Source organism: Gossypium raimondii, chromosome 11, assembly GCF_025698545.1.
Source record: "Gossypium raimondii isolate GPD5lz chromosome 11, ASM2569854v1, whole genome shotgun sequence".
Classification (NCBI taxonomy): Eukaryota; Viridiplantae; Streptophyta; class Magnoliopsida; order Malvales; family Malvaceae; genus Gossypium; species Gossypium raimondii.
In genome coordinates this window covers 46,833,849-46,978,027 of record NC_068575.1, presented here as the reverse complement: position 1 = coordinate 46,978,027, position 144,179 = coordinate 46,833,849, and the positions used below count along the sequence as shown (strand labels likewise).

General features: G+C 34.3%; 6 protein-coding genes and 1 pseudogene across 7 annotated transcripts in view; 1 reads left to right on the top strand and 6 right to left on the bottom strand.

Moving 5' to 3' along the window:
- LOC105803547 (E3 ubiquitin-protein ligase SINA-like 10) overlaps nt 1-1,078 on the bottom strand; it is a 3,088-nt gene extending 2,010 nt beyond the window's left edge. The window contains exon 1 of the mRNA XM_012635787.2: nt 683-1,078. Within this exon, the coding sequence (XP_012491241.1) occupies nt 683-1,027 (345 nt within the window). The 5' untranslated portion in view covers nt 1,028-1,078. The remainder of the gene's footprint in view (nt 1-682) is intronic.
- A 16,080-nt stretch (nt 1,079-17,158) lies between these two features.
- LOC105803541 (putative disease resistance protein RGA3) lies at nt 17,159-22,046 on the bottom strand. Of its 2 annotated transcripts, none has more exons than XM_052624536.1 (2): nt 21,827-22,046; nt 17,159-21,747 (listed from the first exon to the last, which is right to left on the bottom strand). In XM_052624536.1, exon 2 carries the CDS (start codon nt 21,003-21,005, stop codon nt 18,915-18,917), a length of 2,091 nt encoding a protein of 696 aa, XP_052480496.1. In that variant the 5' UTR covers nt 21,006-21,747; nt 21,827-22,046; the 3' UTR covers nt 17,159-18,914. The 2 variants fall into 2 exon arrangements, with proteins under 2 accessions (XP_052480496.1, XP_052480497.1); XM_052624537.1 differs by having other exon boundaries at nt 17,159-21,017.
- A 10,322-nt stretch (nt 22,047-32,368) lies between these two features.
- Nucleotides 32,369-33,037, top strand: LOC128034828 (secreted RxLR effector protein 161-like). Its single transcript, XM_052623676.1, has one exon. It carries the CDS (start codon nt 32,369-32,371, stop codon nt 33,035-33,037), a length of 669 nt encoding a protein of 222 aa, XP_052479636.1.
- An 11,251-nt stretch (nt 33,038-44,288) lies between these two features.
- Nucleotides 44,289-71,618, bottom strand: LOC105801000 (putative disease resistance protein RGA3; annotated as a pseudogene).
- A 24,903-nt stretch (nt 71,619-96,521) lies between these two features.
- Nucleotides 96,522-97,959, bottom strand: LOC105803556 (transcription repressor MYB6). The gene is made up of 3 exons (XM_012635797.2): nt 97,741-97,959; nt 97,517-97,646; nt 96,522-97,360 (listed from the first exon to the last, which is right to left on the bottom strand). The coding sequence occupies exons 1-3, from the start codon at nt 97,952-97,954 to the stop codon at nt 96,940-96,942; spliced, it is 765 nt and encodes a 254-aa protein (XP_012491251.2). The 5' UTR covers nt 97,955-97,959; the 3' UTR covers nt 96,522-96,939.
- Nucleotides 97,960-102,918: 4,959 nt separating this feature from the next.
- On the bottom strand, nt 102,919-108,156 carry LOC105801002 (uncharacterized). Its single transcript, XM_012632349.1, has 6 exons — nt 107,999-108,156; nt 107,589-107,741; nt 106,466-106,886; nt 105,228-106,021; nt 104,468-104,741; nt 102,919-103,041 (listed from the first exon to the last, which is right to left on the bottom strand). Exons 1-6 carry the CDS (start codon nt 108,154-108,156, stop codon nt 102,919-102,921), a joined length of 1,923 nt encoding a protein of 640 aa, XP_012487803.1.
- A 12-nt stretch (nt 108,157-108,168) lies between these two features.
- LOC105801003 (uncharacterized) lies at nt 108,169-111,067 on the bottom strand. Its single transcript, XM_012632350.1, has 5 exons — nt 110,182-111,067; nt 109,528-110,024; nt 109,386-109,443; nt 109,132-109,334; nt 108,169-108,687 (listed from the first exon to the last, which is right to left on the bottom strand). Exons 1-5 carry the CDS (start codon nt 111,065-111,067, stop codon nt 108,169-108,171), a joined length of 2,163 nt encoding a protein of 720 aa, XP_012487804.1.
- Nucleotides 111,068-144,179: the final 33,112 nt, after the last annotated feature.

The following is a 144,179-nucleotide window of genomic DNA, read 5'->3' as shown; positions in this document are numbered from 1 at the left end:
ATGGGGAACAAGAAATATGCAAAATGAACATCATTCTCATTATTATATCTATTAACTGAAATACTATCCTCTGTCACTAAAGCTAACAATCACTTAATGCCTCTTCAGCAACCATATAGTTCCTTTCAGCAGTCTATTAAATAAGAACAGACCATAAACTTCGATTCTAGTATCCATTTCTAGAATTTAAGCAGATTTGCTAAATCAAAGAACCTTAACTTCATAAAAGAAGGAACAAATCAACAATACCAACTAATAAATCGAAGTTCAATTCTAAGTAAGTTCTATCCAATCACAGTCCTCAAATCAATCTTCAAAGTTTTGCATCAATATCTAGTGCTAATGGAGATATCTAAGAGAGGACAAGTTTAAAAGAAAAACACAACGAAAAATGATTTAGAACATCTATTTGAAACCAAAACCAAGAAATTAAACAAATTTACAAGCATTTCAGCTTTTCACCTACAAGGAAAAGAACCACAGGTGCAAATTAAAGGGAAAAAACTGAAAAAAAAAATTTGATGCAAAAATCTGAAGCCTTTTAACCCAAAAATTAAAACCCACTCCAGAAATCCAATCTTTTCAGCGTAAAAGAAAGAAATAGAACGAAAATTGAACGTTTTTTCACCAAATAAAAAGAAAACCATATCCATCACCTGATAACCGATTATTAAACACCAACCTGAAAAACAGGGATAGTCAAGGCCTCATAACAGATAGAACAATCAAGAACTTCAGGGTCAGTTAACGTGATAGAAATGGATCCATCTCGAGAAGCCTGAGGGCTCATTGCTCCTTGCTCAGCTCCACTTTCCTCCAATTCTTCTTCTCCTTCAGATTCTTCGGAAGCTTCTTCTTCTCCTTCGGATGCTTCTTCGCCTTCAGATTCTTCGTCTTCTTCCTCTTGCTCGGATTCTTCTTGACCAGAGCCTTCGATATCAAGAACACGCTCCGCCCTTTGACGCTTAGGGACTCGATTGCTTGGCCCTTCTCCGTCTTCGTCGATCCCCACAGAGAACTTTGCCATTCTCTTTTATTTTTTTCTCTTTCGCCCTGTACTTTCTTTTTATTTTACGCTTATTAGTCTTTTCCCCTTTATTTTATTTTATTTTATTAACTTGAATATTTTTTTGAATAAAATTCGAATACACCTAAAAATTGTTAAGATTTCCATTTGAATTATTATTTTGGAGTTTTAAACTTCATTACACCATAATTAAATGTTTTATTAATTAGGTTTATTAAATTTTGTAACCATTTTATTGAAATATTAACTTTCAATAAGAATTAATTATATTATTTACGAATTTTAAAATTTTCAGAAAATTTATATTTTACATTTAGATACCTTTTAATTAATTAATTAATTTTTAAAATAATTGATAAACTTTCTTATGTTTTATTACCCATCTAAATGACAATGAAATTAGAACAGTACTTCCTCAAACTAGAGAGTCTTTTAAGATAATTTATTAGAATATTTTTGTTAATATTCATTCTAAATTTTGTAGAATTATTTTAATTTTTGTAACATAAATTATCAGAATATTCTCTATGCACCATATAAGTGCATTACAAAGTTAAGTATACTATCCGGGTGTAGCTAGGGCTCGCAGGGGCTCACCGCTTAAAATAAAAAAAAATTTTCATTTACCTTTTTCAAAATTTTCAAAATTTTTAAAATTATATTTTAACCTCTTAAAAATAATAAAAATAATAATTTAATTTTTAAAAAATTATAAAAATATAACTTATTAAAATAATAAAATTAGATAAAAATTATAGTTTAATTCCCACATCTAAAAATATTTTTCCTTTCAATTAGAAGAGATTCACGAAAAAGCCAATTGCAAAAAATGGGCTAAGAAAAAGTCAAGGGCTAAAGCCGACCAATATCAAGATTCCGAAGCCTCTAGCTAGTAGCCACATCATGCCATTGCCTTGATAGAGAGGAAGAGGAAAGAGCACCCATAGAAAATCAAGTGCAAAGTCGACGTAATTGACCAACGGCATGCATAGCCTCCTACATGCACGCCTCTGTCGGAGGCTATGCCACTACGAAACCCCCCAAAAGAGGACGTCAAAACCTCCAAAAAGATCAGCTAAACTCCAGCGGAAGCAAGAACCAAAACCAATATAACGACTATGATAGTCATCAAAGAACATATTCCGATGCGATCACTTCAGCCACTGTCAAGAAATCAATCGGCAATAACTCAAGAGGACGCCGACGTCATATCCTCATGAACGCAGGAGGTCTTCGCTAAAAGGAGAAGCCAAAGAAAAATCTAGCAAACCCAAAAGCCTTGTCAAAGACCAAAGGGCTAACAACAAAGCCATGGTATGAACCATGGAGCAACAAGACCCATACTTCCTCTCATTCTGGCCTAAGGTTGAATAATGAGAAAGAGAGATCTTGAGGCTATTATACCGAAAGCATAATAAAAATATGAGAAGAAAATAAAATAAAAAGATAAGTGGAAAAGAGAGTGCCACTGGCATGAGAAGTAGGGGTGAGCATTCGATCGAATTGAATCGAAAATTTTCGAGTTAATCGAGTTTTCGAATCTCATTTTATCATTCTAACTTTGTTTGAAGTTTTCTCGAATCGAGTCCAGTGAGATGGAATTCGAATCAAATCGAATCGAACATATGTGTTCGAGTTAAATTTTAAAAAATAATTTTAGGTCCTTGTAACCATTGTCACCCATCGTAATAAAATTTGTCCACCTTAATCAAATTTTTTATTAACTTTCATCACTTCATAATTTATTTATTAATTTTTTATATACTGGTTAGCTTCTTTGCTTGCTTAGTTGTTTCAATTATCTTCAGATTCTTGTCACTATGTATTTTAGAATTAAAAATATATTAAATGTAAAAATATGATTTTTTAATAAAAGTTATTTTAAAAATAAAATGTGAAATTGATAACAATAAAAAATTTTAACACGAATATTTTATGGCATAATTAATAATTCAATTTTAATATAAATATTCAATATGACTAAACAATTCAATAATATAAATAATATAAAATGTGAAATTTAATTTAACAATATAAATAGTAGATATAAATAAAATTAGTACTATTTATGTTTAGTGATTTTTTTTGGATATTTTGATTTTTTATTTGGGAGTAAAGGGTGAGAAGTAAAAGTTTAGGGGAAAAATAAAAAAGTTTTGGGGAATAAAAGTTTGAGGGAAAGTAAATAGGGGGAGTAAAATTTTGTAGGGAAAATATTAAAAAAAATTGGAGGGGGCAGGGTTTGGGATAGATGAGAGGTGAGATGGAAAGGGAATAAAAGTTTTAGGGGAAAAGTGAGAGGGAGTAAAAAATTTGGGGGAAAATAAAAGGTTTTAAGGGTTTTGGGGAGTAAAATTTTGAGAAAAAATAAATGGGAGAGTAAAATTTTGATGGGAAATGGATTTTGGGTAGATTGGGGGGTTGGGAGGGGAGGGGAGGGGAGTAAAAGTTTTGGGGGGAAAGTGGGAAGGAGTAAAAGTTTTGAGGGAAAAGTAAAAAAGTTTGGGAGTTTGTGGTAAAAATGTAAAATATTATAGTTTGATATTCGAATTATTCGAGTTATTCGAATTCGAAAACTCAACTCGATTCGAACTCGAAATTCGAAAAAAATTCGAGTTGATTCGAATAACTTGAATAACTCGATTCGTTTAACTCGAAATTCAAATTTTTTTTCGATTTTTTCGAGTCGAATCGAGTTTTGCTCACCCCTAATGAGAAGGATGAGTGACGGCTCACAAAGAAATCCAAAAGTTAAAACTTGGCTTTTTTCAGATATAACCCAAATAAATTAATTATTTATAAATATAATTGCCTTTTAAAATTTAATGAAAATGAACCTTTTGAACAGGGATCTCAGTGTCGCTGTTGCCATTGGCGGCACCACCCTTCATAATGGGCTAATTATTAGCTGGTTTTATTAAAACATTTTGAGTATTGTTGTTGCTATTAACGACGCCAGGCTGAAGTGTAATTATATAAAACATTTAGGGACCTGATAAACCAATTATCCTTTTAGATTGGATGAAAAGAGGGGCCGCAACATGCACCAATTAAATCAAATTTATCCCCTTTTAAAATTAAATTTAAATACTCCTTAAAAATATAAGATTAACAAAAATAAATCATTTTCAATTTGTATTATTTTTTAAAAAATAATAAACTTAAAAAACTATATAAAATTCTTATTTAAATTCCCAAATATATCCCTCAAAACTTGAAAAGTATTTGGAAACCGATCTCAATTTCATCTTTCTAGAGCTCTCTATTATCTATAATTATAGAAATTTTATACCAATTTTGAAATATTTATACTTTAGTCTCTATGTTCAAAAACTAATAATTCAACTTTACAAACTAGTTCTTTTCATTTCTAAACTTGAAATTTAATAAATTAACACCAAAAACTTCAAGCATTCGTCAATAATAAATTTTAACGATTTTAACAATTTTAAAAATCAAACACAAATTAATTAAATCGAGATTCTATTACGTCAAAATATAAAATTTACGAAAAACTAACCAAATTAAGCTTACGAAGCGGAACCTTTAAAGTTTCTTCATTTCTTTTGATAGTTTCGGTGGAGAATAAAGAAAATTACATGGATGACAACATTTCCATTTTATGTTTTATACATATATTATTAGTTTAATTAAAAATATAATATTATTCTATCCATTCATTAACAAACCGTCCACTAATATGCTAAAGTGGACTAATTGCCACCTTAATCTTTAGTTTAATTACTATTTTAGTCCTTTCGCAATTAAAATTTTTAGTGATTAACTTTTACTATTTTATAATTTAGTCCTTGTACATTAATTAGTCACTAATTCGCAAAATTACTTATCCAAAATTTAATTCACTTGTATAATAACTCTATAAATATTTAATAAAAATATTTACGAGCTCGGTTTACTAAAACAATGTCCTGATACGTCATTTTTTGACATCACTAACTTTAGGATCGTTATACTTGTACCTTAGTTAACTATCCATTCAATAAATTTACTAGACCAAAATTCAATATAATACCATAAAAGACTCATAAATATTAAATAATAATATTTACGGACCTGGTTATCAAAAAATAAAGTTTCGAAACTACCGTTCCCAGTACCAGTGAAAAATAGGTTGTTACACAACCTACCTTATAGCCAAATCACATTTATATAATTCTATTAACCTAACTCGAATTTTCAAGACGGACATTTGGATTAGTCAATTTGCATCTCAAACTAGCACCGCATTGCATCATCAGATAAATCGAAGGAAATATACTGACACACATAGTGCATCATCAGATAAACCAAAGTAGTTATACCGCGCATAGTGCATCATCGGATAAACCGAAAGATGAATACTGACACACATAATGCATCATCGAATAAACCGAAGGATGAATACTGACACACTATACTGACACACATAGTGCATCATCGGATAAATCGAAGCAGTTATACTGACACACATCATTGGATAAACCAAAGTATAGACTGTTACATTTAATAGAGCAACCAATTTCCAATTTCATCACATAGTTCAATTCAATATCAATTCATCATATAATATAACATAATTCAGCTCAATTTCATACCAATTTCCTATATCAGTTAAGTCATACAACTTTTTATTCTATTCAATTTAGTTTATGTCTCAATATTCAATATCAACCATAGCATTTCAACTCAGTAATCATTAATAACTCACCTCAATACTATTTAATGCAATATGTCATGAATATGCAATAAATAGATTAGTCTCGAGTTATAGATATGCAAACCGAAAGCTCACGTCACTTGTCGTCGACTCTTGTTTTTCCTTCCTCTATTGATGGTCTTACATCGTCTTTAGCTAAGAATAATAGTTTAATAATAATACAGTATCAAATTCCAAGAAAATCATAATTAAATACTAAATCTCACACATTTTTACAAATTATTCAATTTAATCCCTAAAATTGAAACAAACATAACTTCCAATTCAGAGCCTCGAATTAAAATTCAATTTCACCAAAACTCATTAGGGATTTTCAAATATTCAGAGCCTCTATTGTCTATCCCTACCGACAATTCTTGATAATTTTTTATTTTATTCAATTTGGTCCCTAATATACAAAATTAACCATTAAGGCTTACAATTTAGTCATTTTCACATATTAAGCTTAATTTCTAACAATTTGATACCTAAATCATTCAATACTCAACAATGAAAACTTTTAAAAACTTTAATAGTTTTGCAAACTGGTACACAAGCTAACTAAATCAAGCTCCCATGACCTCAAAAATATAAACATTATAAGAAAATGACTTAATTGAACACACCTATGGAAGGGCTGAATATTAAAAGCATCAAGGGTTTTCTTTCTTTCAAACTTTCGACCAAGTGAAGAAGATGAAGAAAATATATCATCTTTTTCTTTATTTTCTCTTATATAGTATAATTAAATATTAATTAATACAAATTGGGAATCACCATTTGGGATATTTGGTTAATTGTAATTTAAGTCCTTAAATATTTGGCTAATTAAAACTTATAAAATAAGACTTTTTACAATTTAGTCATTCTACCTTAATTAAGTAATTAATAGACAGAAGTGAATGATCAAACTTTAATATTCTTTTATACTAACTCTGTAAATATTTTAATTTAATATTTACGGACTTAATTTATGGAGACGGGATCCCGAAACTGTATTTTCTGACACCACTGACTTTCGTGTCGTTATAGAATGTGGATTATGTTGGGCCAATCCTCTCCTCTCGCTTTCTTATATCGTCTTTCTAGATGTGGGTATCTTTCAATCCTCAGCATTTTCAAAGTCGTGAGGCTCTGTACCCCTCGAGACAACACATCAAATTAAGACAATGCTTAATCTCCAATTTTGAAAGTAAGGTTAGGTGTTGTATCTCATTTGGGAGAGAAATTACTCTACCACAATTCCAAATACTCAGAGATCGAAGAGAAGAGAGATGTTGGATACTTTCTGGCAATGAAGTTAACTTTGGACATTCATTGATAAGCAAGTCTTAAAGTGAAGTTAGATATCGCGACCCCTAAAATAAAGAGATTAATTTCTTAAAATTTTGAATTCTTAACAAAGATGAGGAATGTAAGCCTTGCAACCCATTTACTGGTAAAAGGCTGTCACATTGACTTAAACCCAAAGTTTCTAAAGAGTTGAGGTCTTGTAGTCTTGCTTCCAACATTGGAAACACAAATGTATAAGGGTGGATAGATTATTTGGCAGATTACATGAAGACTTTAGAGTAGCTGACACAATTGTCAAGCTGTCAAGGTGTTTCTGATTCTACAATAGTCCATCTAGTAAATCTATCAATTCATAGAGTTCTCAAATCTCGAGATATGTAAGAATAATGGTAGTCATCATCAATTATTTGAGTAAAGTAACATTAATTCCTCCAATTTCTAGCTTTTTCAGAGATTAAAAAATTGGCATCTTAATCAACTAGGACTACCATAGATAGTTAATGAACTTAAGAGAGGAAAATGTTCTCCACCATTCACTGTTGTCCATTCCTCCAAACATGGTGCCCCACGTATTTTGAAAACCTCGAGTGATGGAAAAGAACTTCCCATATCTCCATAGAAGCTGCTGCCAATATGCTTCAAAACATCCATTCTCCTAATAGTAAGCACCTTAAGAAAGCATAATCTCCCTAGACGTGGAAGTTGATCGCATCTTTGACAACATTCTAGTGAGATTTCAACAAGGTTTGGTAGAAGCAGATCCATCATCTAAGACGAGAACCTAAAACATTGGTAATCATCTAGGTGTAACTTCTTTAAGCTAGAATGAGGTTGGAGAACATCAAGAATCTCTTCATCATTCCCATGTTGACAATGAGGTTTTTCATCTCTTTACTCGGCAATATAAGCTTAATGATATTAAATTTTGCTTCTTTATCAAATTGGAATTTTTAGCTTCGATTGAACTCTTCACATTCCCAAGTCCTACGATGCTCAATTCCCCCTCTAGGGCCAACTCTTTCAACTCATCAATGCCACAACCATTGTCCTTTCCCACAACGAACTTGCTAAGATTACGCAGGTAAGACAATTGTCCCAATCCAACAGGCATAGATGCCTGTGCATCACACTCTCTTAGGTCTAAGTACCTAAGGTTTTTCAAGTGCTTCATACATTTTGGTAACATTTTAAGTTTATAACACATTTGTAAAATTAGTGTCTATAAGTTATGAGGGGAGCTTGTTGATTCAGATAGAGCTTTCATACTATAATTACGAATGTGTAAATACCTCAGCTGTTTCAAACTTTCAAATGCAGTATTGCTAAGAGAATAGATACCCTAGACCTTCAGATACTTTTGTTTATTGAAGAAATGTGAAGGACTAGAGAGGTTACCGCGAAAGATGTGTTGACACCATTTTTTTTATAAAACGGGATCGACTTGAATTTTAAAAATGAAAGCGAATATGGGAGTCGCCACCAATCCTTTTTAATAAGGTGTGATCGGGCCACCTTGAAAAGTGGTTGTTTTTAATAAACGATTTGATTTTATTAAAACAACGATTTTGATCCACGAAATTTAAAAAAATGGGTTCGGGAGTCGGTTACGTACGAGGAAGGATTAGCACCCTCGTAATTCCCAAAATTGGTACCTAGTTGATTAATTAATGTCTTAATTTAGAAGATTGAAAACTTTAAAGAGATTTAAAGTACGATCCTTAAAAAAACTCGAATGACATGAATTGAGATTTAAGAGGATATTTAGCTATTTGGTTAAACGAGAAATCGAAACCCAACACATTAGGGCACGTTCCTCGAATTTCCAAACGCAAAATATTATCTTACTTTGAAATTTTAAAAGGACACTTGGCTATTTGGTCAAACGAAAAAATCGAAACCCAGCACATTAGGGCACGTTTTCTCGAATTTTCAAACGCAAAATATTGCCTTACTTTGGAAAATTTTCCTTTTTGAAGCATGGTGTTAATATGCATAATGGAATAATAAATATGATAATATGAATGAAAATAATATGAGCAAAAATGAAAAAAAAAAAGAACAAATCAATCATGTATATACAATAACAAGTAAATAAATAAATAAAAACTAAAACATTAAAAAATGGACATATAAATAATTAAATAAATGAACATAAAGTAAAAATAATAATAACAATAAATAAAATAGATAAAAATTATAAAATATGAAAATATGTATGTACATATAAGGAAATATATATGTATGTATATATATAAAATTATAAAAATATAAAAATATATATACATGTTTTAAAGTTATTAAATATAAAAGTTTATGTAAGTATATGTATACATGTATATGTATATAAAATTATAAAAAATACATAAGTATGTATATATATGTATTCGTGAAAGGAAAAAATGTTTATGGATATATATATATATAGATATGTAGATAAATTATAAAATATATAAAAAATATGAGTATGTATGTATATATTAAATAAGTTATAAAATATATATAAGTGTACATATATAAGCAATTATATAATAATAAGACACATATATTGATTTTAATAATAAAATAAACAAAATAACAAAAAAGGGCTAAATTAGATTTTAAAACAAAATTCGGGGCCAAATCTATAAATAAATAAAAGAGGCGGGACTACGTTGAACGTGCGAATAACATAGAGGGACTGGAAGGGCAATTTTCCCTTCTCCTCTAAAATGGCGTCGTTCGAATATGACTAAATTGAAATCGGAAATAAACTAAAGGGGTAAATTTAGAAATACAAAAAACCTATTTGAGAAAACATTAAAAAGCGGAGGGGTTAAAAGCGCAATTTACCGCTCCGTATAAAAACACGCTGATCCTAGAGCAGGTGGGTCGGGTTCGAGTCGGTTAGCCTTAAACGGCGTCGTTTTGGGCGTTCTGGGGCTAGGCCAAGTCGTTTCATACCCCTATAAATTCTAAAAATTTTTACAAAAAATTCATTTCTTCCTTCTTTCAAAAAAAAAATTCAAAACTCTCTCAACTCCCCCCTTTTCCCAGAAACCGGCTTGGGAACCGGTCGTTGGCCACCGTGCCAGCCGTCGATCATCGGCCCCGGCACTGCCGTATATAGCGGTCGGGATCTAAAAAGTTCCCTATTTCTCCCCAGTGCCTCTCCGATGTAAACCCCCGGCTTCTAGACTCTCCGGCGACGACCAAAAGAGGTAAAATGCTTCTTTTTATTATTTTTCTTGTTTGGAAATAAAAAGAAAAAATAATAATAACAATAACTTAAACGAAATAGCAAAATCACCTTCAAATTTTATTGCTTATTTGTTCTTCTTTCTTAAAAAAAATTGTAACCCTAGTAACAACATTTTTCTGGGATTTTATAGCCGAAAGAAAGAGGAAAAACATGATTTATTTTTTTGTTTCTGCTTGCTTGTTTGCATCTTCTTTGCAGGTGAGTGATGTGATGATGGCGGTGGAGTTGGTGGCTACCAGAGGAGTGGCGGTAGCAGGTCGGCGGTAGGTCAGGGCAAATGGGCGATGGGACGGTGCGGCGCCTGAGCTAGGGGGCGAAAGGCTGTGGCGCTAGGGTTTTAGAAAAGCTGAAACCTTAGTTTGACCCTTGACACTTGGGCTTGGGCCTGTTGGGCTATTTTGGGCCTGTTGGGCTTCGGGTTTTGGTCTAGACTATTGGGTTTCTGGTTGTAATTGGGTATCTGGTATTGGGCCATGGATTGTTTTCGGGTTTGTTTAGGTTAGGTTTAGTTTGGTTTGGGTTTTGGGCCTCGGGCTAAAATTGTACTTGTACAAGATGAACTTACTGAGACTTGAGCAACAACCCGTGTCATGTAAATCCAACGATCCTCAAGAAGGAATAAATCTATTTGTGTTGCTGTTAAGAACAAAATGCAAGCAAGTTAACTGAGACTTAAGCAGTAAGGCTCGAGGCTTGCAGAAGAAACAAACAGGAATTCAATACAAAAAAGAAAGTAAAAGCAAAGAAAAATAGAGAGTATATGGAAGGAAATCTTATTGAATCCATTCAACTTGAATAATGGCATAAAGCCAATACATAAACCAAGCATTTAGCTTGTCAAAATCAGTATATGTTCACCTAATCAATACCTACTACAACTAATACATTGTAACTTGAAAACAAAGCTTGTACACGTAAACAAAGCTGAGTTAACAACTCAATCACTATCAAATTACATCAAGCATCAACCTAACATAGTTCAAAATGAACTTGAATACATTTCATCAAACTATGGTTACAAAATGAACAAAAAAAATCAACTGCACTTGCTTCAGCAGCTTCTGTATGGCTCGGCTTGTATGGGATGCTTCTTGACTGCTCCTGGTGTTACATGCTGACCAAAGTTCAACACTCCTCCTTGGTTAGCATGTTGCAAACTCCCATTTCAGCTTTCAAGTGTAAAAAACTTGATACATTAAGGGCTTTTGTCAAAATGTCAGCTAGCTGCTCTTCAGAACTGCAATGAACCAGTTTCACTTCTTCTACCTGCTCTATTTCCCTAACAGCATGGAGTTTAATGTTGAAATGCTTTGTCCTTCCATGAAAAACTGGATTCTTAGCAATTGCAACAGCAAATTGATTATCACACATAATCTTTGTTGCTTCCCTTTGGTGAAGATTCAGATCAACCAAGATCTTTCTTAGCCAAATGGCTTGGTTGACAGCTCCTGCAGCTGCCACATATTCTGCCTCAGCAGTAGATTGAGCAATAATATTTTGCTTCTTCGAACTCCAATAAAAAATGGCTGATCCAAGTGTGAAAACATACCCTGAGGTGCTTTTCATGTTATCCATCAAACCAACCCAGTCACTATCAGTATAGCTAACCAATTTCAGACTTTCAGCTTTGTTATACATCATTCCATACCTTAAGGTACCTTTGATGTATCTGAGCACCCTTTTTGCTGCTTGAAAATGCTTCTCATTGCAACAAGGCATGAACCTTGAAAGCAAACTTACAACAAACATTATGTCTGGCCTAGTGGCTGTCAAGTATAGCAAACAACCAACTAGGCTTCTGTAGGTTGATTCACAAATCTTTTTAAAATCACCATGGCTCGATAGTTTTTCTCCAACAGCAACTGGAGTGTTAGTTGCTTTGCAGTTTTGCATAGAGAACTTGGTCAGAATCTTAGAGGTAAAGGCCTTTTGACTTAGGAATATCCCATTCTGTGTTTGTGTCACCTCTATGCCAAGAAAATAAGTCATCCTTTCTAGATCAGACATCTCAAACATCTGCTTCATTTTGGTTTTGAAATCGATTAGCATTGCTTGGTCTCCTCCTGTCACCAGCAGGTCATCAACATACAAGGATACAATGAGCTGAATCTGGACTTCATCCTTCTTGACATACAATTTTGGCTCACTAATGCTCCTTTCAAATCCAAAACTGATCAAGTAGTTATCGATCCTACTATACCAGACCCTAGGTGTCTGTTTTAAGCCATACAAGGCTTTCTTTAGTTTGTAAACCATATCTACTTTATCAGCCACTTTGAAACCTTGAGGTTGTTTAACAAAGATCTCCTTTTTAAGAAATCAATTGAGGAAGGCTGACTTCACATCAAGCTGATGAGTTTTCCACTGCATTTGTGCTGCTAAGGCAACTAGCAGTCTGATGGTGTCAAGCCTGGCCACTGGTGCGAAGGTCTCCAAATAGTCTGTGCCATACTTTTGGCTAAACCCCTTCACAACTAGCCTAGCCTTCAACTTGTTCAAGCTTCCATCAGCATTCTGTTTGGCTCGATAGACCCATTTCACTCCAATAGTCTTCCTGTTGGTTGGTCTTTCAACTAGATCCCAGTTTTGGTTTTTCTTAATCATGTTGATTTCATCTACCATGGCTTGTTTCTAGCCTTGCTGAGCTTCAGCCTCTTCAAAGCAAGTTGGTTCGACTATGGCTACATGAGCTCTTTCATAAATCTTAGCCAATGGTCTAGTGCCCCTGACTGGTTCATTATTAATGTCCATTTCAGGACCATTCTGATTAGTTTCAGTCTGATCTGCTATAAGTTCTTCAGAAGCTACCTTTGGCTCATTCTTTTCTCAGTTCTAGCTCGATATCTCATCAAATACCATATCTCTACTTACAATTATCTTGTTTGTTGAAGGATTCAAGATCCTGTACCCCTTTTTGACTATGCTATAGCCCACCAGAATACCAAGTTGAGCCCTCTTGGACAACTTGTCCCTCTTCACAGCTGGAACATGTGCATAACATATGCAACCAAATATTTTCATGTGTGCAAGTGAATGTTTGAACCCAAATCAGGCCTCAAATGGAGTTTTGGGAGCCAAAGCCTTGATTGGGAGTCTATTTTAGATATACACAACAATGTTAACTGCCTCAGCCCACAAGATTTTGGGTAAATTCTCCTCAAACAGTAGGCACCTTGCCATATCCATCAAGCTCCTATTCTTTCTTTCAGTTACACCATTCTGTTCAGGTGTATAAGTGTTAGTAAGCTGATGTTTAATGCCTGCTTCATCACAAAAGGCTTGAAACTGAGCTGAGGTGTACTCAGTTTTATTATCAGACCTCAGGGTCTTGAGTTTGCAGCCTGTTTCAGTTTCTACAACAGTTTTGAACTTTCAAAACACAGAGGCAACCTCTGATTTCTGTTTCAAAAAATAAATCCAGCAAAATCTCAAGTGATCATCAATAAAAAAAATGAAATACCTGCTGCCATTCAATGACTGAGTCTTCATGGGGCCACACACATCAATGTGCACAAGCTGCAGCCTGGCCTGCTTTCTTAGCTGACATACCTAACAAACCTTCTCTTTTTCAACTAATTTGATGAAATTCTCAACTAGATCTTCTTTGGTTAGCTGGTCCATTGATCTGTAGTTGGCATGACCAAGCCTTTGATGCTAAAGCTTAGATTTATCAGATGAGGCTGTATAGGCTGAGTCTGAGCCATTTATCCAGTCAAAAACAAAGCTTTTATCAGCCATAGTGACTAACATGAGCTTAGATCCATTTGGATCACTGATTTGGCACTCCCTACCTTTGAACACTACAAAATAGCCTTTCTCTAGTAGCTAAGCTATGCTAAGCAGGTTTCTATCAATCTCAGGAACCAATAGAACATTTGAGACAAGCTTGTTACCTGTGGGAGTGCATATCAGCACATCTCCCTTGCCTTCTGCCTTAATGAAATGGTCATTTCCTATCTTCACCTTTGTTTTGAAGCTTCTATCAACTGACTTGAAGATTGAAGCATCTGATGTCATGTGATTTGTGCAACCACTATTTATAAGCCATCCCTTTGTGACCTTTTCCTTAGTCGCTAAGCATGAAACTGCAAAAACTTGCTCCTCATGGTCACTGCCCTCTTCTACTACTCGAGCTTCAACCTTTGGCTGTTGGGGTTGATTCTGCCTTGGTCTGCCCTTGCTTTTGCAAACCTTTTCAACATGACCCATCTTTTTGCAGTATTGGCACTACACATCTGGTCTAAACTAGCAATTTGCCTCTAGATGACCAGGTCTTTTGCAATGCCTGCAGGGTTGGTCACTTCTTCTTGCAGCATCTGACTTAGGCTTGTCTTTCTAAGTTTTTTTGCCTTTGTAAGTAGAGGTGGTGGAGGTAGGTTTGGTTTTTGCTTGGAAGGTACCTTCTTGGTGCTCCTCTAGTCTGCTGGCTCTCTTTTGCTCTTGCGCATAAAGAGCATTGATCAGCTCTGTCAATAAGATGCTAGTGAGGTTCTTTGAGTCTTCTAGGGAAGATATTTTTGCCTCATACCTCTTAGGTAAGGTTGAGATCACCTTCTCCACTATTCTTGCTCTACTGAATTGCTCTCCAAGGAGCCTTATGCTGTTCACCACAGCTATAATCCTATCTGAATACTGTTTGACAGTTTCTTCCTCCTTCATTTTCAAGTTCTCAAAATCCCTTCTCAAGTTCAATAGCTGTTGCTACCTTGTTCTTTCAGTTCCTTGGAACTCCTCTTTTAATCTGTCTTAGGCCTGTTTTGGTGTCTTACAGGCAATGATCCTTGTAAAGATCATATCTAACACAGAGTTTCGAATGCAGGACATGGCCTTGTGCCTCTTGGTCCTTTCATCAGCATGCTGCTTGATCTGAGCCACAGTTGGATTAGCTCTAAGTGGCTCTGGTTCAACATCTGAGTTGATCACTTCCCATAGGTCGAATGCCTGCAAGTAGGTTTTCATTTTGACCACCCATATGTGATAGCCCTCTCCATTGAAGACTGGTGGTGCAGCTGGTGAGAAGCCTGATGAAGCCATCATTTTAAATACTGAACTATAACAGGTCCACTGAGATTATAGCTCTAGATACCAATTATTGGTGTTAAAAAATGCAAGCAAGTTAGCTGAGACTTGAGCAGCAAGGCTCGAGGCTTGCAGAAGAAACAAACAGGAATTCAAGATAGAAAAGAAAGTAAAAGCAAAGAAAAATGGAGAGTCTATGGAAGGAAATCTGATTGAATTCATTCAACTTGAATAATGGCATAAAGCCAATACATAAACCAAGCATTCAACTTGTCTAAATCAGTATATGGTTACCTAATTAATACCTACTACAACTAATACATTGAAACTTGAAAACAAAGCTTGTACACATAAACAAAGCTTAGTTAACAGCTCAATCACTATCAAATTACATCAAGCATCAACCTAACATAGTTCAAAATGAACTTGAATACATTTCATCAAACTATGGTTACAAAATGAACAAAAAAAAGCAGCTGCACCTGCTTCAGCAGCTTCTGCATGGCTTGGCCTGCATGGCCTGCTTCTTGACTGCTCCTGGTGTTACATGCTGACCAAACTTCAACAATTTGCCATCCATAGTCCAATCAACTCGTCCTTTTTCATGACAAAATCTTTAGGAAATGTTGAGCAAAATGAAAACCATTGTTTTATATAGGGTGGAAGATGCTTATAACTAAACTTCAATACAATCAACGCTCTTTTCCCCTCGTCTTCCAAATCCCACATGTCGCTATCTTTGACACGTAACCGTTCGCTTTCCTAACTCTTGAAACACAGTATGCTTCCAATGGCATTTATTGCCAATGGTACCCCTCCACATCTCTGCACAATCTGCTTCCCAATTGTTTCATGGTTGACATTACCTTCATTTATTCCCATTACAAAGGCTCTTTTCTTGAACGAGGACCAAGAATCATCACCTGACAAACATAGCAAGCAATGAAAAGGGACTTTAGCCATTATAAAAGCAACTTTCTCAAGTCGAGTGGTGACAATGACTTCACTTCCTCTTCGTCCACTCTGTAGCGCTTGCTTTAGTCTGTCCCATTTGTCATGGTATTCATTCCACACATAATCCAATATGAGCAAAAATCGTTTCCCAACAAACCTCTTCATCCACTCCATAGCGCTTGCTTCAGTCTGTCCCACTTGTCATGGTATTCATTTCGCACATAATCCAATATGAGCAAAAATCGTTTCCCAACAAACTATTCTACTAAGTGCCTCTGCAAGGGATCTAGCTCTTGGATATAGCCTGATTTTCCTTCGATGGACTCCACAATAGTTTTAGTCAACCTTTTTATATCAAAATCATCGAATACGCATAGAAATAAGACAACAACGATAACATAATGTTTTAATTAACTTAATTTATAACTCAAAATAAGTCATCTATATTATTGTTATTTACAAGGGCAAAGAAAAACTCATGAAGTTGTTGGACTCTGATTGAGTTTTTGATACAGCGGAAATTTTTTTGGGTGGCTTTGTTCCACCGCCATTTTAGATGCAGCCATCCTTAGCGTTTTCAGTGCTGTGAGGCTGCTTACTCGTGAGAGCAAAGACATCAAATTAAACCCCCACTCAAGGTTGCAGTTCTAGGCATGGAATGAATATAATACAGAAAAAATCAGAAGTAGCCTAAAGCGCCATGTTCTGACTGTTAAGAATCAAGAAAAACAAAATTTAATGCTAAAAAGCTCCAAAAAAAGAATACAATTGAACAAACCAAAACTGATGCATCAAAATTGGTAATAGTAATACTAAACAAGCCTTACTATATAATTCTTATCAACCATATAAATCATATTGATTTTATAGAGTCCTTAACTGATTGTTAATTTTTTCAATAAGGGCTTTTTCTAATTAAGTCAATCTGGCATTTTCAATAAGGGCACTTTAACCCAAGAAATGTGCTCTACTATATGATTGATATCCTGAAACGAAGTTGAACAAAACAGTATTTGATGAGCATAAGAATTTAGAAGTAAAATTATTTGACATCAATTTATTCTGTCCTGGTCTTATAGGATAGAAATTGCTCTATCAACTAAATGCAATGTTCTTTTCTCAAATAGCAGAACTGAGCTTTCAGAACTTTCTTGAGAGGTAACATGTCCAATCACCCATCCTGTGAATGTATTTAGACAACCAAATCCTAAATTCATCAAATCAAACCATTTGCGAATGTCCAATGAACTCTGGATAGTAGTGAACATTATTAACAGAAATGGATGAATGAATGATACTGCAGATGTCTTATTCACAAAAATGCAATGCTAAAATCCTTTCTCATAATTCTTGAATGTTATTTGATAATTGCAAGACTTAAGAGATAGCCGATAGACAGGTTCCAAAGCGTTCTTCTTTAGACATAACTTCAATGAACGGAATGTGGGTTATGTTGGGTCAATCCTCTCCTCTTTCTTACATTGCCTTTTCAGATGAGGGCATCCTTCAATCTCCAGCGTTTCCAGCGCCATGAGGCTCCATACCCCTTGGGGCAATGACATCAAATTACAGCAATACTTAATCTCCAACCGTGAAAGCAAGTTGAGGTGTTGTATCTCATTCGGAAGAGAAATTAATCTCACACAACTCCAAATACGCAGAGATTGAAGAGAAGACAGATGTTGGATACTCTCTGGCAATGAGGTTAACTCTGGACATCCATTGATAAGCAAGTCTCGGATTGAAGTCAGATATAGCACCCCCTCAGATAAAGAGGCTAATTTCTTACAATTTTGAATCCTCAATGAAGACAAGGACAATAACCCTTGCAATCCATTTGCTGGAAGGGATACAAGGCTGTCACATTGACTTAAATCCAAAGTTTTTAAAGAGCTGATATTTTGTAGTCCTGCAGGCAAGCTTTCAAGTTGTAAGCAACTTTCAAGTTCCAAGTGTTTAAGGGAGGATAGATTATCCAGCATATCAGATAAAGACTTTAGAGTACTTGACACAATCGTCAAGCTGTCAAGGTGCTTCTGATTTTGCAATAGTCCATCCGGTAAATCCGTTAACTCATCAACTTCATTAATCCAGAGAGATGTAAGAATAGTGGCATTCATCATCAAAGATTTAAGTAAAGTAACATTAATTCCTCCAATTTCTAGCTTTTTTAGAGATTGAAGCATTGGCATCTTAACCAACTTGGGACAACATTTGATAGTTAACGAACTTAAGAGAGGAAACTGTTCTCTACCATTCACAGTTGTCCATTCCTCCAAACATGGTGCCATAGCTATTTCGAGAACCTTCAGTGATGGAAAAGAACTTTCCATATCCCCATAGAAGTTGCTGTCAATATACTTCAGAGCACCCATTTCCTTAATAGTAAGGACCTTAAGGAAGCGCAATTTCCCTAGGGGTGGAAGTTGATCGCATATTTCACAATCTTCGAGTGAGATTTCAACAAGGTTTGGTAGAAGCAGATCCATCATCCAATATGGAAACCTATCACCTTGGTAACCAAATATGCATAGCTTCTTCAAGCTAGAATGTGGTTGGAGAACATTAAGAATCTCTTCATCATTTCTATGTTGATGATGACAGGTTTCCAAGCTGTCTAGTCGCCAAGATAAGCTTAATGAACTTAAATTTTTCTTCTTTTTCAAATTGGCATTTTTAGCTTCTGTTTAACTCTTTATGTTGTGAAGTCCTGTGATGCTCAATTCCCCCACTAGGGCCAACTCTTTCAAGTCATCAATGCCACCACAACCAATATCCTTTCCCACAACAAACATGCTGAGCTTGCGCAAGCATGACAATTGTCCCAATCCAACAGGCATAGAAGTTAGTGAAGAGCAACATCTGAGGTCCAAATACTTCAGATTTTTCAAGTGCCTAGTATCTTTAGGTAACATTTCAAGGCTGTGACAATGCTGAAGATTTAGTGTCTGCAAGTTATGAAGGGAGATTGTTGATTCAGGTAGAGTTTTCATATTACCATCATGAAGGCATAGGTATCTCAGCTGTTTCAAACTTTTAAATGCAGTATTGCTAAAAGAATAACCAAAATCCAACACCTTCAAATTTTTTTGTTTACTGATGAATTGGGCAGGATTAGAGAGGTTATAAATACCACAAAAGCTGATCTCATTGCCTAGGATCAAAGAATGCAACGGTTGCAACTTGGACAAGTCCATAATGTTTGTTGATGAACTGCTATTATGAACAAACAAGTGACGTGCAGTTTTTGGTATTTTCAACCTCTCATTGGGCTCAATCACACAGCATTCATGTCCCATAATTGATGTTGCAATGTCATGGATTAAATCATGCATTTTACATGTAACAGTTCCATCAACATCCTCTTTGATCTCTTGGAGAAAGGACCTCCGAGTCAATTCAGAGAATATTTCACAACCCGTATCATGCAAATCCAACAGTCTTCGAGAAGGGATAAATCCATTTGCCATCCATAGTCCTATCAGCTCGTCCTTTACCATGACAGAATCTTTGGGAAATATTGAGCAAAATGAAAAACATTGTTTCATATATGGTGGAAGATGCTCATAACTCAACATCAACACAGCCAAGATTCTTTTTCCCTCATCCTCCAAATCCCATATCTCACTATCTTTGACACGTAACCATTCACTTTCTTGACTTTTGGAATGCAGTATGCTTCCTATGGCCGTAATTGCCAATGGTACCCCTCCACATCTCTGTAGTATCTGCCTCCCAGTTGCGTCCAGGTTCACATTGCCTTCTTTTATTCCCATCCCAAAGGCTCTTTGCTTGAATAGGGACCAAGAATCATCATCTGACAAACATCCCAAGCGATAGAAAGGAATTGTAGCCATCATGAGAGCAACTTTCTCAAGTCGAGTAGTGACAATGACTGTACTTCCTCTTGCTCCACACTGTAGCGCTTGCTTCAGTCTATCCCACTTGTCATGGTATTCATTCCACACATCATCCAAAACAAGCAAAAATCGTTTCCCAACAAACATCTCTACTAAGCGCCGCTGCAGGGGATCTAGCTCTTGGATATCGCATGACTTCCCTTCAATGGATTCCACAATAGCTTTAGTCAACCTTTTTATATCAAAATCATCGGATACGCACACCCAAGCTCTCAAATCAAAGGCTTTTGCCATATTTTTGTCATTGTAAACCAATTGGGCAAGTGTGGTCTTTCCAAGACCTCCCATGCCACATATTGCATAAACAGAGAGGTCATCATGATGACTCGCATTGCTAACCAACATACTAACTATCTTTTCCTTCTCATCTGCTCTGCCTAATATTTCCGATTCTTTCACAAGGGAGCTGGTTTGCCTGTCCTCATTCCATTCAATTGCAGCTTCTACCACACACTCTCTCAAGTGAAACTTGCTTTTCTCCTCAGCAATGGCATCTAATTTCTCTCTTGCATTCTTAAATTTACGTGCCATATTTAGGCGAAACACAAGAGGGTTCTGAAGAGAAAAGAAAGTGGATACCTTACTTCTACGCCTCTGAGCTTCAGTTTTGAAGTCATCAAGCACATCTTCCAGATCATAAGCTGCTTGTTTAAGTTTTCCAAGCCAATTCTTGATAGCTTCACTCTTCCACTGCTTCTCCTCGGCATCATGGAGCACAGCTTGGATTGTAGTAAGAGTACTTTCCAGGCTCTGAAGTTCTTTTTTGAGGCTCCCAGCAAGTCCCATCTCCTCCAGGAACAAGGAGTTCAAGTTGTCTAAGATGATATTCACAACAACTGAAACAAGCGCGTCTGCCATATCCACTCTCTCCTAATATTTCACAATCAGCAAAGCAACAACAATTGGAAACTGAAGAAGAATTTAACAACCGAGTGAACAAAGAAAAGTTATTGTTAGAGTTAGGAACCACACGGTATTACATCTTCAATGTTTTTCTTTTTGGTACAAAGCATATATTCAATGTTTGAAAAAGAAATAAAGCAGAAAGTGTATTAAATGATAGACAAGACTGACTGACTGACTGTGACTACCCACCACGCAATTATGCGGTAAAAGAAAGAGAGTTTCTATGGATGCAGATGCTTTGGCAATTATATGAATTCCTTTGGCATATTCTGAGAAATAGAACCGCTTTCGTGTTTGCATCTACATTTACCTTTCCATTTATATATTTATAAATAGAGGTTAAGTTACCAACATAAAACTGCAGTTGTGAGTAAACACGAAACACTTCTTAATCTCAACCAAGAAGAATTGCAAGTAAAACATGATCGAGCAAATTAAACTCAATCTTGTTTAAATTTTGAAAAACCCCAAGAAGGGGAAAAAGAAAACTATGCACCTATGCACCGGCACATACTTAATCGAATATTTATATATTTTTTATAATATCTGAATTTAAAAAGTCCGATATTTAAAAAAAAAAAATTAAAGGTAAAGAGAATTCAGATTCAGATACCATCCATTGCCATTCCATCGCCTACTTAAGCAATTCTCTTCTACCTCATAGAAAATACAAAGATTGCCAACGTATGAATTTCTGCAATGATGAAAAAAAGAAGGAAACAGGAATGGTCTCAAAACCTTAGCCATCCACTAAACTTAAAATCTACTAATACCTTTGTTCATAAAACTTCAAATTCCTTCAGCAAAACATATCCTGGACTGATATGATAGGAGTAAAGAAACCAGAATCGGAGAACGGCATGGAAGTCACCCACCCACCTGAAATCAAATCAAAATAATATTGAACTCAAATGGCTATCGCAAAGCTTTGTGGTAGGGTTCAAAGACCAAAAATATCTCATATTTCATTAACAAGTGTATACTGACTAGAAAATGGAAGTTCATATATTTTACAAACCAATGGAAGTTTGAATTTTCACAACATTTTACCGGTAAACTGGCAGCTAGGTTAGTCGAAACTTTTTATTTTATTTTCTTTTTGAACTTTTTTTTATTAGGTAAACTACAAAAATAATCACTTTTGTTTATATTAGGGCCTGTTTGATTGAAGGAATTGATTTTCCGGAAAATCATTTCTAACTTTTCCAACGTTTGATTGGCGGAAAATATTTTCCATTTGGAAAATGAACTCCAAAACAAGGGAAAATGGGTTACATTTTAGGGAAAATGTCTTACCTTTCAATTTCCGTAAGACATTTTCCGTGCTCTCCTCTCTATTGCCTCCTTCATTCTTTCCTTCATTTCCGGTAGAAAATTACTTCTATTTATCGATTTTCCAGTAATTTGTTTTTTTAATTATTTAATACTTGTTTCTTAACACAATTACAAATAATTTATTTGATATTAATTTTTTTTCAATTTATAACGATTAATATTGTGGCTTAATAATTGAGTATTATTATAAATAAATCATTGCAATATATGTAAAAATAATTTAAAATATAAAAATTTATTAATATATATCAATATATGTAAAAACAATTTTTTGAAAAATATTTCGAAATCATAAGCAGTAGAAAATATTTTACAGATTCAATCAAACATCAGAAAATATTTTCCAGTAAATCATTTTACAGAAAAGTAAAACATTTTCCCGAAATTATTTTACGGAAAATATTTTACTGGCAATCAAACAGACCCTTAGATTATATTTTAGGCACTTATGCTTGAAATGTTATGTTTTAGTTACTTGCATTATCGTTTTGTTACAAAGTAGTCACTCTACCATTAAGCTCCATTACCTTCTTAACAGCGGTCCTATGTGATAGTCCAAATGGGTTTTAAATGCCAACTCGAATGTTCAGTTGTTTGGATGAAAATAGATTTTTAATTAAATAAATTTCAATTGTTGGGATGAAAATATATTTTTAATTAAATAAATTTAATTTGGACTGCCACGTAGGACGTCTAAGTTGGCATTTAAAACCTATTTAGACTACCACGTAGGGTTATCGTTAGGGAGATAACGAAGTTTAACGGTAGAATGACTACTTCATAACAAAACAATAATATAAGTTATTAAAATGTAACATTTCAAATATAAGTGACTAAAATATAATACGAGGTAAACAAAAGTGACTATTTTATAGTTTACCATTTTTATTTGACTTTTGTTTTAGGAAAAAGTAAGTAGTTTTTAAACATTTTATATGAAAAGTAGTTTTAAACATTTTATATGAATAATGTAAGAAAATTTTAATATATATATATATATATATATATATCTTTAAATGTTATTTTTCCTAATTTCTTTTACGGGTACATCAACATTTATGGATAAAATGAGTGCAATATCAAATTATTATAAGGTGGACGTGTTGAGATTTACGAATTTTCTTATCTCATTCTCTTCCATTTGGCGAAAAGTTGGTTTTAAAAAATCTAACATTCTCTCACCTAAAAAAATTAAATTTTTTATTTTATAATATTATAAATTTAATCTATTTATTTTAATTTGGTCCTTTTAGTTAATATGTTTTTCAAGATTTAAAATTTCAATTCTCACAAAATGGTTGTTAAATTCATTAAGTCCCTTTTTTAAAAAATCGATGTGAAAAACATATTATGATATGTAATATATCGATCGTTATTTCGACATATTAGTCACTAAAAATTCAATTTATGTATTAACAATTCTCATTTGTATTAATATTGAAATTTCAAAATTTGAACAAGATAGGGACTTAGAATGATCCAATTAAAGAATATAGACTATATCTATAATCGTATGCGTAGTACAAGACTAGTAATTTAATTTAACCAAACATATTTAACTGTTATTATTTGGGTTAGGACTAAAATTCTAAATTTTAAAAAATATAGGGACTAAAATTGACCAATTCAAAAAGTATAAAGATTAAAATGATCAAATTAAACTAAAGGGACTAAATCCATACTTCTTATAAAGTACAAAGGACTAATACAAGAATTTAACAAAAACACCCCCTCAAATTTAACAAAAACACCCCCTCAGATTAGATTTGATAAGGCTTATCTTGTAAATCCCTAAAATTAAGGGATATGGTTGAATCTCATCCGTCGATGTAATTGTATCTTGACCGTCGGTTTTGGGGGAGCCCAACTATAAATAGAGAGCCTCCCCCTCATTTGTACTCACTCCTGAATTATTTCATTAATCTTTGTGAATAAGAATTGAGAGCATTTACTCAAACACTTTGCGAGCGCTCTTTCTGTTGTTCTTTGGCTTACCTTCTTTTGGCACAATCGCTTCCGCTATACAAATTGGTGCCTTGGAGGAGTTCTTAAGGAATCCTCATTCGAGTTAAGGCTGACTTAGGCGAGTTTGGACGAACGGATCGCCTAAGGCCGCACGGTTTTCGAGACGAAAGGTCTAGCCCCGTGACAAGTGGTACCCGAGCCAAGTTTTGAACTAAGTGATATCTGAGTTGTTGGTTCAAAGGCACCGTTGGGATGTCGAAAGAAGAGTTCGAACAAAGGTGGGCGAGGAAGTCTTTGAGGGAGACATTATCGGCAGTAGAGGAACGTGTGGGAAAACTCGAGGGATCCATGGACGATGTAAATGAGGCACTCAATGGGGTCGAGGATCACATAGCAAACTGAAAGGAGCAGTCCAGAGACTATGTAAAGATGTCTCTTGGTTCCACCATGGATAAGGTAAACGAGTTGTTTAATTCACACAGGGATAAACTGTCGGAAAGGAATGATGCTCTCGAGGCCATGATGATGGCTTTGAAGGAGGAAACAATGGCCACGACGAGGGCTTTGAGCACAAGAATAGAAGAGCTCGAGGGAGAGCTGGCCTTGTGTCAAGCGGTAGTGGGGAAAGGAGTGGCAAATCAACTTTCGATGTGAGGATGTCCCAAAGCCGAAAGAGTTTGTGGGGACAAGGTCTGCATGTGATGTGGACAATTTCTTGTGGAGGATGGAAAACTACTTCCGTGCCAAAGGCATCATGGAGGATGCGGTTAAGGTAAACACTGCTTCAATGTTTCTTACTGACATTGCGCTTTTATGGTGGTGAGGTAGGACCACAGATAAAAGGCATGGTGAGATTGGGACGTGGCAAGAGTTCCAATGCGAATTGAATGGACAGTTTTACCCAGAGTTTGCCGAGGAAGAAGCTCGGGCAAAGTTGCAAGGGATAATGCAACGGGGCACAGTGGGGGAGTATGTTCGAGAGTTCAAGGAACTCATGCTCCAAGTTTCAGATGTGACCGATGAAGAAGCATTGTTTGCTTTTCAAAAGGGATTGAAGCTGTGGGTCAGACAGGAGGTGGAACAAAGAGGTGTCCAAAAGCTGTCGGAAGCCATGACGGTAGTTGAGGCCGTGGTCAAGCTTGGTCTAGGGAAAGACAAGCTTGGGTCTTCCAAGTCCGAGGAAAGGGGCGTATGTGAGAGGGATCACAAGGAAGATAGAGTTGATGGCAATGACAACGGCGACAATGGTGGTAATAGGAAACCACGAGTTGGGAAGAAGAAACCCAAGAGGAAAAGGGACAAGCTGAAATGCTTTCTTTGCGACGGTCCACACATGTTAAAAAAATGTCCGAAGAAATCCGCGCTTAAGGAGAAGCCGGTGGGTAAGGCCTTGGTACTTGGTTCGAGCGCAAGGGGTGTCGAAGCCAAGGAGGCCGAAAGTGAGAAGAAGCTAGTGGAGTGCTTCTTGTGTCATGGTCCGCATAGGTTGCGGAAGTGTCAGAGGAAGTTTGTCATCGAGGGGAACGATAGAGCAGACAAGGAGCCCAAGAAGCTTGGTTCGAGCAAGGGAAAAGCCGAAGCCAAGAGGGCAAAGAGGAGCCAAAAGAAGCGAGTTAAGTGCTTCTTGTGCCGTGGTCCGCATAAGTTGCGGAACTGTCCAAAGCAAGCCGGAGTCAAAAGAAAGGCAACGTCTGAGCTTGGTGAGTCATCGGAGGGGCTTCCACCCAAGGAAGAGGTGAGTTTGTCATCGGACTTAGAGGAAAGAGTTGCGATGAAAACAGTGAAGTTGGGACCAATGAGGCTCAAGTTGAGTGAAGCGTCAGAGTTGGCCGAGTCATCGACAAGGCTTCCACCTATGGGAGAGGTGGGTGGTGCATCAGACTTCAAGAAAAAAGGAAGCGATGCATGTGGGACAGTTGACCAGAGTAAATGCAGCGAGTAGGACGACTCGAGTTAAGAAGCGACGTAAGCTGAGGCAAAAGTCCCAAATGAAGGGAAAGGCTAAGGCGCCGAGACGAGACCGAGGCGAATCAAGTCAGTGTCATTCGGAAGTCGCAACGAGGACGTTGCGAGAATGGGTGGGGGAGAATGTCACGGGCCGCAGTTCAAAGCCCGTGACCAGCGCACCAAATGCATCCAATGGAGGTCTGTTGCTCAGATGGGGATCATTTGGCCTACGAGAATTGGCCCGATTCAAAGAGATATTGGACAAGCCTGTCAGATTGAAGCCTGGTTGGCCCGATAACGAAGAGATGGAAACTTAGGCTAATATGGTAACTAATCTTAGAAGATAGAGGGAATCATATCTTGTAAAGATTAGATTAGATTTGATAAGACTTATCTTGTAAATCCCTAAAATTAAGGGATATGGTTGAATCTCATCCGTCGATGTAATTGTATCTTGACCGTCGGTTTTGGGGGAGCTCAACTATAAATAGAGAGCCTCCCCCTCATTTGTACTCACTCCTGAATTGTTTCATTATTCTTTGTGAATAAGAATTGAGAGCATTTACTCAAACACTTTGCGAGCGCTCTTTCTGTTGTTCTTTGGCTTAGCTTCTTTTGGCACAATCGCTTCCGCTATACAAATTGGTGCCTTGGAGGAGTTCTTAAGGAATCCTCATTCGAGTTAAGGCTGACTTAGGCGAGTTTGGACGAACGGATCGCCTAAGGCCGCACGATTTGCGAGACGAAAGGTCTAGCCCCGTGACACTAGTGTGACTTGAAAGAATCTATCAATTAATGAAGCATACCACAACTCAAATGAAAATTTACTCCAAGCCTTTTGCAAAATCTGCATACTTCATTTACTACCTCAACTTCTCTTAAAAGAATCTATTAATTAATGAATTATTATTATTGTTATACTTTTAATTGTGTGAGTACACGTGGTAAATCAGAAAAGCACCTAAATACTAAGTTAGTTGTCAGCAAATCGAAAAGTCACCCACAAGCTCTCCTTCTCAAAGACGACCACTCGGACAGGTGCAAACCATCCATCACTAAATCTTCAAGCTTTCATTTGGAACATAAAATTGTTGGTTACCAAACACCACGTGGAATCAATGGTCTCATACCATCAAGTCAAAGTGAATGACACGATCTATCTCATCACAGACATTCTAGTCTCATCAAAGACATCTGCCCCATGTGTTTTGTAATGATCACTAAATGGCAAGCCTAACACATTAACATCATCTTACATGAGACCCTTGCTTATAAATACCTTTAGGAACGATGCAGGAAAGATCGACTCTCCAAGAATATCAAGCATATACTTTGTCAACTTACCTTCGACCTTAGCATTCTCCTCGCCTTCTTTCTTTTTAATTTTTGGCTTTTTCACCCTGATTGGGTGAACCAACCTCCACAACAACCAACACTCTTTCTTCCATACTTTTTCCTTGTATCACTGTATCAACAATCACCTTGTATACACGGCCAACTAGACCTTTTCCTAGCTCATTTTAATCACAAAAAATATTTGTTGGTGCATGTAAAATGCTCAATTGAATTGAAGGAAACTCCTAAGATCTTTTCACATTTTCTAGATAAAACTTTCGCTTGAGTTCTCATGCGGAATGCTTCCCACTACCAGGTCAAGTAATGGGACTTGTTGGCCTCTATCCTTGGTGATAAAACATAATGTGATTGGCATAAGATTATAACAAAATATTGTAAATGCCAACATGATCTAATAGTGCATACATTGAAAGTTTATCCAATTGTCCTCCTTTAGAGATAAAGATTGAATGAAGATTACTTGGCTTGTATATTATAATTTGTAATGTTGCAAGTTTAGTAACATATTAGATAACTACAAGTCATTACAAAAGAGTAGAATTTGATTTTTTATAGAATGATACTATCTATACCTATTACTAAAGCTATGGACAAAGGTTACAGTGATGCCTGCAAGCAAATGGGTGAGAATACAAACAACAACATTAACCTGCATTGCTGCAGATATTCTATGTTCATTTCCCAACTTCTCACTCACATTTATTTCTTTATATCTTCAGAGGACTGGTATAGGTTCTCTTATATATTACTCCCATTTGTTTTAGGCAGAGAACAGACGAGACATCCATTTATTTTGCATGCTTCTCTAAGTCAAAATTTCATCATCAAATCAAGTAAATTTTTAAATGAATAAATTAATTTTAAAATTAAAAAGAAAAATGATACTTTTGGTTTAGTTTATGCTTATGTAGTTTGTCAGTGTAGTTTTATCTTCCATAATACTAAGAGAACATTAATTTAACAAAGCAAACTCTAAATAAAAAAGCAGGGGAAATGTATGGTCTAAGGGAACACCATCACAAAACATGTAAGAAAATTATTAAAATAAAACTAAACTTATATAGCTCAAAAAAAGCCATCCATCTAAATGAAAAAATATAATTGTTATTTGTAAGGGCAAAGAGAAACACATTAAGTTGTTGGATTCTGATAGTTGTTGAGCATTGGCCTACAATGCAACAAGAAACTAGCAGACCAACATCGAAGTAAAACCAAAAGCAGCATCAACATTTTGTTTCTTTTAGTCTAATTGTAACTTGTTCAAGTTGGCATGTAACTTGTAACTTGTTATCAAAGTTAGTAGGATTAGTTTTATGATTTAATTGATGTAATAGTTGATATGTCAGCTTCCTTTTGTGTGTAACTCAAGTTTGTATTAGTCATGTATTAGTGGGAGCAGTTAAGTCATTAGGTAACTGTCAAATTACTTTGTAACATTCATATATTTTCAAATTTTAAATGAAAAAGTGTGATGAATTTTCAGTTATCATTCTTAAAACTCTCATTCTTCTTTTGCTTTGAATTTTTAATTTTTGTTTTGCTTTGTTTAGCTGCCAATGCTCCAAAAAATGGTAATCAGAGCCTATCTTCTTTGAGGGCCTCTGTTGTTAGTTATTTTTGGTTACTTTATTTTGAGATTAAAAGCTTGAGAAGAAAAAAACAAGGAGCTGTCGACCTTGTTGTTTCAAAATAAGTTTCACACCACCTCCACCACCTGTGTTCACTGGTGAAAACTACCACATTTGGGTGGTTAAGATGAAAACATACCTTCAAGCACACGATTTGTGTAATGTGTTCGAGAATGATGCTGAACCACCTCCATTGAGGGCCAATCCCACTATTGTACAGATTAGGCAACACAGTGAAGAGTGTGCCAAGAAGCATAAAACAATGGCTTGTTTGCAGAATAAAGTATCTGATGTGATCTTCACTCGGATAATGGCTTGTGACTCACCTAAGCAAGCATGGGAGATGCTGAAGGAGGAGTTCATGGGTTTAGATAAGACAAGGCAACAACAATTGATCGATCTCAGGAAAGATTTTGAGAACTAGAAGACGAGGGAGTCAGAGACTATTAAACAGTATTTAGACAGAATAATAGCCACTGTCAACAGCATTAGGCTCATTGGAGAAGAATTTAGTGAGAGAAGAGTTGTTGAAAAAGTATCACCACTCTTCCTAAAAAGTTAGAGTCAAAGATTTCATCACTTAAGGACTCGAGAGACTTGTTAGCTATCTCACTGTCTGAGCTGATAAACTCCTTGTATGCACTTGAGCAAAGGAGGGCCAATAGGCAGGAAGAGCATCCTGAAGGAACTTTCTAAGCAAAGGCTAAAGAAGGCTCAGGTTTAAGCCAGAAAGGGAAGAAGCATTGGCTCGATAAAAGGGAAAAACCAAGGAGAGATGCAGGAAAGAAGAGGTTTCCATCATGCATTCACTGCAAAAGAACTACACATTTGGAGAAATATTGTTGGTATAGGCCAGACATTCAGTGCAGAAGCTGCAAACAATTTGGCTATATTGAAAAGGTGTGTAAGAGCAAAGAGAAGGCACAAGCTCAGTAGCAAATGCAAGCTAAGGTTTCTGAGGACTTTCAAGCTTAAGAGGAGCATGTTTTCACTGCTTTATGCTTTGCAGCCTCAAGCAAAGTAAAAAAGGACTGGCTAGTGGATAGTGGCTGCACACATCACATGGCAGCTGATGAAAGGTTGTTCAAAGACCTTGATAGAAGTTTTTCCTCAAACATTAGAGTTGGTAATGGGAACCTGATTGAAGCCAAAGGCAGAGGTAATATGGTGATCAACACTTGTTCAGGTCACAAAGTGATTTCTGATGTGCTTTTTGTACCTAACATAGATCAGAATTTAATTAGTGTTGGACAGCTAGGAGAAAAAAGATATTATCTGGTTTTTAAGAATGGTTCTTGCATTGTTGAAGACTCACATGGTCAAAAGTTAGTCACAGTAGAAATGACAGTTAGGTGTTTTATGCTTGATGTGAATCAACTTGAGAAGAAGGCTTACACCAGTCTTGCTGATAACACTGGTCTTTGGTAGACTAGGCCATGTCAATTTTAGATCACTTGATTTGTTGCACAAGTTGAATTTGGTAGAAGTCATGTTACAAGTTGAACCCAGAGACATTGTTTGTGAAGTTTGCCAACTTAGTAAGAAGGCTAAATTTCCATTTCCAGTTAATAAGGCATGGAAGGCTCGAGACAGACTTGAGTTGGTCCATTTTGATGTCTGTAGGACAATGAAGACTCTTTCCTTAAATGACAGTAGATATTTTGTGCTATTTATTGATGATCTGACCAGGTTTTATTGGGTTTATTTCTTAAAGCAAAAATTTGAAGTGTTTGAAGCATTCAGCAAATTCAAAGCTTTAGTTGAAAACTAGACTGGTTACAAGATCAAGGCTTTGAGAACTGATAATGGCACTGAGTACCTATCTAAAAGGTTACAGAAATTGTGTAAGCAAGCTGGGATTCATCATTAGTTAACAACAGTCTATATACCTCAACAAAATTGAGTATGTGAGAGAAAGAATAGAACTGTGCTTGATATGGCCAGATGTCTGTTATTTTAAAGTAAGCTTCCAAGTAAATTTTGGGCTGAGGCAGTCAATACCTCAGTGTACCTACTCAACAAGCTGCCAACTCATGCTGTCAAGGACAAAACTCCTTTTGAAGCTTGGCATGGACTCAAGCCAACCGTTTCACACCTGAAAGTGTTTGGTTGTGTATGTTATACCCTCATCCCAACTGAGAAGAGAACCAAGCTTGAAAGAAGGGCTGTTCCAAGGATATTTATTGGCTACAACAGCACAAAAAAGGGCTACAAGGTATTTGATCCTTCAACAAGAAGGATTTTAGTGAGTAGAGATGTAAGGTTTGATGAAGAGAAGGTTTGGAGTTGGAATGATGCAGATGCAAGGTTGATTGAAGAACATCAACTTGACAACAGCCTGGAATCAGTTGAAAATGAACCTAGCAATGAAGATTTTGATAATGCTTCTGTGAGAGGCACCAGAACTATTGCTGACATCTACCAAAGATGTGATGTTGCAATAGTGGAACTTTTAAATTTTGAAGAGGCTACCAAGGACAAGTGTTGGAAGAAGGCCACGGAAGCTGAATTAGGCATATTTCATAAGAATGAAATTTGGGAATTGATTGATAGACCAGATCAGAAGAAAGTTATAGGTGTCAAGTGGGTGTTTAGAGCCAAGTACAATGCTGATGGCTCATTGAACAAACACAAGGCAAAGCTTGTGGTGAAAGGCTACAGCCAGCAATATGGCATCTATTTCATGGAGACATTTACTCCAGTAGCAAGGCTAGACACAATTAAACTTCTGTTTGTCTTGGCTGCTCAGAAGCAATAGAGGGTTCACCAGTTAGATGTTAAGTCATCATTTCTTAATGGTTTTCTCAAGGAGGAAATTTTTATTGAGCAACCAGATGGGTTTAAGGTCCTAGGAGAGTCTATAAGTTGAAAAAGGCATTGTATGGCCTAAAGCAGGCACCAATGGCCTAGTTTAACAGGATTGACACATACCTGTCTAGGCTCGGGTTTGAAAAAAGTGTTAGTAAAGCTACACTTTATGTGAAGAGATCAGAAAATGAGACCTTGCTGATTGTTTCTCTTTTTATGGATGACTTATTTGTGACTAAAAGCAAAGATGATTTGATTAGTGAATTCAAAGTGCAAATGCAAGAGGTGTTTGAAATGATAGATTTGGGAGTCATGATATATTTCCTTGGTATGGAAGTGAATCAATCTAATCAAGGCATTTTCATTAGCCAACGTGCCTTTGCTTTGAAAATTCTCAATAGATTTTGCAAGTTGAACTGCAAAACAGTCACTACACTTGTGGCTCAATGGAAGAAGCTGACTAGTAGTGGGAATCAAGAGAGGGTTGATGAGAAGGAATATCGAAGCCTAGTAGGTTGCTTGCTTTACTTAACAACAACGAGACCTGACATTATGTTTGATGTTAGTCTTTTATCAAGATTTATGCACTATTGTGATGTAGTTCATTTTAAAGTAGCTAATAGGATCCTCAGATATGTCAAGGGAACTTTAAGCTATGGAATTAAATTTGAGAAGGGAAAAGAGCTTAAGCTGACAGGATACTCTAATAGTGATTGGGATCGCTCTGTCGATGATATGAAGAGCACCTCTGGTTACTGTTTTACTCTTGGATCAAGAGTTTTCTATTGGAGTTCAAAGAAACAACAAACGGTTGCTCAATCTACAGCTAAAACAGAATACATTACAGCTGCTGTAGCTGTTAATCAAGCCATTTGGCATAGAAAGCTTCTATGTGACTTGAATGAAGAACAGATTGAACCAACTGAATTCAGGGTTGATAACTAGTCAGCAGTTGCCATAGCAAAAAATCTAGTTTTTCATGGAAAAACTAAATATTTTGATATCAAATATCACTTTGTTCGAGAGCTGAGCAATCAAAAGAAGTCAGTCTTGTTCATTGTAGCTCAGAAAACCAATTAGCTGATATTTTGACTAAGTCACTCGGTGCTACAAGGTTTGAAATGTTAAGGAGAAAAATTGGTGTTTGTTGCATACAGTCCAAGGAGGAGTGTTGAGTATTGGCCTACAGTGCAACAAAAAACCAGCAAACTAGCATCGAAGTAAAACCAAAAGCAACATCAGCATTTTGTTTCTTTTAGTCTAATTGTAACTTGTTCGAGTTGGCATGTAACTTGTAACTTGTTATCAAAGTTAGTAGGATTAGTTTTATGACTTAATTGATGTAATAGTTGATATGTCAGCTTTCTTTTGTGTGTAACTCAAGTTTGTATTAGTCATGTATTAGTGGGAGCAGTTAAGTCATTAGGTAATTGTCAAATTACTTTGTAACCTTCATATATTTTCAAATTTTAAATGAAAAAGTGTGATGAATTTTCAGTTATCATTATTAAAACTCTCATTCTTCTTTTGCTTCGGTTTTTCAATTTTTGTTTTGCTTTGTTTAGCTGCCAATGTTCCAACAATAGTGCATCTAATACAGTACTAAAATCTTGATAACATCTTTTTGAATGAACATTATTGGAACTTACTACTACTCACTCAGCTTTGGCTTACCATAAAGATTGTTTAAAGTAATTCATGAATAGGGTATTCTGAAACAGAGATGAACAAAGTAATATATGATGAACATAAGAATTTAGAAGCTAAAATCATTTGTCATCCATTTATTCTTACCTACTCTTATGGGATACAAAGTGCAGTCTCAACTTACTGCAATGTGCTTCTTTTAAAATAGTAGAATTGAGCTTTGAAAACTTTATTGGGAGACAGCATGTCCAACCATCGATCCTGAAAATATAGTAGTAAATTATATCCTAAATTCATCAAATCAAAATCATTTTTGAATGAACAATGAATTCTGGGCAGCAGTGATCACTAATAACAGATATGGATGAATAATACTGCAGATGTCTAGACATCCTTATTAACGGGAATGAAATGGTCAAATCCTTTTAGATAATTCTTGGATGTAATTTGATAATTTAAAGACTACTAAAAAGTTCAAACTTTCTTACTTTTTTTTCTTTTAATTTGGTTTGCTCAAACTCAACCTGTCAAATAAGAATACTCTTATTTAAAATTAAAATTCAAAAGTAGAAAACCACCTAATTACCGATTCAAATGGATGGAATGTGGGATATGTTGGGCCAATCCTCTCCTCTCTCTTTCTAGCACCGCCTTTCCAGATGTGGACACCCTGCAATGCTCATCATTTCTAGAGTCGTGAGGCTTTGTATCCCTCAAGGCAATGACATAAAACTGAAGCAATCCTTAATCTCCAATTTTGAAAGTAAGGTAAGGTGTTGTATCTCATTTGAAAGAGAAATTAATCTCTCATAACTCGAAATACACAAATGTTGAAGAGAAGAGAGATGTTGGACAATCATCAATAACCAAGTCTAGGAGTGATGTCAAATATCACACCCCTTCAGATAAAGAGGCTAATTTCTTACTATGATGAATCGTCAGTAAAGACAAGGAAGATAAGCCTTGCAATCCATTTATCGGAAGAGATAAAAGGCTATCACATCGAGTTAACTGTAAGAATATTGGCATTCAACATCAACGATTTGAGTAAAGCAACATTAATTCTTTCAACATTTAGCTTTTTTAGAGATTGAAGCATTGGCAATTTAACCAACTTAGGACAATTTTCGATAATTAATGAACTTAAGATAGGAAAATGTTCTCTACCATTCACTGCTATTCATTTCTCCAAACATGGTGCCCAACGTATTTCAAGAACCTTGAGTGATGGAAAAGAACTTTCCATATCTCTATAGAAGTTGCTGTCAATATACTTTAAAGCACCCATTCTATAAATAGTAAGGACCTCAAGGAAGCGTAATTTCCCTAAAGGTAGTAGATGGCATCTTTCACAATTTATTAGTGAGATTTCAACAAGGTTTGGTAGAAGCAAATCCATCATCCAATATGGAAACTTAACACCTTGGCAATCAATTATGCATAACTTCTTCAAGCTTGAATGAGGCTGGAGAACATTAAGAATCTCTTCATCATTTCTATTTTGATGATGAGAGGTTTCTTAGCTATTTACTTCCCAAGATAGCCTTAACGATCTTAAATTTTGCTTCTCTAAAAATAGAATATCGATAATGACAATATATAATTTTTACGTGGAAACCTTTTCGGGAAAAAAACCACGGACAAATGAGAAGAAAATTCACTATGTCGAATTCGAATGATTGCAAGAGGAGTAAACTATGTCTATTTATAGGCTTGTAAAACCATATTCTAATAGGAGTCTAGTAAGATTGAAACACCTTATTCTAATAAATATCAAATAAGTGGAGTTTAATAAGATTTACAAAACCTTATTCTAAAATAAAATAAAAGAAGTGTAATTCTATAGGGATTTTACTTTTATTTTATTTTACCACTTTATTTTATTTAAATAAGTGGAGTTTAATAAGATTTAAAAACTTTATTCTAAAATAAAATAAAAGAAGTGTAATTCTATAGGGATTTTACTTTTATTTTATTTTACCACTGTATTTTATTTAAATAAGGATTCGGGTCACTTAATTCTAACAATCTCTACCTTGATACGAATTCTCAATGAACAAGTTCTTCATCGCAAACTTTCAAAGAATAAGTTCTCCACCTCTTCCATAAAACCCCTTAAGGGTTTAACCTCAACAATGAACACCAATCAAGTCTAAGCAATGCTCAAACTTGGTTATAGAAAGTGACTTAGTTATCATATTTGAAAGATTTTCATGAGTACTAATTTTACTCACCACAATATCACCACGAGCAATAATATCACGAACAAAATGATACCGAACATCAATGTGTTTTGCTCTCTCATGAAACATTTGATCTTTTGTAAGGAAGATGGCACTCTAACTATCACAAAATATTGTATTGATTTGAAGGTCTTCATTGAGTTCACTAAAGAGTCCATTCAACCAAATAGCTTCTTTACAAGCCTTAGTAATCACCATGTACTCAACTTTAGTGGTAGATAAAGCGACTGTAGTTTGCAAAATGGTTTTCCAACTGATTGCACAACCTTCGATTGTAAATACATAACCTGTGAGAGATCTTTTTCTATCAAGGTCTCCAGCAAAATCGACACCAACATACCCAATGACTCCATCTGTAGTTTTTCCAAACTGTAAGAAAACATCAGTAGTACCTCGTAAGTATCATAAAACCCACTGAATTGCTTTCCAATGTTCTTTACTGGGATTTGCCATGTATCTGCTAACTATACTGACTGCATATGATAAATCTGGACGTGAACAAACTATGGCATACATGAGAGATCCCACTGCACTTGAGTATGGAACATATGACATGTATTTAATATCATCATCTGATTGTGGAGAGAAAGCCGATAAAAGTGTGAAATGGGCTACTAAAGGAGTACTAACAGGCTTAGCATTCTGCATATTGAATCTGCAAAGAACTTTCTCAATGTACCCCTTCTGACTTAGGTACAATTTACTTGCTTTTCTATCTCTAAGAATCTCCATACCAAATATCTTCTTTGCTGGTCCCAAATCTTTCATCCCAAATTCTTCACTTAGTTGGGCTTTAACCTTTCTTATCTCTCCTTTATCTTTCGCTGCTATCAACATGTCATCAACATAAAGGATTAGATACACAAAAGAACCATCACTGTTTTTGCTAAAGTAGACATAACTGTCAAACTACTTCTTTTAAAATCATGAGAAGTCATAAAGGAATCAAACCTCTTGTACCACTGTATTGGTGACTGTTTCAAACCGTAAAGAGACTTTTTCAGCAAGCAAACATAGTCCTCTTTTTTTGAGATTGTAAAACCCTCTAGTTGTTGCATGTAAATATCCTCTTCAAGTTCTCCATGCAAAAATACAATTTTTACATCTAACTGCTCAAGCTTCAAATCATACATGGCCACATTACCAAGCAATGCTCGAATCGAACTATACTTCACAATTGGGGAGAACATATCTGTGAAGTCCACTCCTAGAATTTGACTATAACCCTTTGCAACAGGCATTGCTTTATATCTAGGTTCTTCAACTCCTAGAGTCCCCTCTTTCTTTTTAAACACCCATTACAACGAACAACCTTTTTACCTTTAGAAAGTTTCACAAGATCCCATGTTTTGTTTTTATGGAGTGATTCCATCTCCTCTTGCATAACAAACATCCATTTTTCTGAGTCTTCACAACTAACCGCCTCAGAATAAATAGATGGCTCTTGGTTTGCATCTATATCTTAAGCCACATTTAAAGCATAAGCAACTAGATCAGCCTCGACATACTTCTTTGGAGGTTTAATTTCTCTTCTAGTTCCATTTTTGGCGATAAAGTATTGTGGTGAAGAAGCAACTCTATTCTGAATTTTAGTACTGGCTTGAGGAGTCGACTCTATTGTAGATTCTGAATTAATCTGATGTTCCACCTACTTTTGATTTTCTTTATTCGAAGAGCCTTTAAGAGATAAGTTAGGTAGCATAACAGTTTCATCAAAAACAACATCTCTGCTAATCACAACTTTTCTATTTTTAAGACACCATAACATATACCTTTTTACACCAGCTTTATAACTAAGAAAAATACATTTAGTAGATCTCAGTTCCAATTTTCCATTATCAACATGAGCATACGCAGGACAACCAAAGATTTTTAAATCAGAATAGTTAGTAGGATTACCAGACCATACCTTTTGTGGAGTCTTTTTTTCAATGGCGATGGATGGAGATCGGTTGATAAAAAAATATGCAGTAGAGGCTGTTTCGGCCCAAAATGACTTTGGTAAGTTGGAATTTAACAACATACACCGAACATTCTCCATGATCGTTCTGTTCATTAGTTCTATAACGCCATTTTGCTGTGGAGTATGACGAACTGTCAAATGTCTCATGATCCTTTCTGACTTACATAGTTTATTAAACTCATCAGAACAGAACTCTAAGCCATTGTTTGTGTGGAAGTATTTTATTTGTTTTCCCGTCTATTTTTCAATCATAGTTTTCCAAAACTTAAATGCGGAAAACACATCACTTTTATGCTTCAGAAAGAACGCCTAAACTTTTTTGGAAAAATCATCAATAAAAGTTAGCATATAATTAGCTCCACCTTTCGAAGGCAGTTTGGATGTCCACCACAGATCAGAATGAATATACTCCAACGTTTCCTTCGTTTTATTGATTCCTCTAGTGAATCAAACTCTCTTTTACTTCCTAAAAATGCAGTGCTCACAGAACTTCAGTTTGCAAATTCCTTACCTATCAAGAAGTCTTCTTTTGCTCAATTCTGCCATGCCATTCTCACTCATATGCCCTAGGCGCATACGCCAAAGGTTAGTAATATCATTATCTGACAAGAAAGAGGATACGACAGCTGCATCACCAATAACAGTAGAACCCTACAAAATATATAACTTGATAGTCTTTCTCTGCCCTTTCATCACAACGAGGGAACCTTTAGAAATCTTCAAAACCCCACTTTCAGCTGTGTATTTGTACTATTTTGAATCAAGAGTAGTCAACGAAATTAAATTTCTCTTCAATTCTGGAACATGCCAAACGTCACTAAGTGTTCTAACAACTTCATCAAACATTTTAACTTTAATTGTTCCAACACCTGCGATTTTACATGAAGTATTATTTCCCATCAAAACAACACCTTCAGACACTGTTTCGTAAGTTGTAAACCAATCCCGATTGGGACTCATGTGAAAGGTACAACTCGAATCAAGGATCCACTTCTCGCTCACTTTAGAATTGTTGAAAAAAGCGACTAGAAGTTCACCATCGCTGTAATCTTCTACAACATTAGCTTTACCGAAATTTTCTGGTTGTTTTCCGTTTTAATTCGCAGCCTCCCTTTTGATCTTATTCTGTAGCTTATAGAACTTAGATTTCATATGCCCTTTCTTCTTGCAGAAGTTACAAGGTTTACCACTATTTGAAAACTTCGATCTACTCTTAGATTTACCGCGAGGATTCTGTTCCTGTGTCTTTCCACGATCATCATCAGCATTCTGTTCATTAGTTCTGTAACACCATTTTACTGTGGAGTATGGCGAACTATCAAGTGTCTGACGATCCTTTCTGACGTACATAGTTTATTAAACTCATCAGAACAGAACTCGAAGCCATTGTTTGTGTGGAGGTATTTTATTTGTTTTCCCGTCTGTTTTTCAATCATAGTTTTCCAAAACTTAAATGTGGAAAACACATCGCTTTTCTGCTTCAGGAAGAACGCCCAAAATTTTCTGAAAAAATCATCAATAATAGTTAGCATATAATTAGCTCCACCTCTCGAAGGCACTTTATGTAACAGCCCGATTTTGGGTCTAGTCGAAACAGTGGTTTCGGGACCACAAATCCGACGAGGAAAAAAAATGTAATGGCCTGAATTTTCAAAGGTGTCGGAATGGTGATTCGAGATCACTAAATTTGACAAATGAGTAGAAAATATTATTAATTTAGTGAGTATAAGTTAAATGTGAAGTTAGGAAAAATTTTAAAATAGTGAAATAATATTTGAATTTAATTGAATACAAGTTATTGAAAAATATTTATGGATTTAGTGTATGAAGTGAGTATTAAAAGACTCTAATCGTAAATTGATTATAAAAAAAAAAATTGACAATGGAAATTGATGATGAATAAATTATTAAAATGGAATGAGAAATTGAAATGAATGTGAAATAATTGCTAAAAACTTATGTTGTAAGGTTTAGATATGAAATAGAATAAGTTATTGAATTGAGAATTTCATAAACGTGTTAATGAATGGTATCATCAATAAACATTGAATTAAATGGTAATTACGTATTAGTGTTAAACTTAGTGGCATTAAATTGTACGTGAATTAAATGGAAAATTGCTAGTGATATGATTTAAATTGTGAGCATGAGAAATTGCAAATTGAATGAAATGGAAATGAAACATTGACTTGCATGAGTATGTATCGGGTCTCATAGGCTATATTTATTAAGATTATAATATTTTGAGGATATATTGTGAAAAGTTATAAAAGCATGTTAATAATTTTGAAGTTTTTAATTTAGATGAAATTTTATAACTCGGTTAAATACATTTACAAGTGTATGTGTTCTGGTAATGCCTCGTACCCTATCCGATGTTGGATACGGGTAAGGGGTGTTACACTTTAGATGGCCCCCACAGATCAGAATAAATATACTCCAACGTTTCCTTCATTTTATGGATTCCTCTAGTGAATCAAACTCTCTTTTGCTTCCTAAAAATGCAGTGCTCACAGAACTTCAGTTTGCAAATTCCTTACCCATCAAGAAGTCTTCTTTTGCTCAATTCTGCCATGCCATTCTCACTCATATGCCCTAGGCGCATACGCCGAAGGTTAGTAATATCATCATTTGACAAGGAAGAGGATGCGACAGCTGCATCACTAATAACAGTAGAACCCTGCAAAATATATAACTTGGCAGTCTTTCTCTTCCCTTTCATCACAACGAGGGAACCTTTAGAAATCTTCAAAACCCCACTTTCAGCTGTGTATTTGTACTGTTTTGAATCAAGAGTACTCAACGAAATTAAATTTCTCTTCAATTCTGGAACATGTCATACGTCCCTAAGTGTTCTAACAACTCCATCAAACATTTTAACTTTAATTGTTCCAACACCTGCGATTTTAGATGAAGTATTATTTCCCATCAAAACAAAACCTTCAGACACTATTTCGTAAGTTGTAAACCAATCCCGATTGGGACTCATGTGAAAGGTGCAACTCGAATCAATGATCCACTCCTCGCTCACTTTAGAATTGCTGACAAAAGCGACTAGAAGTTCATCATCGCTGTAGTCTTCTACAACATCAGCTTTACCGAAATTTTCTAGTTGTTTTCCATTTTAATTCGTAGCCTCCCTTTTGATCTTATTCTATAGCTTATAGCACTTAGATTTAATATGCCCTTTCTTCTTGCAGAAGTTACAAGTTTTACCACTGTTTGAAGACTTCGATCTACCCTTAGATTTACCGCGATGATTTTGTTCCTGTGTCTTTCCACGATCATGATCAGCATTTTGATCTTGTCTCCCACGAACAATGAGACGCTCTCCCTGAGAGTAGGTTTTAACCACAAGATGCTTCATCTTATCATACTAGGTTAAAGAATCGTAAACCTCATGAACTGTGAGAGACTCGCGGCTATATAAAATTGTATCTCTAAAGTTTGAATAAGACAAGGGTAATGAATAAAGTAGAATCAACCCTAGATCTTTTTTTATCATACTGAACCTCCATGGCCTCCAAGTTTGAGAGAATTCTTTAAACACTGTTAAGTGTTCGTGCACAGACGCACCTTCCTCCAAACGATAAGTATAAAGACGCTACTTCATATGCAACTTGCTAGTTAGAGTTTTCAACATGCATATTTGTTCCAACCTCTTCCATAATCTAGTGACGGTCTTCTCCTTCATCACATCCTGCAAAATTTCGTTAGACAAATGTAGATGTAACTGTGTTAACGCCTTTCGATCCTTGCGATTCTTCTCTTCCTCCGTCAGTGTCGAAGGCATCTTATCTACCCCTAACAGGGATTCCTTTAAGTCCATCTGTGCAAGAACTGCCTACATCTTTATCTGCCACAACACGAATCTGGTGTTGCGATCCAATAGCGAAATTTCATACTTCAAAGATGCCATTACCGTGATTAAGATGAACAACCCAAAAGCTCGGATACCAATTTGTAAAAATAGAATGTCAGTAATGAAAATATATGATTTTTACGTAGAAACCCTTTCGGGAAAAAAACCACGGGCAGATGAGAAGAAAATTCACTATGTTGAATTCAAATGATTACAACAGGAGTAGACTATGTCTATTTATAGGCTTGTAAAACCATATTCTAATAGGAGTGTAGTAAGATTGAAACACCTTATTCTAATCAATATCAAATAGATGGAGTTTAATAAGGTTTAAAAAACTTATTCTAAAATAAAATAAAAGAAGTGTAGTTCTATAAGGATTTTACTTTTACTTTATTTTACCACTGTATTTTATTTGAATAATGATTCAGGTCATTTAATTCTAACAACTTCTTTATCAAATTGGCATTTTTAGCTTCTGTTGAACTATTCACATTGCAAAGTCCTGTGATGCTCAATTCCCCCTGTAGGTCCAACTCTTTCAACTTATCAATGCCACAACAGCCATAGCATTTTCCCACAATGAACTCGCTGAGCTTGTGCAAGCATGACAATTGACCCACCCCAACAGGCATAGAAGTTGGTGCATGACAATTTTGGTATTTTATGAATAAAATTATAAGAAGTTAATTGAATGACTTCAAAAAATTGAATATGTCATTTTCTTTATAGGTGTATTCGCTCCCACCATATATTTTAATGTGCAAAAGAGTTACTAGTAAATAAAAGACTTAATGATAAATTTAGTCACTAACGCTTTACATGTAATTTGATTCTTATTTATAAGAAATCTTATCTCTCTTTACAAAAACACAACAATCTAAATTGATGTTTATTTGAATTACTATATTTTTTTAAAGTTGAATTACTATATCTTAATAATATAATGATTATATTTGAATCATCACAACTCTTACTTAATAATTAATTGATATAATTTTTATAATTTAGAGATATAATCTAGCACTTTTAAATTTTCATTTAGATTAATTATGAATTTTTATTTATAAATATTATAAATAGTTTAAAAATATTCCAACATAAACTTCTAGGTAAATAAGTTTTGGTGGATAAAGTTTAATTCTTGCAAACTAAAATACAAAATGGGAAAAAAATCCGCCCTTATATTTTAACTCATGAAATATGGTATGCTATAATGCTATATTCATATCCTCAAATAGAGATGAACAAAGTAAATATCTGAACATAACAATTTAGAAGCTATAAGTATTTGTGGTTTATTTATTCTTACCTGCTCTTCTCAACTTAATGCAATGTGCTTTGTTCAAATAGCATAATTGAGCGTTTTTGAAATTTTTTCGGAAGATGTCTTCTCCACCAAGCCTGAAAATATATATAGATAATCATATCTTAATTTTTCATCAAATGAAAAACATTAATAATTGGCATAGATAAATTATACTACATTGAACATATTTAGAGATCCTTATTCACAGAACTGTACTGGTCAGTGATAAGATAGTGGTAAGATTACTCAAAAAAATATTTTTTTTAAAAATTGGTCCTGCTCAAACTCAACTCACCAAGAAAGAGTATGTTAGCATTAAAAATTAAAAGCAAAAAGTAAAAAAAATAGAAATCACCTTTTTGTGTATTTCAATGATTGGAATGTGATTTATGTTGGGTCAATCTTCTCCTCTCTTTTCTTTACCCCGCCTTTCTAGATGTGGGCATTCTACGATTTTCAGTGTTTCCAATACCGCGAGGCCCCGTATCCCTCGGGGCAATGACATCAAATTAGGGCAACATTCAATCTCCAGTTTTGAAAGTAAGGCAAGGTGTTCTATCTCATCTGGGAGAGAAATTAATCTCTCACAGAAGCATATACGTAGAGATCGAAGAGAAGAGAGATATTGGATACTATCTGGCAATGAGGTTAACTTTGGGCATCCACCGATAAGCAAGTATTGGAGTGAAGTCAGATATCTCACCCCCTCGCATAAAGAGCCTATTTCTTACAATTTTGAATCCGCAATAAAGACAAAGAAGATAAGCCTTGCAAACCATTTACTGGAAGTGATACTAGTCTGTCACATTGACTTAATTTCAAAGTTTCTAAAGAGCTGAGGTTTTGTAATCCTGAAGACAAGCTTTCAAGTTGTAAGCTACATGTAAAACTCAAGTGTTTAAGGGTGGATAGATTATCCGATAGATCACATGAAGACATTAGAGTACTTGACACAAACGTCAAGCTGTCAAGGTGTTTTTGATTGTGCAATAGTCCATCCGGTAAATCCGTTAACTCATCAAATTGACGAATCTTAAGAGATGTAAGAATAGTGGCATTCATCATCAAAGATTTGAGTAAAGTAACATTAATGCCTCCAATTTCTAGGTTTTCAAGACATTGAAGCATTGGCATCTTAACCAACTTGGGACAATATTCGATAGTTAATGAACTTAAGAGAGGAAACTGTTCTCTTCCTCCAAACATGGTGCCATACCTATTTCGAGAACCTTGAGTGATGGAAAAGAACTTTCCATATCTCCATAGAAGTTGCTGTCAATATACTTCAGAGCACCCATTCCCTTAATAGTAAGGACTTCGAGGAAGCGTAATTTCCCTGGAGGTGGAAGTTGATGGCATCTTTCACAGTTTGCTAGTGAGATTTCAACAAGGTTTGGTAGAAGCAAATCCATCATCCAATGGAAACCTAACACCTTGGTAAGCATCTAGGCATAACTTCTTCAAGCTTGGATGAGGTCGAAGAACATAAAGAATCTCTTCATCATTTCCACGTTGAGATCTTTCACCATTATTTACTCGCCAAGATAAGCTTAATGATCTCAAATTTTGCTTCTTTATCAAATTGGCATTTTTAGCATCTGTTGAACTCTTTACGTCGTGAAGTCTTCTGATGCTCAATTCCCCCTCCAGGGCCAACTCTTTCAACTCATCAATGCCTCCACAACCAATGTCCTTTCCCACAACAAACAAGCTGAGCTTACGCAAGCACGACAGTTGTCCCAATCCAATAGGCATAGATGCCAGTGAAATACACTCTCTGAGGTCCAAGTACCTAAGGTTTTTCAAGTGCTTCATACCTTTTGGTAACATTTCAAGATTATAACACCGTTGGAGATTTAGTGTCTGCAAGTTATGAAGGGAGCTTGTTGCTTCAGGTAGAGTTTTCATATTATTATCATCATGAAAGCGTAAATACCTTGGCTGTTTCAAACTTCCAAATGCAATACTGCTAAAACCATAACCAAAATCCAACACCTTCAGATGCTTTTGTTTACTGATGAAATGGGAAGGATTAGAGAGGTTATTGATAAAGTCGAACCCGCGACCAACTATTAAAGAACGCAATCGTTGCAGTCTGGATAAGTCCATAAAGTTTGTTGACGAACTGATTTTATGAACAAACAAGTGACGAGCAGTTTTTGGTATTTTCGACCTTTCATTAAGATCAATTGCGTAGCATTCATGACCCGTTCTTGATGTTGAAATGCCATGGATTAAATCATGCATTTTACATGTAACAGTTCCATCAACATCCTCTTTGATCTCTTGGAAAAAGGACCTTCGAGTCAATTCAGAGAATATTTCACTACCCATATCATGCAAATCCAACTGTCCCCGAGAAGGAATAAATCCATTTGCCATCCATAGTCCTATCAGCTCGTCCTTTTCCATGACAGAATCCTTAGGAAATATTGAGCAAAATGAAAAGCATTGTTTCATATATGGTGGAAGATGCTCATAACTCAACCTCAACACAGCCAAGATTCTTTTTCCCTCATCCTCTAAACCCGATATCTCGCTATCTTTGACACGTAACCATTCACTTTTTTGACTTTTGGAACGTAGTATGCTTCCTATGGCCGTAATTGCCAATGGTACCCCTCCGCATCTCTGCACAATCTGCCTCCCAATCATTTCCAGGTTGACATTACCCTCATTCATTCCCATTACAAAAGCTCTTTGCTTGAACAAGGACCAAGATTCATCATCTGAAAAACATCCCAGGCGTTGGAAAGGATCTGTAGCCATCATAAGCGCCACTTTCTCAAGTCGAGTTGTGACAATGATTGTACTTCCTCTTCGTCCACTCCGTAGCACTTGCTTCAGCCTAACCCACTTGTCACGGTATTCATTCCACACATCATCCAATACAAGCAAAAATCGTTTCCCAACAAGCTTTTCTCCTAAGTGCCGCTGCAGGGGATCTAACTCTTGGATATCGCATAACTTCCCTTCAATGGATTCCACAATAGTTTTAGTCAACCGTTTTATATCAGAATCATCTTGTTCAGAGATTTAAATTGCGGTCGCGGTCGCGTTTTCGGTCGCGTCGCGTTTATCGCGGTCGCGGACATAACGGACGCTATTGCGGTCACTGCGGGTATCACGGTCGTGAATTTTTTTAAAATTCGCACAACTTATTGTAAAACATATTAATTATAATTATAATTATAAAAAAAATCACTTTTAATGATTTTTAGAGTGTTTTCTAACACTTATGAACCTTTATTAATATGATATGAGAACACAACTTTTATAATCATTAATTATTCTTACATTTATTTACGAATTTTCTAAGAATGTTATATTAACTAATAACAAAGTAAAAAAAAAGAGAGGAAATATTAAACATTTATCATATTTAATAAGTTTGAAAGTTTTATAGATAAAACAATTGAAAATTCATACCGAGAGATGTCTTCAATATTTCTTGACAGTTTTGAAGATGGTGAAGATATAAACATTGTATCTTGCAAAAGGAAAAAGGAATAGATAAATGTATAGATTTTCATTAATTATTCCTATTTCCTACCACTTATTCTCACTCTCATTTTACTTTCATATATAATTTAACATGCTTGATTCTTAATTATCTTTTCATAAAATATACTCCATTCATTTATCTAAAGATATATATCATTTTAAATGTTTTAATATAATCAAAATTAAGAACAATAACAAAAGTTTTCTTTAAAAAAAAACATACCTTACAAATAATGATAGTGGTACGATTTAGTTTTCACCAATTAGTCGAATGACGAGGAAGATCAAATCCTTCACCTTCACTTTGGGAGCGTTTTTGACTTGATTCTCTTGGCCTTTGTCCATAAATATATCCAAAAAAAGTAACATTTTCACCTTGGTTTTCATTTAATTGATATGGAGGATATATTTGAGGAGGAGAATACATGAGAGGTGGAGGTGGGTGATACATTGGTGGAGGAGGATACATTTGAGGCTGGTATGGCACACCATAATTAGGAAATGGTGGATAATAACCATATGGTTGTGGATAACCATGTGAAGGTTGAAAATATGAAGGTTGTTCTGGTGGATAAAAACCTTGAGTGCTAGTAGATGAATAACTATACCCAAGGTTACTAGAACTTGATCTCCTACCAGATGAAGAGCCTATAGAAATATGCTTCTTGCCTTTTCCCTTTGATGGAGCTCTAGGTTCACTTCTATCTCTCCTAGGTTCAGGAAACATATTTCCATCAAACTCTGATCTGTCACGAAAATGTCCACCAGTGGTACCAGCCCCATATTCTTCTCCATACTGACTAGAAGACCTAATTTCACCTCTATCACCACTATATCCATCATCCTCATCAATTGGAATTAAGCCACCACCATCGGGTCCATCGCCACTCTGACTTGGAGTTGAGCTAGAACTTGAATGAGACAAAATTTGTTGTTGAGATTGATCAACATCCATTTCATCATCAAAGGAATCCACAGGCAACACACCAGCATTTTCACCATCTAACAATGGATTCACTTTCTCATGAAGCCATTTTGATAGTGGATCAACATCTTCAAAGATATGATCAAGGCTGATAGGATTAAAACTAACATTTATATCATCAGTGCTCATTCTTTTTTGATGCCTCATCTTAAGCCTCATATTATAATAGGTAAACACTAGTTTTTCAAGTTTTTTATACTTTAACCTATTTCTTGCCTTGGTGTGAATATAGCTAAATGTACTCCAATTTCGTTCGCAATTTGATGCTGAAGTTGTTTGACTAAGCACTTTAATTGCTAATTTTTGTAATTCGGGAACACATGTGTCGTATATTATCCACCACTCAGCTGCGTAATATTATTTAAAATTCAAAATAACTTCAAAATTTACAATATAATTAAATAATATAAATTAAATTAAATAATTTAATTAATTGTTTACCCGGATTCATTTGCTTCCAAGCTCTTTGTGCCTGTGGAGTACCGAATGTCTCATGTTTATCTCTAAATAGCAACAACTGCATAAATAAAAGATAGAATAAAAATAAAAATAAAAATTCTATTTCAAATTATGTAACTAAGTTACAAATAATATAGTACTTGAATCTAACCTGGTTAACCATTCTGACTTGAGTATCAAGAGAAGGTTCTAATCTTTCAATTACTGATTTTGTACCTTCTAATGTTTCTATTAGTACATTCTCAGAATGCTCCACCCCAAATTGAAATTGAGGATTGAGAAAATAATCTAAGTATAGTTTATAAGAATATCATCAAATAATAATCTAAAGCTTAAAATAATAAAATATAAAAATAGTTCTTAATTATATGAAACATTTTATCTTACCAGCTGAAAGCAAGTCGGAATGCATAAAATTCCATCTATTGTCAATAATCTTTTCATACTCTGTGAAATATCGACAATCTTGTTGAATTGCTCGTTTAGCTCTATCAACAGCCTCATAAATAAAGCCCATTGTTGGTTTTTCATCGCTATCCACCAGTCTCAATACTTTTACTAAGGGCTCGTAAACTTTTATGAGGTCATTGGCTTTTTTCCAAAAATCTTTTCCCAAAACAATTTTTTTGGCTTCATAAGCAGGCCCTGACTTTTGCTGTCCCCACTTTGATTCTTTAAATTCCTATATATTCATAAGAAACATTTTAAAATAATATAATTTAAATTATTTGGAACTAATAAAATCACTAAAGGTTGCTAGATTTAAGTAATTATATTAACTAATTATAAAATACTGACCTTTGAATTAAACATTTCTCTCAGGCCTTGCTTTTGTCTTGTTATCTCTTCAAGTTGAATGAAATGAGTTGCAAATCGAGTAAGAGCGGGTCGAAGTATTTGTTTCCCTTGTGTATACTTCTTCATCAAATCAACAGTCCAAATGTGATTGCATATAAAGCAAGTCACTTTCTTTGCCTCATCTAACACTTTTGCTACATGGGCTTTTTCCCAATATCTTCAAGGCATAAATCTAAACAAAGAAATTTGCACATGAGGTCCAATATAGATGTTTTCTTTTCAACATTAAATTTTTTCCAGCAGCTTTCATTGTCGCCTCATTATTAGTCACTATTTGGACAATGTAATTTTCTCCAATTTCTTCTACAACTGAATCTAACAAGCAGAGTAGAATTCACATCTCTACTACGGACACTTGAGACATCTACGATTTCCAAAAAATGGTTCCTTTACTGCAATAAATAAGGAAATTAATGATGTGCATTTGATTCAAACTGTTGGTCCAACCATCACACATTAGAGTTGCACCCAAATCTTTCTAATGAGTCTTTAGTCCATTTACCCAATCACGAACTCGTTGATACTCTGACTCCAAATACACATCTTAAACCTCATAAGGTGTTGGGAGCTTTACACCTTGTCCAACTTCTGTTGACACTTGAATTAAGTTATACAACCATGGAGAGCTTGCTAATTGAAAAAGAAGTCTTTCATATATTAAAAATTTAGATACCGCTTCACCTATCTTCCTTCGAAAACTCTTTAAAAAAGAGTCATTGACCTTTGGTTGCTTTGAGCTTTTGCTTCTAACCAATTCAGGTATAGCTTCCCTTAAGGTAAACTCAGACTCACTTGGGATGGATTTACTTGTTCTTTCTCTATGATATTCTCTAGCTAATCCTTGAGAAGATCGCCCTTCTTCATAAATGTTATCCTAAGCACCAGTACTTCGTCTGAATTCTTCCCTTCTATGCCACTCATGTTGTGATTGGATACTTTCTCGAGTTGCTTGCCTTATAGCAGAAACCTCATCAACGAATTCCTCGTGTTCATCATCCTCTTCTCTCAATTGAGATAAGAATTCATCTTTTCTCCTCTTTTTGTCTACTTTCTTTGTGTTTCCTTCTTTCAGCAAATTCATCATACTTTCTCTAATGACACCTGTTAATAAAATAAAAATAATTCACGTTTTATATTATTATCAATTATATATAATCTTTATTGATAAATTTACAATAACATTTAATAATAATAAAGTATCACATACCAGTAACATTAGGGCATGGTGCAACATTGCCGGTTTTATGAGCAATGTGCTCTTTAAATCGTGTTATTCCTCCTTTCACAACTTTACCACAAAGTTTACATACGATATTTCCTTTCGCATTTGGCACTGAAGTTCCAAAGTGCCAACCTATATCATTACTTGGTGCACCCTCCAATCCTTTAGTTGGGAACTCTTCACGTGGTGGCATGCTTTATTTTTATTTATATATAAGAAACATAAAAATATATTTAGAAATATAAGCAACTCATTTCTTATATTATCAACAATATAGTACAAAAAAAAGTAAATATCATTAACAAGAACAATTTAAATTTATTGTATAATCCATACATTATTTCTTTATATTTTTTAAAAACAACAAAACACTATAACCCATTATTACTTGGTTCCAAAGTTTTTGGTATAAATAGTTTGTTTTGTTCCATCTTAATAAAATTTAAATTCAAATTGGACCAAATTTAAAATTCAAAATTTTCTTATTATGCAAACTAAATTATATTTAGAAATCTTTTTTTAACTTTCTTAAGTTAAATCTAAAGTTTTTTTTCTTTATTGTGTTAATTTTGCTAATAAATGAGAAGCCTTTCTAAAGCTTCTTCTTCTTCTCTTCTTTTTCTCTCTAATATGAGTTTATAAATATTTGGGTCAATGCAAGATTCTTCTTTAAATTTTGGGCTCTTTCATTTATAAATATTTGGGTCATGCAAGATTTTTTGGGCTTTTCATTTATAAATGTTTGGGTCATGCAATATTCTTCTTTAAATTTTTGGGCTCTTTCATTTATTGTTTCTAAATAAAATGAATGTTTTTTTTTCTTTTTCTTAAATATGTTTTACTTTTTTATTTACTTGTTACAATTAGATTCTTAAACTGCTTAACATTTATATTTGAAGGTACCATTTCATTGGAAATTTAACTATAAAGTACATGTCATATTTAACTATAAATTTCATTGGAAATTTAACTATAAAGTACATTTGTATTTACTCAAGGGACTTAAGGGAAAATTAACTATAAAGTACATGTCATATTAAAATTGTGTCCGAAATTTATATATGCATTTTAAATTTAATAAAGAAATTTTCTAATAATTATTTTAAGACAATTTTAACAATTGACAGGTGGATAAAAGCACAATTTACATGCCTATTTTCTAGTGGTTAAAATGGACGGTGGCTGCCCCTAATTAATGAGACGGTGGCTGCCCCTAATTAATGAGTAAAACAAGAGTCAAAGAAGAAACAAAAGCAGAAGCAACTCAAGAAGATGCCAATTGCCAAATCAATAAAGCCACAATCCAAAATAAAAAATAGAAAAAATAAAAGAAAATGAAACGATTCTTTTCTTTCTAATCTATTCCCTAATCCTAACAAGTAACACCCTAACCAGTAGCCTCTAAGGCTCCAAAAGCCTCCAACTCATCTCAACAAAAATGGCCGAATCTCTATCTCTACTGCTGTTGAAACTTCAAACTTCAAATGGTGTCCTCAATAGTCAATTCTAAAGAACATATTTGCACTGCACTGCAGATTCAAGACAAACAAGCAAAAATCAAGACAAAATTTCAGGTACTACTTACTTGAAAATTATCGATCTCTGAAGTCTGACAACGCGTTTGGTTGGGGGAATGCATGTGTATTCCCCCCTATGCAGCGGGCCCATTGGTAAACGGCTGTTTGGTTCGCTGTAACCCCATTCCGCGTGTAATCGGTTACGCCTCTATGCATTTATGAAGCGTAATAGGTATTACGCCCCCTCATCCCCGATTGCCTAATTCGCGTTTTCCCTTTTTCTGCTATTCCTTTTTTTGCCCTCGTCCTCAACATTCTGACCGACGCCTCCTTGCACAGGTAATTTCTTTTCCCTTCCACTCAGTCCGTCATCGATTTGAGTTTAGGGTTTCTTTGATTTTCTTCATTTTATTAAGAAGAAGGAACCGATTTGCTGTTTTATTTTCACTATTCACTAACCCAAATCGATTTCCCTTTTCTCATTTCAGACATCTTCTTCATCTCACTCTTCCCCGATTTGCATTCAACCAGTTAGTTTTCCAGAGGTTTTTCCAAAGTTTGTATTGCATGTTCTATTGAAAGACATAATTTTAGGGCTAAATAGTTTTATTACAGAGAATTGAAGAAAAAATTGAAATAATTGTAATCTTTGTTTCGGTTCTTGCCTGTATTGCATTATTTGTTTCAGTTAATCGATTTCCCTTTTCTCATTACAGGTTGTTGTTCATCGCACTCTTCCCCGATTTCCCTGGTTACAGGTTAGTTTTCTAGAGTATCAAATTCTTTGTTTTTGTTGCGTCTTGGTCTGTTTGGAACTTTCAACTATATTTACGTCCCCCATTACTACTTCCAATCCCCAAACAATCTCTGATAATGAAGTAAAGTTGGTTAAGCTGAAGTGGTAACAACAAAAAGAAGAGTGAAAATAAAATTTTAATTTTCTTTTAATTGAAGATATCCTCCCCAAGTAAAACTCCTCTGCGATTTGTGAGGAGAAACTTGAGGGGACGAATCTGCTCTCCCTTGCTATTCCTACTTAACTGCTTTCGATCTTTTGTTTTTGTTCTTTGGCATGCTAATGAGCTTTATGATTGTTTAGAATTAGACATATATGATTGTTTAGAAGTAGAGGCATAGTTTTTAATAGAACTTAGACCAGAAGCTGTCATTAGCTCTCCAAAGGCTCTGAAATCTGAAATCAAATTCCAAACAAATATTATTTGCGTAATTTTAGTTGTTGTTGCGTCTTGGTCTGTTTGGTCTGTTTATATTTTGTTGTTAGTAATGCTCTGCTCTTTTGGCTAGATTTGGTTCCAGTTTGCTTAGCTTAGGTGGAATGGTGTTGGGTTTGATAGATATCTTACATCTGATACATGGAAGATTGTTGTTTCTTTTCTTTGTTATGTAATCAAAGTTAATAAGCTTCTACTTTATTGATGTTTATACCTTGTGTGCTTCGTGAATTCTAGTTTAACCTCTAAAATTTGCTTCTAAAATTGTGTCTTGTGCTAAATGTCTTCTAAAATCAGAGTCTGATGTTTATACCTTGTGCGTTTCGGATTCCATAACTTTTGAATGCCAGGCTTAACTGTAGACTTGAGGCAGTGAGCAATTACGGCTTTGTTTTCTAAGTTAGCTTAATGACTGATCCAGACTTGTGAATTTCCATTTAAATTCAGACAGTTTTGTGATACTCTACTGTTGTTTGAAAGAGTTTACAATGGAAAATGTTGTTAGTGCTGTTTTTTCAATTCAGATATTAGCTTCTTGTTGTTAGTGACTAGAAGATGAAATTGGAAATTGTTGCGTCTGTTTTGATATTGTTCTTGATATGTTTTGGTTCCTGCTTGTTTTGGGGATTATTAATTGCAAGTATGGTAGGATATAGTTCTGTTATTCTTTAGATTTTGAAATGAAATGTTGTAAATGAGTTACTTGAGCTAGAGGAAGATATTCGATTAAGGGTTAATTATGTTGTTTTCTATTAAAGACTCAAATAATTATTGAATTATTTTACAAGGATTTTTTTTAGATAATAAGCTCTCTGCTTTTAAATTTGTATCAACAATCAAATTTCAATTTCGATGCTTATATAATGTCCAAATTTAAGATTAAATCTTTATATTTTAATTTCTAATATAATTTGGTACATCAATATTAGCCTAGATACTTTAACCGATTAAAATGCTAACGCAAATTTTTATACTTGATAATAATATTCAAATTTCTTATTTAATTGAATTGATTATAATATTATTTTCAAAGAAATTATCAAATTATAAAATGACACTCAATTGACATAATTATTCATAAAGAGTTTATTCCTTTTCAAATGCGTATAATGTTAATTACTCATGTTTTTGTTGCATCAATCGAGAAAATGTTCTCAAAATTAAAATTGATAAAATCTTCTCAAGATTAACAATATCTCAACAAAAATTGAATGAATTAGCTATTTTATTAATTGAAAAAGATATCTTAATTGAGATTTATTATAATAATTTTGCATCTCTAAAGTCTAAAATAAATTTTAAATAAACATTTATAATGTTTATTTTAATAGTTAGTTAACTAATTTGAAGGTCTAATTTTACAGTTTCCCTTTTTAAGTTTTTAGAAATGTTGAGACACATTAGGTAAATATATTGACAATTTAAGTTTTGATAATGTGTAATTGCAACTTCAGGGGATTGATACTGAGTTCTAATTTTAATATGTTGCAGTAATGGCTCGTCTGCCTTTAATTGCACAAAGTGTGAGGCGTAAAAGAATTGGTGTTGCATTGACAATATGGTTGGAAATCTGTAGAATTGCGATTTGGTTCTTATTTAGAATGGGTGTCAGCCTTAGCCTACATACTTATAGACCAAGGATTAGGTCTGATACCTTAGATTTTTATGCAAAACGGGATTATGTGAAAAGGCTTGTATATGCTAGTGACGAGACCTGTATTGAACAAGTTAGGATGAATAGAACTACCTTTTTTAAACTATGTCAGATGTTAGAATCATTAGGGGGATTGAAGTCGTCAAGAAACATGCTTGTTGATGAGCAAGTGGCAATGTTTTTACATATCATCTCCCATCATCTGAAAAATCGAGTTATCAAGCATCACTTTACTAGATCCGGGGAAACAGTTAGCAGATCATTTCATAGTGTTTTAAATGCTGTCATACGCTTACAAGATGTGTTATTTAAAAAGCCAGAGCCAATTACAACTAATTCTTCTTACATAAGGTGGAAATGGTTTAAGGTATTGGACTGAGTTGTATATATAGCTTGTGCAACGTTTAGTTGATTTAGATTTAAATTTAGTATTCTAACTCAAGGTTTTATATCATGTGGTATAGAATTGCTTAGGTGCTCATGATGGAACCCACATCAAGATTAGGGTTCCAACAGTTGATAAACCTAGATATCGAACGCGAAAAGGTGACATAGCAACAAATATACTAGGTGTTTGCACACCTGATACGCAATTTGTTTATGCTCTTCCTGGTTGGGAAGGTTCTGTTGCTGATGGACGGGTTCTTCGAGATGCCATTAGTAGGAGACATGGACTAAAAGTTCCTCATGGTAAAGTGGCTTGTTATAGGACTTTGAATTATTCATTAAGATCAAACTTTTTGTGCTGAATTAATCATTTTAAAAAAAAATTATAGGTTGTTATTATCTAGTTGATGCTGGATACACAAATTGTGAGGGATTTCTTGCACCTTTTAGAGGACAACAATATCATTTGAACGAGTGATGTCAGGGTTATCAGCCAAGTTCTCTGCAAGAGTCTTTTAATATGAAACATGCCTCAGCACGTAATGTTATTGAAAGATGCTTTGGGTTATTAAAAGTTAGACGGGGAATACTTAGGAGTCCATCATTCTATCCTATAAGGGTGCACAATAGAATTATTATTGCATGTTGTTTGCTCCATAATTTTATTCGAACCCATATGAGTATTGATCCTATTGAAGCAGATGTGGGAGAAGGATTACCTAGTAATGTGGTGGATGACGATGAACCGAATATCGCAAATATTCATCCATCGGATGCTTGGGCTAATTGGAGGATGGAACTAGCCAACCAAATGTTCAATGAATGGCAAGCATCTAGAAATTAGTTAAGTTTAGGGACAAATTGAGTTTGACTTAATTTGTTGATGTTTTTTTATGTATCTAGTTTGTGAAACTTTGGTGGTGTTTGAATTGATTTCTGTATTGTACTAAACTTGTTGAATTATAATTTAATTTCTTTTCATTCAGCATGTGTTATAATTTTAAATTTAGTATTGAGCTTTTGATTCATGATATTGAACTAACGATACAATTTTATAAACTGTTCACCTTTTGATTCATGATATTAAAAATAGTAAATAATGTTAATTTGTTTTTTTTTCTTAAGATAATTATGTCAGGTGTTCCACAATCACATGCTTCTTTTTAATCTTCTCGAGGAACCAAAAGAAAATGGGTTCGAGAAGAAGATGCAGCCTTGGTTTCTTGCATGGTGGACTTGCACAATGTTGGAACATTTAATGCCGATACCAGGTTCAAAGCCGATTATTTAAACGAGTTGGAAAAAATGCTAGAAAAGGCTTTACCAAATGCAATGTTGAAGGCGAAACCAAATATTGAATCGAGGATTAGGTTACTAAAAAGGGAATGGTCAATCGTCTATGACATGCTTAATGGCCAAAACAATAGCGGTTTTGGTTGGGACGAGCATAGGCAGGTCGTTGTTGCTGAAGATGCAGTTTGGGACTCCTATTTAAAGGTAAAATGTATTTCAAGTCTTTATTATCTTATTTTTACCAAACTTATAACTAATATGATTTCCTCATTTTTTAGAGTCACAAAGAAGCCGCTCAATTCAAACATCGTACTTTCCTTACTACGACCACTTTTATCGCCATATACGCAAGAGATCGAGCGACTGGGAAAGATGCTCAAACAGCTGCTGATGTTCTTGAAGAAATAAATGCTGAGGATGTACCTACTACAGATATGAATGAAGAGAGAAACACATTCTATGACTGCGAAGCTAACGTCTCTTTGGACGACATGGATGTTTCTGGTACGGAGCCGCGAGGAGATAGAGAAAAAAGGGGGTTCCTCATCTTTAAACAAGAAAAAGAAGAAATCTGATGCTCGTGATAATATGTCTTCTTCATTTAATGAGGCTGCCACTTTATTGGCCAAAAACATGCGGGCCATTGGCGATCAAATCAGTAGGAGTATTGCCTCCGATGTGGTAGTTCAGCAGAAGTCTGAAGAATTCTAGATCATCCAAGAGAAAGCTACAAATTTATATTCAACCTTATGGGAAACTGAAGGTTTAACCGATGATGAGCGGTATCGAGCTTTGAGTAAAATTCCAGATCATCCAACTCAAATGCTCGTTTTTTTTAGTTTACCTTCTGCTGCGCGAATGGAATGGGTCAGAAGATTTCTTTCTGACCATTAAAAATCAATGTTCAAACTTTTTGATGTTGCAAAACTATATAACATATGGATTATGTTGTAGAATTTTATTTTCTTCTAACCTTTTCTTAATATAAGTTAATTATGTTTATGCAGAATATAATTATCAAGTTATATTATGATTTTAGTAAATTCATATAAGAATATTTATTATTAAGAATTTTATGAATTATATATCATTATTAAATTATATTTAATATTAATTATTTTAAATTATATAAATTCATATAAGAAAATTTATTATCAAGAATTTTATGAAATTATATATCATTATTAAATTATATTTAATATTAATTATTTTAAATTATATAAATTCATATAAGAAAATTTATTATCAAGAATTTTGAACAGTATATATCATTATTAAATTATATTTAATATTAATTATTTTAAATTATATAAATTCATATAACAAAATTTATTATCAAGAATTTTATGAAATTATATATCATTATTAAATTATATTTAATATTAATTATTTTAAATTATATAAATTCACATAACAAAGTTTATTATCAAGAATTTTATGAAATTATATATCATTATTAAATTATATTTAATATTAATTATTTTAAATTATATAAATTCATATAACAAAATTTATTATCAAGAATTTGATGAAGTTATATATTATTATTAAATTATATTTAATAATAATTATATTAAATTATACAAATTCAAATAATTAAATTATATTTAATAATAATTATTATTTTAAATTTTATTAAATCATATATTTTAATTAAAATATATTTAATAATAATTATTTCAAATTATATTTTATACTATCATATATTATGATTTTAGGAAATTCATATAATAATATTGATTATTAAGAATTTTATTAAATCATATATTTTAATTAAAATATATTTAATAATAATTATCTTAAATTATATTTTATAGTATCATATATTATGATTTGAGTAAATTCATATAACAATATTGATTATTAATAATTTTATTAAATTATATATTTTAATTAAAATATATTTAATAATAATTATGTTAAAATATGATTAAATTATTTATTACTGATTTTAATAATCTTATTAAAATTTAATAACAATAACAATAATCATTTATCTAAACAAATTTCGCTAAGGGCATTTTAGTCATTCTAGTTTTTTTCCTTATGCTATTACACCTCCATTCCATTCAACCAAACACAAAAATACTATTACGCATCTATTCCATTACATTCAACCAAACAATTGATTTGCTATTACGCCTCTATTCCATTACGCCTCTATTCCAATACAGCGAACTAAACGTGCTGTGAATGTGCAAGTGATTAGGGCAGGCCGAGAGGGTTTGCTTTTCAGATTCAAGTCCTCAGCAGTCGGCTCCTCCTTGCTTTCATCTGCTGCTTGTTGTTTGCCCATATATAAATGCAATTTCATATTTCTTTTCTATTGCTTTTGAGTTTTGAAACTTTTGATTACTTTTTTCTGCTTTTTTGACTTTTTTATTGAACGCTCCCGATTTTGCACTTTGCGGTAGGGAATATATTCCTTTGTTTTTCAACGCTTCATTGATATTTTTGTTTGAGGGATGACTTTTTTTAATTTCTTGTAACAAAAATAACGGGAATAGCGGCCCGTTATTACCGCAATTGGCCGTTACCCGTTAAATTGCGGCTGCGACCCACCGCTATTGGCATGACTCCGCTTCACACCGCTATTTTCAACAAAAGCGGTTTCGCACGGTGCCTCTACCGCTATATAACGGTCGCTATTCTGATATTGGACCGCTATTTGAATCCCTGATCTTGTTGACACCATTTTTTTGATAAAACGGGGTCGACTTGGGTTTTTTTTAAAAAAATGAACATGAATACGAGAGTCGCCACCGATCATTTTTATGAGGTGTGATCGGGTTGAAGAGTGGTTGTTTTTAATAAACGATTTAATTTATCAAAACAACGATTTTGGTCCATGAAATTTAGAAAGACAGGTTTCGGAGTCGGTTACGTATGAGGAAGGATTAGCACCCTCGTAATGCCTAAAATTGGTACCTAGTTGATTAATTAATGTCTTAGTGTCGAGAATTGGAAACTTTTGAAGAGATTAAAAATACGATCCTTTGTCAAATGTTGAAAATTTTCGAAAAAAAAGAATATTTCAGGTTAATCGAGAAAGAGAATTACATCCAGTAAGTTAGGACACAATGTCTTGAATTCTCGATGCGCGAATGAATGCTAAAAACTTATTTATTTAAAAGATATTTAGCTATCTCGGATTTAAAAAAAATGATCATGCCCAGTAAGTTAGGACACGATCTTTTATTAATTCTCGAGATCGTTTAAAAACTTAAGTTTGAAAAGATTCGTGTATTTAGATTTATCGCAAATATCAAAACCCCGTAAGTTAGGGTACGACCTTCTCGAATCTAAACACGAAATTTTGCTTATTCAAAATTCATAATTTAAAAGGATATTTTGCTATTTAGGTTAAACGAGAAATCGAAACCCAGAACGTTAGGGCACGTTTTCTTCAAATTTCCAAATGCAAAATATTGCCTTATTTAGAGATTTTTTTAATTTGGATAAAAGGAAATGAAATGCTTAAAAATGTACGTTTAATTTATTAGGTTTTTTTAGAGAAATCGTTTAATACGTAAAAGGAGTTATACGTGGCTAAATACGATAGTATGAAATATATTCAAGGCAACAAAGGCATGATATCGCATAATATGAAAACATACGGGCAATTTACTAAAAAAAGCCTAATTTTTTTTTAAATTTACCGAAATGGGCCCGTTATTTTATTATTTACCGGAATGGGCCCTTTTCCCCGAAATCGCGTCCACGCCAACAAGAATGTCGAGTATGCGTGCCAGAAATCGCTGCCACGACAAATAGCGATTTGTCGACGTGGACGGTCAAAAAATTGACCGTTGCCCCCCCAACGATAAAAAAAAAACTATAAATACCCCCACCCTTTTTTTTTCACAAACTAATCCTATCTCAAATTTCCTCTCAATTTCTTCTAATTTTTCTCTCAATTTGCTCTCAAATTCCTTCAAAATTTCTCTTAAATCCATATTTATTTTCAATTTGCTCTCAAGTTCCTCTTAAATTTCTCTTAAATCCCTATTTTTAAATAATTTTAATTTTTTAATTTTTAATTTTTTTTAAACCGTAAAAATTTGTACGATTTCAGCAATGGCCGGAGAATTGACTCGTCTTGATAAGCATCACATATCGGTGGAACAAATGAAAATGGTAAGCGTTAAATTTAATTTTTAAATATTATTTAAGAATTTTTTATTTATGTATTTTTAGATAATTATTAATTTATTATTTGTTATAAAAGTCTGTAGATCGGATATTGGAATGCAATATCCGGAATTTGCATGCTCCTCCATCACCTTTGGTAGAGAACTACTTGCGGGAAGCGGGTTTTTGACACGTGGCGACGGTAGGTCGGGGATGCAAGGTGGACTCGAAACTAATTAGTGCGTTGATCGAGAGGTGGAGACCGGAGACGCACACATTCCATCTTCCATGTGGAAAGTGCACTATCACTTTGGAATATGTCAGTCTGCAATTGGGATTGCTGGTGGATAGGTACCCAGTCACCGGGTCTGCCCAATCTAGCGATTGGCTTGCGGTGTGCTACGAGCTTTTGGGCGCTATTCCGGAGAAAATGGAGGGAGGTAAGATCTAGATGGGCAGGTTACGAGACATATTCCCGTATCCGGATGAAGATTCAACCGAAATAGAAAGAATCCGATATGCTCGGGAATACATTCTTCAGTTAATTGGAGGTTATCTGATGCTTGACTTGTCACGGAGCCGTGTACATCTAAGATGGCTGCTGAAACTCGTTGATTTTAGAGCAGCTGGTGAATTAAGTTGGGGGTCTGCCATCTTGGCAACGTTATATAGGGAGATGTGCGGGGCAACGCGACCTAGGAAACCAAAAATCGGAGGTTGCCTGTCCCTACTGCAGTCATGGGCACGGTTTCGCTTTCCATTTCTACGTCCTCAAGTGGACCACCCATATACATTCCCCCTGATAACGATGTAAATTTTATATTAGATTTTACAATTATTATGTAGATTTTTAAAAATAAAAGTATGCTAAAAATTTATTTAATTAGGTGGAACCATCCGGCAAGTCATGCTCGATTACCTACCTCTCTTGAAGACATACGGCTTCTATTAGACCAACAGTTGGAAACACACGTAAGTATTAAATAAAATTGATATTTCCATCATTCGCTAGTCGATTGGTATTTAGTATTTAGTATTATGTATATAACTATATTTCTATCATGTTCATATAGTTTCAATGGACACCATACGAGGATTCGGCAATTCGGGCAATAATTTCAGAAGAAATCTTACAAAATCCAAAAGCTTGGTAGGCGAAAGTCGCGTTGATCAACTACGCGACCGTGGAGATGCACCAGTCAGATAGGGTGTTACGGCAATTTGGATGTAGACAACCGATTCCCATGGAACCTGAGGTGTTTGACGATCACCACAAAATTGACCTTCGACAATTGAATACGAATTGGCTGAGATTCTGGTCTGAGTACATCCAAATGTGGGAAGATCGGTATGACTATATTCCTAGTATGGAACCGATCATCGTTCCGGAGTTAGCGTGCGTGCCGGAATACATGCCATGGTTTAGGATCCATGGCAAGTCGTATTTACTATCACCAGAGGAGAGGCAGCAGCAATTACGTGTCCAAAGGGAAAGAAGCAATCCTTTAAATCCAAGACGATAGGACGACGACGTTGGCCCCTCAACGATGCCTAGACATTCACCCGGCCCAACGAGAGCACCGACACAGTCACCCGACCCAGCAGTTCAACCGATGATACCCACGCAATCGCCTTTTTAGATGATGCTAGGTGCATTTCCTAGTCGTTTTATGTATCCTAACCCTTATATGTTTCCTTTTTCGAGTCCTATGGCAGGTTGGAGCCAATGGCCCGGTTCAGCTCCATTTCCTATTACGCAGAGTGGACTGCCGATATATAGGCCAGCGACGCACGAGGGATCGCAAGAGGGGCCGTCGGGGAGCTTTTCTTTTTACCAATCCCCACCACTGTATGGGTTTCAAACACCGTCGCCGTTGGTGATGCAAACACCTCCACATTCACAATTCTATCAAGGTGGCTCATCGTCCCGACTCCGACAACCAGATGGCCTACTGGAATAACCAAAATCCCCGCCGGAAGAACCACAACCGCCGCCAGAAGCTGGACAAAGGAGGAATCCAGCGTGTAACCGTCGACGGCCGCCATGTGGCACTAAATCTCGCGGGCACAGACATTGATTTTTGTATTTAAATTTATTTGTACAAATAGTTTGAATATCTTGATATTTTTTGATGTAATAAAATAGAAATTTTTTTGAGTTATTACTTAAAAACCCTAAACCCTTAACTTTTTAATAATTTATAATTAAATGCATAATTTAATTGACAAACCTTAAACCCTTAACCTAAAAACCCTAACCCTAACCATTAACTTTAAAACTCTAAACCCTTAACCTAAAAACCCTAACACTAATCCCTTAACCTAAAAACCCTAACACTAATCCCTTAACCTAAAAACCCTAACCATTAACTTTAAAACCCTAACCCCTTAACCTAAAAACCCTAACTCTTAACTTTAAAACCCTAAACTTTTAACCTAAAAAACCTTAAACCCTTAAATTAAAAACACTAACCCTTAATTTCAAAACCCTAAACCTTTAAATTAAAAACCCTAACCTTTAATCTGAAAACCCTAACCCTTAACTTTTAAACCCTAGACCCTTAACTTAAAACCCTTAAACCCTTAACTTAAAAACTCTAATCCTTAAATTAATAACCGTAAACACTTAACCTAAAAACCCTAACCATTAACCTAAAAACCCTAGACCCTTAACATAAAAACCATAAACCCTTAACTTAAAAACCATAACCCTTAAATTAAAACCCTAAACCCTTAACCTAAAAACCCTAACCCTTAACCTAAAAACCCTAAACCTTAACTTAAAAACACTAGACCCTTAACTTAAAAACCCTAAACCCTTAACCTAAAAACCCTAACCCTTAACCTAAAAACTCTAAACCCTTAACTTAAAAACCATAAACCCTTAACTTAAAGCCCTAACCCTTAAATTAAAAACCTTAAACCCTAAACCTAAAAACCTTTAAACCCTTAACTTAAAAACACTAATCCTTAAATTAATAACCCTAAACACTTAACCTAAAAACCCTAACCCTTAACCTGAAAACCCTAAACCTTAACTTTAAAACACTAAACCCTTAACTTAAAAACCCTAAATCCTTAACTTAAAAACCATAACCCTTAAATTAAAAACCCTAAACCCTTAACCTAAAAACCCTAACCCTTAACCTAAAAACCTTAAACCTTAACTTAAAAACACTAACCCTTAACTTAAAAACCCTAAATCCTTAACCTAAAAACCCTAACCCTTAACCTAAAAACCCTAAACCCTTAACTTAAAAACCATAAACCCTTAACTTAAAAACCCTAAACCCTTAACTTAAAGCCCTAACCCTTAAATTAAAAACACTAAACCCTAAACCTAAAAACCCTAACCCTAACACTTAACTTTAAACCCTAAACCCTTTAATTAAAAACCCTAACCCTTAACCTAAAAACCCTAAACCTTAACTTTAAAACCCTAGACCCTGAACCTAAAAACCCTAAACTCTTAACTTAAAAATCCTAACCCTTAACTTAAAAACCCTAAACCCTTAACCTAAAAACCCTAACCTTTAACCTAAAAACCCTAAACTTTAAGTTTAAGACCCTAAACCCATAACTTAAAAACCCTAAACCCTTAACTTAAAAACCCTAACCCTTAAATTAAAAACACTAAAACCCTTAACCTAAAACCCTAAACCTTAATTTAGAAACCCTAAAACCTTAACTTAAAAACCATAACCCTTAAATTAAAAACCATAAACCCTTAACCTAAAAACCCTAACCTTTAACCTAAAAACCTTAAACCCTTAACTTTAAAACCCTAGACCCTTAACTTAAAAACCATAAACCCTTAACTTAAAAACCCTAACCCTTAACTTAAATATAATTTGATAATTTTACTAACATTAATACAATTATCAGTTAATAATTTTATATTCACATAATGTTAGATTTAGAAAAATGTTTTGAATGGTACTAAAAATTAATAATTTGATATAATTTGATAATTTTACTAACAATTAATACAATTATCAGTTAATAATTGAAAAAATATAATTTTTTTAAAATTACATTCAACTATTGCGATTAGGGCATGATCGACTTGTATGGCCTGGATTCCTACACCATCCGCACAACTTATGTTGACTGGCTATTTCTCGGATATCCATATTGTTATGTATTCTAGTCGAGAAAGGTCGACCCTTTGGTTTACGACGCAATTCTCTATCCGATAACAGCTTAAAAGGAGCAAGAGATACGGGCGGCCACTTACGTTCATCTGGGACCGGTGGGAAAACGTGTCTCCAGACGTTGTACATATTTTCTAATTTGTACACTTCGTCCACATAACTCATCGGATCCAGACGGAGATTCTGACAAGCTGCAATAACATGAGCGCATGGATAATGAAGTGCATCAAACATCCCACAGTCGCAAGTCCTATTTCGCAAGTGTACACGATATTGCCCACCAACAACACCTTGGTGCGGTCTGTCAAACTTTGTCCCGTGAAACCATAAGTTGTCTCGATCGTGACACATTGTGTGCATGGTGTTTGCCCGCGCCTTGGCCTTGTTAATTTCTTGAACTACCTTACTGCACCATACATGTCCTCCTTGCATCTGGCCTGCATAACTTGCTGCTCGCTTTGGAAATAGCACCGCCAAACGAAAATATGTCTCTCGCACAACCGATATTATCGGTAGATGACACGTTCCTTTAAGAATAGAATTTATACATTCAGCCAGGTTTGACGTTATATGGCCAGATCGTAGGTCGCCGTCGTATGCTTGTGCCCGCTGTTCGAAACGTATGTTACAAAGGTAGTCCGCCCCTTCTCCGTTAATTGAACATAAAGTTGCCAAAATCTCGTGAAAATGGTCTTTATTTATTTCATACCCTGCCAATATAAGTTCATAGCGAATATTACATACCACTTCTACCAATAAAACTAATTCAAATTGAGAAATGAAATAACACAGATATAGACTAAATACCCATGTCGGTCACTTGTCGTCGTTCGCTCTTAGATTGATATTGCCTGTAGTAGTTGGAAGCAATGTGTCTTAGGCAATATTGATGGTGTGTACGCTGCCATAAGCTTCCCTGTCGATCAAATGCAGCTAGTATACTGGCGCCCCGATCTGAAATAACACAGAGATCAGGTTGGGGGTACACATGCCTCCTTAACCTAGAGAGAAAGAAATCCCAGTCATCAGACGACTCCCCCCGTGTTATTGCAAATGCAATTGGAAGAATTCTCCCACCGCCATCCTGTGCCACTGCAAGCAATAGCCGATGAGTATACCTACCAAACATAAAGGTACCGTCAATTTGTACCAATGGCTTGCAGTATGGAAATACGTCTCGGTATTGTTTAAAGGTCTAAAACAGGTGTTTGAACACTTGGCATCCACGTAGCAATCGGCCATTGTAGTACGCATGTTCCGTTTCAAGGTCTGTGATGGCACCTGGGACGTATCTCTCTAGCACTTGACACCATTGCCATATTTCATTATATGAGGCGTCCCACCCACAATGCATCTTCTCCAACGCCTTTTTCTTAACTATCCAAGCTTTGCGGTAAGATGGCGTGCACCCTATTTGGCTATGGATATTGGCAATTAACACTGGAACTGAAGTCCTGGATCTGTTTTTACCATGGTCAGTATCAAGCTAGCTAACATAGCTGAATCCATCTTCGGATGATCTTGTGAAACACTTATAAACGGAGTGCATTAAATAATGCAACATTACATAATAAAAGTATTATTCAGATACCGTCAATACTGTACTTGCAGCACATGTATGTGGACCTTTGTACTTTTTAATCTCCCACAACCCTGTCGTTTTCCTTAATGAAGCGTAGATTTTCCATGAACATGTGCCATCTTGCACCGCACACTTCACCTCAAACTTATCAGATTTGGATTTAACGACGTGGTAGTTAACACCCTTTTTGATGCTATGTTGTTTCAAAGCACCAATAAAACTATCCTTGTTGGTAAAATGATTACCAACTTCAAATTCACCCGACTCTAGCCCTGAACTTGTATGATCACGCAACCGGTGTGGTAGATCTGGAAACTCTAACGCATCTTCTACAGACAGATCGACATTATTCATGTGGGCTGGAGGTGAGTATGCTCTGAATCGTGGATTTTCTTATTCATCTGAACTCCTATCAACATCTTCAAGTTCTGTTGGAATAGGCTCTGGTTCAAAAAATAAGCCAACTTCTGCACCATCGGGCCCGGGCTCTCGAAGTGGATCCACATCGGAGTCATCTTCTAACCCACAATCATCTGCAGTGTATGAGGTCCCCTCACCGCTTGACGTCTTAGGGAGTACATCATCCCTTCTTCTGGGCATTTCATAACGTCCCCTATTGGATGTAGATTGCCAACCACTAGAACTTGATACCGTTCCCCAGTACGTATTTCCAGCATCAAACATCGAGCCACCGACGTACATGTCCCATCCACCAATAAAGTGTCTTGCGGAGGATGTGCATTCAACATCGCTACCAAACATGGGCTGTTCCGTGTTTTCTAACCCGCTAACCGAATGTCGGCCAAGGGTCGTGTATACATCTCGAACACCAGTCGTAAGTACATCATTTGGCGATGTAAATTGTACATATAACTCAATATAAGGTGCTCCACTAGCAAGATGAGTCTGCACCATTGCCTTCAAGCTACGAGCCCCTTTTATGTCGAACGAGTCATATGTCACCGGATCAACAGAGGAACAAAATCGATACGTAATAGACAGAACTTTCACTGGCGTCGTTTCGAAAATTTTACACCTAATTCTTTTACGAAGTTCTGTCAAATCTATGTTCTGGTTAAAAATCAGCTGCACCGTATTCTCCGACAAAAAAATAACACCATTCTCGGTGTGGCAAACCTCACCATCGTAGTAAATAACAACACTAATACGTTTACTCATATTTGAAACTCTAACCTTTTTAGCCTCTCTAAATTGTTTCTGCTGTGACTTATGCAATCTCAGAACATTTTTTGCCTCATTTATAGCCTCAGCCCAAACATGTTACTATAACAAAAGCGCGTCCACGTGGGCGCGATTTCACAAATTCTTCTCATAAAGCATCCTGCTAGAAGCGATTTTATACTATTTGTTCAGAAACGTCAAGTCGAAATTATTTTTCCAAGACCAACTGTAGCAAAAGTGCGTCCACGATGGCGCGATTTCACAAATTCTTCTCAAATAGCATGCTACTTGCAGCGTTGTTTTATACCATTTGCTCAGAAATGTCAACTCAAAATTATTTTTTCAGGTCCTACTGTAGCAAAAGCGCGTCCACGTGGACGCGACTTCACAAATTCTTCTTATAAATCATCATGTTTGAGCCATTTTTTAAACTATTTGCTCAAAAACGTCAACTCGAAATTATTTCTTCCAGGACCAACTGTAGTAAAAGCGCGTCCACGAGGGCGCGATTTCACAAATTCTTCTCACAAAGCATCCTGCTTGAAGCGTTTTTTAAACTATTTACTCAGAAACGTCAAGTCGAAATTATTTTTCCAGGACCTACTGTAGCAAAAGCACGTATATGTGGGCGCAACTTCAAAAATCCTTCTGATAAATCATCCTACTTTGATTTTATCTTAAAAACCCATAAAAACGAAACGTAATCCAATTTTGAATAAATTTTAATTAATTTAATTACGAAACCCTTAACCCTAATCCCTTATTTGTTTACTTTTTTCTCTAAAAACCCTAAAAATCTTGAAAACCCTAACGTGGGAGACACGGCGAAATTGCGTCCACGTCATCGCGATGTCAGGGTACGTGCCAGGAAATCACGGCCACATCAGCGCGCTTTACTGACGTGGACACAATCGCGCTTTAGAGGACGCGATTTGTTGCCATGTCGACAAAGCGACGTGGCTTGCAATTTCTGCACGCACTCGACATCGCTACCGACGTGGACGCAATTTTGGGGAAAAGGGCTCATTCCGGTAAATAATAAAATACTGGGCCCACTTCGGTAAATTTTAAAAAAACTTGGCTTTTTTGGTATTTTTCCCAAAACATACGGTATTGATAGCAACGAATCACAATATTAACATACACAAACAAAGACAATAATAAGAGTACAAATAAAAATATGGGGAACAATAATAAAGAGAATAATAACAATATAAATAATAATATGGAGAATAATAAGAGTGATATAGCAAAAATAAGAGTAATAAATAACAAAACAAATAATCAATAATAAATAATAAACAAAACGTGAAAACAAAATAAAGGAAATATTAAATACATAAAGTAAATTAATAAGGCATTTGATTTTTATTTTCATTTTTAAAAGAATTAAAAATAAAAATAACACACATTTTTTTTAAAAGGATGATAAAATGAATTTAATGGTTCCAGGACCGAATTGGAATTAAAACAAAAATTAAAGGGCAAACCTAAAAAAGGAAAGAGCAATTTGGGGCCGAACGAACGTGCCCAAATATGTAGGGCCAAATGGGAAATTATTCCCCACCCTTGAAGTCTTGCGTTTAGAATGGGTTAAAATGGAATGGGAATAAAATCATAGGCAAATTTAAAAAAAGCTGAAAGGACGTTATTGAAATTCAAATAAAATTTAGAAGGGCCAACCGCAAAAATAACCCCTTTTACTCGGCCCAACACGACGCTGTTTAGGGCGCTAAAGTCTGCACATGGTCTAAGGACCAAATTAAAACGTAAACAAAATTTAAGGCCGAAATCGAAAATAAATAAATAAATAAATAAAAATGAACACGTTAAAAAAATAGAGGGACTTAATGCGAAAATAGCCCACTTTTGTTTCAGAACACGCAGACATTTAATGGGTCAGATTCGAGTGCGCGGGCAAAAGGGATTAAACGACGTTGTTTCGACGTCGATGCAACTTGCGCAAAACGGCGCCGTTTAGCTTTGGCTATTTAAGCCAAAATTTTCTTAAAAAACTTTCATTTCAGCCCTCCTCTAAAAAAAACACTGCTATCCCCTTTTCTCTGAATTTTCCCAAAATTTGGCCACGGTTCCTTCGGCCCCCCTCACGCCGACCATTGTGGCTCCGCCGTGGCTGGCGGTCAGAGCCACACAAAACCCATTTTTAATGCCATTTTAAAAAACATTTGAAGGCCATGCTTTCTAAGCCCAAAGGCGGAAGGAAAAGAGACTCCCGCGCCCTCCCTCGGTCCGATTTCAGCGGCCACAAAGGGGCACCGGCGATGGGACTGGTTGGGCGATCCTAGGTATTTCTCTTTTCTCTTTTTTATATTTTGTTATTTTTTTGTTAAAACTGAGTTGTAAAAGAAGTGAATAAATAAATAATAAAAAAAAGGAAAACAGAAAACAGAAAAATAAAAAGAAAAACGATCAGATTTTTCAACCTTTTAATATCTTTGTTCTGTTTTTTGATTAACTGATGTGCATAAAAAAGTACAAGGATCCGATCTAGGCTTTTATAGCCGATTTCAATGACTCTTTTATTTCTCTTTTTTGTTTGTTTTCATTAACTAATATCACCTGCATGTAGAGGTGCTCATGGTAGGCCGGGTTCAGTTGGGCCTAGAAAAAATTCGCCCGAACTAGGCAGGCCCTACCAAATATGGGCCTAGAATTTTGCCAGTGCCCGCCCGAAAAATTCATAAGCCTGGCCCGCCCGTTTTTAAATAAATACCAAAAATTTATTTTAAAATTAAAACAAAATTAAAAAAGTATTTTTAAAATATTTTAAAATTAAAAAATTAAAAAGTATTTTAAAAAATTTTAAAATTTAAAAATTTAAAAAAGTATTTTAAAATTGAAAAATAAAAATAATAAAAATATTTATTATATTCGGTAGGGCGAAGCTCGGGCCAAAAAGTTGTGCTCGAGGTCTGCCCGTTTTTAATCGGGCCTCGTTTTTTTTGCCCAAGCCCATATTTCGCCTATATTTTACCCAAACCCTCCCATATTTCAGGCGGTGTCAGTGGCAGCCTGCCTACCATGAGCACCTCTACCTGCATGCTTCTTTGCTATTGCATTCAATTTTGTAGGTGTTTCGAGGCCGACGATGGTGGCAGAGGCATGCTTGAGGAGGTGGCGAACGATGTGTACCGGGGCATTGGGCGAGAGGTGTCTGTTGGAGGCCCTAGCTAGGGTTTGCTGCTGCTGACTGTTTGTTGTGGGCCAGGGTTAGTTTTGGGCTGTTTGGGTTTAATTTGGGCTTGATGTGTAAAGGGTCATTTTCCTTGTAAATGGACTGTCTAAACTCTTTATTATTTTGGTTTTATTTTGGGCCCAGGCAAAATTAGGCTATTACACATCGGATACACACACCCAAACTCTCAAATCAAAGGCTTTTGCAACATTTTCATCATTTTAAGCCAATTGAGCAAGTGTGGTCTTTCCAAGACCTCCCACGCCGCATATTGCATACACAGAGAGATCATCATGGTGACTCGCATTGCTAAGTAACATGCTAACTATCTCTTCCTTCTCATCTGCTCTGCCTAGTATTTCAGACTCGTCCACAAGGGAGCTGGTTTGCCTGCTTCATTCTGCTCAATCTCAGCTCCTCCTACACCCTCTCTCAAGTGGAACTTGCTTTTCTCCTCAGCAATGGCATTTAATTTCTCTCTAGCATTCTTAAATTTACGTGCCATTTGTAACCGAAACACAAGTGGGTTCCGAGGAGAAAAGAAAGTGGATACCTTGCTTCTTGCATCCTTACGCAGGCTACGGTTCCGAGCTTCTTCTTTGAAGTCATCGAGCACATCTTCCAGATGATAAGCTGCTTGTTTGAGCTTTCCAAGCCAGTTCTTGATAGCTTCACTCTTCCACTGCTTCTTCTCGGTATCAAGGAGCACGGCTTGGATTGTAGATAGAGTGCTCTCCAGACAGTCAAGCTCTGTTTTGAGGCTGCCAGCAAGGCCGAACTGCTCCAGGGACAAGGAGGTCAAGTTGTCCAAGATGGTATTCACAAGAGCCGAAACAAATGCGTCCGCCATTTCCACTCTCTCCTAAAATTTCATGATCAGCAAAGCAACAATAATTGGAAACTGAAGAAGAATTTGGTAACAAAGAAACAACGGTGGATGGATTCCGGATAATCAAAGATAAGAAGAAAATAATGGCACATAAAGTTGATTCCACAGTGCATTGACTTGACTTTGGAAGCCAAATAAGGCGCCATATCTTTAATGTGGAAAAAGAGAGGAAGTAGGTGGTGTAAAATAATAAACTAAGACTAATTATGAAGTTTGGTGAGTTGATTGTTTACCTGGTGATTGATTTTTATATAAGAATGGAGTATATTTAATGGATAATCTTTTTTTGGTTTTTTTGGTAGAACATTGTCACTGCTATCGCTAATAATAATTAATAAAATAATAATAAACAAACTGACTATATAATATTCAAAATACATGTAGAAAACTTTAAAGAAAGAATACATACCCATTTATGACATATATTTCCCATATGATCTCCCAAACCAGAATAACATAATCCACAAGAACTAATCATTTCTCCAAAATGTTATGTAGGCAAAAATCAATAATTTCTTTTTAACATAAAAGCAAATGGTTAAACCAAAATCATAACTTGCTTTTTTATACAAATTTAAAAGCAAATAAAAATTGGAGCGAAATAGAGCTAGACCGGTGCAAGAGTTCACTTATCTATCCCTTTCATAATTTCATTATAAAAATATTAAATGTAAAAATAATTTTATTTTTTTAAAGGTTTAAGGGTCAAATAGATCATCAATCAAAAATAAAAAAAAATCAATTGAGCCTTTATAAAATAGTTGTATCCATTTGAGCCCTCAGCTGACTAGTTTGACTGTTAACCTGCTAACGTGGCAAATGAAAACCACCAAAAGATGCTATGTGACAGTATGTTACGTGACATACTGATGTCAGCAAAAAAAATTTAAAAATATATTTTACAAATTAAAAAAACTAATTAAAATATGCATATAGAATGAATTTGGACAAATTGTAGCCCAGATTCATTGGAATTTCGACAATCATTTATCCAAATTCATTTTCGATGAGTGCAAAATTAAAAAATTTAAAAAATTATTAAAAAAGTTATAAAATATATAATTATAATAATTTGCTCTAAAATTATCATTTTATATATATTATGATACGGAAGTGGAGAAAGAGGAGGGGCTGGTGTCAAAGGAGGCCAATTCACCCATTCTAGGGGCAATAGCCGGATAAGTAAAAGGGCCCAGGATCAATGCTTAGCGTTTTAGGTTTTTGTGTGGAAAGGAGTCCCCCTATTAAGTAATATCCAAGGGTATTTATAGGAGGCGTGAGGGCCCAACCGAGTCCAAATTGTAGGGATATAACAATAGTCTCCCCCTAGTCGAGAGATAGGTTATAAAGTGACCTGATTCGAGACCATCCACAAGTTAGCCCTAGTGTGATAGTTATTGCAAGTACGGGTGGAGGGTACAATTTATTGGTTGAATGTCCCGGGAATATATGATACCTTGTGAGGCTATTGAAATTCATTTGTACCCTTAATACTAATGTGTTCGTTGATGGCATTTTTATTCATAGTTGACTTGTATAAATTTCGCTTTTTGATTTAGCGAGTGATATGCCCATTGGTGCAACAAACTGAAGATATATAATGTACACTCAAGTAGTGCAGTTGTCAATTAGAAAATTCGAATTTAATTTATGGAAATCCAATGAAAACCAAGAGTTTGATCTCTCTTTTGTAAAGTTTTCAACAAGAAAAGAAGAAATAGAAAATAACAGAAATTAAAATATATTCTAAAAAGAAAAAGAAACAAAAGTCTAATCTAAAATGAGAGTAAAAAAACATAAATTAAAATATATTCTAAAATGCCATTGTTACCCTAAAAGTAACCAGCATATGACAGTAAATACAATCCAGTAAATATTTGGGAGGGGAGTAAGGGAAACAATATATTTTAGGGTAAAAATATACCTATGGACACTCTAGAATAGGGTTTGTTCTATTTTGGTCAATTTAATTTTTTTCTTAATTTAATCACTCTAAATAAGATAATTGTGCGATTTAATCAGTACTGCTTTCAAAATTTCCGTTTTCTTTTAACGGATTGCTGACTTGGCATATTAGCCCGTTGACTGACTAACATATGGCATTTTTTGTTGACTTTTGACCAAAATTTAGGGGTCTCTCTATAAAGTTTCGAACTAATTATAGGGAGGTCCCTAAACTTTAGTCAAAAGTCAACAAAGAAATCACATGTCAATCACTCAATGTGCTAACGAGTCACATCAACAATCCGTTAAGAGAAAACTGAAATTTTAACGGCAGTGACTAATTCGCACAATTATCTTATTTAGAGTGACTAAATTGAGAAAAAAAAACTTAAAGCAATCAAAATAGAAAAGACCCTATTTTAGAGTGGCCATTGACGTAATTTACCCTATATTCTAATAGCAACACTGATGCAAATAACTCAATCTTTTTCATGACATATTTGGCTGCAGCATTACTCATAAAGAGAGAAATTAATCTGCAATGCAACAAAAAACAAGCATCTAGTCATGCATCACAACATCGGCAAGCATGCGGCCGACCCTCACATCTACTGCCCCAAGAAATCAGATAAAAGATTAATTACCAAGAAAACAGACAATCGTATGTTTACTCTTCCATTTATCAGAACAGGCATTAAAACCCCGAAAAAAAAGAAGCTTCTAATTAATCCATGCCCATGTAGACACTGGGCATGTCAATTAACAAAGCACATGTTTATATCCAATCACTACACGATAGACTTCAACACATACAAAAACCAGCCAACAGACATAGATAAGTATCTTTCAAAACCTTATTTCAAAGGTATTACTCAAAGTTCCTCACGATTCAAATCACCTTCAAAAATATAAAACTATTTCCATATAGAAACGAAAATAAGATGCCTTAAGAATTTTTTGAAGTTCATGTGATCATGCCTAATGTTCTAGAACTTAAGTACGTACAAGCAGGGAACAGTCCCCCAAATTATACAGAGATGATATTTATTAACATTTTAAGCCTTATATATATATATATATATATATATATATATATATATATTACTACTTATAAGCTATGAAGCATGGACATGGACACTCAATACAGGTACCACATAATACAAACATGACGACACGGTTTTTAAAAAATAAGTCACCGATACGGCGATAAAAAATATTTTTCATATTTGTTTATGTTAAAATACTTAATATAAATGAACATATTGATATTTTCATTGATATATAATCAATTCTTTTCCAGTCCAATATTTTTTATGTTAAAAGGTATTTATTTTATTTTATAGAAAAATCTAAAATTTTATATCCAGCCCAGTATTCCAAATTAATTTACAAATAGCCCAAAATAGGACCTTGAGCTGCCCACAATAATAAACAAAAATTAAAATCAGCCCAATATTTTAAATTAATTACAAATATCCCAAGACAGGACTTTGAATTGCTTCAAATTTATCTGAGAAAAAAAAATCTTTCATTCCCTTTTACAAAAAAAAAATCTTTCAGAGAAAAAAAAATCTAGAACTCTGCTTCTCTTTCACTCTCAATTGTGGTTTTTCAATCCAGGGCTTCTATCCATCGTGATCGTGCCGGGACCATGTCCGTTTTTAGACAACCGTGTCAAGACCATATCCGACCTCTTTTTTTCTTTTTCTTTTTTTGACATATTTCGACGTGTCCCATAATATCTGGAGGTGTTTGACGAGTGTCTGTATCAAACATGCGTACGACAACAATACTAAGAGGGATGGGTCATGTCTGTGCTTCCTAGCTTATAAGTAGGGGTGAGCATTCGATTGAATCGAATCGAATCGAATAAAAAATTTTCGAGTTAATCGAGTTTTCGAATCTCATTTTATCATCCTAACTTTTTTGAAGTTTTCTCGAATCGGGTCGAGTGAGATGGAATTCGAATCGAATCGAATCGAATATATTTGTTCGAGTTAAATTTTAAAAAATAATTTTGGGTCATTGTAACTATTGTCTCCCATCGTAATAAAATTTGTCCACCTTAATCAAATTTTTTATTAACTTGCATCACTTCATAATTTATTTATTAATTTTTTATATACTGGTTAGCTTCTTTGCTTGCTTAGTTGTTTCAATTATCTTGATTCTTGTCACTATGTATTTTAGAATTAAAAATATATTAAATTTAAAAATATGATTTTTTAATAAAAGTTATTTTAAAAATAAAATGTGAAATTGATACCAATATAAAATTTTAACACGAATATTTTATGGCATAATTAATAATTCAATTTTAATATAAATATTCAATATGACTAAACAATTCAAGAATATAAATAATATAAAATGTGAAATTAAATTTAATAATATAAATAGTAGATATAAATAAAATTATTACTATTTATGTTTAGTGATTTTTTTTTGATAATTTTGACTTTTTATTTGAGAGTAAAGGGTGAGAAGTAAAAGTTTAGGGGAAAAATAAAAAGTTTTGGGGAATAAAAGTTTGAGGGAAAGTAAATAGGGGGAGTAAAATTTTGGAGGGAAAATATTAAAAACAAAATTGGAGGGGGGAGGGTTTGGGATAGATGGGAGGTGAGATGGGAAGGGAATAAAAGTTTTAGGGGAAAAGTGGGAGGGAGTAAAAATTTCGGGGGAAAATAAAAGATTTTGAGGGTTTTTGGGAGTAAAATTTTGAGAAAAAAATAAATGGGAGAGTAAAATTTTGGTGGGAAATGGATTTTGGGTAGATTGGGGAGTTGGGAGGGGACGGGAGTAAAAGTTTTGGGGGGAAAGTGGGAAGGAGTAAAAGTTTTGAGGGAAAAGTAAAAAAGTTAAGGAGTTTGGGGTAAAAATGTATAATATTATAGTTTGATATTCGAATTATTCGAATTATTCGAGTTATTCGAATTCGAAAACTCAACTCGATTCGAACTCGAAATTCGAAAAAAAATTCGAGTTGATTCGAATAACTCTATTAACTCGAATAACTCGATTCGTTTAACTCGAAATTCGATTTTTTTTTTGAATTTTTGGAGTCGAATCGAGTTTTGCTCACCCCACCTTATAAGCAATGATTTTCACACTAATAAAGGCTTTAAAATTGCTAACAAGATACTTTGACCACTCCAAAGTCAGTTTATTCTTGATCATTCAGGACAGTTTAGTCCCAGATCAAAAATATAAGACAATACCACCCATCTTTCTATGCTGTTAGTTATCCCAAAGACAATGAATTTGATATCTTGTAAGGAATGCATAACCGCCGACCATGTATGCAAACCTGCTAAACATTCGAAAGATGGTGAAACCTGCAAACTTAACTGCCGTTGAGTATTGCAATACAAGTATTTACATCCAACGAAAAAATTGTATATTATTAGCAGTGGACCAACGAACAAGCTGGAAGCACACACCATCTCATCAAACAAAAGTTTTGTACAAATCTTCCGATTTCCGAAAACTCTGAATTTTCTTTGTTTCTGGCCAAAATTCTATAATAGCAAAAATGATCACAAATGACATATTTATAATCCATATTTTTTAATCATAAAACCAAAATGTTTAATATTATTTCCTAATAAACTGGAAATCTTCACTAATCAAATACTTCAAATAAAAACTTAAATAAATCATCAAACCATCAATTACGTGAAATTGACAGTGATCCAAACAGGGATTGAATGACATTAAATGAGAAATTGTAAATAGAGGAAGAAAGAGAACACCATCACCGGGAAATAGATCAGAGTTTTGCTCTCAGTGTTCGGATCATGCTCATTGCACCATTGTTGATACCGTGTATCAATAGAAATGGAAAAGGAGGGGGCGATGCCAAAGGAGACCGGTTCATCCGTTCTAGGGCTGAAAGCTAGTAGACTTATCATGGGCAAATATGTATAACTTTCCATTAAATAACTTTTTGACCGGACGACAATTCCTATGACTGGACACCATGATTGTGCATATTAAATGCATCCCGCAACATACCTTTCATGTCATCCCCTCGATCAGACTGATGGTAAGCAGTACCAGAATAAGATACATCCATCCCTGAAGAGGAAGTACTAGGCGGACATTCTCCATGAAATAACCATTGTTTATAACCCCGAACAAACCCATCAACAATTAGATGCTTGTATACAACCTCACGATAATGCCAGTTTATGTTCACACAATTCTTACAGGGGCAAAGAATCATGTTCTCTTGGGTTGCGTATTGAAATGCAAAATTTAAAAACGTTTGTACTCCATTTCGATAACCGTTGCTTACCCTTGACAAATTCATTCAAGACCGGTCCATTTCTTAATTCTTGAAGTCTGATTTTCACCAGAAATTACAACGTTCAGTTCTTCTGTTATAAGTATAAATGAGTTATGTATGATATATTTTTCTGTATTAAGTAAATTATGTTATTAGAAAGGAATATTATATAAGTTATGTAATTCAAAATTTTATCTTAATATTGTATAAGTTATCTAAAATTAGAAATTGATGTGTACTTAGAAATTAGAAATTAATATTAAACGAGTTATGTAATTAGAAATTTTATCTTAATATTATATAAGTTATCTTAATATTAAACGAGTTATGTAATTAGAAATTTTATCTTAATATTATATAAGTTATCTTAATTTTATGTAATTAGAAATTGATGTGTGATTAGAAATTTTATCTTAATATTATATAAGTTATGAAGTGTCCTGCTAAAAGCTATGTAAGTTGTGAAAGTAGATCTGAAATTACTGTTACTTAAGCTATATGTAAGTTATATATTATGTAAGTTACATAAAATACATAAATTATGATAAGAAAATTAAATAACTTTGAATTTCGTCATTCAAATTAAATAAAATATTTTAAAGTTATGTAAGTTTTAACTAAATTTTTGTAAGTTATCTAAAATTAAACTTAAAAATAAATTAAAAGTTTGAAATTTTTTCCATGATTCAAATTAAATAAAACAAAACAAAACAAACTAAATTTCCGTGATTAAAATAGCACTAAAGGAAAAAAAAATATTTGGAGGAAAACATATAAATATTTGCAAACTATACAGCATTTAACCAAATGTTTATATTATTTACACATAAATAACCTTCATTTTGAAATAATTTACTTGCGATATGGAATAATATGTATACAACAATTAAGCATATTTGATATCAATGAAACTGAAATGTGAAAAGAAAGTGGATTAATTTGTTATTTAATGTAACGTGTAGTTAAGAAATTTAGAATAATTTTAAAATAAAAAAATTTTAATCCAAATCCCAGTACTGTTGGTTAAATTGCTTCTATTTTGCTCAACATATATAGCAATCGTTGATGGATGATAACAGAAAACATAAGTCAGAAAAGTACATGGCAATTGTAAAATAAGTAAAATGAAACATAAGCTAAAGGAAAACAACCAAAACCAATTACATGTATACAAAACGAAAGCCCCAAAAGAAACATTTTTCAAAAATCGTCATGATAAAAATATTACTGATTTTAGTTATGAACTACAACATACCTTAATATTTAACTCAACTTTGTCTACTTCACTCTCACTAGCAAACAGAGACTGCAGTCAGAAATATGAATTTTGTTAAGTAATTTGGGAAAATGCATATACATAAGGGAAAAAACGTTCAGATTTTAACATGTACCTACCCAAGCAATAGTTCAGCCAAAACACAGGCAGCAAACCAGATGTCAATGGTCAGATATGTATTAAGTTGCACCAAATATTATTTCTGCCTACAATAGATGGACCATGATCAGACTAGTAGCAAATATTTTTTTCAGTTTAGCCATCAAATATGTAAAACTTTATCGATATCACAACCAAATATTACTTGGAAACATTAAATGGCAGCTTAAAACTTTACCAATATGAGAACCAAATATAAAAACTTAATGAATACCAGTGACCCTAAACCAAATATAATGAAAAGAGAACTAAAAGCAGCCAGGTATTTACGAAACTATAGAAAAGTAATTAAACAAAGTATCAATTGATAAAGTCAAGTGAAACATAGGATACTTAGCATCCATTGATGAAGACAATACAATGATGTGAATACAAAATCAACTAGCATGTTTAAGAATTTAAAATCTCAAATATGTTAAAAAAATTCAATGCCAATACAATGCACAAACGATTTTTAAAAAAAATTCAAATACTTAGAAAATATTAAAACACTAAACCTTTACTACATATATATGCTTGTCAAATTTTAACATACTAGAACACTTTTCTGAAAATGAAAATAAAAAAAAGGAAGCCCCAAATGTTTTCTGAAAATGAAAATAAAATAAAAAAACCTTTTCTCAACCTATAACGTTTTTTGAAAATGAAAATATAAAAAAAAAACCAAATGTTCGGAAGCCCCAAATTCACGCATGAAGATAACATCCGAAATGGATTTTTTTTTGTTCAAAATCGGTATTCCAGATAACATTCACGCATGAAGAAGAGAAAGTGCCGAACTTACCGATGGTTGCGGCACCGGAGACGCACGGTAGCTATGATGCAGCAAAGCAGACAGCGCCGTAGAGGATAACGTTGGGTTTGGGGAACTGTTAAGGATTAGGGAAATTTTAGGGATTTGGGGGAGATGACAGTTTGGGGAGGGGAGAATCGAAGTTTGGTTTTGTTTCGGTCAAAAGGATGGAAAACAAACGACGCCGTTTTTTTTCCTATTTAACCCATTTACGGCGTTTACACATAAGCGCCACTAAATAATTAATCAAACGCAGTCGTTTCCACATCAGTTAAATCAAACTCCTGGCGTTTTCAGAAAACGCCACAACTTATATAGAGAAAACGGCACCGTTTATGTAAAACATAAAACATATTTGCGGCGCTTTAAGGAAAGCGCCACTATAGACAATGCCAAATGACGCAGTTTCTTAACTCATAATACACTTTTGCGGCGTTTACAAAAAAATGCCACAACTTATATAGAGAAAACGGCACCGTTTATGTAAAACATAAAACATATTTGCGGTGCTTTAAGGAAAGCGCCACTATAGACAATGCCAAACGACGCAATTTCTTAACTCATAATACACTTTTGCGGCGTTTACAAAAAAGCGCCACCAAAAGCAAAGAACAAAACGGCCATGTTTTGCTAACATTTCAATAAAATTTGTGGCGTTTTTATAAAAACGCCGCTAATGCCTCACTGTTTGCGGCGTGTTAATATAAATGCCGCTAATGTTTATAATTTCTTTTAAATTAGAGAGAAAATATTAACTAATAAAAAAGGAGAGTATTTTGTTATATTGAATAAATTTAAATAGTTATGTATGCAATATAAATAAAAAATTATTTTAATTATATCAATATTTATATTACAATATCTGGATCAAACTAATTAAAAGTTAATGTATACAATTGAACAATAAAACATTGTTCATGTGTCCTTTGGGATTTAACCCATTTTGATATATTTTTCTAAATATTAATTTATATCAATATTATTTACATTTATATTCTAAAATATCCAAGATTAAACACAAAGCCCCAAACCCTAAAGTGGAAATCCTAAAACTGTCAATCATATAAAATACCAAACCATCAAACCCCAAAATCCAATCCCCACTATACTGTAAGCCTTAACCGTAAATCTTAAACCCCAAACTATAAACCCTAAACTCCAAACCCCAAATTGTAAATCTTAAACCCTAAACCCGTCAATTAACCATAAAACACCAAACCACCAAACCCCAAAATCCAATCCACACTATATCGTAAACATTAACCGTAAATCTTAAACCCTAAACCATAAACATTAAACCCGTAGACCACAAACCACAACCACTAAGTCATAAACTTTAAACCCTAAAACTAGCCAAACCCTAAAGTCTAAACCGTAAATAATAAACCATAATCCTAAACCATATCTTTGAGAATTCGGGTAGCCAATGTTCGTTTAGTACAAAACATATATTTTATATTATTAATTATATTAAATAATATAGGTGTGCTACAAAGTGGCATGAATCCCAGTAAAATTCAAATGTTATTCTTTAATTAGTTTTCAAATAGTATCTTTAAACCTTGAACATCAAACCTTCAATCCCTAGCCCAAAATAAAAAATAGTTAAACCCTAAAACTCTATACCATTAACATTAATTCTTAAATTCTAAATACTAAAATGGAAAAATAAATTAATTTTATTGTGGCGTTTTTACCTAAAATGCCACTGAAGTACTAAAAAACGCGCTGTTTTGGTTAACAATTTTGCGGCGCTTTAACAAAAGCGCCATTAAAAGTTGCTCTATAGCGGCATTTTTACATGAGCGCCACCAATTCTAATATACCTCAAGACCAAATGCTGCGTTTTGGTTAAGATATTTTACGACGTTTTTTATAAGGCGCTGCTAATACTGTGCTTTAGCGGCGTTTTTTGCATAAGCGCCACTAATTCTAATATACCTCAAGACCAAACGCTGCGTTTTGATTAAGCTATTTTGCGGCGCTTTTTATAATGCTTCGCTAATACTAAGCTTTAGCAGCGTTTTTTCATAAGCGCCACTAATTCTAATATACCTCAAGACAAAACGCTGTGTTTTGGTTAAGATATTTTGCGGTGCTTTTTATAATGCACCGCTAATACAGTGCTTTAGCGGTAATTTTTCATAAGCGCCACTAGTTCTAATATACCTCAAGACCAAACGCTACGTTTTGGTTAAGATTTTTTGCGGCGTTTTTATAATGCGCCGCTAATACTCTGCTTTAATGGCGTTTTTTCATAGGCGCTACTAATTCTAATACACCTCAAGACCAAACGATGCGTTTTGTCAGCATTATTACGGCGTTTTTGTTTAACAACGCCACTAATGATGTTCTTTTACGGCGTTTTTTTAGAAAACGCCACTACAGGTCCGACTTTTTACGGCGTTTTACAAAGTGCGCCGCTAATGTTAGATCTTTAGCGGCGTTTTATGCTGAGCGCACTAATGCTCGGTTTTTAGCGGCGTTTGTTGTCCAATCGCCACAAAAGATGCCGCTAAAAGCCTGTTTTGATGTAGTGTATATAGGTGTACTAAAATCTGGTTAGGTAATTTTAACATTTAGATAGTTAATTAAGTAAAAAGGATTAAATCATAAAAGTTACAAAAGTTAATAGCTATTAGTTTAAAAGGATTAATTGAGTGCAAAATTATAATTGAATGGATCCTTATGGAAATTTAGCCATAGTCAAGATAGTGGACGGTAGATATATGCATTTTAGATTAAAATTATGTTGAATTAATGACATTTTGGTAATTAAATAAAAAAATAAGCTAAGATAAAATATTAAAACAACTATGAGCTTTTTTTATTTCTTCATAGAGAAACCGAAAACTCTATAGCTAAACTTGGGAGCTTTCGGCCAAGTCTTTTTGGTGTGCATGGTATGTATTTTCTCATTAATTTCTAATGATTTATATGTTTTTGATATCGTTACAATTAGCTCTAGCTAATCCGTATCTCCGTTTTCAAAATTGTTAAAGTTTTTTTTTAAATTATCATTGATGATTTTTGGATGTTCATGATGTAACAGCCCAATTTTCAGTAGTGTCAGAACAGTGATTTGAGATTACTAAATTCGATGAAAAAGTTAGAAAATTTTATTAATTAATAATTATAAGTTAAGCGTGATTTTAGAAATATTTTTGAATTAGTGAATTTTGTGATTTAAAAGAAATTATTAGGTAAATTGGGTCGAAAATGAGGTATCGAGACCTCGATATTATAAACTGAGCCGTAAATATTTTTATAAATATTTACGGAGTGTCATTAGGGTAGTATTAAAGTTTCGTTAAGAAATTTTAACGTTTCGATGGTTAATTGATTAAAAATGATTAAATTGCAATAGAGATAAAAGTTTAATTAAAGATTAAAGAAAATTAAAAGGACCAAATAGGGAATTGTGCCTTTTTCTAAAGTTGAGACGGCAATAACTAAAGAAATATCTGAGATATTTTAGTTAATATATATTATATTTATTTACTTAAGAAATAAGTATTATATTAATTATATTATTATAATATTATATTATTATATATATAAAACAAATAGAAAAGAAGAAAAGAAATGAATTGAAAAACGAAACAGAGGACGAGAAAGGAGAAAGAAAAGAAAAAAAGGAGAATTGGGGTTTTGAGGTTCAAACTTAATTTGGTAAGTCAATTTAATCTCTTTTCTTATAATTTTGAGTTTTGGAATTCTAGAACAAAATACTACTTGATTTAAGTTGAAATTTTGAAAGTTAGTAAATTTTAGATGTTGTTCATGTTGAATTAATTGATGAATTAGGGGTTAAATTGATTGAATTTCAAGTTAGAAGTTAGTAAAGGGTTGATTTGTAAAATAAAACATAAGTTTTGAATTAATAGAGACTAAATTGAGAGAATTTCAAAATTAGGGATTTATGGTGAAATTAGATAGTTAAATTAGTTTAAAGTGGGAATGGAATGAAATTATGAAATTAGTTTTGAGAATAAAAGTTAGTCTCGGTTTAGGGACTAAATTGGAATTTAGGAAAATATTGAGTAAAAATTGAAATATTTAATATGAGATTGAATGGTGTTGTATTGATGATTTTATTTGTTTTAATTCGTAGCTAGCATCGTATCGTAATTCTTGACTAAAAAAGGGGAAAAATATAGTCGATGTTGAATAGCTCGGAATTCCTGATTTGTATTTCTATAATCCGAATCTAATTGTTAATTGTTGTATTTTTAATTAAATGTTATGGTAAGAGATTGAGGTGAGAATTATTGTTTTTTTTTTACAATTGAAATGGATTGTCTTGATGTGATGAAATTATATTGGTTGAATTAAAGTGGAATATATATTATGAATATATATGTGTAAATGTGAAATTGTGCAAATATGATAATTGAATTATTTTTTATATGTAAAAAATTCAGCCTTAATGCCCAAGTAGATGAAATTTAGAACTATTGGGATATTAGTGGCATGCCATTAAGGAACTCTAGCGCGCTCTCTGATTATTAGCACGTCTGTGCTCTCTGTATAGCACTTCAGTGCTCTCTGTTCATTAGTGCATAACAATGCACCTCTGTATTTGTTCCGTATATCTGGTGTGTTCTATAAAATCTACTTTAGGCTAAGAATAAGAATATGAGATAGTGAATTGAAAATAGAATGAGAAAAACGATAGTGAATTGAAAACAGAATATGAAATATGTTATAAATACATGGAATACATGAGTTAATACTCATGAATTGAATGTGGAAAGCTATTATATATAGCAAGTGATGATAATTGAGTATCGTATGGTTTTAAATGTTCAATTGCGCTTGACATTTTATTATACATATTTTATTGTTTTATTTTTAAATATTCGGATTATAGAAATACCACTGAGTTTATACTCAGCGTACGGTTTGTTTCCGTGCGCAGGTTAAGTACTTAAGTTTGATCGCTAATTCGGCATCCAACAATGATCCCGAACTCAAATATGGTGATGTTTATTTCTTTGTGTCGACATGTACCTAGAGTGTCTAAATATTAGTTATTTTGTGGTTTGATTGTAAATGAAGTTATAAGATCTATTTTTGAGAGTTTATAATTTGGATTAAAACGATGCTTGATGACTTGTTTTGATGATATAAAATGTTTGAGATTTCTGTTTGTTTGATCTGAAATCTCCGGCAATGCTCCGTAACCCGGTTCCGGCAAGGGATACGGGTTGCGGGTGTTACACATGATGTTAAATGGAAGATTTTGAAGCTTGGAAATATTTTAGGACTATTTTGTTAAGTGATTTTGTATAGTTTTTAAATTTAAGGACTAAATTGAAAGAAAGTAAATTCTGGTATGGTGTTCTTGAGAAATTTTAAATTTTGAGGGCTATTAAGAGATGGCTAAAAATTCATCAATTTGGGTTTTTGAGTTAATTGTGAAAATAAACCTGTTTTGATATTAGGGACTAAATTAAATAAATGTAAAAGTGTAGGGCAATTGTGTAAAAATGTCATCTAAGAAGTTATATGCTTTAAATTAAATTGTTTTAAAATAATTGGGGCTGATAATTGAAATAAAATGTCGTATAGATCAAGAACCGGTAGAAAATCGTGGAAAAGGAAAAGTTGCTGAATAGTCCCTGAATTTTACTATCGCTATAGTTTAGCCCTAGTAAGTTCATACGGTCTAATTAGGTATGATTTATAATATTATATTGATTTCTGAGTTGTGGTATGTTAATAAATATACAGATGTAATTGAATTATAATGAATTGGTTCAAGGTGAGAAAATGAATTGAATTATAAATTGTTATACAGTAATGTGTATCGAGCCCGGATGGACATAGGATAGGATACAATTGGTATGCCAATAGATTATATTGCGCGCTGTATGGGTTTGAATTCCGATGAGATAATGATTCCTGATTTACTCATGTTCACTGAATATATCAGATGTCCAACATTTGTTGCGAACTATCTTAATATATTACTGTGTTTCTAGCGTGTTACCGAGGGCGGATATAAAGCCTTCGGGCTTGGCACTTGGTGTTGAGGTGTGTTTTGGAGGGATGTTAGCCAACGGGCTAGGCACTTGGTGCCAATGCGTGTTCTCGATTGGTTTGGCTCGTATGAGCTTTCTGGCGTGTTTCGGATGGATAACCTCATATCCATATTTATTTATACCGATCATCGGGCTAAATTTTTATTGGTTAAATAACTTAATTATGATATGTAACTGTTATTTGCTAATAATTTCTTGTGAAAGACTTGTGCATGTGTTCATGATTTCAGCTATTATATTGTGACTTGATAATGGTTGATACTGTATAAATGATGTGATTAAATGACTTGTATTTACGAAACTCACCTGTTGAATGGCTGTGATTGACAGGGTTAATGTTAGCCATTGTTTTTGTTATTTATAAAACTGTGATTATACGGTAAGTTATAATGTTTCAACCTGATAACTTACTAAGCTCGTAAAAGCTTAATCGTTTCATTTTCCTGTTTCCTTGTAGATAACATTTTGCGAAATCGGGTGATTGGATAAACACAAATATCACACTATCCAGATTCTTTTTGATAGATTTTGAAAGTGTTTAATTTTGGGATATGTGGCATGTAATAGGAGTATCTTGTATATGTTTCTAATATTTATTACAAGTGGTATGTTCTCTACTTGTGTGATGAATATATACCTTAGTTAATAATGTACTAGTTCATGGTTTGGTATGAAAATTCAAATATGGTGTGGAACTTGTCATGTAATATGTGAAATTTGTATATGTTCAAATTGTGTATTATATGTGGTATTGGTTAGAATGATAAAGTGATGCTTGGTAGGTCTATAGTCTTGGTATGTTATTTAGTCACTTAATTAAACTCTTTAATGATGTTGGATTTGTGGAACAAATGAATGTGGTTGGATGAGTAAAGAAATGGCATTATTTGACATGAGTTAATGTTTGATTTTGAGATTAAATGTGAAATAATTGATACATGCTTGTGTCATGAATGTATATGCTTGGTTTGAATTTGTTTGGTTTATAAATTGATGTGCCAAATGAAGGCATATTTGTTAGGCTTAGGATGATTGAATTTGACGTGTTTTAAGTGTCTTTGCAAGTGTTTATATGCATGTAGAAATAGGTTGAAATGGTGTGAAACCTTGATTTTGTATGTAAGATTTTTCACACGGCATCAGTGAGTTATACGGCCTGGTGACACGACCGTGTAACCCTAATATACACGAAATCAGTGAGTTATACAGGCTATGGGCACGGGCGTGTGGAATACTCACACGGCCATGTGCCCCCTGTTTTCAAAAAATTTCAAAGTTTCATATTTTCCTGTTTTGTTTCAAATTAGTCCCTACTTGTTTTCAAACTATTTTTAAGGTCCCGAAAACTCAATTTAAGGCTTGTAAATGTACGTATGCAATGAATAATACTTAGCCTAATTTTTTGTGTAAATTATATTAAATTTTGATTTAAACTTGCATGTTTTGGATTGATTATTTGTTGTAGCATCTCGTAACCCTAATCCGGTGACAGAGACGGGTGAAAAGGTGTTACATATATAATGTGGTTGACTAAATTGGTGTCATATGTCAAATCGGCACCTACTTGGTCAAGGAAATTACTTAAAAACAAAATTTAAAGAAAGAAAAGAATCTTAATATAGAGATTTTATTGTCTTTTTAATATTTTATATGTTTAAATAAAACAACTACAATCAAACGTCTCACGATAGATAAGGATTTTTTCATAACTACTTTACCTCAAGTTCAATTAAATTTATTGTTATACCTATACCCAGTGAGTTTGCTTTGTATCCTATCAACCTTGTTGACCAAAGCCATGATATAGAATTACCATGTGAGCTAAAAATATCAGCCACTATAATAGTCAGTTTTCCGTGGTGTTAGAAATAGTGGTTTCAAGATCACAATTTTGACGTATGAGTTCGTAAATATTATTTATTTAATATTTATGAGGTCATTATAGTGTAATATTGAAATTTGATATGGTAATTTTGAAGTTTAGTTAGTTAATTAATGAAAGAACTAAATCGTAAAAACTGCAAAAGTTAATCACTATTAGTTTAAAATGGCTAATTGAGTGCAAAGACATAATTTAAAGGTTTTAAATGGAAATTATGCCATAGTTATTTATACGGACGGTTTGCATGCGTGTTTTTTTATTAAATTATTTGTAAATTAAGGCTAAAATGGTAATTATGAAAAAGGTTTAAAACATAAAACTAAAACAAAACAAATTCATCATCTTTTTAAGTTGTCTTCACCATTTCTTCAACCTAACATCAAGGGAAGCCATTGTTTTCAAAGCTTGAGGTTTGGCAATTGCATGTAAGCTTTTTTAATCGGTTTTTCATGAATTTTACGTTTTTGAGATCGTTGCACTTTAATTTATCTAGACTAAGGACTAATTTGTGATTCTATCAAAGTTTTGAAAACTTTTTGTTGATATTCTTGAAGGTTTTTAGTTGTTAATTTTTTAGTTTGAAGCTTGGTGATGAGTTTGGACTAATTTGTAAAGTGATTTTACATAGTTTTGAGTTTAGGGACTAAATTATTAAATTGTTAAAAATGACATGAATTTCTTAAAAATTTTGTGACTTGATGGCTGTTTTAGGATGAAAATGGATTCTGCATAATTTTTTTGGGCTTAATTATGAAAAATAAGCTTGTTTCGATTTTAGGGACTAAATTGAATAACATGTAAAAGTTTAGGGTAATTATGAAAAATGTCGATAAATTAGTCATATGCATTAAATGGATTGTTATGAAGTATTTGAGATTGATAATTGAAACTATCGTATAGATCAAGAATCGATAGAAAATCGTGAAAAAGAGAATTGTTATTTCTGCAGTTTAGCCTTGGTAAGTTCATATGGTTTAAATTGGTATAATTTGTAATATTATATTTGTTTCTGAATTGTGAATATTTTTAATATATATATTTGAACTGTTACAAATTAGCACAAGGTGAGAAAGTGAATTGAATTGTAAAATGTTATGCAATTTTATGTAATAAGCCAGATGAACTTATAATAGGATACAATTGACATGCAAATAGGTTATTTTGCATGTTGTACGGGATTGACTTGTGATGAGATGATGATTTTTGACTTGTTATTATACACTGAATATATCAGAGTCCAGCATTTGTTGCGGATTACCGAGTTAAATTATAGTGATTTCAATGTGTTTCTGGAGGCGAATGTAAAGCCTACGAGCTTGGCACTTGGTGCCCAAGCGTGTTACTAGAGGGATGTTAACCTACAAGCTAGGCACTTGGTGCTCAAGCGTGTTCTTGGTTGGATTGGCTCGGTTGAGCATTCTAGCGTGTTTTGGGTGGATAATCGCGTATCCGTATTTGTTTATATAGTTCATCGGGCTATATTTTAATGGTTAAATGAATTAATGATGATATGTAATTGATATTTGGTTATGATTCCTTATGAAAGACTTGTATATGTGTTCATGGTTTACAATATTATATCGTGACTTGATAATGGTTGATACTGTATAAATGAGATGATTAAATGACTCGTATTTACGAAACTTGCCTGTTGAATGGTTGTGGTTGACAAGGTTAATGTTAGTTATTGATTTTGTTAATTATTAAATCGAGATCATATGGTAAGTTATAACATTTCAACCTGTGAATTTTAATGGTTAAATGACTTAATGATGATATGTAATTGATATTTGGTTATGATTCCTTATGAATGACTTGTATATGTGTTCATGGTTTATGATATTATATCGTGACTTGATAATGTTTGTGTAACACCCCAAAACCTGGCCCAAAAGTTTTGTCCAGATCTCAGTGGTTACATTGATCATCGAAGTAATCTGGAAGCAATTTTACAAAACACGTTGTTGTAGTTTCATTTCAACATGGTTTATCTTGATTCTAGCTAAATCGTTCAATTATTTCTGGAATAAATAGAAAACTTTAGATTAGGACAAAAACGTTTAGAGTTATAATTCTATAGTTTCCAAAGTTTAGTCAAAATGGTACTTTACAAAAAAAATAGTCCAAGGTTAAAATTTATAAAGTTCGAAATTAAAGTTGAACTACAGTTCTTACAGTTCAAAACAGTTTATCAAAACAGGAACTGAAAGAAGACTTATTAACTTGCTTTTAAACGTGACTGTCCAAGACCTCGGTATGCTGAGTCCAACTTCAAATTACGAGAGTACTTGAAAGGGAAGATTAAGGGGGTGAGCCACACGAGCTCAGTGTGAGTCCGAAACTAAATGTAAGAAGCAAAAGACAAATAAACAAACCAGAATACTCTTAAAACATTGCCTGAACAACCGATCAGAAATACAAAATACGGATACAAAATTTACAAGCCGCGTTTACAAAACCCCAATCACACACACAATACTAAACCATACAAGACTAAGTTCTTTAGTGGATACAAAACTATACATGCAGCCCAACATTTAGACAAACAACATGTAAACATAGCAAATAATATGTAACAAGTCAGAAAATAATCCCAACCATCCAGCAAAACAACTCTCCGTCCCCCGTTCACACCACGAATGATCTATAAGAAGCTCAACCAACCATGCAGACCATATAGGACCTCGAAAGACCCATCCAACCCTACACACCACGTATGTGGATCAACACTCAGATAATAATATGCAAAGAGAATGATATATATAGTAAAATATGAAGAACTGCTATACTGATGAGTTGCAGTTAAAACTGCCAAAACAGAACATATTAGACTCCCTTCTCTTCGCAACCAAACCCAAAATTTTATTGCAAATGCAAAAATGCACCCCATTTAAAGACTGACATACAGAATCAGAAATTTTATGTGAATGCTTGTATGCAAACAGATTATTAACTAACTTAGAGAAACATTACACACAACTTGCGAACAGTTACACTTCAATCAAACAGAATCAGAAATGCATATAATCGAACGACCAAATTCAGAATCAGAGGTCACGGTACCTAACTACTAGGTAACATTACTTAGGCAAGTCATTAAGTGAGTGTTATGCTAATAATTAACACATAAATCCGTGCCAAATGGAGTCTCAACTACTCTAGCTAAGGCCTAGCCAAAGGTCGAAACACACAGGAACACAACACAGTCACAATCCAACTTAAAACAAAAATTTGCAAATCAGGGCCACATGGCCGTGTGGAAATGCCTAGGCCATGTGGAAGCCTACACGCCCATGTGAAAGCTACACACGCCCGTGTAGAGGGGACATATGCCTGTGTGTGTAGCCCATGTAACTCATTGTCCAAAAGTGTCAAAATTAAGTGCGTAGTAGATACGGCCGTGTGGAAATCTCACACACCAGTGTGGTTAAGGGACATGGCCGTGTGACCAAGGCACATGCCCGTGTGACCAAGGGACACGATCATGTGACCAAGGCATACGCCCGTGTAAAAATAAAAAAAATCCCTAAATTGTGTGGCACCAAAAATCGCCCAAAAACCCTAATTCCCAAATTCACACGGCTGTGTGGACTGCCCATGTGCAGCACACACCTATGTGGTCACAAAACCACATCGAAACAGGTTAAAAATCATGGTTTTGACATCAAAACGACCCCCTAACCCTTGGTAACTCAGAACTATACCAGAATTTACAGAATAACATGTAATCCAATACCCAAAATCAACAGTTTTAGGAACATACAAGAAGTTTTCGAATTCCATAAAATCCAACAGCAATTTGATACCGAAATTGAACAGTTTCAGAACACACGCCTTAGAATGCAATAACAAGCACTGAGAACTGCTCGATTTGCTCCACCAAACTATTCAAAAACCCAATTTTGCACCCAATCAAACATAACACACAAGGACAATCAGCCAACAACATCGATACTAAAACCCAGAATTCGTTTGCAGAACAAAAATACGCCAGTAATTAATTCACCAACAACGAAAGAGAGAAAGGGAGAAGAACCAAAAAGAATAGCAAGAACGTGGAAAAAGAGAGGAAACAAAAAAAAGGGAAAGATAACGTGCAAAATAATTTTAGAAACAACTTCCTTTTTCCAAAAATAAAAAATAAAATAAAATAAATATATATAATTAAAAAAACTCAAATAAAATTAATTTCTCAAACACACAAGAGGATTCAAACCTAGAACCTTGAGGTAAACTAGCACACATCCAACCACCGAATCAGCAGGTTTATTCAGACATTAAAACGCAGAAATCAACCCAATTGCTCAACCTACTCACTGACCTTAAACACAAATCACAAAACTTCTAACCCCAATTTTCAAGGTGTTACAAGTTGATACTGTATAAATGAGATGATTAAATGACTCGTATTTACGAAACTCAGTTGTTGAATGGTTGTGGTTGACAAGATATATGCTAGTTATTGATTTTGTTAATTATTAAACTGTGATCACACGGTAAGTTATAACGTTTCAACCTGTGAATTTACTAAGCTCGTAAAAGCTTACTCGTGTCATTTTCTTGTTTTCTTGTAAATATCATTTTGCAGAATCGGGTGATTGAATCAAATTGAAGATCACACTATCCAGCTTTATTTTGGTAGACTTTGAAACCGTTATACTTGGTTTGGTGGCATGTAATAAGAGTGTTTGGAATATATACGTAGGTGTTTATGGAAGCATATATGTTTGTATTAGTTTAAGTTATGTTTATGAGTTTGATGGATAAATGATAAGGTTGTTAATAAATTGTGCATGAAAGCTTGTGTGATGATTATCTTGATAGAAAATAGTTTAATGGATGTGCTTTGGTTTATGCATATCTTTGGGTGCAAGAAATTATGTCACATTATTACCTTACAGTTTGTTATATTTGAACTTGGTTAGATAATAACATTGGAAGATAGGGTTGAATGTTGGTTGTGATGATGCCTTATGGCACATTGGTTAGGCACATAGTAGGTTATTTGAGTTGTGATTTGATATGCTTTTGGTGTCTTTTGGATAGATTTATTGAATGGTATATAGAATGCTTGTTGCATAAATAAATAGAGGTTTTAAAGGCCTGTATGGTAAGGTGTTATATGTGTATGCATGAATCTTTAAAATGGTATGTGATTTGAGTAGGAAATAAGTTTTTAAACATAAGATTTTTGACCATTTTGTGAAAGGTATCGATAATTTGGATTAGGGTATCGATATCAGACCAATTGTATAGTTTTAAAATTTGACAAAACACCAATTTGGTATTGGTACTTTTCATCTAGTATCGATAAATCTTTAAAGATATCGACACCTACAAAAAGGTATCAATAAAATGTTTTGAACCAAAATTGTTAAATTTGGCAAAATGTCAAAATGGTATCGATACCGAATATAAAAATATCAATACCTATTTCAAAGATATTGTTAAAATTGAACGTCGATAATAGCAATATAGAAAGATCGCAAAGCAATAAGAAAGAAAAATAAAACACACAAATTTTACGCGAAAACCCTTTCGGGAAAAAACCACGGGCAGAAGAGAAGAAAATTCACTAATGTTGAAAATCAAATGATACAAGAGGAGTTTCGACTTTATCTATTTATAGGTTGAAAAACCTTATTCCAATCAATATTAAACAAAAGGAGAGTAGTTCTATACGGCCCTTGGCCTTCCCCCTTACAGATCTCCTTATTTTGCCACTGTATTTTATTTCTTTAATAGGAATTTGGGTCACACAATGTAAAATTTATAATTTGGTCCATTTTCATGCTCGAGTCCAACCTTTTGTATTCTAAAGCTTGTTTTAAGTTTCGTTTTTGTATGAATACCATGTTTAACTAATGTTTGTTTGTTCATGATTGTTTTGATTAAATTGGAATTGCATGAGTTTGAACTGTTTATTGATGTAGCATCCCGTAACCCTAATCTAGTGACAGAAATGGGTGAGGGGTGTTACAATAACCTTAAATCTTGTGACCTCAAGACTTTACGAGCTCATAACCTCGATAGTGAACTCAAGATCTCATAAATCTACATTGTGAGGACCACACCCCTAAACAAAGTACCTATCTTTTTATATGTCACCATATTTATGTTATCCCCACATGTCAACGCATGCCTATGAGAACAGGACATCAACTGGTCAATTAGGCTCCATGGAAGTATGAAACTAGTATAGGAGCAACACGTAGCATATGGGAAATGATTGAAGGCACCCATTACAAAGGATCTCTCTCTATATTCTCAACTATCTTTCTTCGTTCTTTCGAGTTTCAATATCCTCAAAAGATCACTATCCTAATCATCTCCAATTATTTATGGTTCTTTGTCATCGTGTGAACTATTATAAACCGTCATAACTCAAGTAGTGTATCAACAATTATAATTATATTTTTAATATTAAAATTTTATTTTACTCATATCGTGATATTTTATATTTTTATTTGTAGAAAAACAAAACGTTATTCACAAGTTGAATTTACATAAATGCAATTCAGAGTAACGAGTAAAATTGCTATAGACAGGTAGGTAAACTATTCAAACTTCGATTACAATGAATATCAATAAAGAATAGAGTTAAAACTATAGAAATAACTCTCTAAAAACCTTTAAAATAACAGCCATAACACAATTATTATTTAAAATTTGGGTACCCAAATGCAGATATTTTAAAAATTTTCTTTCTGAGGGGATTAAATTCAAGAATAACACGAATTTTTATCACTACTCATTTATGATTCATTCATCGTGATTCTAAAAATTAATAAAAATTTAGAGACTGAAATTAATTAAAGTTATTTTTGAATGGTCTATTATAATTTCTTTTAGTTCAGTTTAGTTCTTAATTTTTCCATATTAAATTTTTGTTTTTATTTTTAAACTTATTTTGATAAAATGAATTTTGTTTTATGGCTTTTGAATATTATTTGGCAAAATTTCAAGGTCTTTTTCACAAATATTTCTAAAAAACAATAAATTTCAAGAACTTTTGAATTATTTTCACCATTTTAAATATAAATTATTTATTTTATATTATAAAAAATAAAATTAATTATATATTAAATATAAAAAGAACTCAATTCGGTTCCGGATAACCGCGGTTTTTGAACTTACATATCCGTAAACCGTTCAAATACTTTGGTTCGGGTCGATTTTCGATTTGGTCGATTTTTTTGCTCAAGACTAGCACTTATGGTTCAATAGGTCTAAACTAGGCATTATCCCCTGATTCCTAAAATGAAAATGTTTAATTGTGTTTGAACCACATTCTCCAAATTAAAACAACAAAAATACTAACTGAACAACCAATTAAATCATTTAATAAAACAATTTCATATTACCTTACAAAAATCTATATAACATTCACCCAAAATTGGGACATAATGTACCCAAAAAAAAGAAATGGGACAAAGATTTTTTTGGATAGAAATAGAAAGTAAACATTACTTTAAGGTTTTATGGAAGAATATTATAGTAGTGGAGTGGTTTGAGAGTGCATGTGAAAATGGAATTTACTTGCCAAGACCTAACCTCTTTCATGAAGAGTGGAATGAAATCAAATGCCCCTTTTCCAAGCTCCATTGCTGTTAAGAAAGCTCAAACTCCATTTTCAAAACCTTAATTATTCAAACCACTCCAACATCTATGAAAGGGACACATTAGCAGCCAACATACCCTATTTTTAGTTATAGCTATTTTTAAATTTAAAAATAAAATCCTTCATCATGTTTTTTATATCTTTTAAAAATAAATTCACCAATAAAATGATATTATTTGTTTCATTAATAATATATAAAATGTGAATATTATTGATATATAAATTTATATAGTGTTAGGTTCGTTAAATATGTAATAAAACGAGTTAGTTAGCAGGCATCCTCAACTTATAACTTACTTTCTAAATTTATCTCCAAACTTCAAAACATTTTAATTACATCTTCAAATTCTATCGATGTTATATCAATCAGGTTGTTCAATTATTGAAACCGTTAAATTTAACCATTAAATGACACATAAAATCTTATGTGACATAATTTAAAATGAAAATTTTAAAGTAAAGTAAAATGTCGCCGCATAAATTTTAAAATTAAAAACTAAAAATAAAGTAGAACCGAAAAAAAAGAGAGTGGATGATAGTTTTGTGAAAATTTGAAAATCTCAAAATCAATGTTTTTACAATATTTTTTAAAAAATTCTTTTAAATTAGACCACGTGAGATATAACATTTCATTCAATAGTTAAATTAATAATTTTAGTAATAGAAGAACTTTACTGATATAATATTAATAGTTTAAATATCTATTTAGAATATTTTAAAATTTGAGGATGAATTTAGAAAAGGAGCCATAATTTTAAAATATTTTATTTGGTGAAATTAACTCTAATAAATCTAAAAGTAATCACTTACTCTTAGAAATTTGGGGAAGAGTGCATTACCAATTGACCATAACCCTTAGATCTCTTTGTTAAATTTGCTTCAGATTCTTAATATAAAATACTAATGTATATATACATATATATATATATATATATCACTATCTAAGTTAGATTTCCCACATCCAATGTGGTAATTCATGTATATATATTGTTGTGTATGAGCTGAAGGTATTTTATATCTGTATTGACACGATAGTAATTTATGTTAAATAAATTGATATCATGTTTTTATCATTTTCTTTTGTCAAAGTGTTTCAGATCGCATTTCTCGTGTTATATTTGTGCATAACATGTGAAAATCGACAAGTCCATTCCACACATTCATTTTAGCTGATCTGACATTGACGAATATCTTTACGCATACAAACAGAAAATTAGAGCCTGAAATATCAAAGGTTCAGTTCATGTACGATGAACTCATCATCCTACATCAGCTCCACCAAATTAATTGCAGATAAGTTGACTGAAAACCTCCAAACAACTTATCTGCAATTGGTTCATTCATTCAGTTATTTGATCCTAATTCTTAAGTTGAAATCTTTCTTTCTACCAAATTTATACACAATAATACAGTTTTAGCTTATCTTCCTCCTTTCTAATGGACAAGCATATGGTTTCAATCCATCATCCAATAGAATTTGACAATGGCATGCATGTTGCCTTCGTAAGCCTTTAGGTCTTTTGCACGAATCTCCACATGTGTGAGGCTCTTTTTTTTTTTTTTTTGTCTCATCTAAAAAGAAGAAGGGTAGGGACTGTATATTGTTCTTCTTCATCATTTGTTACAATAGATGCTGTTTTCTTCTGGCTTTCTTCAATAATATTCTTGATAGGACTCGAAGGAAAAGCAATTGTGAGATCAAGGTCCAAGTTGGATATACCAGTGGGCGGTGTTTCGTCTTCGAGATAACTTGCAGCATCTGAGACCCCATCATCATTTTCTGTTGAAAACACTCTAAGCTTACATGCCACATCCATGGAGTTGGTGGTGGTGGGGTTAAGGGGACCAACATGATGAGGATATTGGTTCAACTTATGGTTATTAGGATCGATCCCCATCTTCATTAGCTTTCTCTTTATATGGGAATTCCAATAGTTCTTCACTTCATTATCTGTTCTTCCTGGTAATCTACCAGCTATCAGTGACCACCTAACACCCCAAAACACACAAAAAAAAAAAACATTCAACTCCTAATATTTTTAGACATAGGTATCTCATATGATATTTCAAAAACTCTCTCCATTAGTGCAATGCATTATAGTCTTATCATATGCGTAAACGTTATGTTTTAGAAATGAAACATACCGGTTACCAAGGAGAGCATGGAGTTTGATAATTAAGTCCTCTTCGTCTTGAGCAAAGTTACCACGTTTGATATCTGGTCTTAAGTAATTTATCCATCTCAGCCTGCAACTTTTACCGCAACGGTGCAAACCTGGTGATTTTCATGGTAAAAAAGTCAGTGAAATAAAATTAAGAGCCGAAGTAGGGTGTTACAAAAAGAAGAAAAAAAAAATTCAGAAAAGAACCTGCGGCTTTGGGGAGGGAACGCCAACAGCCTTCACCATGTATACGTATATAATCAATGAGCTTTTGATCTTCTTGCTTGGACCAGGCTCCCTTGTTGGTGCCTTGTTTATCGCAGCAAGGTTTTCTCATCGGAGTTTCAAAATCAAAAGTAAAACTTTCTCTCACTTTCTGTGCAACCAACCACGGGGAAAGAAAATAAGAAGAAGGGGACATTGGAAAACACATGGGGGGCGTAGATATAGTAGGGTGTATAGTGGGGATAGGGTGTAGGTTGACTTGGACTGGTGGTTTTAAGGATTTAGGTGGGTCACTATGAAACGGTCTGATGCAAATCACTGGGCAATAGGTATATTGTATATGGATTGGTGCATTAGCATAAAGTGTTTGATTATCAAATAGGCTATAAGCTGAATCTGTTTACCATTCAGTATGCGTCTCTTTCGCACCTACAAAACTTAACGTTTCTCAGGTCATTTGATTTATGTTGTCAGTGGGATGCATTATCCATTTAGCAGTTTTGGAATATAATCATAACATGAATTTTATAAATACTAATTTGACATGACGCTTAAATACATACAAATTCACTATATTACACAAATAGCCATAGTCTATTTCTTTGTTATAAGATTCATGATTTTGTGTCAACTAATGATAAATACCTCATCTGGCTTAATTAAGTCTATATTTACAATACCTTTCAGTCCTTTCCTGCTAACAATTTTATATCTAGGGCCAAATTATAAATTTTAGAGGGCTAGAAAAAAATTTACCAGTTTTTTAATATAAAATTGTAAATTTTAAGTTTAAGTAGTGTTGGGGAACTTGGGTTTCAAATTTTAAAAACAATGTAAATTGTATAATAAAATACATGTAAAGATAACATTTATTGGTTAAATTTATAAATTTATTAGATAGTTGTTAATTTAAAATTCTTAAAATAATTTCTAAAATTGACAAATTGATGTTTAAATAATTTGCAAATATATACTATATATAATTTCCAAATAAAATCCAAATTTCAAATTCCTATTTCCAAATCTATTGTTATAGAATTGGAAAGAAGAGCCAAAGGCCCTTCATAACCCTTCGCTTCGCCTTCGAAAATATAACATAAAACAAAATACAGCATAATATATAAAGAAAATAATAGGAATATAATATAATATCAAAATATTAAAATTTACAAATTGAAAAAAAACCTCACACATGATTATAAGATAATTAGATAAACATAACACAACAAGAAAAAATAATTAATTATTCTCCTTAAAAAAGTAATTAAACTCGTGTTTTGATCACATAATTAGAATATTTATTATCTTAGATATGACCTAAATTCAATCATATTAATTACATTGCTATTAAAATTTTATCCTCCGCTTATAATTTACATAAAATAATAACTAAGAGAGATATTTAATTCACTGTTGTTACCATCCATAGCATTAATTACTCTAATGCTTAAAAAAAAAAGCACGATATTTAAGATTACCAATGATTCACGCTTCAAAGGAATATATTCTTTAGTTCAACAAAATTGTTGATGTAATAAATTGTCTTTTGCCGTTACGAAAGAATCTGTCACCAAAATCTACCATATTTAAACTGTCGAAACCATTTTTTTTGATAAAACAAAAATTAGTTTGTCGACTTTAAAATAAAAATTGGAATCGCCATCGACCCATGATTTAGGTGTGACCGGCTCACCTTAAAAACAAATTTGGTCTACGAAATTTAAGAAAACGGGTTCGGGAGTCAGTTAAGCACGAGGAAGGGTTAGCACCCTCGTAACGCCCAAAAAATCGGTACCAAATTGATTATTTAATGTCTTGGTGTCGAAAATTAAAAAGATTTTGTTAAACTCAAATGTTGAAATCTGAAACGGATAATCAATTATTCAAGTCATGCGAAGAAATTGAGACCCAATACGTTAGGGTACAATTTCTCAAAATTCTCGAATTTTGAATATCACCTTTAAATTAATTTTTTAAAGAAAATTTTCATTTCGAGAAAGCAATATGTCATGCCCAATGCGTTAGGACATAACATATTGAATTCCCGAAAATGATTTTTGTTTATATATTTTAAATAACGAATATTCTCAGTTATTTCGAATTAACAAAGAAAATCGGAACCCAATACGTTAGGGCTCAATTTTCCTCGAGAATCCCTAACTTTGAATATCGTTTTTTATTTTGAAAACCTTTGAATCATAAAAAATAATTTCAATGTTTTGACGAAATCAAAATGTATTTTTAAAAATGTGTTAAAAATGTCAATGCAATATGAAACAACTATTTTAATTTAAATTATACATGTATATGATATATATAAATGATATATAAGTGAATTTTGCAAGTATGTGTATGAATATGAAATAAAAATGCATAAGTATTATAAAATGTTAGTGCATATATATATATGAATTCAAAATTCATGAAAATAAAACAATAATAAAATACATATAAAGTATATCATACATTTACAAAAATAAAAATAAAAATAAAAGTATAATATATTAGAAAATTATGAAAATATGAAAATATATACATAAAACATGCGAAAAATATATTTATAATAATTTGAATAATGTATAAATATGCATATTATAAAAGAAATATATATAGGATTATAAAAATATGAAAATGTATAAATATTATAAAATAATAATGTATGTACGTACGTATGTATGTATATGTATGTAAAAACTAAGAAAATAAAATAATAATAGAATATGTATGTATATTCATTTAAAGAACATTTAAAATATATACATATATATTATAATAAAAAACATATGCGTATAAATATATGTAATAATAAATAACATTATATAAAAATAATAATGCAATAACAATATCGATAACATAAAAAAAACTAAAATAAACCTAAAACTACCAATTAGGGATCAAACTGTAAAACAAACAGAATTAAAAGGCTGAATTTAAAGATATAAAACACTAAAAAGGACTAAATTAAAATGCGCGTAATAGGAGGAGGATTAAAAGGGCAATTAATCCCATCTTCCAAAACGCTGTGCAGCAACACGAACCAAATTGAAACAATAATAAAATATTTTGCGAAATTTAAAAGAAATAAAAAAAATTTAAAGGACTGTAAAAACAAAAGGGACCAATTGTGCAAATTATCCATTTGAGAGAAATGCGGATCCTCCTCGGTCGGATCGGGTCGCACACGGGCATAAACACGACGCTGCTTTGGGGCCACCAAACAGTTCCCAAACGACGTCGTTTAACGACATATATAAGCCCAATTTTGGAACCCTAAAACACCACTCCTCTGCCATTTCAAGTATTTGCGCTGCAACCTCCCTTTCTCTGCCGTTCTCCCAACTCCGACCAGATAATGACAAACGAGGGCGCCCGACGGCGGTAAGTCCTCCTTTCCTTCTTCTCTTTATTTATTTTTTTGTTTTAGGATAACAAAAAAAAACAAAATAAAGTAAAAACAGTAAAATGAACAGAGGAAAAAAATAGAATCCGTCACCTTCAAAATCCTTGCTTTTTTTTCTCTTGTATTTTCTTTTTCAGTTTTTTCCAGTACAAAATTTGTTAAACCCCCTTTGCAGATTGAAATCTAGTTTTATATAGCCGAAACTCTCAAAAACTGCTCTCCTTTTCCCTTTTTTTCTTTTTATTTTCTTTGTATTTTCTCCTATTATATCTGTTCGTGGTCGTGGTTTGTTGCAGGTGAAAGCATGCTGGAGCGCGGGGCAACGTATGCGACGTGCAAGGGCGACGTGCGCGACATGCGGGAGCTGCTGCGGCGTGGGGCGATAGTGGCGCCGCTTTGCTGCTAGGCCATTTAGGGTTTCTGCTGTTTTGTTTTTGTTATGGGCTAAGTTTGAGCTAATTTAGGTTTAATCTAGGCTTGGGTTAAATGGGGTTTAGTAATGGACTTCTAATTTTAAATTTGGATCACTGAAGCTTTAGGCTAATTGGGCCGTGTAAAGGATTTTAGGCCCCAGGCAATAATTGGGTATTACAGCTGCCCTCTTTGCTTGTTGTCATGTAATGGGAATGGAGCAAAAACTAAAAAGCCTAATTTTGCGCGGTCATGCTGGACCTTGGTGCTCTTCTTCTTCTTTAAATAGCCTCATTCCCTCCTACTGCATCTTCAGAGGTATGGAAACTAATGCTTCAATCCACCCCACTGCAACGTAAGGGAGATAGGACTTAATCTTGTAGCTTCTCAAAAGTACAAAACTTGCCATCTCTACTCTGCTCTACCGTAACTTCAGGGAGATAAGACTCGTAGCTTCAACTTATTCTGCTACAACTTCAAAGATGAGTCTGATACGGTCTGTTCTACTTCTTCAATTTATCCAATTACAATGTCGAGGAAACAAGATCCGCCGTTGTAGCTTCAATCTGTTCAACTGCACCACTAAGGAGGTAAGATCTGTCGTTGTGGCTTCAATCCTTTTAATTGCGCTGTCGGGGAAACCAGATCCACCGTTGTGACTTCAATCTGCTCCACTGCACCGCCAGGGAAGTAAGATCCGCCGTTGTAGCTTCAATCTTTTTAATTTCGCTATCAGGGAAACCAGACCTGCCGTTGTGACTTCAATCTGCTCCACTGCACCGCTAAGGAAGTAAGATCCGCCGTTGTGGCTTCAATCTTTTAATTATACTGTCGGAAACCAGATCCGCCACAGTGACTTCAATCGCTCCATCCGCACCGCCAGGAAGTAAGATCTGCCGTTGTGGCTTCAATCTTTTTAATTGCGCTGTCGGGGAAACCAGATCTGCCGTTGACTTCAATCTGTTCCACTACACCACCAGGAAAGTAAGATCCACCGTTGCGGCTTCAATCTTGTCCACTGTAATGCTAAAGAGATAGGATTCGCTGCCCACAACTTCAATCCACTCCACTTTAGCTAATCCAAGCCTTAACACCAGGGAGATAAGACCCGCCATCGTGGCTTCAATCTGCTCCGCTGTGACGCCAGGGAAATAAGATCCGCCGTTGTGGCTTCAATCTATTCTATTGCTACGTCAATGCGATAAGACTGGTGCCTTCGATCTACTTCGCTGCCAGTACAGGAAGGCAAGATCTGCTATTTTCAACCTAGTCCACTACTGCCCAGGGAGACAAGGCTGGTATCTTCGATCTGCTTCGCTGTCAGTACAGGAATGCAAGATCTGTCATTTTCAACCTACTCCACTACTGCCCAGGGAGACAGGGCTGATATCTTCAATCTGCTTCATTGTCAGTACAGGAAGGCAAGATCTGCCATTTTCAGTTTGCTTCACTGCAAACTCAGGGAGGCAAGGCTGAAGTTTCACCGGTTTGTTCTCTAGGGAACATGACCTGTATAATTCAACTTATGAACCTAATTATGCATAATGATTAGGATGTCATGATCAGAATGAATCAAATGCTCCTAACTAGACGTGTATGAATGACATTTGAATGAATGTGGAATATCATTTTTCGAGAATGATCCCTTTTTAAAGCTTAGGTTGTCATTACTCAAAGTTTATTAAAGCCGTATCACTGACGCACTACAACGTCCTCTTGCCCGACTAGCATCTCCAAAGAAACGCTTGATCAAATTGCCCCTCACTATAAACCTCAAAGTTCCATCCATTGGGACGCAAAATTTGTACCATCTTTCTCCCGCTGTAACCCAAAGGTAGAAAAAAATCTAGCCTCTCAATCTTCTCTTATCGCAAGGTGAAGCACTTTAGTCCTTTATACTGTTCTCAAGGTGTCATACCAAATGCCTATGCACAAATGAAGAATTTCTTTCTCTGAGAAAACCTCTTCTTATTGCAAGGTGATCATTGCTTGCTTGTTCATTGACACTTTGTCACCAACACAAAATTTTGTCACTTTGTTCAATCAATAACTTTGACAACAAAATATGAAGGGATAGTCTCAATTTAGACTTTTCTTTCCCTAATTTCCAACCCTTAAGCCTGGTGCGTTCTAAACAATAATCTTGTTTCAGGTTCCCATATTATTTAGAAACTTCCAAAGTAATATGTAAAAGTTCCTTTATAAAAGTAGTATTATCCTATTGTCCCAATGAAAAATGTTTGGACAAGACTATCGAAATGGACAAGATGAAATTCATTGAGAATAAAGTTCAAGATGAGTAAATTATAAAGAAGAGTAAAAAGAAAAGAGGAATGGATTGGAAACACGAATCTTGAAAAAGGAATAAAGTATTCCAAGATATAAATACTGAGAAGACTAGGTGCCCTAGATATCGCAGTTTGAACTTCTCTGTGCAAACTTCCTGAAGACTACTCTGAATCCGACATATGCTTAGAAGATCTACAGTACTCTGTCGATACCCCAAGATGTTGTGTCCCCTTTTCCACTGATTCAATCATTGCAAGATCACCAGATGCGCCACTCAATCAACATTTGAGCCGCCCTTTTTCGGGTTTTCAACTCAAATCCCCTTCAGTCTCAAAGTGCCCTTTGCGGGTTTTCACCTTGGCCTCTGCCCCTTTTTTTTCTTTTTCTTTTTCTTTTTCTCTTTCTTTTTTTGTGTTTTTTTTGTTTTTTTTAAGAAAAGTATTTCTTAACCGCATCCGAGTTTACAGGGTTTGGCAAATCTTTGCCATCCATCTTACTCAAAATCAAAGCTCCCCCTGAAAAGGCTTTCTTTACAACATATGGACCTTCCCAATTTGGCATCCATTTTCCTCTAAAATCTTTTTGTATAGGAAGGATCTTCTTCAACACCAGCTCCCCCTCATTAAATTCTCTGGGACGAACATTTTTGTTATACGCTCGCATCATCCATTTTTGATACATCTGACCATGCCGAACAGCCTTTAGCCTTTTCCTTTCTATTAAGTTCAATTGATCGTAACAAGATTGAACCCATTCTGACTCATCTAATTTCAACTCAGATAATACCCGGAGAGAAGGAATCTCTATTTCAATAGGTAAAACAGCTTCCATGCCATAAACCAAAGAGAAAGGTGTTGCCCCAGTCGACGTCCTGACAGACGTTCTATAAGCAAATAGAGCAAACGGTAATTTCTCATGCCAATCCCTATAAGTCTCAGTTATCTTTCCCACAATTTTCTTGATATTCTTATTGGTTGCTTCTACTGCACCATTCATCTTTAGGCGGTATGGCGACGAGTTATGATGTCTGATCCCGAATTGACTGCAGACCTCTGCTATTGCACTATTGTTCAAATTCAGTGCATTATCAGATATGATCCTCTCAGGCATTCCATATCGACATATCATTTCTTTTTTCAAGAATCTGCTAACTGCTGACTTCGTGACATTTGCATATGAAGCAGCTTCCACTCATTTGGTAAAGTAGTCAATAACCACAAAGATGAAGCGATACCCGTTTGAAGCCTTTGGCGATATTGGCCCAATGACGTCCATACCCCACATAGAGAAAGGCCATGGAGAAGTCATAACATGAAGAGGTGAAGGAGGTGCATGCATTTTATCGCCATAAATTTGGCATTTATGGCACTTCTTAGCATAATTGATGCAATCCCTTTCCAAAGTAGACCAATAATACTCAAATCTCATGATCTGCCTGGCCATTGTGAAACCATTTGCATGTGTTCCACAGATACCCTCATGGACTTCTTCTAGAATTTTCTTAGCTTCCACTGCGTCCACACATCTTAGCAGTACTTGATCCTTCCCTTTTTTGTACAAGATTTCTCCATCTAGAACATAGTCAATAGCCAATCTTCTCAGTGCTCTCTTATCATTCTCTGTTGCTTGATCTGGATACTCACGATTCTTTACATATTGCAAGATATTCAAATACCAGGGATGGTCATCGTTTTCCTCTTCCTCAACATTATAACAATGAGCCGGGGTTTCCGAAATACTCATCTGAATAGGCTTCATATCCTCTAACCTATTCACTCGGATCATAGAGGCTAAGGTAGCCAATGCATCAGCCATCTGATTCTCATCTCGTGGAAGATAAGAAAAAGTAATGTCATCAAACTCGTCTATCAATTCAAGAACCATCTTTCGATAATTGATCAGTTTAGGGTCTCTTGTCTCCCATTCTCCTTTGAGTTGGTATATCACCAATGCGGAATCCCCATATACTTCTAACACTTTGATTTTACGCTCGATGGCTGCACGAATGCCCATAATGCATGCTTCATATTCTGCCATATTGTTAGTGCAATCAAAATCCAGTTTGCTAGCAAAAGGATAATGATCTCCGCTTGGAGATATTAGGACTGCCCCAATTCCATTACCCACAGCATTTGAGGCTCCATCAAAATTTAACTTCCACACCTGATCCATTTGGGAATTTTCTTCAGTAGTTGCCACATACATCAAGTCCTCATTTGGGAAATCAAAGTTCAAAGGCTCATAATCCACCAATGCTCTGCTAGCTAAAAAGTCAGCTATTGCGCTCCCTTTCACGGCCTTCTAACTTACATATACTATGTCAAATTCAGAAAGCAAGATCTGCCATCTAGCCATCCTCCCATTCAAAGCAGTCGACTCCATCATATACTTTAAAGGGTCTAACTTTGAAATTAGCCAATTTGTATGATACAACATATATTGCCGTAATCTTCGAGTTGTCCAAACCAAAGCACAACACAACTTCTCAATAGCCGAATATCTCGCTTCACAATCAGTGAACTTCTTATTGAGATAGTATATTGCCCTTTCTTTTCTCCCTGTCTCATCATGTTGGCCTAACACGCACCCCATAGAATTTTCAAATACTGTTAAATACAATATTAATGGCCTATCCGGATTAGGTGGTGATAGCACTGGAGGATTAGACAAATATTGTTTTATTTTGTCAAAAGCCTTCTGGCATTCTTCATCCCATACGCCCGGATTATGCTTCTTTAGAAGACGGAATATGGGATCACATTTCTCAGTTAGTTGTGAAATAAACCGAGAAATATAATTGTGTTTTCCCAGAAAACCCCGCACTTCCTTCTGTGTGTGTGGTGGAGACAAATCTCGTATTGCCCTGACTTTGTCTGGATCAACTTCAATTCCTTTCCCACTGACTATGAAGCCCAACAACTTCTCCAATCTAGCCCCAAAGGCGCACTTTGTTGGATTAAGCTTGAGCTGGAAATTTCTTAGTCTCAAAAATGATTTCCGCAAAACTTGAACATGCTCATCTTCCGTTCTGGATTTTGCAATCATATCATCAACATAAACCTCAATCTCCTTGTGCATCATGTCATGAAACAAAGTTACCATAGCTCTTTGATAAGCTGCCCCCGCATTCTTTAATCCAAAGGGCATCACTTTATAACAGAACGTTCCCCATAAAGTGATAAATGTGGTCTTTCTCATGTCTTCTGGATGCATCTTTATTTGATTATATCCAGAAAAACCGTCCATGAAAGAAAACAATGAATAGCCTGCAGTATTATCTACCAAAGTATCAATGTGAGGTAATGGAAAATTGTCTTTTGGACTGGCCCTGTTCAAATCCCTGTAATCCACACACATTCGCACCTTTCCATCTTTCTTAGGGACAGGGACAACATTAGCTACCCATTCTAAATACTTAACTTCTTGCAAGAACCCAGCATCAAACTGCTTCTTGACTTTTTCTTTTATCTTTAACACAATGTCAGGCCTCATTCTTCTGAGCTTCTGCTGAACTGGCTTGCAATCCTCTTTTATGGGAAGACGGTGCACTACAATATCAGTGCTTAACCCAGGCATATCTTGATATGACCATGCGAAGACATCCTTGAATCCACGGAGTAATTCAATGAGGTCTTGCCTTGTCTTGGCAGAAATGTCAGTTCCGATCTTTACCTCTTTTCCCTCCTCTAGACTCACAATCTCTAATGATTCTTTATGAGGTAAAATTTACTTATCTTCATATTCTACCATTCTCAATAAGTCCGGAGATACATCATAGTCTACGTCATCTTCAAAATCCTGTGATCCCTCTAAATACATGTCTTGTTCAAAAGGTGATTCTGAGTTTGAAGTAGCGTCATTCATATCATTGATATCCGGGGACCTATGATAGGTTCCAAAGAATATACAAAGAATGTATGAATTTATGAACAAAATATGATTATGAAATGAATAAAAGAATGATGTAGAAAAAGAATAATTACTCGAAAAAAAATAAAACTAAAATAGAATAAAAGAATACTGGCTCAAAAATGCATACGAAAAAGTGTATTTATTGAAACTATGATATTCAACATGTGCATAATCCATAAAGAAATTATATTTTAAGTCAAAAACAACAAGGATGTTTTGTATATTTACTCTGAACAAGCTCTAAAAACTATAGGAATCTCTTCCGCTGTCCAATTATTCAGATCACTTCCAGGCTTGTAAGGGCGAATCACTGGCCAAGTCTCTCTTTCAACTGTGTCTAGGGCATTGATGTGGACATCTCCCAGCAATTCTTCAACACCTTTCATTTTAAGCACTCTTCATTTTGGATGAATAAACCCTCCTGATACGAAAGTCTTGGATATGTGAGGAAAAGCCATAGGCTCCCACCTAACTTCATTTTCGCTCAGGCGTGCCCTTCTTCTCTCCTGTCTTCTCTCCATTCCCTTTCTTTTTTGTTTTATATCTAGTCTATAGCCCAGACCAAAACGATCAAATTTTTCTTTCATCATTGGTGCTTCAACTCCTCCTTGCAAATATCTTCCCAATTCTTTTCCCGGTACAACTCCTTTTCCCACCATTAATTGAAGGCCCATTCTTGTAATCCTGGATATCTTCGGTACTGGAATTCTATTCCCCTTAGCAATAAATGTTGCATTTACGAATTCTAAAGTCCGAAAAGAACATTCCATCGCCTCCTCATCAGTCTCCACGTATGGTGTATTACTGGTTATTGACGCAATAATACCTTCCTCGGCATTTATTGTCACTAACCGTCCCTCTGACACTAATTTTAACTTCTGATGCAGCGATGAAGGCACAGCCCCTGCCGAATGTATCTAAGGTCTCCCCAATAAGCAGTTATATGAAGGCTTGATATCCATTACAATGAAATCTACTTCATAAGTATTTGGGCCAATCAGCAACGGTATCTCAATTTTCCCCAAAACCTTCCTTTCTGTCCCATCGAACGTCCTTACCACATTTTGACATGTTTTCATATGTGAGCTATCCACAGGTAATCTATTGAGAGTAGATAAGGGTAGCACATTCAATACGGATCCATTATCAATCAAAACTCCTGGCAGCATGTACCCTTTACACCGAGTGGTAATGTGCAGAACTTTAGTGGACCCCATACCACCTGCTGGTATTTCATCATCATTGAAGAAGATAAAATTATCGGCACTTATATTGTTGACCAACCGATCTAATTGGTTAACAGAAATATCATTTGCCACGTATGTTTCATTCAACACCTTCATCAGCGCATTTCGATGTACCTCTGAATTCATCAGCAAAGCCAACACAGATATACGAGCTGGTTGCTTATGCAGCTGCTCTACCACGCTATACTCACTGTGCTTCAGAAATTTCAAGAATTCAGTGGCCTCTTCTTCCCTTATCGGCTCATTAATCAATGACCTTAATTCAACCTGCTTCTCTTTCTTTTGCTCCGCTGCAAGGACTTTTCCCTCCACCGATTCTGTTTCAGCATTTATTCAACCACAGTACTCCTCGGTATTCGTATAAGAACCTGTCTTTTGGTTTTCTTTCGCAACACTAATTGAAGTTTCCTTCCCCGAAACTGTTACCTCGCACTCATAATTCTAGGGGACATTCTTGCTATCCTTATACGAAAACTTCGTCGGCTTTTGAATAACAATCTTCGGTGTTACCTGTGCCCTAACTTCAGTAACCTTAGGGCTCGAAATGATAATCACAGGATGATTAACCTTTGGAATCCTTGTCTCTGACTCCGATGCGCATATACTTTTTTTTCCTTCCACATCTTCAAAAAACTCTATTTCTCCATTATCCATCATGCTCTGGATCAGAGCTCTAAACTTCTCACATCTTTGAATTTCATGTCCCATCTCATGATGGAACTCACAATAATTTTGGGTCTTGCCACCCCCCACTAAATCCGAAACAATTAACCCTCTTTCTACCATTTCTTTCCAAACCCTCTTCAAAGGGATCTTTACCTCAGCAATATTTTCCTTGACCTTCTTCCCCGTACCTTCACCCACCATGTTTACCCCAGCATCAGCATGATTGGGTAATGGATTTTCCGTACCTGATGAATCATCTACCTTGACAACGCCCATCTTAATGAGCTTCTCAACAAGCTTTTTAAAAGCAGTACAATGCTCTATGGAGTGCCCCGTAACTCCTGTATGGTAATCGCATTGTGCATTCGCATTATATCATTTAGGATATGGAGGCTGTAAAGGAGTCAAATAATGGGGCAACAACGTGCGCGTTAAATAAATTTTGATACAACTCTTTATATGGCATAGGAATGGGTGTAAACTAAGGCCTCTCATTACTTGGCCTCGTACCAGATTCCTGTTTTGATGAACCTTGTTGACCTGCCACTACCTTCCTAGGCTGATTCACCGTAATTGACTTGTTGTATGTATTCACGTTGTTCACCTCACTTTCTTTTTTCTTTGAGTTTTGCCTTCTGTTGTTCTCTCCAACATCGATCTTCCCACTCTTTACAGCACTTTCAATCATCTCACCACTCATGACTATGTCAGCAAAATTTTTCGTGGCACTGCCTAACATGTATGTGATGAAGGGGGCCTTCAGCATATTTACAAAGAGCATCGTCATCTCTCTTTCAAGGAGTGGTGGTTGGACCTGCACTGCCACCTCCATCCACCTCTGAGCGTACTGTCTAAAACCTTCATTCGACTTTTTCTCCATACTCTGCAAGGTAATCCTATCGGGAACCATTTTCGCTACATGACCGTACTGTTTCATAAAGGCCTGTGCTATATCCCTCCAAGAGCTGATCTTAGCACAGCTTAATTGATTATACCATTTTGACGCAGCCCCCGTGAGGCTATCTTGAAAACAGTGTATCAATAATTGGTCATTATTGACATACCAAGTCATTTGCCTACAAAACATAGTAATGTGGGCTTCAGGGCAAGTGGTCCCATTATACTTCTCAAAATCCGGCATTTTAAACTTGTAAGGAAGCACTAAATCCGGTACCAAACTTAAATCCTTAGTATCAATCCCATGGCATCTTTCAGTAGTTTCCATCGCTTTAAATTTCTCCTCAATACACTTCCATCTTTCTTTCAATTGCTTTGGTAATTCCTCTTTTGTTTTCTCTTTTTCAACTTCTTCATCGAAATCAGGAACAATAGGATTGGCAGGATTATTCTCAGGACTGGAGCCTGATCCGACTTGAAAATTCATCGACCTTAAAGAATCGACCTGAAATTGCTGAGGCCTAATCGTAACAGAAGACTTACACGGGTACACTTCCGCTTGGTGCTGCACATGTAGAGGAGTGAAGCTTGGAGGATATTGGAGTCCATCCTAGCCTTCCTCCTCAATATTTGTTATAGGGCTCTTTCCCTTATCTTTCCCTTCAGTCAACTATCGCGTTAACTTTGTCATTATACTTCCTTGTGATTCCTCCATTTTATCCATCAAACTTTGTTGAATCTTCTTGAGTTGTTCCTTCATTTGCTGCTGAAGCTGATCCTGCATTTCTTTTTGGAACTCCTCAAGCTTTTCCAACCTTTGGTCCATACTTCTTGATCTCGCTCGTGTACCGTAACGGTGCTGAGTTGGCTGGTTAGATTCCAGGTTAACTGAGGAATGATTTTGATTTAATCAGAACCCTTTGATAATTTTTAATGCATGCAATGCGATGTATGAAAAATGAATGCAGAAAAGGCGTTAATTCTAATTTCAATTACTTTCAGAAAAACTTTATTAGAAAATAAATTTCTTTACATAGAATGAGCTACAAATATGGCTTTGCCCTAATACTTAAGACCTTGATCTTTTTAAGCAATGATGCTAACTCTTGTCCTCGATCTGACTCCAGCTCGTACTTTACGCTCAACGTGTCGGCTTGTACTGCAAAAGTTTACAAGTGATCTGCCACTTCTCGAATCTGCACCACAGCTTCTCCCATAACGCGTCCCTATTTCTGACTTGATCCTCGAAATAATGAAGTTGCTCATTCTGACGTCCTTCCTTTGCCTCTAGACGCTCGATCTGAACCTCACAACTTCGTAATGCTGCTTCGAACTCTTCTATTTTACCCTTCATTTCTTTGATCTTGCTCAGACTTGCTTTCAACTCTATTACAGAATTTCGACTTCTGTGCTGACGGAGAGACCCTTCTAACTCAACTACTCTATCTTTTAGTTCTCATTTTTCCTTTTGGTTCTTTGACAAACTCCTTTCTAATGCTTCATTTCGTACTTGCACTTCTTGAAATTTTCTTTCCCACCGATCTGACCTATTTCTTTCTTCTCGAATCTCTTCACGCCACTGCTCTAAAGTTTTTCCAAGCCCTGTAGTTCTCATCGACAAACGCAGCTTCTTATAATTGTTCTTCAAGCTATCTAGCTCTTTGTCAGCCTCGTTCTTCCCCTTCCTTAGTTTATCAGCCTCGAGCTTCTGAACATCCGCATCTAGTCTCAAATTCACCTTTTCTTCCTCCATCTGCTCGATTTTCTTCTCTAGTTCTGAATTTTTCCTTTCAAAGTCTTGCTTTATGATTTCCAGCTCAGTAGGGACAACACGTAAATACTCCTCTATTGGCTGACTATTTTCTAAACCCGGCCCAGAAATGTTATCGTTAATCCTCTTAGCCCACCATTCGCCACACTCGAGAGTTGTCATCGGACCCACAGCTAATCCCTTCATTCGACGAGTCTGATTCGATGCAGTGACCATCTCACGAACTCTCCTCTTGTAACCATCGCCCCTATACGAGAATTCACACTCGGCCAATCCCTGAGTTGCAGGCACGAACTGTCTTGACCTGTATTGCCTTAGTACTAGCAAGGGTACATAACCAACGGCTCTCCAAATCCCAATTAAAGGAACCCAATCAAAATCCCCACATCGATATAGGATCTCGTCTGGAAGCAACCATGGAGCTTTCCACTCGATATCCCCCTCCTGTAAATTCTGAAAAATAACCATCCATTTCTCTTCCGAGATATCATGTAACACCCCTTACCCGAGACCGTTGCTGGAATCGAGTACGAGATGTCATCCAATTTAACTTACCAATTCGGAGCATAAAAATTTGCTTTTAAAATTAAATTCACTGTTCACAGCAAAACTGTCTACTTGTATAACTGTCACTAATTTAATTATAACTCGAGCTACGAGAATCAAAATTTAAATCCGTAAATTTTCCCTGAAACTAGACTCATATTACTACTGACCATGAAATTTTCAGAATTTTTGACTTGGCCAATTAGTACAGTTTATTCATTAAAGTATCCCCTGTTTCACAGCTCGACAGATCTGACCTCTTGGCACTAAAAATCAATTATCTCATTGTAAAGAATTCATATAAGGTTATCGTTTGTTTCTTTTGAAAATAAACTCACTAAGAAATCTACACTTATAAATTATGACCCATAATTCTTTCTGTACAATTTATAATGATTTTTCAAAGTCAGAGCAGGGGACTTCAAAAACCATTCTGACCCTATCTCACTAAAATTCAAATATCTCAAAATACAGAATTCCTTTGCCTACACCATTTCTTTCATATAAAAATAGACTTGATAAGCTTTGATTCCATATATAATTCACTCTCTAATTCCATTTCTACTATTTATGGTGAATTTTAACATTCACGTCACTGCTGCTGTCAAAGAAACTGCTTCTTTGAATTAGTTACTATTTAACATACATAACACCCAAAACATAATTTTTACTAGCTACTTCAATAGCTAATATTAGCCATATCATTTGAACATGCTCAAAATGATTAAGACTCTATACATGCCATAGTTTAAACGTTTTGAAAAGCACATAATACCGAGACGATTATGATAGTGTGATACGAGCTCCGACGATCCCCACTTCGATCAAGTTCAAATTACTATAAAACAAAGGAAAAGAAGAAAGGTGTAAGCTACCAATAGCTTAGTAAGTTACATGTAAATAATAGGTACTCATTTAACAATTAACACTTTTAACATATAACTAATCAAAACATTTCTTAGCAATTTCAATCACTTACAAATGCACAATCTTACCAAATCACTTGCATATACATTTTCACACTTTTATCACATATACTCATTCTTTCAATTGTACCTGCATACACACTTCATTTCATATTCACTTTAATTCATTATTAATCCGTTGAACACTTGGAATATACACGGATACGTAGAGATTTAGCACATAAGTGCCACATCGATATGTAGCCGGTTACCATCGATATGTAGCCGGTTACCACCGAATGTAGCCGGCTACCACTGAAATGTAGTCGGCTACCATCGATCAATAACAATGGAAATGTCCACGGCCTGCTCACACAAGTCGTCGTGTGTCGCAACACATGCTAGACCACCCAGCACCCGGACTCACTGTAACATCAGAACACTGGTCTCTAGTGACATGTCACTTGTATCCACTTCTATTCCTAAGTTCAACCGGGAATTTACACTTAACACTTTATTTTAAACACTTTTTCACTTGAATAATTCATGAATAATTTTCCTTTCACATTCAATATTGATTCACATATCAAATATAATTCACAATTTATAAAAATATAACTATTATTTACACATAACTTACCTCAGATGCAAAACGACTATTTTTGTAATTTAGTCGATAACTTTCTCTTTTCCCCGATCACTTCCACTATTTCTTCTTTCTTGATCTATATTAACACAATTTAATACATTTTATCAACATTTCATTCAAATACAATTCATACACAACATTTTGGCAAATTTACATTTTTCCCTGAAACTTTTCAAAATTCCACTTTTGTCCCTAAGCTCGTAAAATAAAATTCACTAAATTTTTAAATTTCAAACTTCACTAAATCATATTTCATGCTCATAACAGCCCTCAATTTCACAAAATCACAACTTTATGCACACTTTACCATCTTTCACAATTTAGCCCTTTTTCAACATTTTCATCAAAATTCATCTAGTAAAACTTGTAATTAACACTTCAAACATTCATTATCTAACATCACTAATCAATTTACAATTATATCATGAATGGGTCAATTTTTAAACTTTAATTTCATTTAAATTAAATGGTAGAAACATGAAATTCAAGCTTCAATAAGCATAAAAATACGAAAATAATAAAAACGGGCAAGAAATCACTTACAATTGAGCTTAGGAAGTTCAAGAACCCTAGCTATGGTGACATGAATTTTTTGGCAGCAAACGTCTGATTTTAAGAAGATGAACACTTGTTTTCATCTTTATTTTGTCTTTATTCAATTTGGACAAAATGCCCTTGACCCATTACTTAGATATTTTTCTAGAAATACCCTTTTGTGTCCATAACACTAATTCATGGTCTAATTGCCACATAAACACTTCCAATTTCATGCAATAATTCAATTAAGTCATTTAATCACTAATTAGACACACTTTGCATTTTTCTCAATTTAGTCCTAAAATTCAATTAACCACTAAAGTATTAAAATTTTCTATCCATATTTTCACACAATATTTCAATCAATCAGTAACTAATAAAATTTATAAAATTAAACTATTTCACTTGGATTTGTGGTTACGAAACCACTATTCCGATTAGGCCCTATTTCTGCTATCACAATTCTCCCCTTAGGGATTTTCGTCCCCGAAAATCTTACCAGTGAATAAGTTGGGATACTGTTTCCTCATAGCCTCCTCAGTTTCCCATGTTGCCTCTTCCATCCCATGCCGTTGCCATAACACTTTCACTAAAACAATTACTTTGTTTCTCAACTGTTTCACTTCTCGTGCCAAGATTCGAATCGGCTATTCTTCGTATGTCATATCCGATCGAATTTCCACTTCAGTCGGTGAAATCACATGCGATGGGTCCGATCGATATCGCCTCAACATAGAAACATGAAACACATTATGAATTCTTTCCAATTCGGTGGTAAAGACAATCGGTAAGCCATCGGACCAATTCTTTCTATCACTTCATACGGGCCAATAAATCTTGGACTTAATTTACCTTTACGGCCAAATTTCAAAATTTTCTTCCATGGAGACACTTTCAAAAATACTTTATCACCCACTTGAAACTCAATCTCTTTTCTTTTCAAATCCGCATACGACTTCATCGATCCGATGCGACTTTCAAACAATCACGGATTATCTTCACTTTTCTTCGCTTTTTTTACCAAATCGACTCCATGTAACCGATTTTCATTAAGTTCATCCAATATAATGGAGTCCGACACTTTCGTCCCATACAACGCTTCATAAGGTGCCATTTTATGCTCGATTGATAACTATTATTATATGCAAACTCCACCAAAGGTAGATATCTTTCCCAATTACCTTCAAATTCCAATACACAACATCTCAACATATCTTGAGCACTTGAATTACTCTTTCAGATCATCCATCGGTTTGGGATGAAATGTCTGTACTAAAATTCAATTTAGTACCCAATGCCTCTTGTAATTTCTTCCAAAACCTTGAAGTAAACCGTGGATCTCTATCGATATAATAGACACAGCACACCATGTAATCGAACTATCTCAAAGAATATACAATTCACTAACTTGTCAAGTGAAAAACTCATTCGCACAGGAATGAAATGAGCTAACTTAGTCAATCGATCAACTATTACCCAAATTGAGTCTTTCTTTTTCGGTGACAATGGCAATCCGGAAACAAAATCCATAGTAATTCTATCTCACTTCCACTCGGGCACCATAATAGGTTGAAGTAACCCTGAAGGTACTTGGTGTTCAGCTTTTACTTGTTGGCACACAAAACACTTTGTCACATACTCAGAGATATCCCGTTTCATACCCGGCCACCAATATAATTTCTTTAAATCATTGTACATTTTTACACTACCGGGGTGAACTACCAAGCGACTATCATGTGCTTCCTGCAAAATTTTCTGAATTAAATCAACATTTTTCAGAACACATATTCTGTCATGAAACATTAAACATCCATCTGAATCAATCCGAAAATCAGAATTATCATCCATTGCACACTGAGTCTTTTTTCTTTGCAATTCATTATCCACTTTCTGAGCCTCACAAATTTCTTGAAGAAACAATGGTCTAGCTTTTAACTCTGCAAGCAATGATCCATCTTCAGTCAATGTTAATCTTGTATTCAAAGCTCTCAAAGCAAAGAGAGACTTTCTGCTCAAAGCATCAGCAACTATATTGGCTTTTCCCGGATGATAATCTATCACAAGTTCATAATCTTTCATCAATTCCAACCATCTTCGCTGCCGCAAATTTAGATCTTTTTGTGTCATAACATATTTCAAACTTTTATGATCTGTAAAAACATGACATTTCTCACCATATAAATAATGACGCCAAATCTTCAAAGCAAAGACAATAGCAGCCAACTCTAAATCATGGGTAGGATAATTTCGTTCATGCAGTTTCAACTGTCGAGAAGCATACGCTATCACTTTTCCTTCTTGCATCAATACACATCCAAGCCTATTTAACGACGCGTCACTATAAACAACAAATTCCTTTCCTGACTCGGGTTGCACTAACACCGGTGCCTCGCTTAAACACTTCTTTAATTTCTCAAAACTTTGTTGACACTCCTCATCCATTCGAACTTAACATCTTTTGCAACAATTTTGTCATCGGTGAAGCTATCATCGAAAAACCTTCTACTTAATCGACGGTAATATCCGGCTAAGCCCAGAAAACTCCTAACTTCAGATACATTTCTTGGAGGTTTCCATTCAACTATTACTGATATCTTATTCGGATCCACTCGAATGCCATCTCCCGAGACAACATGTCCCAAAAATCCCACTTCACTGAGCCAGAATTCACTTTTACTAAATTTAGCAAACAATTTCTTTTCTCGCAGAATCTGTAGCACAATTCTTAAATGTTCGGCGTGCTCAGCTTCACTTCGGGAATAAATAAGAATATCATCTATAAACACCACCACAAATTTATCCAAATAGGGCCGAAAAATCCGATTCATCAAATCCATAAAAATAGCTGGAGCATTAGTCAGACCAAAAGGCATTACAAGAAACTCATAGTGACCATACCGGGTTCTGAAAGCAGTCTTTGGCACATCTGACTCTTTAACCCTCAATTGGTAATATCCGGATCTCAAATCAATTTTGGAAAACACTGTGGCATCCTTTAACTGATCAAACAAGTCATCTATTCGGGGCAATGGATACTTATTCTTTACTGTCACTTTATTAAGTTGACGATAATCAATACACAATCTCAATGTCCCATCCTTTTTCTTCACAAATAGCACGGGAGCACCCCACGGAGAATAACTTGGTCTGACGAATCCTTTATCCGTTAACTCTTGTAATTGCACTTTTAATTCTTTTAATTCAGTTGGTGCCATTCTGTAAGGAGCAATCGATATTGAGCAGTACTTGGCATTACTTCAATACCAAACTCTACTTCTAATCGGAGGCAAACTCGCAACTCTTCCGGGAACACATCTAGATATTCACATACCACGGCAATCGATTCGATCTTTATTTCGAGACACTTTTGTATTCAACACATAAGCAAGATATGCTTCACAACCATTTTCAAACATTTCGAGCGCATATGGCGAAATCACAATTGGCATCACATTTGACTTATCTGTTTAACCCAAGAACTGTACCACTACTACACTTCAACTCAAGAATTTTCGACTACAGGTCTATCTTGGCCTGATGTAATGTCAACCAATCCATTCCCAAAATAACATCAAATTCATCAAATGGCAACAACATCAAGTTGGCGGGGAAACACTGACTTTGTATCATCAAAGGACAATTTTTGCATATTTTATCAACTATCACATGCTTGCCTAAAAGATTTGACACTTTAATCACATACTCAGTCAATTCAACACACAAATTCTTATCAGACACTAAATTCATACATACATACGAGTGAGTAGAACCAGGATCAATCAATGCAAGAACATTAGTGTCGTAAAGAGAAAATATACCAGTGATCACATCGAGGGAAGATGCTTCCTCTCTAGCTCGGATGGCATAAGCTCTTGCTGGAGCTCCCACTTCAGATCTTACAGTCGTGTCTTTTGTTACACCTTTACCACTAGTTCCAGTCCCCACATTTCTCGGTGGTCTTCCTCTAGTAGTCACACTGTTCGATCTCACATTTTGAAACTTTTCTATCTCTTCTCTTTCTGGACAATCTTTCACAAAATGATCTTGAGATCCACATTTAAAACATGCTCGGCTGATTAAATAACATTCCCCTAAATGTCGTTTCCCACAATGTTGACATTCCAGTCTAGTAGGTTTAACACTACCTACACTTGCCATAGAAGTCGCCTGAGCTTTGGAACCTGAATATTGTCTTCCTCGATCTCTTTGCAAATTCACACTAGAAACATTCGATCGAGTATTCATTTCTCTAGACTTCTTCGTTTGAAATTGAAATGACTTGCCCATTGATCTTTTTCTTGCATCTCTTGCTTCACTTTCCACCTTTCTTTTCTCTTTGCTCAATTCTTCAGCCTTGATAGCTCTTTCAACTAGTACCACTAACTCTTTAATTTCAAGAATTCCCACTAGCAATCGGATATCCTCGTTTAATCCATCTTCAAACCTTTTGCACAATGTAGCTTCATTAGATACACACTCTTGGGCATACTTGCTTAATTTGACAAATTCTCGTTCATATTCGCCACCGTCATGCGCCCTTGTTTCAATTCAAGAAACTCTTTTCTCTTTGATCAATGAAACGCTGACTTACATACTTCTTTCGGAATTCTTCTTGAAAGAAATCCCATGTAACTTTCTCTTTAGGCACCACTGACACTAAAGTTTTCCACCAATTATAAGCCGAATCCTCAAAGAATGAGATATCACATTTGAGACTTTCTTCGGAGTACAAGATAATTCATCCAACACTCGATGGTATTATCAAGCCGTAACTCGCTCTTCAGGATCATCATTTACATTAGATCGGAACTCTTCGGCTCCATACTTTCGAATTTTGTCCACTGGAGGCTTTGACAATCTTAACACTTCAGTTTGTTGAGGAGCTATGGGAACAGCTTGAGGAATAGGAGGGGGCGGAGGAGGTTGAGCATTAGGATTAGTTCTAACAAACTCAGTGTACCAATTGTTCATCATTTGGAGAAAAGCTTCTCGAGCCTCATCTCCTTGCCCCTGAGTCTCGAATCGACTTTCAACAGGCACATTACTTTGAGCATCATCAGTTGTATCTCGATTAGAATCCATTACTATAAAAAAAACATTTTAAGATGTCAGGAGTCGTCACACTATCATTATTCGATTATGGCATGTATAGATAGTCTATTACACTCGCTACGTTAGTCCGAGAATCGACTAAACCGTAGCTCTGATACCACTAAATGTAACACCCCTTACCCGAGACCGTTGCCGGAATCGAGTACGAGATGTCATCCAATTTAACTTACCAATTCGGAGCATAAAAATTTGCTTTTAAAATTAAATTCACTGTTCACAGCAAAACTGTCTACTTGTATAACTGTCACTAATTTAATTATAACTCGAGCTACGAGAATCAAAATTTAAATCCGTAAATTTTCCTGAAACTAGACTCATATTACTACTGACCATGAAATTTTCAGAATTTTGACTTGGCCAATTAGTACAGTTTATTCATTAAAGTATCCCTGTTTCACAGCTCGACAGATCTGACCTCTTGGCACTAAAAATCAATTATCTCATTGTAAAGAATTCATATAAGGTTATCGTTTGTTTCTTTTGAAAATAAACTCACTAAGAAATCTACACTTATAAATTATGACCCATAATTCTTTCTGTACAATTTATAATGATTTTTCAAAGTCAGAGCAGGGACTTCAAAACCATTCTGACCCTATCTCACTAAAATTCAAATATCTCAAAATACAGAATTCCTTTGCCTACACCATTTCTTTCATATAAAATAGACTTGATAAGCTTTGATTCCATATATAATTCACTCTCTAATTCCATTTCTACTATTTATGGTGAATTTTAACATTCACGTCACTGCTGCTGTCAAAGAAACTGCTTCTTTGAATTAGTTACTATTTAACATACATAACACCCAAAACATAATTTTACTAGCTACTTCAATAGCTAATATTAGCCATATCATTTGAACATGCTCAAAATGATTAAGACTCTATACATGCCATAGTTTAAACGTTTTGAAAAGCACATAATACCGAGACGATTATGATAGTGTGATACGAGTCCGACGATCCCCACTTGATCAAGTTCAAATTACTATAAAACAAAGGAAAAGAAGAAAGGTGTAAGCTACCAATAGCTTAGTAAGTTACATGTAAATAATAGGTACTCATTTAACAATTAACACTTTTAACATATAACTAATCAAAACATTTCTTAGCAATTTCAATCACTTACAAATGCACAATCTTACCAAATCACTTGCATATACATTTTCACACTTTTATCACATATACTCATTCTTTCAATTGTACCGCATACACACTTCATTTCATATTCACTTTAATTCATTATTAATCCCGTTGAACACTTGGAATATACACGGATACGTAGAGATTTAGCACATAAGTGCCATAATCGATATGTAGCCGGTTACCATCGATATGTAGCCGGTTACCACTGAATGTAGCCGAAGCTACCACTGAAATGTAGTCGAAGCTACCACTGATCAATAACAATGGAAATGTCCACGGGCCTGCTCACACAAGCTGTCAGGTGTCTGCAACACATGCTAGACCACCCAGCACCCGGGACTCACTGTAACACTGTAACATCGGTCTCTAGTGACATGTCACTTGTATCCACTTCTATTCCTAAGTTCAACCGGAATTTACACTTAACACTTTATTTTAAACACTTTTCACTTGAATAATTCATGAATAATTTTCCTTTCACATTCAATATTGATTCACATATCAAATATAATTCACAATTTATAAAATATAACTATTATTTACACATAACTTACCTCGGATGCAAAACGACTATTTTTGTAATTTAGTCGATAACTTTCTTTTCCCGATCACTTCCACTATTTCTTCTTTCTTGATCTATATTAACACAATTTAATACATTTTATCAACATTTCATTCAAATACAATTCATACACAACATTTTGGCAAATTTACATTTTTCCCTAAACTTTTCAAAAATTCCACTTTTGTCCCTAAGCTCGTAAAAATAAAATTCACTAAATTTTTAAATTTCAAACTTCACTAAATCATATTTCATGCTCATAACAGCCCTCAATTTCACAAAATCACAACTTTATGCACACTTTACCATCTTTCACAATTTAGCCCTTTTCAACATTTTCATCAAAATTCATCTAGTAAAACTTGTAATTAACACTTCAAACATTCATTATCTAACATCACTAATCAATTTACAATTATATCATGAATGGGTCAATTTTTAAACTTTAATTTCATTTAAATTAAATGGTAGAAACATGAAATTCAAGCTTCAATAAGCATAAAATACGAAAATAATCAAAAGCGGGCAAGAAATCACTTACAATTGAGCTTAGGAAGTTCAAGAACCCTAGCTATGGTGACATGAATTTTTTGGCAGCAAACGTCTGATTTTAAGAAGATGAACACTTGTTTTCATCTTTATTTTGTCTTTATTCAATTTGGACAAAATGCCCTTGACCCATTACTTAGATATTTTTCTAGAAATACCCTTTTGTGTCCATAACACTAATTCATGGTCTAATTGCCACATAAACACTTCCAATTTCATGCAATAATTCAATTAAGTCATTTAATCACTAATTAGACACACTTTGCATTTTTCTCAATTTAGTCCTAAAAATTCAATTAACCACTAAAGTATTAAAATTTTCTATCCATATTTTCACACAATATTTCAATCAATCAGTAACTAATAAAAATTTATAAAATTAAACTATTTCACTTCGGATTTGTGGTTACGAAACCACTATTCCGATTAGGCCCTATTTCGGGCTATCACATATCATCCCTCCTCGGTGTAGCCACTATCTCTTTCAATGGTGAATAATTGTCAGAGAAGACCCGATACGAAACCTTATCGACCTTCCAAAAGTGACTATGGAACCACGCAAGTAAGAGCTGCGCACATCCAATGAATCTACCTTCTCCTGCTCGCCGGCACGTATTTAATAACCGGAAGGTTTCTGCTAAAATTGCCGAGACTGGTGTAACTCTCTTATCAAGCCGATCAAATAAGTCAGTGACCGCCTTATCAACATGCCCCAAAGCCCCAGGGAACACCACCAAACCATATATACTTAAAGCAAAGATATCTACCTTCTTTTTCGTGTCTGGGTGCGCCAGAATGGGGTCCTTCAAATTTTTCCAAGGAATGCACTTGCTATCCCCCTTCTGCTTGATCCGAGCTGTAACCCACTGCTCACTCATCCCGGTTATACTCACCAACCTCTTCAAAAAGGTCATGCATTTACAGCTTTCAAGTAAACCTTATCCACTTGAATCTTCGAACACCGATGTAAAGCCGTGTATTCCTCCATTGTAGGCACCAAGTCAACCCTCCCAAACGTGAAGTAACTATAAGCGGGGTTCCAAAATTCTGTGAGAGCTTGAAAGAGACGCTTATCCACCTTCATATCAAGCAAATAAGGCAAATCCCCATAATTTGAATAAAATAACTGTCTAACCTCATCATTCCAATGCTCCTAAATTTCTTTCAACTCCTACAAGTTGTTATGGGTTACGCTGACACGGGTGAAGTCCCATAATTCTGATATGTACCCTTCGGTCAAGCTATCACCTTTTTCGCGCTGTGTGATTTCAGCCCAAGTTCGGACAGCCGCATTATCCTCCACTCTATCAAGAAACCCATTTCCCATGATAAGCTTTCTATCTAGCAATCGAATACGAACCAACGCCTTTTAAAATGAAATGCCATGTAATGGTAATGCCATGCAATCAGAGTAAAACATAAAACAAAAGAAAAGTCAGTAACAATTAAATATAATACAACCAAGAAATAGTAAAAACTCCTAATTAGGTATCTACTAAGGTTAAGAGTAATTCTACCTAGGGTGAGTTCCTATGGTTCACTATATGTCGTTTGGATTCTAGGGCAAGGGTACCCGAAACAGCAGATTCCTCGATCCTCACCCATTATAGGCTCATATAGACCGAGTTCGATTCAGGGGAATACATTTCCCTATGACTATGCGGAGACGTAGGTCTCACGGAGGCGTAGGTATGGATGTATCCCGAAATCGATCCACTATCCTATACGGAGGTGAAAACCTCACGAAGGACTAGCTTCTCACTCCCACCTAAAAGGGTAAAAATAACCGACGTTATGATATGCTAAAATGCAAATAAACTAATAGACTTCAACCAATCAAGTAAACAATGAAAATCGATGAATGCAAAGGGAAATTATGATTTAAAAAAACTTAATTTTCGACAAAAAGACATCAAATAATCAATTTATGGCCCGACTCTTGAAGTCCCCAGCGGAGTCGCCAAGCTGTCGAAACCATTTTTTTGATAAAACAAAAATTAGTTTGTCGACTTTAAAATAAAAATTGGAGTCGCCACCGATCCATGATTTAGGTGTGACCGGCTCACCTTAAAAATAAATTTGGTCTACGAAATTTAAGAAAACGGGTTCGGGAGTCAGTTACGCACGAGGAAGGGTTAGCACCCTCGTAACGCCCAAAAATTCGGTACCAAATTGATTATTTAATGTCTTGGTGTCGAAAATTAAAAAGATTTTGTGAAACTCAAATGTTAAAATCTGAAAAGGATAATCAATTGTTCAAGTCATGCGAAGAAATTGAGACCCAATACGTTAGGGTACAATTTCTCAAAATCCCCGAATTTTGAATATCACCTTTTAATTAATTTTTTCAAGAAAATTTTCATTTCGAGAAAGCAATATGTCATGCCCAATGCGTTAGGACATAACATATTGAATTCCCGAAAATGATTTTTGTTTATCTATTTTAAATAACGAATATTCTTGGTTATTTGGAATTAACAAAGAAAATCGGAACCCAATACGTTAGGGCTCAATTTTCCTCGAGAATCCCTAACTTTGAATATCGCTTTTTATTTTGAAAACCTTTGAATCATAAAAAAATAATTTCAATGTTTTGACGAAATCAAAATGTATTTAAAAAATGTGTTAAAAATGTCAATGCAATATGAAACAACTATTTTAATTTAAATTATACATGTATATGATATATATAAATGATATATAAGTGAATTTTGCAAGTATGTGTATGAATGTGAAATAAAAATGCATAAGTATTATAAAATGTTAGTGCATATATATATATGAATTCAAAAGTCATGAAAATAAAACAATAATAAAATACATATAAAGTATATTCATACATTTACAAAAAAAAGTAAAAGTATAATATATTAGTAAATTATGAAAATATGAAAATATATACATAAAAACATGCTAAAAATATATTTATAATAATTTGAATAATGTATAAATATGCATATTATAAAAGAAATATATATAGGATTATAAAAATATGAAAATGTATAAATATTATTAAATAATAATGTATGTACGTATGTATGTATGTATGTATGTATGTATGTATGTATGTATGTATGTATGTATGTATGTATGTATGTATGTATGTATGTATGTATGTATGTATGTATGTATGTATGTATGTATATGTATGTAAAAACTAAGAAAATAAAATAATAATAGAATATGTATGTATATTCATTTAAAGAACATTTAAAATATATACATATATATTATAATAAAAAACATATGCGTATAAACATATGTAATAATAATAAATAACATTATATAAAAAAAATAATGCAATAACAATATCGATAATATAAAAAAAAACTAAAATAAACCTAAAACTACCAATTAGGGATCAAACTGTAAAATAAACAGAATTAAAAGGCTGAATTTAAAGATATAAAACACTAAAAAGGACTAAATTAAAATGCGCACAACAGGAGGAGGATTAAAAGGGAAATTAATCCCATCTTCCAAAACGCTGCACAGCAACACGAACCAAATTGAAACAATAATAAAATATTTTGCGAAATTTAAAAGAAATAAAAAAAATTTAAAGCACTGTAAAAACAAAAGGGACCAATTGCGCAAATTATCCATTTGAGAGAAGTGCGCGGATCCTCCCCGGGTCGGATCGGGTTGCACACAGGCATAGGCAATACGGCACCGTTTTGGGGCCACTGAAACAGGCCCAATTTTGGAACCCTAAAACACCACTCCTCTGCCATTTCAAGTATTTGTGCTGCAGCCTCCCTTTCTCTGCCGTTCTCCCAACTCTGACCAGATAATGACGAACAAGGGCGCCCGACGACGGTAAGTCCTCCTTTCCTTCTTCTCTTTATTTATTTTTTTGTTTTAGGATAACAAAAGAAAAACAAAATGAAGTAAAAACAGTAAAATGAACAAAGGAAAAATATAGAATCTGTCACCTTCAAAATCCTTGCTTTTTTTTTCTCTTGTATTTTCTTTTTCAGTTTTTTTCCAGTACAAAATTTGCTAAACCCCCTTTACAGATTGAAATCTAGTTTTATATAGCCGAAACTCTCAAAAACTGCTCTCCTTTTCCCTTTTTTTTCTTTTTATTTTCTTTGTATTTTCTCTTATTATATCTGTTCGTGGTCGTGGTTTGTTGCAGGTGAAAGCATGCTGGAGCGCGGGCAACGTAGCGACGTCTTGCAACATGCTAAGTCTGATGATTGAGGCGATATAGTGGCGCCGCTTTGCTGCTAGGCCATTTAGGGTTTCTGCTGTTTTGTTTTTGTTATGGGCTAAGTTTAGGCTAATTTGGGTTTAATCTAGGCTTGGGTTAAATGGGGTTTAGTAATGGACTTCTAATTTTAAATTTGGATCACTGAAGCTTTAGGCTAATTGGGCCGTGTAAAGGATTTTGGGCCCCGGGCAATAATTGAGTATTACATAAACTTTTTAAATCTTTGCATAGAGCTATAATGGAATAGAGTTATAATCAATAATGGTTTAGTTGAATGGAATAGGATAAAGCTATAAAAGTATTTTTGTGTTTGGTTGAATAGAATATATGTTGTAATAGCATTAGGAAAAAAATTTAAATGACCAGAGTAGCAGAATTTTTTTAGGTAGATGATTATTGTTATTGTTATTAAATTTTAAGAAGATTATTATTAAATATAATTTAATAAAAATAAAAATCTATAATTTAATAACATTCTTACTATAATTATTATTAAATTATGAATTAATAAAATCATAATATATAATATTAGAAAAATAATATATAACCTACTTTATTGTTTTTAAATTGCAATACATATTTAGTGTGCTAAACTATCATTAGCGAAACAAATAATTTAATTATCTTCTAAACTAAAAAGCAAAAGATTAGAAGTAATAAATAACTTGATAATCATATTTTACATCCAAGCATAATGATCATACATTAACAAAAAGTTACATGATGCCATTAGCTTATATGTCATAATCTATATATTCAATTTTACATTATCAAAAAGTTAAAACAGTCTGTGGCATTCTATCATATCATTATACCATCCAAATATTACCTGTACAAAAGGTTACCAAAACATCACCAACACAACCATGATTTTTAATGGGTAGAAATAAATCTTCTCACCCATTCCAATAGCACAGAAGAAGGTAAACTAAAGAAAAAGAGCATTTGCGTTGGATAGTCTGGAATTTTGCTCAACATACGAAAGCACTTATCCTCAGTTAATCCTTCTATTTCACATAATGTCAAATATAATTTTTGGGCACTTTCTTGAATAAGTATTTCTGACTTCCCTTCAATTAGCATTTTGGAGGCAATGCTCCTACTTAATTCAAGGCCAACAGGTCGTATGTTTTTCCTAATAACGTGGCAGCATCAGTAAGTGAAATAGAAATTTGTTCACTTCCATCAAAAATCTTTTTTTTTTATTCTTTGAAAATGTGGAATCATCTTAGTTTGGCTTCGATGTTTGTGATTGTGTAGCCAAGACATCCATCTCATCTAAGGAAACATCATCTTCGCATCCATGGTAATTGCTTCCTACTTCAGATTATTTGCAGTAGATACATCCTCAGCATCTATTTTTTCAACAATATCATCAGCTGTTTGAGCATCTTTCTCAATGGCTCTATCTTTTGCATATATGGGAAGTAAGTTGGTCATAATAAGGGAAATTGTGACGTTTGAATTGACCAGCTTCTTTATGACTCTGTAAAAAAAAAGAAGGAATTCACATTAGATATAAGTTTTTTGGTCCCTAATATTACGCGCGCGTTTTAATACAACCTTTGGATATTTCGAATTGCATTTTTTGTCTTTAAATTTGGTTTTACTTTCGATTTAGTCCCCTTTTTGCCCTTTTATTATTATTATTAAATTATTTTTATTATCTTGGTTATCATCATTATTATTAGTATTATTATTTATATTAGTTTATATATTTATCTACATATTTTTATGTATATACTTTATTATATAATTTTAGGTGTTAACATTTATATACGATATTATTTTATACATATATACAATTTATATTAAACCATTTTGATTATATACATGTATATATAACATAGTATTGATTATACATTGTATCTTTTATTTATTCATACATACATTTTTTTTAAAAAAACAAAAAACCTACTTTAATATATTTTGCTTATTTCAACTTTGTATATTATTAGGTATATATTGTCATTTATATTATTATTAAAATTTTCCTTCCATATGTATTATTTATTTAAATTAATAAATGTATATGGTTTAATGCATTTTGATTTTTTTATATAGTGTTTATTTTGAATGTTGATGTTGGTATTGGCATAATTGAGGTTATTGTTACTATGTTTGTTTGTGTTTATCTATTGATTGTTTGTATTCATTGGTGTATATTTAAATTTAAGAATAATCAATTCGCATTGTACATTATCATTCTATTGCATTTTATTTGCTTAAAAGGTTACGTTTCATATCATTTAAAAATCGAAAGCATTTTTATTCAAAAAGCCTTCAAAATAACGCGACACTCGAAATTTAGGATCCTCGAAAAGATTGTGTCCTAACTTACTGGATTTCAATCTTCCTCGCTGTATCCAAGAAATCGAGTATCCTTTTTTAAAGCATAAATAAAAAGCTCATGCTCGGGAATTCGATACGTCGTGTCCTAACGCATTGGATATGACGTGTTGTTTTCTCGAGACGAGGATTTTTCTAATAAACAATAATAAGGGCAATATTCAATGCTCGGAATTTTGAGAAATTGTGCCCTAACGTATTGGGCTTGGAAATCATCCATATTTGTGGAAAGTCAAAGATATCGGTATCAAATAAAGTCAAAGATATGGGTATCAAATATTGGAAAGTCAAAGATATGGGTATCGAGATATTGGCATAAGAAATCTAAGATATTTGCAATATTTGGTCCCTAATTGTAAAGTGACTTTGCAAGTTGATCCCTAAACCTCAACTATAAATAGGCATAACCATCACTCATTCTGTATCTCATATTTTCCATTCTCTACTTAAAGCATTGTTCTCTCTCTCTCTCTCTTTGTAAATTCTCACTTGTATTTTGGAGTGAAATATATTTGGTAGTGCCCGAAGACGTAAGCAAAATTTGCTGAACCTCGTTAAATTCTTGTGTTCTTTATTTTATTATTCTGCATGAATTGTGAGTGTGATTGTAGTGATTTACTGTACTATTAAATTACGATTGCAGAATATTCTGGCTAGGAAAGACTTGGTACTTAAGCGATCCTTGTGATCCACCTCTCTTTCCTGGGAATTGAACTTAGTGTGATTTTTTAGTACAATAATTTTACTCTTTTACACGCTTCCGCACAACAATTGGTATCAGAGCTAGATTCGTACTTGGGGAATACAATCGTTCACGACACTGTTCACGTACAGTAGTTGGGATTGAGGAGAAAAATAGAAAAGGTATTGTCATCAGCAAAGACTACTGTGACCAATGCAAAATTTGAAGTAGAAAAATTTGATGGTACCAATAATTTTGGTATGTGGAAATGTGAGATCCTGGATGTCTTATGTCAGCAAGAGCTGGATATAGCCCTTGAAGAAAACCTGACAAGATGGATGACAAGGAGTGGGCTAAGATCAATAGACAAGCATGTGGAACAATTCGCCTATGTTTGGCCAAAGAGCAGAAGTACTCTGTCATGAGGGAGACATTAGTGAAGAAGTTGTGGGATACACTGGAAGAAAAGTTTCTAACAAAAAGTCTTGAAAATAGGCTTTATATGAAAAATAAACTTTATCGATTCACGTATGCACCCGGTATGTCGATGAATGACCATGTGAACTCATTTAATAAAATTTTAGCAGACTTGCTAAATTTGGATGAGAAATTTGAAGATGAAGACAAGGCATTACTGTTGTTGAATTCTCTTCCTAATGAATATGATCATCTTACCACCACATTGCTTCATGGGAAGGATACGATCACATTTGATGCAGTCTGTAGTGCGTTGTATAGATCTGAGACTCGAAAGAAAGATAAAAAAGATCACAGAGATACAACTACAGAAGTCTTAACAGTAAGAGGTCATTCACACATCAACAAATCTGGTAGAAGGAGTAAGTCCAAAGTGAGACCTGTCAAAGATGAATGTGCTTTTTGTCGTGAGAAAGGGCATTGGAAAAAGAATTGTCCTAAGTTACAAAAGGGCAATGCTATTTCTGATGCATGTGTAGCGGAGCATGATGAGGAGTCAGAATTTAGCTTGGTTGGTATGGCAATGGCATGTCATACAGATGAGTGGATTTTGGATTCGGGATGTACTTATCATATGTGTCCTAATAAGGATTGGTTTTCTAGTCTTAAAGAACTAGAAGGCGGAGTTATTTTTATGGGCAATGACAGCGCTTGTAAGACAATGGGAGTAGGTACAATCCAATTGAAGAATCACGACGGCTCAATTCAAGTCTTGACAGATGTTCGCTACATACCTAGCTTGAAGAAAAATCTCATCTCATTAGGGGTCCTAGAATCTAAAGGGCTCACAATCACTTTGAGAGATGGATTACTAAAGGTAGTAGCTGGGGTATTGATGGTGATGAAAGGCACAAGAAGGAATAATCTGTACTATTTAAATAGAAGTACAGTTATTGGATCAACATCAACAGCTTCTGCGAAAGATACAGATTCAGAGGCTACCAGGTTATGGCATATGCGATTGGGACATGCTGGTGAAAAAGCTTTGCAGAGTTTGGCGAAGCAAGGCTTGTTGAAAGGTGCAAATTCTTACAAATTGGAATTCTGTGAACATTGAGTTCTGGGCAAGCAGACGAGGATAAATTTTGGTTCAGCAATTCACAATACAAAAGGAATTCTGGAGTACGTTCACAGTGATGTGTGGGGACCTACTAAAGTGGCTTCTTTGGGAGGTATGCAATATTTTGTTACTTTTGTTGGTGATTATTCAAGAAAAGTATGGGTGTATCTAATGAAAGGAAAAATGAAGTTTTGGATGCATTTCTGAAATGGAAGAAGATGGTGGAGACCCAGACTGGTCGAAAGGTCAAACGACTTTGATCAGACAATGATACTGAGTACAAGAATGATCCATTTCTACAAGTATGTCAAGATGAGGGCATTGTGTGACACTTCACTGTTCGAGATACACCACAACAGAATGGGGTGGCAGACCGTATGAATCGGATCATACTGGAGAAAGTTCGATATATGTTGTCCAATGCTGGATTGGGGAAGGAATTTTGGGCTGAGGCAGTTACATATGCGTGCCATCTAATTAACCAGTTGCCATCAGTTGCAATAAATGGAAAAACTCCTATGGAGAGGTGGGCTGGTAAATCTGCAACTGATTATGATTCTTTACATGTTTTTGGTTCCACTGCATATTATCATGTAAAAGAATCTAAGTTAGACCCAAGAGCAAAGAAAGCATTATTCATGCGTATAACCGGTAGAGTAAAAAGATACCGTCTCTGGTGTCCTGATACAAGAAAGATTATTTTCAGTAGAGATGTGACTTTTGATGAATCAACCATGACGAAGAACAATGATTCACAAAAGGATAACAAAACCAGTGGCACTTTGCAGCAGATGGAGCTTGAAAAGGTTAATGATGATCCAGCTAATATTAAAGGAACAAATAATGAAGAATTTTCGACCCAAGAACTTCTACAGCAACATGATTCAATTGCATATAGAAGGCCAAGAAGAGAGATTCGTATGCCTGCTCACTTTGATGATATGGTGGCCTATGCACTTCTAATTGCAGATGATGATGTTCCTTCTACTTACACAGAAGTAAGAAGTAACCCCAATGGTGTAAAGTGGAAGCAAGCTATGAATGAAGAAATGCAGTCTCTTCATAAAAATAGGACTTGGGAGTTGGTGACACTACCCAAAGGAAAGAAGGCAATTGGATGCAAATGGGTATATGCAAAGAAGGAAGGATTTCTTGGTAAAAATGAAGTTCGATACAAGGCTAGATTGGTAGTAAAGGGTTACACTCAGAAAGAAGGAATAGACTACAATGAAGTGTTTTCTCCAGTTGTGAAGAATTCGTCTATTCGGATTTTGCTAGCCTTGGTTGCGCAATATGATCTTGAACTAGTTTAGCTCGATGTGAAGACGGCATTTTTACACGGTGATTTGGAAGAGGAAATCTATATGACTTAGCCAGATGGATTCAAGGTTGCTGATAAAGAAAATTGGGTTTGCAAACTGACAAAGTCGCTTTATGGATTGAAACAATCTCCGAGGCAGTGGTACAAGCGATTTGATCAATTCATGAAAGGGCAAAAGTACACAAGAAGTAAATTTGACCATTGCGTGTATTTTTAGAAGCTACAAGAAGGATTCTTCATATACTTGCTCTTATATGTTGATGATATGTTGATAGCATCTAAGAGTAAAGTTGAAATTGAGAGATTGAAGACTCAACTCAACCTTGAGTTTGATATGAAAGATCTAGGTGAAGCTAAGAAGATTCTTGGCATGGAAATATGTAGGGATAGAGCTCATGGTAGAGTTAGTTTGTCTCAGAAGCAATATTTGAAGAAGGTACTACAGAAGTTTGGCATGAACGAAGCGCATAAAAGTCGTAAGTACCCGCTGGCTTCTCATTTCAAGCTTTCTGCACAACTATCTCCTTCGACGAATACGGAACAAGAATACATGTTACAAGTTCCATATTCTAATGCAATAGGTAGCTTGATGTATGCAGTGGTGTGTACAAGACCCGACATTTCACAAGTAGTTAGTATAATGAGCAGGTATATGCATAATCCTGGAAAAGGACATTGGCAAGCTGTGAAATGGATTCTACGGTATATTCAGAATACCATGGATATTGGATTATTGTTCAAGCAAGATACTACATTTGGTAAAGGTGTTATTGGGTACGTTGATTCTGATTATGCCGATGATTTGGACAAACGAAGATCAACCGCTGGTTATGTGTTTACACTTGCTGGAGGACCAATAAGTTGGAAGTCTACACTGCAGTCTACAGTTGCATTGTCAACCACAGAAGCTGAATACATGGTTGTAACAGAGGCTGTAAAGGAAGCTATTTGGTTACAAGGTATGGTTAAAACCTTGGGATTGGTTCAGGAGCATATTAACGTGTATTGTGATAGTCAAAGTGCTATTCATTTAGCAAAGAATCAAGTCTATCATGCACATACAAAGCATATCGACGTACGTTTCCATTTTGTGCGGGAAATTATTGATAAGGGGAAAATTCACCTTCAGATTAAGACTGCAGATAATCCCGCAGATATGATGACCAAGGTGGTAACAACAATCAAGTTCGAACATTGTTTGAACTTGATCAATATTCTGCATGTTTAACAGTTGAAGAAGGCACTATCAAGTGTTGTTGACAAAGGCAGAGAGAATTGTGTGAAGATAAGATTATTCGAATCAAATCTTCAAGGTGGAGATTATTGGAAATCATCCATATTTATGGAAAGTCAAAGATATCGGTATCAAATAAAGTCAAAGATATGGGTATCAAATATTGGAAAGTCAAAGATATGGGTATCGAGATATTGGCATAAGAAATCTGAGATATTTGCAATATTTGGTCCCTAATTGTAAAGTGACTTTGCAAGTTGATCCCGGAACCTCAACTATAAATAGGCATAACCATCTCTCATTCTGTATCTCATATTTGCCATTCTCTACTTAAGGCATTGTTCTCTCTCTCTCTCTCTTTGTAAATTCTCACTTGTATTTTGGAGTGAAATATATTTGGTAGTGCCCGAGGACGTAGGCAAAATTTGCTGAACCTCGTTAAATTCTTGTGTTCTTTATTGTATTATTCTACATGAATTGTGAGTGTGATTGTAGTGATTTATTGTGCTATTAAATTACGATTGAGGAATATTCTGGCTAGGAAAGACTTGGTACTTAAGCGATCCTTGTGATCCACCTCTCTTTCCTGGGAATTGAACTTAGTGTGATTTTTTAGTACAATAATTTTACTCTTTTTCATGCTTCCGCACAACAGCTTCGATTTTTCATCTGACTTAAGCAATCGAATAACTTTTTTAAAACACATGATTCTCTTAAAAAAGGAGACAAATCAATTTCGAAGATTGAATTGCTGCACCCTAACTCACTGAGTGTGGCGATTTATTTCTGCGAAATAAGTGTGACTTACCATTCAATTTAGTTGATTCAAGTTTTCTCACCAAAGGATCGTATTTTAAAATCTTTTCAAAGTTTTGACATTAAGACATCAAACAATTAATTCGGTACCAATCTTGGGCGTACGAGGTGCTAACCTTCCTCGTATGTAGCGACTCCGAATCTATTTTCTCAAAATTTCATGGACCAAATTCGTTTTTAACGGTGAACCAGTCACACCTTAATAAAAAATCGGTGGCGACTCCTATTTTCGTTTTTAAGTCGACAACCAATTAATTTTTTGTTTTTCAAAAAGTGGTTTCGACAATAGTTTAGTTGTGTGTGTGTGTGAAATGTATGAGTTGTATTTGAATTGATATGAAAAAATAGTAGAGATTAAATATGCTATATTAATTTTTTTAAAAATGTCACATAAATAAATATATATTGAATTAATTTAAAACTATGTTAAAAGAAAATTACACTTTTGATTAATTCAATTACCCAGTAATTGATGGGATAGATTTTGATTGGATAATTCAACCAAATGCTACACTTAAAGAGGATAAAATATTTTTCACAAAAAAAAAGATAAAATATCTTTTGAAATACAAGGACCCAAGGATTCCAAGAATGTTTGGATAGTTGTGGGGGAGATTGAGAATAAGGGGCAACACTTTACGTGGACGAATAACAGAGCGGGAGAAGAGGTAGTTTGAGAATTACTAGATTGGGGATTTATTAATAATATGAAGAATGTTAAAAAATATAACACTCATAAATTTACCGATTACTGTCTTGGATCGTGGTCCAATGTCTTTATACTCACATTACCATTTGCCATTTGCCTCCCAGTAATGGGCGTAGCTAAGAAGGCTGACAGGGTCCCCGGTCCCCCCTAAAATAGAAAATTTTTTATTTAAGCCCTTTAAAATTTTTAAAATTTTAAATTAAGAAAGATAAAATTTCACTTTGCTCCCTTGAAAGTGATTAAAAATTTTATTTAATCCTATAAAAATTATAAATATAAAGGCTATTAAAATGGTGAAATTGCATTTTTACTATCGTAAAAAATACAATTAAATTTCGGCCCCCTAAAAAAATTTCTAACTTAGTCATTGTTTCCAGCCTTACCATTTTACAATAATATTGGACACATATCTGCAATGTCAGAGTATTATTGCTTAATCATGGGAAGCTAGACTATTGGGATCATTGGTCTATTTTTTGACATGTAAACTTAAGATGGCAAAGGAAAGTTAAAGACAATGGAATAGAACACATTTTGGCAAAGTAAGAACAAGGCGTCAAGAGTTGGAAGATTAGCTAGTTGCAACTCAATTAAATCTTTGGCATTAACTAAAGACAAGAATACCAAGTTTTTCACGCTACGACTATGAGAAGAGGAGCTTTTAATCATATTTTGCGGATTGTGAACAAGAATAGGATCTGGGTAAAGGATTAAATTGCTCTACGTCAATTAGTTGTCAAATATTTTTAGAAGATTTATGATGTCCCACACAAATGTACTAAATAGGAAATTAATTCGGTCTTTTGTAGCTTGGAGCTGCCAACTCTATTGTAGCATCAAAAGGTTGTACCGAAGGCTTTTTGTATGGAAGGAAAGGTAAAAGATGTTGTATTTCATATTTTTTAACTTAAAGCTCCAAGTATTGATGGTAAACCAATAATCTTTTATAAAAAATATACTGGGATATTGTTAGACCACTTACAATCTAGACATGCTTAGGTTTTTTAATTTTGAGATTCTTACTAAAAGAGTTGAATAGGATTGTGATAAGTTTAATTCCTAAAGGACATCAATAGAAATTTGTCTCTAACTTTAGGTTAGTTTATGCAATGTTGCATATAAAATTTGTACCAATGTATTAGTTAATCAACTCAATTTGGTTGTGGGAGATATGCTAGCATCGTTTTAAAATGTTTTTATCTCGGGAAAAAATATTATGATAATATTATATTAGGGAATGAGTTGCTACAAACAATTTTCGAGAACAAACAACGCAAACGTATATTGGATGCTTTGAAAGTTGATATGTGTAAAGGTTATGATTGGGTAAGCTAGGATTCGTTGCTATGTGTGTTGGAACACATATGGGCTTTAATGAAAAATCAAGGAAACTAACTCATTATTGTGTAAGCACATTTTCCTATCAGGTTTTGTTAAATGGTAATCCTATAGAATCATTCCAACCAAATCATGGTTTACACCAAGGTGATCCTCTACCCTCATATATTTGTATTCTGTGTCAAAATATATTGTCTTACATGTAGATACATTTTAAAGAAAGGAATGAAATCTAAGGTGTTAGGATCAATAAACAATATAGTCTCATCTCACATTTCTTGTTTGCTAATGACTAATACTTTTTCTTTACTGCTACGTGAATTCATGTCGGATGATCAAATACTTAATAGAAAAGGTTACCAACTATTAGGACTAGCAACTAATCATAAGAAGTTAAAGTTGTTCTTCAGCTAGTCGGGCAAGAAAAATAAGAAGTGGTGGTTTTTTAATATATTGGGTGTGCAAACAATGGCTCGACCAAGTAAGTAGTTGGGACTTCAGCTTGGGTGTTTGAATTGGAAAAGAAATTGGGACTTCAGCTAGGGTGTTTAAACCGGAAAAGAAAATGAAGCAAGAATTAGTTGGATGGAAAGCTAAGCACTTAAACTAGGTACTTATTGCAACGAAATAGGGTTAAATTAATCCAATCAGTTAGAACATTAATCCCTTATATTATTTTTCATGTGTCAAGGCACCTAAAGGTATAATGGAGGAAATTGACAGAATCATGCATGATTTCTACTGAGTTCTTGATGAAAACAAATGGAAACTTTATATGTGTTGTAACACCCCGTACTTAACCCAATTGCTGGGTCTGAGCTACGAGATGCTACAACCATTAAAAAATATTTGATCAATCAACACGTATATAACTAATATTTACATTCATAATATGTTATACGATCATTTTTAGAACCCACACAAGCTTACGAAAGCTCTATTACTAACTCAAACTTGAATTAGGATGAAATTGTAAAGTTCAAAACTGATCGCTTCCGCCACCTGTGTGTGAACACTGAGTGGAGAATCAATACTAAACAATCTACTATAATGCGGTATCTGCAAGTGTGACAAGTCAGTTATAATATTTGTAATGTTCAATGGAACACTCAAGTATTCTAAGGATAAAACCCACAAGAGTCAGGGATTAAGTGATCCCTAAAAAATTGGCATGCAATTAAGGAGTCTAGATAACTACTCACTAAGTGTCATATTACAGAAGAACATAATTGAGGTTAATTGTGCTAATTAATTACCTAAAATAGAAAATAAATAAATTGTAAAAGAAGAAAAATTACGAAATCAACAACTCAATAACAGACAGTAGTTGGTTGACTTCTATGTTGTTAATTAACCTTCGATTAGGGATCTAAATCACTTGCATTCCTAAATTGGCTTATTTTTACCTCTCAGTCTCAATTTTACCAAGTTAGAAAAATTAGTTTGGTATATCTCTCAACCTTACTAAACTAATTCAAGACTATCAAATTGGTGCTCAATGAGATCTCCTCTCGTTCTCACTCATCTAAATTTTCCCTTAGGGGCATCAATCTTAAGTTTTGAAGTCTATTTAATTTGGCCCAAATTTTACGATTTAGTCCCTAAACTAAAAATCAACTAAACAATATTTTTATTAACCAACCACCTAAGATTTAGCTACTCATGTTCATTTCTAAACATATAAACAACCAATATTCAAGAAAATTATGCATCAAAGTAAACTTAAAGAGAAGTTGAGAAGAAAAACTTAAGCTTTCTTGCAAAAGCTTGAAGAAAACAATAATGGTAGCAAGTAAAAGCATAAAAGATAATATTTTTATCAGGTACAATAAAATAAGGCTGAGTTATATGAAAGGTAAAGATTAAAGTGCAAATACAAAAAAAGTTTAAGGTATCAAATAGCAATTAGCATCAAGTTACAATAAACTTAACTAACTAACTAACTAAATATTTAACCAAAAACCAAAAAAGTTAAAGTTTAAACCCTAAAAAGATAAAGAAAGTAACTAAAGTCTAAGTTAAAAAGATGATAAAAGTTTAAGAATGTGAAAAACGTGTGAAAAGTGTGTTTACTCTCCAGCCATAGCTAACTTTTCAGTTTATTACAACCCAATTTTTTGTAACCAAAATGCCTTTCAATGTCAAATTTTGATTGCCGTTGAGGTTGGACAAAGACTACCCCTACAATAATATTTCATCTCCGCTCGACAGAGATATCGCGATACCCAGGCTTCAATATCGCAATAACCACGACAGTCTTGAAAATGAAGGTCTTTGGGTGTCTCGGTATCGCAATACCCATGACTGGTATCGTGATACTGTTGGGAAATGTGCATATATTGTAGTAAACATGTAACTGTTTTCTATGTATTTCAATGATGAGTAAATAAATTTCATATTTTACTGTTATGTCTTTTGTATTTTTGTCTTTCATATTTTGCATGCATAGTGAAATTGTGACAAACAAATATTAGCTCATTAATTATCTAAGTTCAAATTGATAATAAGTGGCATTGTAAGAATGTTTACATTGTGAGAAAGACAACTTACTTTAGTACATAATCTAAAAGAGTCTGTTATCATGTAAATGAATCAAAGTCAGCATTTGGTTCAAATGCTGAGAAGGATTATTATGTCATCTATAATTTCAATTGAGAAGATGACTAGTCTTAGCTATCGGAGCAGCTGACTCCACGGATAGAGACATAGATGTATTCATTGGCAGAATGATACATTTGACTGAACCCAAGATGAATTAATTCTGAATTCATTTGTGAATTCATTCACTTGTGACATTCATGGTGTGATTCACCTAAATCCTGAGTTAGTCACTGACCATGCGTATGTAACTCATGTGCTTTAGTATAAGTGAGGACTTATGCTCTAAAGATGACTGATTCGATAGACGGTATGTTAGGTACATGACTTGTGTATGGCATGGTTTTACTAGCAACAGTGGAATTCATAACTCAATTAAAAAGTTAATGATATCCTCTCATTGGCATTGTGTGGATTGATAAATAAGGAACATGGCCATGGGTTGCTTGTTCTCCAACTAGCAATTTATCACAGTCATTTTTTGACAGTTATCATATTAATCATTAGAAGATACAATGGTGATAATGAGACAAAATAGGATTGTATTGAATGAACGGATTTAACTCAAAGGAATCAAGGATATTATATGAGGGTAACACACACATGGCGAGGTCATTGGACAAAGTAGTTGAATGAATTGATTTCATAAAGAGTATACGATAAGGAGTTTTCAATCATGATACTTCTTGTAGATTGACTCCATGATTAATTGATTACGAATTATCGAAACGATGCTTCTGGACATAATTGCAATTACTAGAGCCTAATTGTGTGTGGCCAAGCAAATTGGCCATTTGCCTAATCACATACACTCAATCAAGCAAGTTAGTCATGAATTTCTAAGTACTTTTCAAGTAATTAAACATGAGCTCATCATATAAACATTCCATATATTTCCCGTTGAACCTTATGAAATATTGATGGACATCGGGTAGTACACATAAAGTGCACGAATCTATAATTCGTCAGTTCATACTCAGGTGTGTTCATGAGAACACTTAAACAGGAAACACTCTCTCGAGCTATATAACGGGAAGCTCATATGAGTCATGTAACAGGAAGCTTATCTGGGCTATAACAGGAAGCTCATAAGAGTCATACTCAGGAAGTTCACAAAGAACTTTTAATCGGGAAGCTCACAAAGAGGCTATTGGAAAGCTCAAAAAGAGCCATGTAACAAGAGCTCCAAATAGCCATATATTTATAAGTTCAAGCGAACACTATCAGGAAGCTCACAAAGAGCCAATTTAACAAGAAGCTCACAAAGAGCCTATATCGGGATGCTCGTAAGAGCTAAGGTGTGTCCACAACAAATGTAGGATCACAACCTATCAGGACGCTCTGAAGAGATATAACAAGAAGCACGCAGGAACCATATAACGGGAAGCTCGAGAGGGCTAATAACGGGATGCTCTTTCAAGCTATGGTATGTCTGTAACATATGCAAGACCACAACCAATACCAAAGCCCTATATCCAATCGATTTTCATGTATTCAAACGGGATTTAATATTTACCGGCAATATCGAATTTATGATTAATTTCATAAACATATCAATTTCACAATTCAACGTTCACAAATACAACATTTAATTTTAATATGTAATATAGACAATCTAGTTACACGAACTTGCCTCGATAATTGTTTGTCTACGAGAATCTACTAATCCGATACTTTTTTCTTTTCCACGATCTAACTTCGTATTTTAGTTATCTGTATCTATACGAATGAATTTAACATCAATTTAATAAAATTCATATTCAATTCAATTCAATTCAATTCACATACTAGGAAAAATAATCATTTTGCCTTTATATTTTTAATTAACGATGATTTCGTCCCTAGGTTCAGAAAATGAAATTCATGCAATTTAATCCTTATTTCAAGCCTAGAAAAATTTTCATATAACATTTACAGCCCATGTATTTCACAAAATAAAAATTTTCTATGAATTTTACATCTTTACAATTTAGTCCCTAAATCATAATTTCATCAAAATTCACTTTACAAAAGTTATTTATCTATCAACAACCTTTCATTTTCTACCATAAATTTCAAAATTTCAGCATATTCATCCATGGAAAAACTTTGATACTTTGATAACTTTACAAATTGATCCCCAAAATAGCTAGATTAGGTTATTTCGATCTCGGAAATATAAAAATTACTAAAAACGGAACAAAATTACTTACCCAATTAGGCTTGATTGATTTTCTTTCTCTTTGCTAGGGTTTCCATAGAAATTTGGGGAAGATGATGATAATAATATGATATTTTGTCTTTTAATTTAACTATCATCTTTTAATTTTTCAACTTTGTAATTTAGTCCTTTTTTTTTCTTTAATTTCCATGGATGAATCATCATAAATATCTACTAACTTCTATTAATGGTCTACTTTCCATATAAGGACCTCAAGTTTTGAATTCCGTAGCTATTTAATCCTTCTAGCTACTAGAATTCAACTTTTGCACTTTATGCAATTTAGTCCTTTCCTCCTAATTAAACATAAATCGGTAAAATTTTCTTATCAAAATTTTCATACGTCTTTCCTATCATAATGCAGACCATGCAAAAATTTTAAAATGATTTATCTTTCTGACTTAGATTTGTGGTCTCGAAACCACTACTCCAATTTCACTGAAAACGGGCTGTTACAATAAAAACATGAAAAAGACATCCAAATTGTTCGAGAATAAGCTCTTCAAGTGTAATGGAGAGCATAATTTGACGTATCAAATTACGACAGATTAGAAAATTTTTGGGCTGACATCGTGATGTCACCTACTTAGTAAGTCACATGGCAACTTCATACATACCAATGTCATGACGTCATTTACTGTCAACATCACATTATGACGTTGGGAGTTGGTGGTCGTGATGAGAACCCTATTTTTGGCAACAACAAAAAAATACCATTTTGGTTCCATTTCAAGATATGCAATACTACCTAATTGATTCATACAATCTTACACCATCAAAACCAATTCAAATTTATGTCATTTCATGCCAAAAAAAAAAAACAAATCACCTAACCAATTCCATTTAAAACCAACTCAAACATGAGCTTAGCCTATTCAAAATCAATTAATTTCATAACATTCATTCAAATGCTAAATCAACCTATGCCAAAACATATTAAGACATGCCATTAAACTTCAATACATACATTTCTATACAGGATATGCATCAATGACTCATAAGACTTAAGCATGAATATAAACAATCATGTACCAATTACATATTTCAAGCGTACTTCCAAGCATCACTTTCAAATATATCAATTTCAACCATTCATTTACTTAGCTACCTTTTCTACCTCATTTTATATCATTCCACATGTTAAATATATAAGCATATATCATCACTTATTCTAACATGAAATATGACTAATACCATACATTTACCAACTCACAAAGGAAACACATTACATAAGATAGTCTATGTTACATTTTCCAAGTAGTAAACACTTTTAAAATGCCAAGGTACAGACTAATACCCTTATATACATGGCACAACCTTGAATTAAAAATAATCATATAACTACCGAATCAGTGATAGCATGAGCTTCAAGACAATCAAACTTAGCGAGTTTCGCAAGGTGATGGTCTACTGGGGGAAAGAAAACAACGAGAGTAAGCATATAGAATGCTTAGTAAGTTCAGACGAAAAGTATTATGCTTACCTTATTTTCACCTAAGCATATTAATTACCTTAGTTTGGCATAATGTTGGCTAAATCATAGCACTTTACAACATCCACAAAGTGAGCATATATTTATACATATATATGTCCATGGCATTAAACATTATAAACAACTCAAAGTATATCAATTCATCAAGGTACATATAATTGATCATAGAATATATTCATCCAACAATTCATAAGTGCAAGTTATTCATTCATAATTCATTTCAATCCCATTCCTTATTATCATTACATAATTATGTAACATTCACATTTAAATCATTTCAATAGCATTTCAATTGTTTAACAAGTTCATTTCATCATGTTTTCAAGCTTTCAATTTCATTTATACTATTTCACCCGATGAAACCCAAGTAAACGGAATCGGATACATGGGTAAACTACACCACACCAGGGCACCGAAGTGCAAAGCCCGTAGGCACAATATAGATGTTCAAATGCATTATATCCCTCCACCAAACTAGGGTCTCCGTGGAGACATATAAAACTCGACGATCCGTAACAAATGTCAGATCTCGATATAACCTGTGACATTCTCCGTATAATCACATATCTCGTACATGCATGCATAAGACTCTATTGGCATGTCAATCGTATCCTAACCATTTACTAAGTTCATATGGGCATCTTTTTACATATATAAGTATCACATATCCCTGGAATTATCTGTTTTTCATATCGCACCTTGCGCATATAACATATTTCATATATACGCCTGTAATAAATCAAAATTTCACATTTGAATCATATACCAATATGAAATAACCAATTCTCACATAACATTTTAATTTGGTCTATTTCTAGACTTTCATGTCAATTCACAAATAATCAATTATATTCAAACATACATAAATTTATATATAAGAAATCAATCATAAAATCATACATAAAAAATTAAAATATTAAGTTCCATATGAAGTTACTTGTTCAAAACATGAAAAGAGTAGATATTTCGGGGACTAATCCGCAACTTTAGTTTTTCCCCTATTAGCTCCACTTGGATCCAAATCTTGATCTATACAATTATTTTATACAATCAACAAATACTAAAAAATTTCATATTATTTCATTGTATGAATGAACCTATATGAACTCATTTGTTGATACCCCTAAAATTTCACATTTTATTCAATTTAGTCTCTAAACTCGGGATAGTCATAACTTTTGGTTCCTAGCTTCGGATTAAAATTTGATTTCACATGTATTCATTAGGTACCCTCTACTTCCAATTCTTTCTAAAATTTCATAATATTTTTTCATTTTATTCAATTTGGTCCTAAAGGTACGAAACTAATAATTAAACTTTACAATCTA

What these genes read in the sequence shown, in the direction of transcription:
- LOC105803556 (XM_012635797.2), bottom strand. Translation starts at nt 97,954, where the DNA reads ATGTCCCCTTCTTCTTATTTTCTTTCCCCGTGGTTGGTTGCACAGAAA. An exon ending in TTCCCTCCCCAAAGCCGCAG is followed by an intron (nt 97,647 to 97,740) that starts GTTCTTTTCTGA and finishes GAAAATCACCAG; the next exon opens with GTTTGCACCGTTGCGGTAAA. An exon ending in CATGCTCTCCTTGGTAACCG is followed by an intron (nt 97,361 to 97,516) that starts GTATGTTTCATT and finishes TTGGGGTGTTAG; the next exon opens with GTGGTCACTGATAGCTGGTA.
- LOC105803541 (XM_052624536.1), bottom strand. Translation starts at nt 21,005, where the DNA reads ATGGCAGACGCGCTTGTTTCAGTTGTTGTGAATATCATCTTAGACAAC.
- LOC105801002 (XM_012632349.1), bottom strand. Translation starts at nt 108,156, where the DNA reads ATGAAAGGTGTTGAAGAATTGCTGGGAGATGTCCACATCAATGCCCTA. An exon ending in ATGGTAGAATATGAAGATAA is followed by an intron (nt 106,887 to 107,588) that starts GTAAATTTTACC and finishes TGCAAAATCCAG; the next exon opens with AACGGAAGATGAGCATGTTC. An exon ending in CATTAATATTGTATTTAACA is followed by an intron (nt 106,022 to 106,465) that starts GTATTTGAAAAT and finishes CAAATGGATCAG; the next exon opens with GTGTGGAAGTTAAATTTTGA.
- LOC128034828 (XM_052623676.1), top strand. Translation starts at nt 32,369, where the DNA reads ATGCAAGAGGTGTTTGAAATGATAGATTTGGGAGTCATGATATATTTC.
- LOC105801003 (XM_012632350.1), bottom strand. Translation starts at nt 111,067, where the DNA reads ATGAATTTTCAAGTCGGATCAGGCTCCAGTCCTGAGAATAATCCTGCC. An exon ending in GGAATCTGGTACGAGGCCAA is followed by an intron (nt 110,025 to 110,181) that starts GTAATGAGAGGC and finishes ATTACCATACAG; the next exon opens with GAGTTACGGGGCACTCCATA. An exon ending in CTTTGCTGATGAATTCAGAG is followed by an intron (nt 108,688 to 109,131) that starts GTACATCGAAAT and finishes GGGAGACCTTAG; the next exon opens with ATACATTCGGCAGGGGCTGT.